Here is a 144,179-nt window from a genome sequence, read left to right as displayed (position 1 = left end):
CAGAGCGGCACCGGAAGATGGTCAACGGCGACGGAGACGGTGAGGGAGCTCAGAATCACATCGGCGGGGCTGTTCCGGTGGCCAGGGACCCAAATTAGTGGTGGCACAAGCTTTAGAGAGGGCCGGTAGTTCTACTAGGCGGCTCGACCGAGGCTGGACGGCTCAAGAACGGCGGGAGGCGACATAGATGGAGGCGGCGGTTATGGCGGTGGCGAGCTCGGTTTCGGCGACTAGGGCTCAAGTTCTCGACGTCTTCGATTGATGGAAAGACCCGAGAGGCAGCAGTTGACATATATAGGCGGCCAGAGGGTCTCAAAGCGGCTCGGGACTCTTGGGTTGCGGTGGTTTTCAAACCCAGACACGATGGCGGTGGCGCATCCAGAACGAAGACAAAGTGCTGGTGCGGGGTGAAGGCGGGTCGCGTGGGGGCGTTTTCGGTGCGGGCAGGCTGCTCTACGGCTACAGGCTGGGCTAGGCGAGGCCCAGTTGGGAAGAGAAGGGGAGCGAGGAGAGAAAGGTAGGCCAGCTCGGCTGACGGGCCAGGCCGGGAGAGAGAAGAGAGACGAGCCGGGAGGGAGAGAGGGTTGGGCAGGGTTAGGTTTAGGTTTAGGCTTTTACTTTTTATTTCTATTTATTCTAAAGCAAAACCAAAACAAACAAAGCCAAATAAAATCCAAACAAAGACCAAATAAACCCTACATGCCTATTTACAGTATGAATGCATTCAAACAGATAATAACACTATTCAAATTTGAATTTGAATTTAGAAAATAGGAATTTTCCTACTATAATTATTCAATCTATAGTTTAATCTTGGAAAATTTTAAGAAATTTGAGAAATCTGAAAATCAGGGTGTGACAGTCAAAGATGCTATGACTCAATGGGCGGCATCACTTAGACGATAGTTTTGTGTTGTCAAGTCAGGCAAGAGAGACTATGATGTACACCAATGTGATGTACACCCAACCACACTTGCACGATGGACGAACTTGAGCCTAGTCACAGGAACATCACCTCAATCTTTGTCGCCAATGTGATGTACACCTAGATTGTGAACAACCTAAACTACGAACAAGGGTCCATAATCAGGCAAATTGAGGAGGAGTACAAGTACAATATCAGCTACAACAAGGCATGGATGGCAAAGAGAAAGGCAATTGAGATGTGGTTCGGGACCTACTGTAACACCCAGTTTTAAAGGAACAAAACTGGGTACAACACATGTATGCTAGGATCAAATTTCTATACATGTGTTACATCATTAGTGTATCATCACAGTATTATTATTACAGTAATGTTAATAACTTATACAAAAGGACCCAAGGGTCTAAAGAAAACACAGCGGAACAAGAGAGCTTTAGCACCAGCGGGTCTTCCATCTTCCATAGGCATCAACCGGGGGCACACCAGCCTAGAACAAGAGCTCTGGGTTGAAGTTGTCCTCATCGAAGGATGTAGCTTCATAGATGGCTTCTAAACGTTAGAAGGATGCAAGAGAGGGAGCAATAGGTATGAGTACATAATGTACTCCACAAGCATGAGAAAACATGAAATAGGGCTTAGGTCAAGAAAATGCTAGACATTGGTTTACTGCACTACGCAACCTTGACCTATACTCCAACAACAGACATCCTATTTACTAAGTGAATATACAACTATAACAAGACAGATAACTCATCGGATTCCATCCGACTACCAAGACTCACCAGGAAATCCCATTACCTAGCTACCCATCCATCCAATCTAGAACCCTGATCCCAACTAATCAAGAAGAAGTCCAAGCCCACTCTTGACCGTGAGCACGGCTGATCCGATCAGTTTGATACTCTTCAGAGTTTGCACAGCTTTCCCCACGAGTTGTGATTCCCGTGTTGCTTCTCACTTCTGGGGTGTGGAGTCGGCATTTCAATACAAGGCCTTTACAAAGCTCCCGCTGATCCATATTCACCCACTGAGGTTTCACCGCTAACAGAAAATTCCATCACTGTAGAAGCCGCCTCTTGTGCCATCAACCGTCCATTGATACCCACAAAACCAGAGGGGTGGATAATTAGTTGGCCAGACCGTACCCATATAGGCCTCGTGGTTGCATGGATTAGCTTGGTTACATGTTCAAGGGTCGGTCCTTAGGATCCCACATAGAAATAACCACAAACTTGCTGTGCAGCAAAACCTCAAACCAACCATCCAGTTAGGATCCCTATACCATGTTACTAGAAGATTACCATACCCGATTCTTGTTGCATAAACATTAGTCAAGATTAACATTTACTCAACTATGACAGCACTAGCATATCTACCCTTCCTTAACCATGACTCATCAACGGCGACAAGGAATAATCATACAAAAGCTAGTAAACCCTAACATGGGATTCCAATTTTTGACAAGCATGCAATGAAGGATAAATAACTACATATGAATCCTAAAACAGGAGCAAGATATTTAAGGGCACTTGCGTTCACCTGAGGGTTGCTCGAAGTCTTCAAAGGCTTGATCTTGTAGGTTCCAGAAGTGGTCACCTCCTAATCGACACACCGGAAAAGCACACAAGGAAAACAACTAAGAACAGTATACCAAATAGTACTAAAACTAGGTTAAAAAAACCAATAAAAAGATTCTACATGTCGCTACAAGAATTTGAGCATAAAAATCACACAAATCGGAGCTACAAACAAAAACTTATAAGCATTTAAAGTTCTAGGGGCTTTTCTGCAAATTTTACTTAATTTCAGAGAATAAACCAAATAAATTTTAAACTGAAAATCTTAATTATGATGTCATAAAGCAAAAAAAGAATTACTTTTTTTACTGAAAACCCACGGAATAGGTCCATGAGATCGTGGACCGAAGAAAAGGCCCTTGGTCCACTAGTCCACTGTGGACCAGAGGCGTCGGCTGTCTTGGCATGGCGGCAGGAAGTCAGAGGGTGGCTGGAACAGCGCTCCAGCGGTCGAGAATCTCTGATGAGCGGCAGAAAAGGAGAGGGGAGGGCGGCAAGCTCACCCCGAGCGAAAATGGAGACGGAGTGGAGGCGAGGTGGTGAGGCGACGATGATGGCAGCGACGGCAATTGGAGGGGCGTCAGGGATGAGCTCCGAAGGCCAAACGATGACGACGTGCCCCGAGATCGACTCTAGAGGGCCCTAAGGTGCTGAAGAAAGAGTTAGTTCAGTCAGAGATGGTGCATACGAAAAGAAGGGTGGCGACCGCGCAACCTCTCCGGAGTTGAAGAAGATGAGGGCGCGGACAGCAAATTCGAGCGAGAGAGAGGGCGTGAGAGGGTGATGGAGGTGTGGAACTTTGCCAAGAAGGTTCAAGGTAGCTTAAATATGCGTGGGGTGAAGTGGAGCGGACGGGGTTCGGGGTTGAAATGGGTGGCGACCATGGCCATAAAGCCAACGGTTTTGGGATTGATTGAGGGGGTTTGAAGGCAAGATTGAAGGGGGAATTGATGGGGGAAGTAATGATGAATTAAGGTCCTTAGATCTGGCCATTACCGAGCAAGGGAGGCTACGGGGAGGCTCGGAATTGGCGGCCGATGTGGAGGGGATTGAGTTGGCGGAAGGTAGGAGAAGGGGAGACGTCTCGGGTGGGGTGGCTCGGGCGGCTCGGCTGGCTTGAGCCGGGCCAGCTTGTCAGTTTGAGGTGGCGGTGCGCGTGGGAGAGGCTGGCTCCGCCAGGCGGCTCGGGCCGAGATAGTGAGGAGGGGTAGGGAGAACGGGCCGTGGCCCAAGTGGGAAGGAGGAGAGGGAAACCGACCCAACTAAGAAAAGAAGGGAGGGGAAGAGGCGGTTTTGGACCGAGGGAAAGAAATCGGCTCGGGAAGCTTTTGCAAATTTGAAATTGCTTTTCTTTTATGATTTTGAACCATTTTCAAAAGAGATTTTAAACAAGCGACTACTGCAGCATGAAACCCCATTGCAACTACTGCAGTATGAATGCATCAAACAAGAATATAACCTATGGCAATTTAAATTTAGAAATTAATTTCCTTCTATTTGAACAAAATTTGAAACTCCTATTTAAATTCTAGCAAAATTTTAATCTATTGCAAAAATAAAAGTTTAGGGTGTTACACCTACAAAGCGTCATATGACAATATTCCACACTTGCTGCAAACCATTGCTCGAAGGAACCCAAGGACATATTACGATATTGATAAGTACCCATTGATGTCCAAACTTGGCAAATATGTCCTCAAGCAATGCTTCTTCGCATTAGGACTATGTATCAAAGCTTTTGAACATTGTCGACATATCCTCTACATCGACGACACTTTTTTTACCGGCATGTACAAGGAACATATCTTGACTGTTATTGGGGTTGATGGGAACAACCAAGTGCTATCGTTATCCTTTGCATTTGTAGAGAGTGAGAACACTAGAAGTTGGTATTGGTTCTTGTTCCATGTCAGGATGATAATTATTGGTTCTCAATCAAACATTTGCCTTGTATATAACTGGCATGCAGGGATGCTCAAGGCAATTCAGGATCTACAGAATGGAACGGACGATGGCATGATGGGACATGTGTGGCTAGATTTGTGGAGTACGTGGTGCATGGGGCATTCGGATGCAAACTTCTTCCGCCAATTCAAGAACAAGAGTCTCGTGAACATGTACAAGACGTTGTGCAGAGAAGGTGGTTCATGGCTTGGACATGCATCTGGGTCACCTACACACCGACCAAGCTTTCATGGCACGTGCTGAATGTTCGCAACATGTACCCAACGCATAGGGACCATGCATGTTTGCTTGAGGTACGTATAATAGTACACGACTCCTAATTTACTACACTTGTTGATACAAAAAAAATTGTGTAATCAAATGAAACTTTTCTTTACATAAGGACACTTTGCACCAGGTTTAAGTCGAAGAATGAGAGACCAAGGTGTGGATCGATAGTGGCCTCATGGTCCCCAGGGCTGAGGTGAGTGCGGCGTTTTGGCGGATTATCCGGCAGGTGAACAAGGTCTTCATGTCACTCAGCTGCAGGTCGTCCTCAGACATTGTGACAGGAGCTCGAGCATCGGCTGCTCTCCCATCATGCCCATCGGCCACGATCACCGAGCCGTCGCACCCACCAGCACATCCAACCTTCATCGCCGAGCTATCAAGGTCATCTTCCAACCTGACTTATGGCCCCTACTATGGCTGCGCCGCCAAGCAATCTTTCTTTGGGGCTAGTGACCCACACTACAGTGGTGCCTAGGCTATGCATTCTTTCTCTGACGCTAGTGATCACTTCTGCACCGGCAGCGGGTTCACGTAACCTTCCTCCGCGAATGTCACACCCAGATTTTCAAATTTTGCAATTCTCTTAAATTTTCCTAGATTTAATTTGAGTTTAAACAAATAGCATAGGATAAAACCTAATTTCTGAATTTAAATTCAAATTTGAATTAGGTGTATTATTTGTTTGAATGCATTCATGCTGAAGTTAGGCATTTAGGTTTTTGTTTGACTTGTTTGAATTGTTTGCTTGAGAATAGATTTAACAATGTTTAGAAAAGAATAGAAAATAGATTTGGAAAAAAGAAAAGAAATGAAAAAGAAAAAGGAAAGATTAAAACTCCCTCCCGAGCCACCCTTCCTCCTTCGGCCCACTCTCCCATGCTGGCCCATTCCTTTCCCCTGCCTCACACCGCTCCTCCTAGGCCACGCCGCGCACCCGAGCCGACCCAGCCAGCCGCACGAGCCCGCGCTCGCCCGTGAACATGCCTTCCGCCCGTGCCGCCTTCGCCCGACCCTCTGTCATGTGGGTCCCGCGGGTCAAGACCATCTCCTACCTCCGGACGGAGTCCGAACCGAGCACGAGACCGTTGTGTCGTCGCCCTCTTTCTTGGCGTGCGTGCCACGAACTCCACTATCCCGTCGCCTATATATAGCACTCGACGCCCCTCCGTCCCATCTCGCCAAAAGCCGTTGCCTCTCGTGCTCTATTTCGCCGAATCACCGAGAGCCTGCCGCTGCCGCCATTAGAGCCGACCGAGCTCGCCAACTCGCCAATTTCGTCGCGCTTTGCCGCCGACTAGCCGCCCAGAAGCTCCTCCATCGACCTCCGAACTCACTGGTACCTTTTTCTTCGCTTCCCGGCCGCTGGAGACCCCTTCCCGACGAGCTTCCATGCGCTGCCGCCTTCCTCACCGCCGCTGGGCCTCTCTCGTGCCGCGCCACACGAGGTAAGACCTCAATCGGAATCCCCTTACCCTCCTGAAGCTTATTTGCCGCTCGCCGTTGAGGACCGACGCCGGCGACGAGGTCTGCGCCGATCTCCGGCGAGATCGCCGCCGTGATCCCCTCGGCTCAGCCGTGTTCATCCTCTCAGCAGCCCCTCCCTCTCTGAGCCATTAGATCCGAGACGCACGGCCCAGATTAGATCATCCTTTATACCCCTTCGGCCACCAATCCCATACCGCCACCTGTCCACTTAACCCAGTCAGCAATACCTTGCCACCTCATCTTGCCACGTCGACATATATGCTGATGTGTCATCCTTGTCATCGTGCCATGCCAGCTCAGTCAACAATTCAAGCTTTTTCAGTACAAAAATAATTCCAAAAAATTCCAGAAAATAGCTCTTTTGCAATAAGACCCCTAGACTTTTCTGTAATTACCTAAAAGCCCCTATCCTTTTACAGTTTAGTCCCTATATTTTTCCATAATTACAATTAAGTCCTTTTCTTAATTAAAATAAATCCTAATCTTGTTTTAAGCATATCTTTTCCGTCGTAGCTCCGTTTTAAGTGATTCTTGCGCCGATAGATTCGTTTCTCCGAGCTCTATCTTTCTAGATAGGTTTTGTCTTGTTGTTTCTCTGGTTTGTGCTCTGTTCTTAGTATATTTTGTTTGTGTGCTTTGCCAGTTATTGTGCGATTAGTCGTCAACACCCCGGATTAATTTGAAGAATATCAAGACCAGGAGCAAGAATACACTGAGCAGCAGCAAGGAGAAGGCAAGTGTCCTTGATCATATTGAACCTATATTTTTAAATGTTTTGTTTTACAAAATTGCATGCAGTGTCAATATGATGGGTAGTCACCTATGTTAGGGTTTTCCCTAGATTTTCCCTTATCATCCCTTGGAACCTAGATGGTTTATGGCTAGGTGTCTTTTATGGGTAGATTGCTTAGCCATGCTTTTGGGATAATGGGAAGTGTCATATACTTGACTAATGAACATATGCAACAATAGTGGTTAACTGGTTAATGGTCTAGCAACATGGAACCTTAGGCCTTGAGCAAAGTGATTTTGTTGGTTGTCATGGTTATGATGTTGGTTTAGTGCTTGCTCAAGTAACCTAAGTAAGGACCGGTTCATGGAGCGACAACCCAAGAAGTTCCGTACAAACACGAGACTGATATGGGAAGGCTTAGCCGATTAATTAGGGTTCTTCCATTGTTGTGTGGGCCAGATGGGAGGTGTGGATGAGGGAAGGTAATTCTCAGAAACCACATGGCACAAGAGGGGGCTTCTAGGTGGTAGCACCTAGCGGTGAAACCTGGAGTGTTGGTGACACATACTGGGAGGATTCTTTGTAAAGGCTTCGTAGTGATCTCCTGGTAACACACCACTGGCGTGTGTATATTGCTTGGCCGGCATTGCAACATGGAGACTTTAGTCATCTGCTTGCAGGTGATGAAATCACGACTCGTGGGAAAGTTGTACAACCTCTGCAGAGTGTAAAAACTGATATATCAGCCGTGCTCACGGATATGAGAGACTTGGATCCTCACATGATTAGTCGGTGGTGAAATGGTTATGAGTTTGGTTAAGGTTCTAGTACAGGGAGTACTAGATGGTTATGGTTTTGGTTATAGTACAGGGAGTACTAGACGGTTATGGTGTGCAAGGTGGGGAGCCTTGTATGTTGGGTGTTGGACTGTATGTGTTACATTCATTTAATAACTGTTTAATGCTTTTGAGTCCAAATATGTTTTCTTTACTTGCATTTACGCAAAAATACCATGTGTTAGTCTATTCTTGTTGAAAGCCTGCATATCATTATTCTCCCACACTTGCTGAGTACTCCATGTGCTCACCCTTGCTATCTCCCACAATACATATGCTGCTCAGTGGAAGACTTTCAAGACTTTTAAGATGACGACCTGGTGTTCTAGGAGCGTGTCTTCCAGTCGGTGCATGTGGAGTGCTTGGTAGCCGATGCTTTCGTTCCGTTGCCATCATTTAATAGTTATAGATTGGTTAGTGGAGTTGTTTAGGTGAAGACTTTGTGTAAGAGTTTAATGTTTATTTAATAAAATTATTGCTTTTGTTACTTCACCTGTGACGTCCTTATGTGTGTTGAACATCCTGGGCACACATAGGCCGCATCTGGTTTTGGCCGTTAAAACCGGGTGTGACAGCGAACCCAGATCCTTTGAGTTCTTGCGTCCTCGGCTCAGATACAACACTCGCTTCATGAATAACCAATTGTTATGTATGTCACACTTTATCAGTGCTAACATATTTTCTTCATTGTTCCATGTACAGAGATCGACGATCACGTGGACGTAGAGGTGCAGGGTAGCTACATGGAGTTGCTCAATAGGGACGGTAGTCAAGTCCCTGGGTACGTGTGCATCTTTGGATAGAGTGATGAGTTCGGTGTGTTACAGCTACATGGCGCGTCACTTACGGGGACACAACCCACCCAGGACAACTACGCCACTCCACCGCCCGCTGAACGGCCTACGTGGACGATCATTCCACCGGACCCGTTGATGTACTCAGCTGACCAGGTGAGAGCGTAGAGGCGCACAGTCTAGAGGGCGGATGCAACAAGGGGGTCATCCTCAAGAGGGGATGTAACCTATATGTTACTATATTATTGTTAGTTTCATGGTGTTATATTATTATCGGTGTTATGGTAGTATTTTAATGTTAGTGTAATGGTACATGCTACCATGTTATTGTTAGTGTCATAATATATTACATGTACACTATTTTTATTTTGTGTCGAACCATAGAGTTGTAACACGAGCATTCCATAACAATCATAATAAACACGACCTAATGTACAATGGCATATACGATACCCATAGTGGTGTACCAGTGTTTTGCCTAACATACCTTAAGGAACGTAAAAGGGCAAAGATTGATGGGACGATACACAAATTACAATGTCGTCCTGACAGTGGTTCTAATCGTATTGACTTAGAGTGAACTATGAGAACGCTCCTGAGTCCCAATATCCTCTAGCACCATATTGCACAGACAGAGGAGGAGGAGGAGGAACACGAGGTGGAGGAGGAGCGTCCCAATTGTGGCACGGGCAAGTGCACCATGGATCGATGCATACAGAAGGGTCCTCCAAGTCTATTATAGAAGGACTTGGCATATTCTCCACCTCTCTCACAAGTCGAAGATTTGGTCTCACAGGTGGTGAATGTAATCTTGAATAGGTTGTAGAATAAGAGGATTGATCCATCTCGTCTAGTTGCAGTTGTCGGGGTCATCGTCGGAGGCCTGCAGAAATGTGAATGTCACAATGAATAATATTTTCAAAAAAATTATACGGATGATCATAGTGATATAGTTCTCACCCTACCAAGAGGACATTAGAAGAATTGACATCCCCGTGAATACTCCTATCGTACATTTGTAGAGAGACTCCTCGTACTCAGTTAGACCAAACGAACCCTCTCATTTCACCGTCAATCGCCCCGCCCCCCTTCTTCCTCGCCCCCTCCCACCCCTACCCTACATTGATCGATGTGACTTTAGTTTCTAGATACATGAGTCTTTCATAGATGTTTTGTAGTAGTATACATCCTTTTATCACGGTGTAATAGTACCGTCAAATTTGTATTACTCGTACACATCCAACCATGATAATAAAGCATGTATTCTATTTTCAAACCCAGCTTTTTCAAACCTAGCCTTTTCATAATTACCCTTTTCATCAGTAGTCTTTTTAGAGCAACTTTTTTAGACCTAGACTTCTTAGAAGTAGCTTTTTTAGATCTAGTCTTTTCAAACGTAGCCTTTTTAGATGTAAGCTTTTCAGAAGTAGCCTTTTTCAGATATAGATTTTTTTAGAAGTAGCCTTTTCAGAAGTAGTTTTTTCAGTTGATTTGATCACACCTTACTGCAGAATTAACTGCTTTCCAAGGCCAATTTTGTAGACTTAGTCCATGCACCAGCACGAATCTGCTATATAAATAAATGATCTCCTGGACATATGTAGAATCAAACCACTAGCCTCAACCACCACAACTTCGACAAAAATGATGTCCGTCCTTTCTCCAAGAAATACATGTCGGGTACTATGCTTAATGGGATTGAAGTACCCATGTATCGGTGTGGAGATCTTTATAGAGTGATGAAGTCCTCCGAGTTCTCCTACACCTACGGAAAGAAGATTCTTCATGTGCCACAACTATGAGTATGATCCACCCCAGGGAAGCACCAATGTTGGCTCCCACCCCCGGGTAATAACTTATGGTCAAACTATTCCAAACATAACTAAGATTTTACCACTTAATATTTTGGTCTTCATTACAGTCGCCGCCATTACTATGTGACTTATTATAATGGCTGATACCGAGTAGTTGAAAATGGATGTGTTCCTCCTTCACACTAAGCATCACGCCAATTAGAGATGCTTCCATGAGATGGAAGCCGGCGAGAGGAGGGAGGCTACGCGCAAGCACATTTAGAAGGAGGAGCAAAAGATGAGGGAGAAGCATAACCGCATGATGGTCGAGGCCCGTGAGGCGGAGAGGAAGAGGAAGCGTGAGAGGGTATGTCGGGCGCGTGAAGCGAGATCAGAAGCAGTGAGGAAGGGAAAATACTCACGTTGCACTCAGTAGACCAGATGTTATAATCATGTTGTTTATATTCGCTAAGGCATGTTAGGTTTAAACGTGGTACTTGTTTCGGTTATAATGATCATGTACCGTGCATGCCAACGTCCGTGTATGTCGAAGTTCCCATTAAAATCACCATGCTCAACTTTCCGTTTATGTTAAATCTGGGTATTCAAAATATCGCACAAACATCTAATAACAATGGACGTTTTGACAAAAAAAATTACAGCGCACATACGCCTATTCTGCCGTAAATAAAATTAATTCGACCAAAAGAAGGTGTCGTCCGTTCATTAGGAGACACCTTGTTGTTGTCCGTTTATTAGGCGAGAGAAAGGTGTCACCCGTTTACCGGGCGACAACAAGATCTCGCTTGGTGAACAAGTGACACATGGCACATCACCGCAGTTTTAATTATCTGATAGGTAAGATTCTTAAGATGTGGCCCGTTTATAGAGAATAGATCTTATTCTCATACGATGAACGAAAAACTATAATCTATTATTATAATTTTTTAAAACAGTCGTGTAATTTTAAAAAAATTATACGACTTGCCTGGGCCGCCGCACGAGGCAACTTGCTTGGGCCACCGCAGAAACAACTTTCCTGGGCCGCCGCACGATAACTACGAGTCCAACCGGTCCACGCGGTCTACTCCGGGCGCAGCGCTGCTCCTGCTCTCCCGGCGCGTGAAGAAATCGTCAGCTCCGCGCTTCCGCTGCGGCGCCGATTCACCGTGCCCCTCGATCGCCCGCGAAACGACCTTCCGCACCGCACGGCACGGGCCCTGCTCCACGCCGAGCTCACCGTGACGGTCCAGCCCGGCCGTGGCGCACCGGGATAATTATTCATCAATTCCATGCACGATGAATAATAATACATCAATGATCATCGGCAGCTTCGGCAACTTTCTTAAAGTCCAGGTAACAGAGAAATAAAGATCACAATGTGTCACGGCCGTTCGACCAATCCATCTGCGATGCAGAGCAGCGTCTCGCCGGCAGATCGAGCAATGAGCGTCTGGTACGTGAGGGCCGTGGCCCTTCGATGGCGACGGCACGGAAGTACACTTGTTCGGTCGGCTGTTCTGTGCGAGGTGTGCTGGCACATATTGCACGATCCAACTGCTTTCTCGAAGGCTATCATTGCGACCCTGGAAGGGTAAATCGATCGTGAGTCGGATTCTTCTGGGAGCTAGTGCGATCGAGAAGAATTGCCATTCCACCGTGGGACGTGCATTCCTATGGGCGCACGTTTGGTACAACGCCCGTACGCGCTGTGTTAAAATTGGCACGCCCACGTACACGAGGACTGCTGCTTGGTCCAGCACCCACGTCTCCCTCCAGCAAACGTGCCAGAGTCAGTACAATTTTGCGCCCACGCATGACCGATTCCTCGGCGGCCGAATCCTTTACCAAAGAATTGGCACACCGACGAATTGGCGGGACTCCGTTGAGCTCGGTCCAAACAGACCCTACATCTCGTTCCTCTACGGTGCAGACATCTGCTCATGCACGCATTTTTAATAGACCTGACAGACAATGCCCAATGCAGATCTGTTCTCACTAGCTTGCATCATCATCATCATCATTCTGATCCATGTGGTAATAATAGTACCTGTACACAGTATATGAGGACGAGCACACTGCTTCATCATCTCCAGTGTGATATTACACTGACAGTCTGTCAGCCATATGATGCCGACAGGAGCAGAATTAGAATGTTAAGCAGAAACACTTAAGGAAAGGAACAATAGAGTGCTAACCAGAGAAACAGATCGATGGCGGAAAGAGGATAGCGAGTACATGTCCAATAGAGGGAACGAGAGCTAGAAGTGCGCGGGCCGAGAAGAGAGAGAGACCAGAGAGAGTTCAAGGGACTGATGGGACGGCACATCCCTCGCCCACGCTGACATGCACTGCTGCATCCACACTTATGGCCACTCATTCGTTTATTCATTCTGGTCTTACTCCCAGACATAAGAAGAGGGGATAAATGCAAAACCCCCCCAAAAGTCACTTGGATTTTGACTTTCCCCCCCAAAAGTTGTTTTGTTGCAAAAAACCCCCCAAAGGTTTGATTTTGTTGCAAAAACACCCCTAAAAATTCAAAAAAATTTAAAACAAATCACAAAAAATTCTAAAAAAAACTAGAGACAATTATAAGACCTTTTGTGAAATTTGTTTTCAAAAATAATATCCTTTGCATCATATTTCATAGAGAGTAAGTTTGAAAAAAAAGAAAAACGTGCAACTCATTTATTAATTCGAGTTAAATGCATAGTTAATTATTTACTAATCCAAAAATCATGAAACAAAATTTTTTAGTCTTCTTACATGATCCTCTATCTTGTAAAAATACATGAAATCTTGAAATAGTTATTGTAACGTGCAGGATTCAGTAGATGGGTTGCAGATAGATTAATTCATAACTAATCCATAACACCCCCAAAATTAGTGAAACCACTTTTATTAGTTTACTTAAATAATTATTTGTGTAGGAAAAATAATGGTAGACATGACAAATTTAAAATAACATGAGTTAATAAATGAGCTGCATATTTTTCTTTTTTTTCCAAACTTCCTCTCCATGAAATATGATGCAAAGGATATTATTTTTGAAAACAAATTTCACAGAAGGTCTTAGAATTGTCTCTAGTTTTTTTTAGAATTTTTTTTAATGATTTTTTTATTTTTTTGAATTTTTAGGGGGTTTTTTGCAACAAAGTCAAACTTTTGGGGGGCTTTTTGCAACAAAAACAACTTTGGGGGGGAAAGTCAAAATCCAAGTGACTTTTGGAGGGGTTTTTACAGTTTTCCCTAAGAAGAGAGAGAAATCATTGCAGTGCAGCGTGACTGCGTGATGAACGCATCAGAAGTTCAGAACACATGGAGCTGTCCCCGGGGACCCGTACGTACGCTTGCCCCCTGCGTTCTGGGCCTCTGGTGCATGCATGCATGCATGCAGCCCCCTCCGTTAACACTGGCTCCAGCGCAACGTCACTCGATATGTGAAGTAGCGCTTGCGACTTGCCTGTAGCATATAACGGAATATAAGATATTTTTAGGTTTAATTTAATTCATAAATAATTTATAAGCAGAAACTGATAAACTGATATGATCATATCATCATAGCATAATTTAGATATAGGTACGAAATCACTATATATGACTAGATCTACTATACTCAAAATTAGGAATTGCAGAAAATAAAATACGAGAAACATAATTTTTACGTACTGGTCCTGCATGGTAAAGGTTGCTGAAGATGCTGGTTGCACCGTATTGATAGCATGATCGATCCTGCTGACGACGCACCAAAATTGTTGACGATGACAGCGGGCAGCGCCCAAGCGACCAGCAAGACGAGTCGTGGTGAACAACCTGAGCAGTCACGCGGAGCGCTTCTCAAAAACCTTATTCGCCCTCTCCGGTGCAAGATCTCAAGAGCGAGAGTTTCGGAGATCTGCTCTCCCGGTTGCCGGTGCACGCGACGCTGGAATGGAGTAGACTACAGCGGCAGAACAATAGAAAGAGAAATAGGCAAAACCCTAACTATTATATACACTCATTAAATGAGAGTGTTCCCAATTTTAAGCATAGTCTCAATTAGCAGTCTATGTTGTACTTGTTCTCAAAGAGGTGGGGGTCATTGCATATATATAGGGGGAAAACCCTCCATCTGCATCTCCATTAGTAATATGGTACTAATAAAGGGTAGCCCTCAACATGGGCCACCTCTCCACAATATGGACCTTTGAGATTCATTAGGGATTATTACATGGGTTGGCCCCAATAATTCTAACAATCATCTATTAGATCTCAAAGTCCCACAGAGAATTACCAGTTTCCCACTATTGTTTGATATACCAGTGTTTCAATGAAGACTGTTAAGTTGAACATCCACCTAGAACATCAAACTACACTCATTCACAACTTGAACAATGGACTATGCCTTGAATTGCAAGTTTTGTGCAAACAAATTTCACTTAAAGTCATAACTGATACTTGGCTGCCAGAAGACTACCCCGTGGGTGAAGCATATAAGTCCTACTCCATGGTCTCTTCATGAGTTTACTAGAGATCACCAAAATCTCATAGACTGCGACCAACATTCAGACTCATATAGGTGTGTTTTTTCAAGAATACCCTGGTCATCATCTTTGCTACTTAAAGCCAACAGAACACATTAAGGCATTAGCCAACCTGCCTTACAGATATCTAAGAGTATTGCATCTTCACTCGAGTGGGTCAAACAACAAAGGTACTCTCCTCTAGTTAGACCAATAGCTTGTTCTTCCCATGTCCTAATTCACGGGATCTCCAATCACATAGGTTGGGTTACAACTATGATATAACTCACATGTGTCTCATACCCATCTCCTTCGATGCATTATCCATCACACTCCATGATAGTCCCTTTGTAAAGAGATTTGCCAGGTTCTTAGCCGTTTGGATATAATCCAAGGTTATCACTCCGGAGTTTTTCAATTTCCTGACAGACTTCAATCGTCTCTTTACGTGCCTTGAGAACTTGTCATTATCCTTAGAACTGTTTACTTTGATAATAACCGTCTAATTATCACAGTTCATAAGGATAGCTAGTACCAGTTTCTCAACCACAGGTAAGTCTATCAACAACTCACGCAGCCATTCTGCCTCAACAATGGTTGTGTCTAATGCAGTGAGTTCTTCTTCCATAGTTGACCTCGTCAAGATGGTTTGTTTGCAAGATCTCCATGACACAGCAACACCACCTAGAGTAAATACATATCCACTTCTGGCGTAAATCTCATCAGCATCAGATATCCAGTTTGAATCACTATAACCCTCTAGTACCGATGGGTACCAGGAATAGTGAAAACCATAACTCATAATACCAAGCAAATAGCGCATGACTCGTTCAAGCGCACACCAATGTTCATCACCCGGGTTAGAAGTAAAGCGACTCAATTTGCTCACAGCAAATAAGATGTCAGGCCTTGTAGCACCAACTAGGTACATGAGTGATCCAATAATCTGAGAGTATCTCAGTTGGTCCCTGCCACTTTTCTTATTCTTTCAAAGTATCACACTAGGATCATAAGGTGTTGGAGAAGGCTTGTTATCCTGGTAGATAAAGCGACTCAAGACTTTCTCAACATAATTAGATTGTGTAATAGTAATCTCATTCTCTCTTTTGATTAACTTGATGTTTAAGATTACATCAGCCTCACCCAGATCTTTCATATCAAAGTTTTGAGATAAGAAAGACTTGACCTCATTAACCATGTCAAGGTTTGTACCAAATATCAATATGTCATCAACATACAAGCACAATAAAACTCCCTCACCCCCACCATGGTGATAGTACACACATTTATCTACCTCATTGATCGAAAAGTCTGTAGATGTTAAAGTTCTGTCGAACTTCTCATGCCATTGTTTAGAAGCTTGTTTAAGGCCATACAAGGATTTCAATAACTTACACACCATACCTTCTTAACATTTTACTACAAACCCATCAGGCTGTTCCATATAAATTTCCTCGTCCAACTCTCCATGAAGGAAAATTGTCTTAACGTCCATCTGATGAACGGTAAGACCATATGAGGTAGCCAAGGAAAGTAGCACTTGGATAGTAGTTAATCTCGTAACAGGTGAATAAGTGTCAAAGAAGTCTTCGACTTTCTTTTGGGTACAACCCTTGGCCACAAACCGAGCCTTGTACTTTTCAATAGTACCATCGGGTCTAAGCTTCTTCTTGAACACCCACTTGCAACCCAAAAATTTGCATCCATAAGATTGTTCTGTGACCTCCCATGTTCTGTTTGTGAGGATGGAATCCATTTCATTCCATACAGCCTCCTTCCAGTAGTCTGCATCTGGAGATGCAAACACTTCTGAAATAGACTTGGAAGTGTCATCCACAAGGTATACAGTGAAATCATCACCAAAAGACTTTACAATCCTTTGTCTCTTACTCCTCTTAGGAGCTTCACTGTCATTCTTCTCAGGATCTTGCTCATGTACTTGTTCAATATTCTCAAGAGATAGAGTAGGTTCAGAGATTATCTTAGAAGATAATCTAGACATGCTATGTAAATCTTTAATAGGAAATATGAGCTCAAAAAACATTGCATCATTAGACTCCATCATTGTATCGACATGCACGTTAGGTACCTTAGATTTAACCACTAAAAACCTATAAACAATGCTCTGATGAGCGTATCCCAGAAAGACACAATCCATTGTTTTAGATCCGAGCTTGCGCTTTTTAGGTATTGGTACATTGACTTTCGCCAAGCATCCCCAAGTGCGCAAATAAGAAAGTGGTGGCTTTCTCCCTTCCCATTCTTCATATGGGGTTTTCTCCTTATCCTTGAGAGGACTCTATTCAGGACATGACATGAAGTCAACAGGACATCCCTCACCGTGCCTTAGATAATCCCGCAGTGTCTAACATGGTATTAACCAAGTCAGTCAATGCGTGGTTCTTCCTTTTTGTAACCCCATTTGATTAGGGTGAATAGTGAGGCGTCCTCTCATGAATAATCCCATATTTCTCACAGAATAAATTGAAATCACTAGAGAAATACTCTCCACCACGATCTGTCCTAATTCTTTTGATCTTTCTCTCTAGTTGATTCTCAATTTCCGCCTTATAGATTTTAAAGTGATCTAGAGCCTCATCTTTCGTTTTCAACAAATAAACATAGCAATATCTAGTCGCATCATCAATCAAAGTCATGAAATATCTTTTTTCACCCTTCGTCAACACATCATTCATTTCACACAAATCTGAATGTATGAGTTCTAGATGTGCCAAATTTCTCTCCTCGGCTACCTTGTGGGGCTTACGAGGTTGTTTTGATTGCACACAACTATAACACTTAGAACCTTTGACCATGGAAAAATTTGGAATTAAACTCATGCTGGAAAGTCGAGTCATAGAACTAAAATTCAAATGACATAACCGCAAATACCAAACAGTAGCATCATCGTTAGCATTGCAACAAATATGGTTCACATACTTATTGCTGAAATCATAAAGGGAAAAATGGAACATGCCTCTGCACTCATAGCTGTCACGTCCCAAATTCTTAATCACGTAATTAAGCATAATCATACTTTTTAAGCATTATGTTTCGTTTTCGTTTTCTTGAAAGATTCGAACCGGATTTGATGTCTTTTGGTGTTCTTGGTTGGAGCACAAGGAACACCAAAGTTCTTCGATTTCCCTCCATTTCCTCCACTTCCCGACCGTCACCCAACTCCACAAGCATCTTGAGTAAGTCTCTTAGGCTCCACATGGCAAGAATTCGTAATTTGGTTGATCGATTTTGAGTTTTAGCAAAGTTCATGAGTTTTTGAGATTTTGGACCAAAATGAGGATTTAGATGAGATTTGAGTTAGGAATCGAGTTGCTAGGTTGATGAGTGAATTCTAGACTCTATAAACCATCTCAAACATGTTCCTCTTTAGTTTGGAAAAGATCGCAATGGCAATTTTTCTCCAAAATCAGAGAAGTACTGGGCAGTGCGGAGTATCTGCATAAAAGTGCGGATAGTCAGCAAAAGTGCGGAGGGTTCGCACTTTCTGGAAAAATGGCAATTTGAATTGTGTTCAAGATTTTCTTAGGGTTAAACTACAAAGTTAGTCTAGAACCCTTGCTATGGTATATGCGTAGGAGTATGTAGCATAGATTCAAGTTTGGGTTAAATCGAACGACGAATCGTCGAAAGCACATTTTCAGCCCAGGTCCGGAGTGTCTGGACAAAAGTTCGGAGGATCCGCATATGTCCGGAGTATCCAAAGAATTCTCCGGATAGTCCAGAGTTTGTCTGAGTTGCGTAATGTCCGGATGTTCCGCATAATTTTGCGGATAGTCCGCATATGTCCGGAGGTTCTGGATAATTATCCGGAGGTTCCGCACTTCGGCAACTTTTCAAATTGGTTTGAGTCCCAATTTTGTTCTAGCTCACATGTTTGCACTTTTAACATGTTTTGTGCATCTTTTGGCATGCCTTGTTGCATTTCATCCATACTCATGGCATTGCACGCGTTATTCTTTTTAGAGAACGCCGAACCGACAATCCCGACGAGCGAGGGCGATCTAGAGGTACCCCACCTCTGTGAGCCAGTGCATCAAGGCAAGCAACTAAGCATATTGATCCCTCTTGTGTAATTGGATAAGTCTAAAATTGATGAAATATGCTTATATATATATATGCATGTTTAGTGAGTCAGTGTCGGGTACCAATGGGTAAAACCTATGCCGATTGCATTCTTCTACTTTGAATACTTGTGTATCTACATTCCTTGTAGCCTTGAGGTATTGTCAATGTCTAGGTATGAGTTCGACTTATATGCTTAGCCATGCTTAGGTCATTCGGTAGAAGTCGAACGACGGCGCATCCTGTTGTTCGTGAGCATAGGACCTTCTTATGATTACATACACTTGTTGAGGTTGACATGGTTGTATAAGTGGTGAGTATGAGACGAGATGTGAGCGGTGTTAAGGGTGTCGTCTGCCTCGATGGAAAGTCCAGGGCGCATGTCGGGAGAGGAAACCCAAGCACCATAGACCACTTGCATCGTTTAAGGCCGAACGTCGGGGTTGTTGGCTTTAGCACTTACCTTACTCACCACATGCCGATCTAATGGTAAGGCAAGCCGAATACCTTCGCAGTTGTGGCTTTGTGGGCGTGAACATCGACGGTGTAAGCGGTACTAATTTGCTCCGGGAGTAGTCCTAGTATCGCCGCGCTGAGCGATGCATGCCGCACACGGTTGAGGCTGGTTGGGAAAGGTTGTCATGAGTACCCCTTGTGTGCACTTTGGTCGGTGGCACAAGCCGAATGGTCCTCATGTCGTGTGGGTTCAGGAGTATCCCCCTGCAGGGTGTATAAACAGTTTGAACTGCCGCGCTCTCGGTCATGAGCATGCTATTGTTTCATCTACACTCGATCGTAGAGTTTCGAGTATGGTTTGTGTTTCGGTATGTGGGAGATGGTGATGTGGGCACTTGTTACTTACTGATACACATGTTTTTTACAGTTACACTTGTTCATTGTTAGTTGCAGGGTAGTTATCATATGTTTTGGTTAAGTTTCAGTCGCTCACACATATGTCAAGGAGGCTTAGTGCATATGTTTTACTTAACCTGTGGTTCATCCTTGCTATTGATCAATGCATAATCCTTGGAGTCGAGCTATGTATATGTGCTCTATATGGTTTAAGTCTTGCGAGTACCTTCGTACTCATGCCTGCGCTTTCAGGTACTCCTGTCGCTGAGGAAGATGCGGTGTTTGGCTACTTCGTGCCCGCCGGTGCAGGTGGTGGGCAAGAGTAGTGCATCCTACTCTGGGTGGTCGTGCTTTTGTGATGGAGCCTAAGGGCATATGGCTCCATCCCCTTTTTGTTGTATAGCTTGTAGTCTTCCGCTGCTTAGTTCTTTTGTTGGTTAGGAGTTGAGCAGGTTTTAGTCTCTCCCTAGCTCTCTTTTGCTGTAAATTATGATAACTTGTTACATGCTTAAGAACTTGTAATATAATGTTAATTAATTGCTCTTCCTTAAGTTTTATTGTGATGTACATGTTGGGAAGGCATGTGTTTCGATCTTGGGCACAAAACACGTGCCAGGACTACCAGGATAATATTCTGTTTAATCATCAAGGTTGTGATTATGAATAATGATCCTCCTGGTAATTAATTAGAATATTATTTGGACAGTTCCGCACAATAGCATTTACCAATAAATTGTCTATGCTTTGAAACTACTACTTTATTGAACTCTAACACCACCTTAAACCTGTCTCTACAAAGAAGGGAGCCGCTAACTAGATTCTTGTTCATTGTAGGGACATGCTGCATGTTCCTCAGCTGTACGATCTTACCCGAAGTAAACTTCAAATCTATCGTGCCAACACCACGAACAGAAGCACGTGACTCATTCCCCATTAGGACGGAAGAATCAAAGACGACCTGATAAGAAGAGAACATTGAGATATCAGCACACATATGAACATCGGCCCCTGTATCAATCCACCAATTAATAGACTGAAATACTGAAAATACTAAAGGTAAATTTTCATACCCTGCAACTCCGTTTCCAGCTTCACCAATGGTCACCACATTAGCAATCTTTGAGTTCTGCTTTTGTGGAGCCTTTCTTCCCTTGTGGTCTGGATAATCCTTGGCGAAATGTCCAATCTCACCGCACACAAAGCAAGACGGTTTTGCTGTGTTCATCTTCTTCTTCTTGAAGGTGGTAGTTTTTCTTAAATTATTATCTTTCCCTTTGTTCTTGTTGTGGAAGGGCTTTTGCACCATATTGGTGCTAGTCTGTCCCTCGCCTCCTTTTAGACTCACATCCTTAGCCCGAGCTTTCTCCTCAACATCAAGAGACGCGATCAAACTCTCAACAGTAATCTCTTGTCTCTTGTGCTTTAGAACAGTGTGAAAGTTTCTCCACGAAGGAGGTAACTTGGCAATAATGTCTCCAGCCACCAACTTGTTGGGTACATTGATCTTGAGGAGTTCGAGTTCCTTCATGATGCACTGAACCTCATGATCTTGCTCGACTACAAAGCGATTTTCAACCATCTTGTAGTCATGATACTGCTCCATAATATTGTCGGTGAACCAGGAACCGGGGGTCCCCGAATCCCGAGGCCAGGCCAGCAATCCGTCACATGGCGCCATCCCGTGGAGTCTCCTCCGCAAGGTAAAAAAGATCGAGTCCCGGGAGAGGGCGCTCGGGGCCACGGTCGGTGGTTCCCGAACACCCAAGTTCCCCGATGATCTACGAAGTCTAAGTGCCGGGAAGAAAGTGCTCAGGAAGGTATACGGTGGCCCCCGAGCACCCGAGTCCCCCGATGATCAAGAAAGCTGAGTACCGGGAGAAACGTGCCCGGGGCCGCGAGCGACGGCCCCCTGGGCGCCCAAGTATCCCGAGGACCCACTGAAGGAAGTTCCGGGAGAGAGTGCTCGGGGCTGCGTGCAGCAGCTCCCGAGTACTCGGTCCCCCGAGGAGCCGTACAAGTGTACCCGGGAGAGAGTGCTCGGGGAGGTGAACAGTACCCCCCGAGCACTCGGTTCCCCGACGACTCAGAGAGCCCCCTGACAGTGGCCCCCAAGGAGCCCACTGATGAGGTGTCAGCCAGTCAGAGGCCCAAGGCCGCATTTAAGGAGCGTGCGTGGCCTGTCACCTCCAACTGCTCCCGTCACGCTCGGTGTCAGTTCCTGCCACATTCTGGCAGAAGGGCGTGGGATCATTGAATGCACGGGTCCCATCCTGTGCCATCCGGCCTGTCCTGGAATAACGTCGTGAGGGCCGAGGCGTTTCGTCTGCCACGCTACTGTGGCAGGAGAACAAGACCAGGCGGGCACGCTGGGCCGCTCCGCGGCTGCCCGGTGGGGCCTCTCCACGGCGTCTGTTGCCAGTGCATTTATGGTGACGGATGACCGGGCATGGGACGCATTTTCCACACCCGGTCACTTCGCCCAGAGGTAATGATGACACCTTTTCCATTTATGGTGTCTCGGAACTCGTGCCCCCCCTTCCCGTTTGGGGCACGCTACTGCCGGTGGGTATTTAAAGCCGCCGGCAGGCAGAGAGAAAAAGGGGCGAAGCCAACAGAGAGCAAAAAGAAGCAGACAAGCAGAGATGAGAAGATCGAGAGCACCCAAAAGCCGGCGGCTACACACCGATCGAAGAACAAGAAGCCCCAGGCTCTAAGATAGAAAAACTCTCTTGTAACTAGTAACATCCTTGAGGGACTTTCCCAAGGCTTTTATAGTATCCATACAGGAGTAGGGTGTTACGTCTCCGTGCGGCCCGAACCTGTCTAAACACCAGCGCATTCACTCCGATCCGTAGTAGATCATTCCACCCCACCAGCCATCGCATTCATACCCATTCATTTCTCCGGCGAACATATTCAGGATCATCCCCCCGGCCGAATCTCTAAAAAGGGGTCCCTCAGGATCCCTGCGACAGGAGTTAATCCTCCGATAAATATACAGTTCAATTCCTGCATCTGATGCACCGAATTTAGCATTCAGTGTATCCCACAACTCTTTCTCACTTTGTATGTTCATATACACATCACAAAGATGGTCACCAAGAACGCTAAGAATGCATCCTACAAAGAGTGTATTAGCATCCGTGAACGTCTTTTCTTGCTCAGCAGTAAGGGTTCCTTCCGGCTTGCCATTAGCCACCCAGTAGACTTTCATAACCGTCAACCACAGAGTGATCTTGACTTACCATATCTTAAAGTGCATACCAGAAAACTTATCTGGCCTCAGTGCATCAACAAAACCAGCAATTGATAAACCTAAGTGCCTACAATAAAGTTTTTGGATTGATGGATATAAGGCACTTTTAGGTTTAAATTAATCTATAAATAATTCATAAGCAAAAACTGATAAACTGATATGATTATATCATCAGAGCATAATCTAGACATGTGTACGAAATCACTACATATGACTAGATCTACTATACTCAAAATTAGGAACTGCAAAAAATAAAGTACGAGAAACATGATTTTTACGTACTGGTCCAGCGTGGTGAAGGTTGCTGATGATGCTGATTGCACCATGTTAATGGCATGATCGATCCTGCTGACGACACGCCGAAATTGTTGATGATGACAGCGGGCAGCGTCCAAGCGACTAGGAAGACGAGTCGTGTTGAAGAACTTGAGCAGTCACTGGAGCGCTTCCCAAAAACCTTATTCGCCCTCTCTCGGTGCAAGATCTCAAGAGCGAGGGTTTCGGAGACCTGCTCTCCCGGTTGCCGGTGCACGTCAACGTTGGGATGGAGTAGACTACAGTGACAACACAATAGAAAGAGAAAGATATAAAACTCTAACTCTTATATAGACTCACTAAATGATAGCGTTTTCAATTTTAAAACTACTCTCAATTATCAATCTATGTTGTACTTATTTTCAAAAAGGTAGAGATCTTTATATATATATATAGGGGAAAACTCTCATCTTCACCTCCATTATTAATATGGTACTAACGAAGAGTGGATCTCAACATAGATCACCTTTCCGCAATATAAGTCTTTAAAATTTATTAAAAATTATTTCATGACCGGCACCAATAATTCTAACAGCATAGACGTGCGGCAACGAGACTCGCGAGGAGCACGGGGCCGGCCGCGCCGCCGCCGCCGCACCGTGCGCGCGTTCGCTGATCTTGGCGTGCGCAGCCGTCATATTCGTCTCCGGCCAGTTTCTTCCGCGCCTCGTAGGCATTTCCGCTCATTTTCATATCGCGTCCGGGTCCGGCACCTGTTCGAAAACAGCGCCAGCGAGCAACGCTCGTCGTGCTCCTGCGTGCGCCACGGACGGAGTCCGTCTCTCCTATCATTGCGGCACATTGAGTCTCGAAGTGACTGGAGATGGTACCGAGCGAGACACGCACAAAAGCCCACAGGCTTCTTCCCAGAACCGGTGTCGTGCAAATGTGACATGCAGTGCAGCACTGCACCCTCCAAAGGGCGCCACGGGCTCTGTACGTTCCACAGGGACGGCACTGTCAGTCGTGCGGGTCACAATGCATGCATGGAGCATTTGGATCGGCACGAGTTAATCCCTGACCCCCTGCTCTGTTTTCATGCGTACCGGTGATTATTTATTATAGTTTGCATCGCCACATAAAAATCTTCTTGAACGGCAGAACTGTCCTGGAACTGGAGGGTCCTAGATGATCTGTCGGGGAAAAAAAACTTTCGAGGCCTATTTCAAAAGCACGAATACTTTTGCAGGAATTTTTTTAGGTTGCATTTCAGTTCAGGAACCGTGTCCCAGACAGTCTAGAATTGCTTTTCGAAAGTTGAGTACATATTCAAATTACAAAAAGGACACCAATAAAATGAATAACTACAGCCAGCCTCGCGGACCAATGTCCTAGGGCTAAGAAATCCCTGCGCTTTGCTCACCTGAGAACACAGAAAAAGACCAGATCGAGGTGGGCTTCAGAGCCTGGATCTTGCGAAAACGGTCCGACCGCCGATGATCTCCTACAGCAGGAGAACGTGAAGGATCTTTCTGGCTGAGAGATCTCTTGAAGGTCGAGAACGTGGGCGCTCGGTGATGTGGTCTCCGGTGACGGCGATCGGGGTCGTTGGTGACCGGCCATCAGTGTATTTACTTCTGTCGTGGAAAATATGAGTATCTGGTTGTGCCACGGGCCACAGAGGCTATTGAGCTGGTAGTTATGAGCCTTGAGAGTTGAGATGATTAGACAAGCTAATCGTACTTAGATCACTCTTAATACTTTGTTTCTTTGGTGATATTTAACAGAAGAAAAAGAGTAAGAAAATGATATTAAGAAACAAACTTTCAATGATGTATGTATCTTGCTAGTTTATTGTCTCACAATCATTTAGGATTACTCAAAAAGTTAATTTCATCTTTAAATTACTTGTCACAATATCTTTTTACTTAGATAAATAACTAATTAATGTCTAAGAGGGGCTACAAGCTAATCTAGAGCATGGGCTCTGAGCACAGACATGAAGACAAATATTCAAATAAGATCATGGACTGTACACCCGAGCGATCATGTTGGTTGTTGTTGTACTCCTGGTCAACAACGGTTGGGATTAATACCAGCGCAAGATTTCAAGATCCTCAATTAATTCCTCATAGCGCCCCGCAACTGTGCAAAAATTGACCCAACACACGGGAAATTAAAGCTCAAATGGCACCTTGTCCTCCCTGACTTTGCCATAGGAGGGGTAGGAGGGGGCCTCAGCTGGTAAATTTTTTAGAATTTGGTGCTTCTTAAAATAAATTTCTACTCATAGATCTATGGAAAAATAATATCTAAAAATAGATCATTTTTATGACACCATAACTATTGGCACCATTGTTAAATAGTATGGCACCGTGGTAGCCGCCACGGATTATCTTGCAAGTCTAATATAGAAGATCAAACATGGTAGCTAGCACAGTGCCAATTGTCACGACGCCAAATGTCACGGCGTTGTGAAAAAAAAAATCGATTTTTAGAAATTGTTTCCTCATATGTCTATATGTGAAATGTGTCTTTAACAATGATCAAATTGTAAAAATTTCACCCTCGGCTGTGGATTCTTCTAGGTAACAATACAGTACTCCCACTATTTTTTTATTTGATTTTTTGACTTTTACGGTCTCCAAGAAGTGACTTCGAGGAGTACTTTTTTATAACTTTATGTCTATATATAATAAAATTATATTTTTATTAAAACGTTTCTAAGACAAATATAGTAATATAGATTTCAAATCGAAAATTTTGATAGTTTTAAACATATTAATGATCAAACTCTGTAAATTTGATGGCACGGATTCTAGAACGTCAAATAAAAAAAAAAACAGAGGGAGTTATATATATATATATATACACAATGTTTAATATGAAATTAAGTGATATCTAGGCGCTGCCTTTAATCCAAAGTTGCCTTAATCACTCGTAATCCAATCTTTTTCAGAAAGAAGGCACTTTTCTTACCACTCTCTTACAGCAGCTAGGTTTAGCAACCGAATACCGAAGTTTGTACTGCTGCGCTCTTTGCTTTTCGATCACTATGTGAAACGGAGTACCGAAGTTTCCCATACACCTCTCCGTGGCTGGCCCAAAAATATGGCATGCCAGAGCCATGGTTAACAACCGAATACTGGACAGGACCTGATCTAGCTCCTGCAAGAGAACCCTCCGCGATAAAATCTGTCTTCGAACCACCGAACACGCCCTTTACTTACCACTGCTGCTCGCGCTGGACCCTGCAGCCAGGCTGCGTGATCGTTGAGCACACCATCAAAACGACCGCCGCCCCGTGAATCTCTCGCTCGCACGCTCAAGTCGCCGGATCCCGGCCGGCCGGCGGGATTAATCACGTACGGAAGGACGGCGCAGCCGGTGGACTCCTTGCGGCGATTTATTGCACTGGCGGGCTCACTTTTCATCGGCACGTACGCCGGCCGGACCGGCCGCGCAATCGATCAACCACCGCCCACTGCAGCACCCTGCACGTACGCCCTGCGCTGGAACACGCCGCCCGCCGGTGGGTGGGTCGATCGACCGGGCGGCCGGCATCCCCGGAGAAGGAGAGGACCACGCTGATCGGATCCACACAAGCCGGCCGGGCCACCATCTGCTGCTTGTACATCTATCATGACGGCGATGCCGCCGGTCCGCCCTACACGTTAGCTACGTGGTACCAGTACAGTAGCTTCACGCTCTTAATTTCCCTGGCACATGCATGGATGGTGAGTGGTGAGATCAACCGGCCTCTCGCTGAACAACGGCTGATGATGCGATCGAGTCCCTCGCCAACTGATCGAATCATGGACGAGCCTAACAGGTTTACCTTTTCACTGGAACAATCAAGCGAGCGACCACGGGCGGTGAAGGATAGCTGGTAAATAGGTAGGGAAAGGCAAAGCCATCAGGTTAGATCGGCAGCGGACGGTGACTGCAGGAGCGCTGCCGGTCCACCCTAAACGTTAGCTACGTGGTACTAGTACAGTAGCTTCATGCTCTTAATTTCCCTGGCACATGCATGTATGGTGAGCGGTGAGATCAACCGGCCTCTCGCTGAACAACGGCTGATGATGTGATCGAGTCCCTCGCCAACATGATCGAATCATGGACGAGCCTAGTAGGTATACCTTTTCACTGGAACGATCAAGTGAGCGACTGTATAATACATATCAATCAACTAATTTTTTTGCAGCGGAGGTTAGGGAGAGGGTTGATTTGGGGGTTCCTTCATCGTTGGATTTATAAGAGATTCTGAGGAGAAGAGGCCAGTCCGACGAAAGAGACGAGCATGTGGCCAGAGCAGCGAGGTGGCGGGAGCACCGCCGGCCATGGATGGTGGAGAATAGTCGATGGACCGGTGACAGGGCAAGAGAGACAAGGACATCAGGTTAGATCGGCAGCAGGCGACGGTGGCAAGAGCGCCGCCGACTCGGTGGAGGAGGATGGGAGGCGGGGCAAGCACACAAACTTGATCGAGGGATGCGAAAGCGTGAGCATGAGGGAAGCATAGATAGAAGATAACTATGAACCCTTAGATACTCATCATAGACGTTGTTTAAAAAATAAAAATAAAAACATACGGTTGATAATAGCATCCGCTTTTTTTTTTTTGGTCTTTGTCGGGTCTTAATCCAACTGCTCCAATACCTCCGTTGATAATATGCAAGAGCAGTGTCGACACTGCCCGCCTTCTCGTTTGCTTCTGGCACACCACTCCTCGCCATAAGTCTGTACTTTTCATGTCTCCGGTGGCTCTCTAGCACCATGGTCCATGCATGCATGTAGTTTGGCTGCTCAGCTAGCCCAGCTTGGTGTTTGGGACGATCTTGTTGCCTCGCCCACCGTTGCTACCCACAGCAAAGCTCCATTGCCCATGCTAACCTAGTCAAACCACATCCTAACTCACCATAGTTGCTCGAGGAGACAATGGCCTTGTCGGCCTGAGCGCGAAATTAAAGGCACCAAATAGTAAATTTGACCGGAATCGAAAAAAATTGTATCGACTGTTTTATGGCAGTTCCAAAGTATACATTGGGTCCCCAATTGAACACAGTGAAAACGTTGAAACCAAGCACGCCGCAACCGCCAGAAAAGACGACAACTTCTTCGGCCGAAGCAGGAATTTTCGAGTCATCCGACGGTAGATTTGACTAAAATCACAAAAGGAAAAAGAATATATCGACTGTTGTATAGCAGTTCCTTAATATTAATGTGAAAACAGACCTCAAAACGCTGGTCTAAAAGAAAAGGACTTAAGGAGCTAGAACCCTCAAGATTAATTTACGCTATTGTAGCGTGGACCACGGGGACTCGCATCCTCCGCCAAAATCAGAGGTGCACAGTTGGTATTTTTACCGTCCGTCGGATCGTGAGGGAACAGTCCAGATCTTAGCGCTACAGTATCGCTAAAGTACCATTTTCAACAGTGTTTTTGCAACAGTCATCCTTTCATATTAGATTGTAGCTAAATAAAAATAAACTAAGTCATGATCTGAAACTACATATTAGATACCTATTTGGATTCCTAGTGGTAAAGCTTAGATCCTTTTTGGATCAGCTAAGCTTATAGAAAGCTATTTTTAAAAACTTTAGCTGATCTAAACAACTTAGTTTTTTTCTAGCTAACAATAATTCAACCACCCAGCTAATAATAATCTTATAAGCTACATATTATATACCTATTTTCACCTAATGCATGTCAAAAAGAACCGTTTGCCCTTCACTCCCACGACCTTACCCTTTACCCTCACGTTCATGCATTCTTTCCGCTCACGCTCGCCTTCTCTCCCTCACGGGCGCAGTCGCCGCCGCCCATCTCTCCCTCACGCTCACAGATGCCGTTGCCCATCTCTCCCTCACGCTTGTAGCCACCATCGCCGCCGCCCATCTCTCTCTCATGCTCGTAGAACCCTAGCCATTATTGGGGTTGCGGCTTGACCATCGCCGTTGTCATAGCCTCGAATATCGTCGATGGAACTTTTTGCAGAGCACAGGGACGACGATGCTTTCGTGGATCCCATCACACCGCTACCTAATCCCGTCGCCAGGGACTTCTTCTCTAAGCTTGACACCTCCCTTGGAGGCCGTGGTGTTACTCCTCGACGCGGATCCAGTGGAATAGAGGGGCTCGAGCTCAATTTCCAGGCCCCCGACCAACTTCCCCAACCGATGTTGTACCAGGAGATGTTGCTTTCTTTGTCGGTCGGCAACATCAGGGAGGCAGAGGTCGCAGGTGGGCGTCAGGGCACTGGCCCTTCTCGATACGCCAGCGCAGGTAGCGTCGCCATGGTGACACGCACCGGATCAGGTAGCGATCCTACTACCACAGCGGCTAGGCCGTTCCATACTCCTCGAACGGCCAGAGCGGCTACTAGAGGCGCACGTGGAACTCCTCGGGTCACCACCGTCGCAGCTGGGAGTGGTGGAACTCCTCGGGTCATCGCCGTCGTAGGTGGGAGTGGTGGCACTCCTCGGTTCACTGTCGGTGCATGTGGGAATGCTGGCACTCCTTGGTCGATCGATGCAGTTGTTTGCCCAGATGAAGAGGATGAAGGTTTTGGTCACGGATCATCGCTGAGGAATTTTTCTTGCTCATCTGATTTTTCATTCCAATGATTGCTCTTGTCATTTCTGAGGCGTAGCTATTGTGATTGCTCTTGGATAGCATACATGGAAGATGAACATTGTATTTATTAATCTTTAGCTGATGCATGAAGGTCCGGCCTTTCCACTTCTAGTGCTAGGAGAAGAAACAGTTGAAGAAGATATAGATAGAGGTGTTTTAGCAATGTCAAATGTAGCTAAGCGCAGAAATGATAGTTTGCCTTCTGAAATAGCATATGTTGTACATAAGCTTGAAATGCACTCATATATTTTGGTTGCGGTCTTACTTCCTTTTGAGTTTCAGCATGACAGTTACAATTGATAGATATGCTTTTGATGTTCATCAACAGATTCTTTTAACAGTTAACACTATCTGATAGGATGATATCAATCTGATAGGTAGGCTTTTGCCTTATCAGCTAGCTGTAGCTTGCATCGACAAAGCATCTGAATGACAGTTAATATGATTCTGGCTGCAATTTGCTTGCCATATGTTGACATGTTGTAGCATCCTATTATTGGTGTATGTGTCTAAATACTGAAAAAGTTATGTACATTTAGAGCATCTAGAAATGCACATTATGACGTAACATGTATTTCTTTCTAAATGCTTAGATATTTTGCTTCCTTTTTTATATGACAAATCTGCAATAGAGGGAAGAGCTATATGACAAGGCTAATTGGACTTCAGCCAATACTACTGTGTTATGTGATCTTTGTGTTAAGGAAATAAGGGTTGGGAATAGGAATAATAAATTTATGACCTATGGAGCCTATAAGAACATAGCTGAAAAGTACTATATAAGCACAGGGTTACGATACTCTAGAATTCAGCTAAAAACTAGATGGGATGGACTTAAGGGGGCATTTAGCTTTTGGTTGTGGCTGAACAAACAAATTGGACTTAGCCGAGCAAATAGAACGGTAGTGGCTGATGATAGCTTTTGGAAAACATACACAAAAGTATGCACTCTTTTGTTCGAATAATACTTGTTCATTATATTTTTGCAACTATACTTGTTGACTAATGTTCAATCTATTTTTTCAGGGACATTTCGAATGGAAGAAGCTCGTGAATAACCCCTCAGAGTGTCTAGATCAACTTGAAGTGGTATTTGAGCATACTGCTATAGATGTATCATCCTTTTGTATTCTTGGCAAACACATTGGTGGTGATGTAGGTGACGAAGGTGATGTAGGTGACAAATATGATGGGAGTCCTATGAGTAGCACTAATATGAAGAGAGCTAGTAGCACTAGTACACGTGCTACTAGTCCAAGGAAAAAAGTAAATAGCCCTATGATCAGGATTATGAAAGGAATATGGGATACTATGCAATTTAATAGTGCTATAGCCAATAGTCTAATATGGAAAAAAAATGAGGTATTCAATTTTTTACACACCTCTTCTCAACATCATCGAGTGTTTATTTTGGTGTTTTAAAGATGAAGTGGAGGATTTTGTTGGACTTACCATCATATCTAATGATAAAGCAAACCAAAATAATACTTGCATGTATGACTCTTTATAACTTCATTTGAGAAAGTGCAATGACGGATGCAAACTTTGACATGTGTGATCGTGATGAAAACTACATGCCAATCTTGGTGGTTTCTTCATCTCAACGAAGTGATGCTAATAATCATTTAGGTGACGAAGATCAAGACATGAATATCTTCCATAATAACCTTACTAATGTTTTGTTTGTAATGTGAGAGTGATTGTGAGAGGCTATTTATATGAACAAATATTTAAATTTATATGAACCATAAACCTTTTATTTTTTTATTCGTGCACTTTAGTTTTTGTAAGGACCTATAAATATCTTTATTCATGCCACATGAGCCTTTTAATTTGTGTGGACATAATTCTTAGGCACCACCAAGATCGACACACAAGCAAGCTACTTCATAGGATCTAGAAGCTTGCTCCTAGTCCTAGATAGCAAGTAATATAACCATGACAACACAAACTATTAATTAGCAGAAAACTATATACACGTGAAGAAGCTAGCTAGATATCGATCATATATACATATAAAATGCAGCTTGGCATAGTACAGGGTAGCGACAGCAACTGCTACAAAACACAGGATGCAGCCTGGCACTAAAAAGGCATGACGACGATAGAAACTTGCCGCCTAACAATAGGCTTAATAGCAGTTGGATAGGAGCTTGATGTCAAAAATAATAATAAAAGTATAGGTACTATAGACAATTAATATCTAAAAACAGCAACCCAATCACTTACTAGAGATCTAAATAGTTTTTAATTTTTTACTTGCTAGCTTTTTACATCATAAACAAGTTAGTTTTCTATAACCTCTACCTGATTCAAACATAACCTAATCATGCGCGCATGACGCGATGATGAATGCAAGCGCGGGCCGGCGGAGGACCGTGTGCCCGACCGACAAATTCAATGTTCCGCAGCGTACAAAATGACCGGAAATTGAGCCGTGGAAGCGAATTAAATCGAGGCGCTGGCGGCTAGCAGGTGCAGTGTGCAGGGCGCGGGCGAGTGAATTGCAAGAGACGAGCGTCAAAGCTCGCTCGTACGTACGCCCGGCCGGCCGGCCGGCTCCACCTGAATTCTGTAGTGCTCCCCCGCCATCACCATGTGAGAATTGGAGCAAATTTATTGCCGAGCTGAGGAGTGGCAGCCCCTGCTGCAGCAGACCGACTGCACCCCCTTCCATCGATAGCTCGTCAAGTCGTCGGTAGTCACGCGTCAGAGCCGGGGCATGCAATTGGGTTATGGGATTAGGTTGGGTGCGAGTCTGCGTTGAGTTGGGAGAGGAAATTCATTTATGTTGGGCTGGATCGCGCCATTTATTCGAGATGCAATGATTGGCTGGAGCTTATATGCAGGTCATGTCTCTCGGTCATGGACTCACGGCATGACGAGGGCATTGATGTGTTAATGTGTTAGCTCTAGGGTGGCCAAAAAAAATCTGAACAGAGGTAATGTTGCAATGTATTTCTAATATAATACATAAGCATTTACATAGCACGGGATAACATGATTCATACATTCATCCATACAACCAAAGGAACTGAGTTCATACGACACAAGATATTTGAAAGAAAGAAAAAAAAAACAAGTTTGTACTCACGAACTACCGAGACCAAAGCCTAAGACTAAGCATCAATAGTTTTACGACCAAGAATGGCGACTAGAGCAGATGAATAGACGTCTTACAAATTTTTTACAAAGTAGATGATCTATTTCTTATTCACCTAGTGTACCTCAAAACGTACAAACGAAAGCATAAACTTTAAACAGACAAAACAAGAAGACTCTACGGATGGAATATGAAACTTAAGCTCTATTCAAGATCATTCTATATGTCTTTGAGGATAAAAATTTAAAATTTGAATGAATAACAAAACAAAACGACAATCACCAAAAAAAACAACTCACCAAGTTCATGTTCTAGAGAAAAGGAGATTCAAGACACTCTCAAATATATGAGTATATTAACGTTTATATCTCTAGCAACCAGAAGAACAACTTCCTAAGGTTGAAAAATCATAGCTCAAAGGCAAAAACAAAAATTAATAAGAAAATCACAACTGAAAAAAGAAAATTTGCAAACTTACAAGGGAACCAATAGAGAGAGACTAGAAGGAGTGGAATTCAAGTATATACAAAAATATAAAGTTCATTATTCAAAGAGATCAACCCTATTTTAAGCAGATCATAAGAATTTTCCTCTCAAAAACTCTCACCTATTACATAGGCTAAGCATTCATCTTCCTCTCCTCTAAAACCCTAGCATTAGGCTCTCAAATGGATTGCACAAGAGGCTTAAGTGGCTGATTCAAACTCTCTCATAGCCTTGCTCCTCTATTTATAGGCCTAGTAAACTTAACCACTAAATTTTCTAGCTTGTTATCAAAATACCCCTCTCTTGGAATACACTGCTACATACCACCGAGGGTATTTTGGTCTATTTCTTGCTCCGTCCATCGAACGGTCACAACGCCTTCATGACTTAGCTCCATCTTAACGCAAGTTTTGTCATTATGCCACATACTCATCCAATCCTCCTACGATTTTAAGGCCTAATCGTGAAACCCTCTCCATGCTTCTCAAAGCGTGACTCGCTACTTACTTACACCTTAAGCGAGCGCTATGATGTTGACACGTGTACTCCGTCTTGTGATCCTGACCGCCGACAAGTCTCTCCCGCTCTCAATCCCTCAGGCCACCTTTTCACTTGCATCGGTATCTTTTTCGCTTGACTTTGTCAATACGTTGTATTCATTCTCCGTTTCAAGCTTTGCTTGATCTCCACGTGTATGGCTAGTATCACCCTTAACTCCGTCTAGCCTCATTGATCGTCTGACACCAAACACCTGTTTAGCCCTAATCACCCACCGTCGACTGGTAAGTTGCATCCGTCACCTGCACACCATGAGACAAGCAAACATATTTCTTCAACTCTAATTCTAGTTAGTCCATAATCAAAATGCTCAAACCAAGCTCAAACAATCCAAAACTCGACAAACCAAATCGACAACCTTATCAATTACTCATCACATATAAATCAAGGCACATTTTAACTCGGTTTCTCAATCCCCCTTGATGAGTGCACTGACAACACCTCAAAGCACAAAAATTTTGGTTTGAAGAAGATAGGTTCATCTACGTGACCAAAAACTCAAGAAAGAGCAAAAAATATGTTACTTGGCATAAGAAATGTTGCATAAGGCCTAAAAGAGGCAAAGACAATCCAGAACCCTCAAAAGAGCAATAACAACTCAAAAACACAAAATCAAATGCTCCTCCTTGATGAATGGATATTTTCATTTATGCAAGATTTTTCTTTGATTTGGTGCAAATTTTTCATTTCTCTCATTTTTCATTCATTTCTCCCCCTTTGGCTATACAAACATCAAGGACAAAACATTATTCAATACATGAATATGTAATCCTAATGAGCTTTCACAAGTATACCATAAAGCATTTACAAAAGCTAGAAATATCAAAGGGCTATGAAAAGTAGAAAACGGAGCTCACAAATGCACAAAGGCTCAAAAAGAAAAAGTGACAAGAGAACATGAAGCTATACAAGCTAAACTTGAAGAATTAGTTGGCATATTGAATTTCACATAGCCGAATCATATTCAAAACGACCACCATATAAGCATCCACTCGTGCCGAGGCAATACAAGCATTAAAAATTAGCCAACTTCAATATCAAACTAGGCAAACAAGCATTCACGATAATAGGCTTTGCAAATGCTCACATATGAAACTAAGACCTAGTTAGATCAAGTGATTTAAAACAAAATTGAGCAATTATGCACATTTTTTTATTTTTATTCTCAAGTTTCCTCTTATCTAAGCAAAGTGTCGTGCGACTGGGTACAACAAATATTTTGAGACTTCAAGACAACCGTATTGGATTATATTTTAGCACAAGATACTTAATTTCATAAGATTATTCACATTTTCACAAAGAATCAAGTTTCCAGAGTTACTCAACTTAGTCCAAATTCAAGTCTAGTAATCGTAAATGCAAAAACATACAAGTCAAAACTCAACTACTATGATTATCTTACATGATGTGATGCAATATAAATGCAATAAAAGTAAGAGAGAGTATATACAAAGGTAACTCCCCCTCACACAATGCCATAGGGATAGTATACACCAAGCTCCCCCCTCAAATAGGCAAATCTAGTAGCATCTAGAGGCTTGGTGAAGATGTCAACTTGCTGGTGTTGGGTATCAATGTATTTCAAGTCTATATCCCCTTTCGCATTGTGGTCTCTCAGAAAGTGGAATCTCACATTTATGTGTTTGGTTCTGGAGTGCTAGACTGGATTATTGGCTAAGTTTATGGTACTAATATTACTACATAATAGTGACACACTCCTGAAATCTAATCTAAAGTCCCTCAAAGTAGCAACCATCCACAAAATCTGTGAGCAACGCTAGACTGCTTCCGAGAACACCAACACATAAGATAAGTACCCAAGAAATGACATGTACTAGAAGTATTCTCCCTGTCAATTCTACACCTAGCAAAATCCGCATCGAAAAAACCTCGAAGAGAAAGTGAAGAGGCAGCAGAAAACCAAAGTCCATACTTGAGAGTGTGTTTGAGTTACCTCAGAATGTGTTTCACCGCTTGGCGGTGAGACGTCCTCGGTGAAGCTTGGAAGCGCAAGTAGAGGCAGACAGTAAAGTGGATGTCCGGTCTTGTCATGGTTAGGTACAAAAGGGAGCCAATCAAACTCATGAACTCCAGCTGCTCCATTGCTTCACCATCTTTATTCGGATCAAGCACAGTTAAGGTAGCCATCGGTATCACCAAGGGCTTCGCGTCGCTCATGTCGAACTTGTTTAGCAGCTCCTTGGTGTACTTTGTCTAGTGGACGAATGTACCTTACTTGCATTGCTTGATTTGAAGTCCAAGAAAAAAGTTGAGATCTCCCATCATAGACATCTCAAACTCTCTACTCATAGTTTCTATAAACTTGGCCACAAGTGCACAAGAAGAGTCACCAAAAATAATATCATCCACGTAAATCAGAACGAGTAGGAAATATTTGCCATGCCTGAGAGTGAATAAAGTTTTATCAACCAACCCCATGACATACACATGCTCTAATAAAAAAGACATAAGCCTATCATATCAAGCCCTATGTGCTTGCTTCAGCTCATACAAAACTTTTTAAAGTTTGTATACTCTATGAGGTTACTTAGGGTCCTCAAAGCCTAGAGGTTGCTTGAAATAAACCTCTTCTTGTATGAAACCATTTAGGAAAGCACTTTTGACATCTATTTGATACAACTTGAAACCCTGGGATGCCACAAATGCTAGAAGGATCCTAATGGCTTCTAACCTAGTTACCAGTGCAAAGGTCTCTCCAAAATCTATTCCCTCAATTTGAGCGAAACCCTGAGCCACTAGTCTAGTTTGTTTCTCACTACAGACCCATCCTCCCCCTGTTTATTTTTAAAAACCCATTTTGTGCCTATGGTGTGAATATTATAGGGTGGCTCTATAAGGACCCAAACTTGATTTTTCTCAAAATTTTCAAGTTCTTCGTGCATGACATTGACCCAAGTTAAATCAAATAAAGCATGTACAATATTATAGGGATCAAAGGAAGCAACGAATACATAATCAGTAAAATGATCATGAGAAGCAGATTTGGATATTGCTACCCTCTCATTGATGTCATCGATCATTGTCAGTGGAGGGTGTCACCGCTGAATGTGTTCAGGGGCCTCACGCCTTGAGAGAACCTCCCCCTCAAACACAGCTGGTGTAGGCTCAAGAGCAGCTGAAGTGGAAGTAGAGGCTGTAAGATCTCTACTAGAGTAGAAGAAGCAGGAGCCAGCTCTGAAGCAGGTATGGATGAGGGAAGTAGTGGATCATCCTCGTCATCACCAAGAGCTAAAAGGTCGTCATCTACAAAGATGCTCTCACTCATCTCCTGATTACCTGCACACTTAAAGACAGAACTAGCACAGGAGGTTGACTCATCAAAAGTCACATCACATGATTCCATGATGGTTTTAGTGTCAAGATTGTAAACCCTATAAGCATAACTATGGAGAGAATACCCCAAGAAAATACCATCAGAAGAGATGCTTGTCAAGATTGCCACGCTTTATGATGAATTACCGGCAACCAAAAACTCTCAAATGTGAAACTTTCGATTTTCTCCCAAAGCGCAACTCATAAGAAGTCAAATTCAAGATCGAGTGCAAGAAAATCCGATTTGAGATGTAGCGCGCTGTGCTAATGGCCTCAGTCCAAAACTTCCTAAGAGCCCTATACTCACCAAGCATCGTCCTAGTCATCTCCACCAAAGTTCTGTTCTTTCTTTCAACTACGATATTCTGTTGAGGAACACATGGGGTAGAAAATTGATGCTCAATGCCATGTTCAAGGCAGAAAGCATCAAAGAGATAGTTCTTGAATTTTTTATCATTATCACTGCGAATTACTTTCAATGCGCCTAGACGTTGTTTGAACAATCTCAAATCTAAGCTCCGAAAGTGTGAGAACACTTCATCCTTGCTTATAAGAAAGAAGATCTAAGAGTAGCGAGAATAATCGTCAATAATAATAAGTACATATCACTTCCCATCCGCCGAACGAACCCAGGAAGGACCAATAATGTTCATATGGAGAAGTTCTTCCGGTCATTCAATCATCATTAGATTGACTGGTGGGTGAGGAGTGGTAACCATCTTGCCATGCCAACAAGAAGCACAAACAAGGTTCTTCTCAAACTTGAGCTTTGCAATCATCGGATCAAGTCTATGGCACTCAAATGAGTAAGCAAATCAAAGTTCATGTGCCCTAATCTCCTATGCCACATCCAAATCTCTGAAGAAGGTTGAGTAAGTAAACGCCGAGAAGAACCAGAAACCTTAGAAAAATCAGCTCCAAAAACTCTCCCAAGTTGAGAAATCTTGCAAATCAAAGCGCTAGAAGAATCAAGAACTCGAGAAGTATCACGCTTGAAGTGAACTTCCAAATCCTCATCTAGCAACTGAGATACAGAAAATAGGTTATATCTCAGATGCTCAACCAAAACCACATCTTTGAAAATAAAACTCTCATTTACCTTTACTGTTCCTTTGGCCTTTACTCTACCTTTTCGATCATCCTCGAAAGATGTACTCATGATGCTTTATCGGGGTAGGGCTAGAGAACCATGATGAATCTCCAGTCATGTGGCGCGAACAACTAGAGTCAATAAGCCACTTGTTCTACAGGCCTCCACCTGCTGCCTACATAGAAGAAGAATAGAAAGTGGATAACTCAGTACTAAGGTTAGTCAAAAACCTCATGGGAATCCAGTACTGGGTCATCCACCTTGAAGCTGAAATAGTAGGAGCATGCAACTCAACACTAACACACTGAGGATGAGTACCACGATGGGGAACACGTGGTCTGTCAAAGTGCTAGGACTCAAAGCCTTTTAAATGTGGACCAAAACTATATGAGTTATGATAAAATCCACACCAGATAACATCTCTAGGAAGAGACTAAAAAGCGCTAGAGACTCGTGGGTAGGAGCAAGAAAAAGGCTCATGTACACCACTAGAGGGGCGGTACATGTCTCGGGAACTCCACTCTCACTCATGCCTCTCATCTCTCCTACAAAAAAAGCAAAACCCAACAAGTTGACCCTCTCTCTGGTATTAGTTGTAGTGATAGCATCTCTCGAAAACTTGACTGCCAATTACTCTAGGCTTTCTCACATGTGCTCTCATCTTAGGCGGTGGGGCTCTCTTGGGTGTGGATTTCTTCTTTGTAGGTTGAGGTGTAGGCTTGTTCTTTTCTAGCATGGATTGTGAGGCATTGATCTTGGCTTTCTTTGACTCCAGGGTAGTGGGTGGGTTGAATACAGTATTTTCAGAACTAGTGTAAGCAACTCTTTCAAAGCCAAACCCAAAGCTAACCCAGCCTTATCAGCACATATCTTGGTCTTAGCCAAGATCAAATTCATTTTGCCTTTGTCTTCTGAGCACTTCTCTACAAGAGAAAGGAGGTACTCATTCTCAGCTAAAAGCTTTTCAACTTGCTATCTAACCTAGCTGAGCTTATCCTTAAGGATCATACAGGTGGGACACTTAGACTGCTTATCCGTACAACTCTTAGCACTCTTCAATTTAGACTCTAGATCTTTTATGCGCTTATCTTTTACTTCAACATCCTTTGAAAGCAAAGGGCAATTCTTGTGAGTGCCTAAGAGAGTAGGTCTAGACTCCTCCTCAAGGAGTTTCTTCTCAGCAATCTCAAGTCTACTGGTAACTTGAGTATGCATAGTTTAAAGCTCGGCAAGCTCACTCATGACATCCAAACAACTCTCACAATCCTCATCCTCAACCTTCTACACTTAAGCAACTCAAGCTCAAAAAAAAACAGACTCATACTTAGACCTAAGCTCCTTCAACTCACATACAGCTTTCTTAAGTAACCTATCATAGCTAATGAAAGCATCATTCAAGATATCGACTTAGATAGAAAGCTGATCATAGGAAGGTAATACCTCGAAGGGATCAAGCTCGGGGTCACTGTCGTTATTTTCGTATTCCATGAAGTAGAGACCGGTGAAGTCCTTGGCCTTTTTCTTGTTCTTCACTTGCGGTTCCTCCTCTTCTGAGCTCTCTTCCTCGCTTGATGAGGTGTCGATGTTGCTGAGAGCTGCTACGAATGCCCTAGAAGCCGTCTTAGCCTCCTTCTTGGCCATTTTATAGTGGTTCTTCTTGAAGAAGAGCTTTTTGTTCTTCTTCTTGTGCTTGTTGAAGTCGTAGTCATTGTCATCCCTCTTCTTGAGCTTGGGGCAATTCGCCTTAAAGTGAGTGGTATCACCACACTCAAAACAAGCACGGGAGCCCCCTCTCCTCTGGTCTCTCCTGTTATTGTAGAAACGGGTGAACTTCTTCACGATGAGAGTAAGGTCCTTATCATCCAATGTATCCACCTGCTCCTCTGTGATAGAAATCAAGAAAGATAAAGCAAAACCACTGAGTGAAGTATTAGGTTTCCGAGGTCAATCCAAGTCGTCATGGCTATCTCAGTAGACTTAAGCTTGCTGAATAGTTCATCACAAGTTAACGTTTTGTAATTTGGTAACTCTTCAATGCTCAAGATCTTCACTTTCCATATGCTACGGTCAAGAGCATAGAGAAACTTAATCGCCCTCTCATGATCATAATAGGGCAAAACACCAATGGATCTAAGGTTGCTCACAATTCCATCAAAACAAGCAAAAATAGCATCCAAATATTTACCAGGCCCTTGCACAAATATTTGGTATTCTTGGTTGTAAGTGCTTTGACATCTAGTCTTAATCTAATTAGTGCCCTCATGGAAGACACTCAGAGTAGTCCAGATCTCCCGAGCAGTACGGAGATGTTGAACCCTGTCAAACACATTCTGACTCAGGCAAATGAACAAAATATTTCTAGCTTTGTTGTTGGCCTTATACTGTTTGATTTGAACTTGAGTCATGCGAGCAGCAGGGATCTCGTAGTTGGAATCAACTACTTCCCATATTGCACTTACTTGGCTTAGAAGATAAGCCTCCATGCGCACCTTCCAGTACGAAAAGTCTATTCCATTGAACAACAAAAATTTTCCACTTCTCTCCATGTCGCCTACGGATCACAAAGTTGGTTAAGATCTACAAGTGATCAAACCAACTCTGATACCAATTATAGGATCGAGAACGATGACTAGAGGGGGAGAATAGACACCTTATAAATTTCTTGCGAAATAGATGGCTTACTCCTTGTTCACTCAACGCACCTTAAAAGTGCACAAACGGAGGCATAAAATTTAGAGAGACAAAGTGTGAAAGAAAGTTCCAAGACAATATGACTCCACAGATGGAATGTGAACTATAGGCTCTACTCAAGACCATTTCATGTGTCTTTGAGCACAAAAGCTTGAAACTTGAACAAAGACAAAGCAAAAAGATAGTCATCGAAAGAAGCAACTCTAAAGACAAGAGAATTCAAGACTCTCTCAAAATATGAGTATATGAATGTTAATGCTTCTAGCAATAAGAAGAACAACTTCCCAAGGTTGAAAAATCGCACCTCAACGGCAAAAATAAAAATCAATAAGAAAATCACGATAAAAAAAAAAGAAATTGCAAATTTGCAAGGGAACCAATAGATAGACTAGAAGGAGAGAAATTCAAGCGTATGCAAAAATATAAACCTCATTACTCAAAGAGGTCATCCCTATTTTAGACAGATTACAAGGATTTTTCTCTCAAAATTCTCACATATTACATAGGCTAAGCACTCATCTTCATCTCTTCTAAAACCCTAGCACTATGCTCTCGAATGGTTGTACAAAGGGCTCAAGTAGTTGGTTCAAACTCTCTCATAGCCCTACCCCTCTATTTATAAGCCTAAGAAATTTGATCCCTAAGTTTCCTAGCTTGGTACTAAAATAGTCATCTCTTGTAGTACACTCCTACCTACCATCGATGGTATTTTGGTCTATTTCTTACTCCGTCTATCGAACGGCCGCAGCGCCTTCACAACTTAGCTTCGCCTTGACGCAAACTTCGCGATGGTGCTATATACTCCTCCAATCCTCCCACGGTTTTGAAGCTCAACCGTGAAACCTTTTGCACGCTTCTCAAAGCGTGACTCATCACTTGCTTATACCTTAAGCAAACGCTCTGATATCGACATGTGTACTCCATCTTGCGATCTTGACCGTTAGCAAGTCTCTTCTGCTTCTGATCCCTCGAGCCATCTTGTCACTTGCACCAGCATCTCTTTCGTTTGACTTTGTCAACACGTCGTCTTCATCATCTGCTTCAAACTTTGCTTGACCTCTACTTGTACAGCTAGGATCCTCCTTGACTATGCTCAGCCTCCTTGATCGTCCGACACCAAACACCCGCTTAACATCGATCACCCGCCGTCGACCGCCAAATTCTATCCGTCACTTACATATTATGAGATACGCAAATATATTTCTCCAACTCCAACTCCAATTAGTCTATAATCAAAATGCTTAAATTAAACTCTGGTAATTCAAAGCTCGACAAATCAAATCCATAATTTTATCAATCACTCATCACATATAAATCAAGATATATTTTAACTTAGTTTTCTAATAGTGCACAACAACCAACACTCTAAAACGTTCTTGATTTCCTCCTCTAAAACATTATGGAGTTCCCTCCTTAAAAAAGGCACAAAGGCACTTCATAATTGCAAGTTATAGGTGATGGTCAGTATTATCCGCCAACCAAGTGTCCACTAGTCTCTCGAGTCCCTGCTCCCATTTATCCATCTCGCACCTGCTTTTGATGTAGGAGATTATGCACTATGCGAATATATTAGGCCAATGACTTCACCACTCAAACGTAACACCGGAGTTGACACTAGTATATTTCTACATGTCTCTTGTCATCAACTTTCCCAAAATAATAATGTCATCTTGGACAGAGCAAGTAAGTTGGAAATACTTTTCAGCCCCACATAAAGGTTTATATTGATAATCTAATGCATCACAAGTTGTAGTTATCACTTGCCCTATGTAAATCATAACCACCTACCAATGTATCAATTATTGGTGCATTGGCATGTAACCTGGTGCCAACCATTGCACCTACCGTGAAAATAAGTTCACAGTCTACGAGTTCATTATTGAAAATGACAGTGGCATGTTTTTTAATAGTTTGGAGAATTAAGATTAAAAACTTCTCTTTATCAGAAACAAGCGTGTGAGCATTAGTTATGACCTTTCCTACTTCAAAATAGATAAATAGTCCTCCACTTTAATTGCGTTAAGCGGGAAAGAGGTAAAATATATAAAAAAAAAGTTTTCCACGTGCATAAGAATGAAAGCAGTACCATAACTTGTTTCTTCTATGTCACCACTAGATGTGACAGCTGCGACCGCCATTAAAAAAGCATGACACTTCTAAAAACAATCCACGGTAAGTGCCCCCATCCTCAATCGGAGAGGAAGAGTATCTGCTGCTAAAGGAGGAGGAGGATCTGCTGCTGCTACTGAATCCACTCTTAATATTTTTTTGGCTGGATGCTCCGCCAAGTCTATCGGATGGTTCGTTGGAGTCACTACGTGAAAAAAAAAAATCTCTTACGACGGATAAGAATCCATCACTAATAATATTATCGGTGATAGGTCATAACGTTACATGTTATCTATGAGCATCTCCCATGTACTAAGGGTGATAAATATAAATGACGGGTAGCGTCTTCAAAGATATTTTGTTACTTAGGTTACATGTTACTTATGTCTGTCACTCATGTGTTGGGAAGAATAGTTACTCGTCACTTATATTTAATATAAATAACGGATAAATAGGTTACTTGTCACTTATGTGTATGTTACCCTATGAGAATATCCTGTTTTCAGGCTGCAACCTGGAGTATAGTCAGGATTTAGTAACCGTCTTCTCCCTACAAACAACAGCAACACACCCAAATCTATATCAACAAACACGCATATAAGAACTCATTTCATCACATAATCGTAAAGGTTACAGAGTTCCAATCAATTCATTACATATATAAGATCTCACAACCTAGGGATTCTATAGTGGAACTCGCCATATGGGCGTATGACTTCAGCTACCAAGAACTCTGTGATCCGTCGTCAAATCTTTAGAAGTGCACCGTCATTAAAAAAAAAAGAGCATCAAATTCCTGAATAATTTGACGTGCAAACAATGTCATGTTATCATGGAATTTAACTAATTCCTGAAATTAGTTACGAATAATCTCGTATTGAACTTATATTGGGATTTGATATCCTTCATGCGGAGCGTGAGGAGCATATTTCACGCAATATAGAATTCTCAGGTGTTGCCCAGTTGTTGTTAATGGCACTGCTGGAAAGAAAATTTAATGTTAGATAAAAAGAAAAAAACAGCAACAGAGAGCATTTGGTATTTTGTTATGTAGCACTTACCCGGTCTTGTGTGTCAGTCTACGGCCGGTTTTCGCGTCATAGTCAGGTTGAGCTCGAATGTACTTGTCAAAAGCTCTGCATAAGGATGGATCGATTAGGGAGCATTTGAATGTTAGAAAAGTTAAATATGTAAACTAAGTCAGGTAGAACTTACGCGTCGAGCATTCCTTTTACAGCGTTGCAATCACGCTCTCCAGGTTTTCCTTTTCCTCCTACTGGTCTTGATGAGTCGAAGTAGAACACCAAGTCCCACTTGAGGCAAATGACCAGTAAGATCCAATACCCACCGGAGTTGTAGGCGTCCATCAGGTACTACATTTTAGAATATTGTTGTATTGCCCTGACCACATGGTCCATAGCGTAATCGGAGTGAAGTTGGATGATCGATATTCACCTTTTCTTTTACTTTGACCTGACAAATTACGAAGTGCTGGTAGATCATTGATGGTGACAAATAACATGACATGCAAGGTAAAGTACTCTTGCTTTACTGATCCCAAACCTCAACGTCTTCCGACTAGAGTTTCTTAAGATCATCGACTAAAGGCCTGAGGTACACATCGATATCGTTGCCAGGTTGTTTTGGTCCTGATATCAAGATCGCCAACATAATATATTTCCACTTGTTACAAAGCCAGGGTAGAAGGTTGTAGATCGACGATACAACAAGCCAGGTGCTATGTGAGGTACTCATATTACTGAATGGATTCATGTCATTTGTGCTCATAGCAAACCTAATATTTCTTAATTCTTCGGCAAACCAATCAAATGTGGAATCAACGATTTGCCACTGAGTGGAATCCATCGGGTGTCGTTCTTACTACCCTCCTTATGCTAACGCACCAATTGTGCCTCATTTCTATTGGCAAACAAATGTTTCATACGGGGAATTACAGGAAAATACCACACCACCTTCCTAGGACCACCTTTACTTTTCTTGTCTTCATCCCCGTCACCACCGTCAATTCTACACTTATATCGATGGGTTCCACAAGTGGGGCATTGATCCAGCTCTGCATACTCTCCACGAAACAAGATGCAATCCTGCTTACATGCATGTATTTTTTTTATTTCCAGTCCTAAAGGATAAACTATCTTCTTCGCGTCATAGACGCCCTCGGGCACCAGGTTCCCCTCCAGTAGCATATTCCTTAGCAAATCCAGTAATGCTTCAAAACTATTGTTAGTCAAACCATGGGTTGCCTTCAGCTGTAGAAGCTTTAGGTTCCCAAATATCCGCGTGTACTTCTCTTTACAGTTGGGATAAAGGGACATCTTGGAATCCCACACAAAGCCCTGCAATTTAGCAAACTCACCATTTTTATACTCGTCGTGCCGCTCGACATCCCGCACCATCTTATCCACATTCTCTACAAAATCCTCAAGATCATTATCATTGAAACATAATATGTCCTCATCCATGAGATCATGATCCATTTCACCGGTGTAAGTCATTGATCCACACTGTCGGCATGGAGGGTCCGATCCAACTCTCCCTCGTTAAGGCCTTCCTCGCCATGTTTGCTCCAACATGTATAATTCTCTTTAAATCCACGCATGACCAAGTGTTCATGGATATTGTCTGGTTTCGGGAACTTCTTATCATTATTGCAGTCATGATATGGACAATAAATCGTTGTTTTACCACGATCTTTCATATCCGCCAAGGCAGCATTCATGAAATGCTTCACCCTGCTCAGGTACTCCAAACAAGTCCGGGTCTCAAGGTACATCAAACTTCTATCCGTCATCTACAATTAATGTAAAAATATTCATTCTTCATTAACAATTACCTTAATTTCGTGGTTAAGCATGTGATTGAAAATTACATACAAATACACTAAACCTATGGCATCTCACGGTAGATTAGGCAAACCTAGTATCAAATCTAACATCAATAGAACTCACTTGTACTAAGATTCTGGATAAAAAGATGCAAAATGGCTGATTATAACTTAAAGCATAACAAATCTACTAAATAGAGATTAGAGGAGAAGGAAAGTAGGGAAAAATAGGAGATACAAATCTTGAAAGACCTAGCACCAATTCAAACTTCAAATCAACAAGATATTAGAAAATCTCTACCGGAGCCGGTGAAAATCGCCAGCACTGTGCGGGCAGAACTGTTGAGTAACTGTTCGCCCGCACAGTGGCTGGCCAACTCTTTAAACAGAGCTAAGTAATAGGTGACGTGTGATAATATTACATGTCACTTGTTATTTGTTATAAGTGGCGGGTCATTAACGACATGTCACTTGTCACTTGTTATTTGTTATAAGTGGCGGGTCATTTACGACATGTCACTTAAAACTGGCTCAAAGAGACTCGTCACCTTTGCCATGTCATAAGTGACGGGTCGTAACATGACCCGTCACTTATGACTGGTACAGGAAGACCCATCACTTATGATCAAGTCAAAAGTGACGGGTTTAGTTATTACCCGTCACTCATGTTATAGGTGACGGGTAATATTACGACATATCACCTATTATTTGTTATCTGTGATGGGTAAATACTTGGTCCCGACCTGAGACGACATAAGTCACTGGTCGTGTAATGACCCGTCACTTATGTATGTCTTCTTTGTCTGATTTGCACATAGTGAGTAGAAGTCGTAGGTGTTGTCGCTGTAGTTGTCTCCTAAACCAACTCTACAGCTGCACTTCTCTTCCAGCTATCAGACGGAGAAGGTGCAGACGTTGAGATATTATTGGATGCTAACCCTGGAGTATCTCTGATGTCTATCCCCACGTAAGTGGCAATAGTATGGGTATATAGAGAACGACGGGGAGGAACAAGTGACTTTGGAGTCTGAGTGGCTGATGGTGTGTTTCCGCCTGGTGTGATTCATTTGAGCATGTCCTGAAAGAAGGGATAAAGACATATGTGCATTATTGCACAAAATGCACTAGTGTATCTAACAAAATTATTTGAAGGAATTAGAAATTAGTGGTCATATAAGATTTTGACAAAATAGTATAATGTCCACTATGCCAAATCATGGAATGATTATGCACTGAGATGGTATATCCGTTATATGGGTGAGTCAATGGAAGAACCATCTAGAGATAAGTTGCAAAGAGAGACTAGACTACAACCGATATCCCCTATAGTCCTCAATGAGGACAATATGAACTTTTATTACACAAGATCAATATTGGCAAAAGGATTGGGTGAAAATGAGAAATGATCTAGCTCATGGATTCTACATGCTCATGTTTCCTATAATGACACTGAGTTACGTTGTAAAAACAAAATATCACTTGTAAACAATCACGAGGTCCTTGCTTGCATCTATTCAAAAGGATGTTTATACAACAATGGAATAATGAGACTGCCATGGTTATTATCTTCAGGGGGAGCGAATATCTTATGTAGATTCTCATGATGAAGACTTAAAGTCTTAGCACAAGGGAGATCTTACAAGTTGACTCAATACCCTATAGCTCCAATGTTTAGGGGAGCAACAAAGTCGCTTTAAACTTAGACAAAAGTTTATGTGAAAATAGGAATCTACATGATCAAGGAAGAAACATTGTGAAAATCACAGTCAACTCCAAAAGGATTAAATGTTTCGTTTTTCCCCTTGTTGAGTTTTGACCCATTGGGTTTTCTCAACACGAGGTTTTTAATAGAGGCATTTGCAAATACCTCCCTAGTTTTTTATTTTTTGTACGGATGCCACTCGAATGACTATTTTAATGGTATTTTTGCAATTTTCTAGTGGCAAGCTTGTAATAACATTAGGAGTAGTGGTTTCTTTGCAATTGTCCCTTTTTAATAAGGCAGCATGTGCAATGGCAAGATACGTGAGCTTATGTGCTCTTTTCGCATAACTGTTTTCCCATTGGATTTTGGATGAAGTGTTTTAAGACATTAGTGTGACATTGTTAAAGTGTACAAAGGGGAGTGTTGTAATATTGGCCCAACTAATAGGCTATATGTGTAGACACATAACCTAAACTAGGCACAAGGGGCATTGCTTCCGGCCCATTAATAATAGAAAGTTTAGTCCTATATTGCTCATCTAATGTAATCGAGATCCTACCCCCCAATATCTAAGGAGGGGAGGGTTCCCTAAATTGTACACATAATCATAAAAAGTTGAGCAATGTCGGAGTACAGCTTGTGTCTCTATGTGCTTCTTTTTTAATGTTGTTTTGTTTGATTAGTGCATGGTAACATGATTATTACACCACTAACAACTCAATTATTTTCTTAATCCTTTTGAAAAGATGTGCAACGACCTTTTATTTGAAAATTTCCACTTTCTCTAGAGTAAATTAAGATTAAAGAGTGTTTTGCTGTAGTCTGAAATTGTCACCAACTATTCAGTAATTGGTAAAAAAACAATTTTGGTTCGCAAATGTAAACTCTTGACTCTATAGATACCAGTAACCACACACGTGTTACACACAAGAAAAAAATAATATTATGCCATCAACAATAAGACCGATGGATTAGATAGTCATTGTTATTTCAATGTTTTTTATTCGATGTGTTTTTCATTGGAAACTTAGATGCTCAACTAAAATTGGGTCATTGCTCTTACTATCCGATGTTTTCTTAAATAATATGTTGTAATGAAAGAGAGCATTCATCAAGCAATATAATCAAAATAACATAATGCACAAAATATCCATATCAACAATAGCGGGGCTCGAGTAGACAAAGAAGGCGACGCAGCCGACGGCAGGGGAAGGAATGCCAGTCTGATGGTGGACTTATAATGGATTCTTTGCATATTTTGTTCATGTTTAGAACATGTTACTTTCAATATTATATTTTTTCTTAAAATGATAATATATTTGGGACTGTCATCGCACCATAACGTAGATTTTGCAACCTACTTGTCCAAATCATAGCGAAAATGGTGCATCTTTTGCAAAATATAAGGAGCAATAAAATCACAGTTGTGTTGCAAAACTAAAGATCATTGCAACCAACGATAATGGTACAAAGCATGTATAAGAAAAAAATCTTCTAAATTATTCGTGGACAATGCAAGAACTAATTGGGCTGATTTTCAGTAGGCACGATGCCTTCTATTTCATTGTTAGGGCGGCGATGGTTAGTCAATATTGCTTGTGCTTTAGGGTCCTCCCATATGCCATACCTAATCTCTAAAAAAAAGAGTTGCGTATTTAATATGAGGCTCATATAACACATAGCATAAAAAAAACATAACATATTATAACTAAAATAACATGATTGCCTTCGAAGAATGATAGCAACACGTATCGCTCGAATCCCATGAAAGTGATGGTGTTATCAGACTCGATCAAACAACCTAAAAAAAAATTGGTCATGCATGTCAGGTACTGTCACCCTTAAATACTTAAAATTGTATTCAACTTATACTTACATGCTGCTTGGTCGATCACAACTTTGGTGGAGAGGAGAAAGTAGTTGTGGACACCAGCTGCTATAAGTAGGTTGCAATCATCATCATCTGAGCTAGTGAAGACCCGCAGGAAGGAAATCCGACTAACAAAAGAGATAAGTATTTTTATATAGAAACTGAATAAATTTTTCAAGATTGAAAAGAAATAAATATACTTGTTATCTTTTAATGTGATCTTCCTAATCCCCTGAGGGTAAAAGGTGTCGTGGTCTAGAGACCCGACATGGGTAACTACGGCTACAATGTCGACCAATGAGTCATGGGGATGCCTCAAAGCATCATCTAGCAACACAATAGTGACAGATGAAATCATTTGGACATGTTGCATAATAAGACAAAAAAAAGAATCATAAGTATGGCATTGAATTGTCATGAATGAAAAATTAGAATTAGAAGAACCATAAGTATGGCACCGGGAGGAGCAACGTTGGGGGTGGAGTTAAAATGAATGTGAACAAAGATGAGGTGCAGCCATGGGGAGACACTTGATAATATATAGGTGAAGGTAGGGCCTCAATCAAACAATCACTTTGGCCAAATTCACATTCCAAAAATCACGCAACAATCAAGCCAAGATTACAAGGAATTTTTTTTGCGCCCTCAAAAAAAATTATTATGGCAATCTATACAAGAATTGATGCAAAAAAATAATTATTGTGGCAACATGTTTCAAGCAATAATCACGCTATGAAGGAAAGAGAGCATTAATTAGACCAATCACCAAATCTTGTCATTACCAAGTAAAACAAATGAATCAATTCCAATGAGAGGCGCACTAATTAATCACATAACAAGTAAAAAAAGATTTAATTTTCTTTGTTGGCTTACTATTGCGTAAGAGGCGAGGTGGAGAGAATCGATTGCAGTGTAAGAGGCGCTTCCAAATTGACATGGCTTTCTAAATTAGCGTGTACATTGATTGAGGTTTCCAAATTAGTTACTAATTAATTTGACGGGCATAAGAGGAAAGAAGTGGAGAAGGAAGGAAAGAAGGTGGGGTATTAACTTTGATCGTGGACCATCTAACCATGTAAGATGTATGGTAGAGATTGTTTGGATCTGTCACAACTCATCTCACTGCCACAGAAAGGATCATCCACGCTCCCTATTCACTACCAATTCAAAAATAATTGGCAATGATATGTAAGCTTCAGACGCACATAAAAAGTCAAGTCAGCAAGAATCGATAGTGATAATGATTAACACTGTCGGTTAGTAACACGAACCAGCACTGATGTATCACTATCAGTTCTTGTTACTAATCGGAAGTGATGTATCATTGTAGGTTCAAAAAAGAACCATCGGTGATATTAACTCATCAAAAGATATATCTTTTATAACCGGTAGTAATAATGGCTATCACTGTCGATTGCGATTACAAACCGGGAATGATACTAAAAAAATCCGTATGTCTTCACGCGTGAAACTTTAAATCCGGCTTTTAAGGTTTGGGTTAGTTGACACGCGTGTTAGGGTTTTTGTGTTGTCGTCAACATGACAATAGCTTTTACTGTAATTAGTATAAACTATATAATATGATCATTAGTAATGTTAATTTCATTTAAATTAATGCATGAATGTTTTTTGTCTTGGATTAAGCGTCATTGCCAATTTGTAGTTGGAACCGGTAGTGATAAATACACAAATCGAGCGGAATAAGATTAAGAACCGGTAGTGATAGATTGTGTCCCTACCGATTCGTGTTACGAATCGGCAATGATAATCATGGATTATCACTGTTGCTTATTTGGTTTAAAAATCAGCAGTGATGTCAATTTTGAACTGGCAATGATGATATTTTATGTAGTAGTGTCTACTTGATAGGACTAGTAATCGTGCACGTGAGACATGCATGAGCAATCATACAACTATGATTTCTGAATTATGCGAGCACCTTTTATATTCTGAGTTAATGTAAATAAATAACTGAATTTGACAATGCGTAAGCCATCCTCCACAAATATCTAACAAAGCACTACAAGTAGAATGAAGGCTAGTTAAATTTATCCATGCTGCAAGACTGCAACTATTATAAGAAAAAATACATCTAGTACAATTCCAATATGTCTTACTACCCCAATACATCTATGTACATAAAATTCTAGGTGCTCTTTCCTATGAGATCTATGTCTTTATTTGGCTTAGCAAGAATCCAAGTCGTCTTCCTTGACGCACCTCTCGGTAATGTAACATAAAGTTGGTCATGCGAGAACACCGGTTCGGGAAGATAAATACCAACATTAGGAATGGTTTGTCTGTTTATGGTCATTGAAAAGCTCAGGAAGATTAGAGATTGTTTCCTCTTTAATCTGAAAGGAAGTGAAAGGTCCTCCGAGGAGGACAAAGGGATCATAGGTATGAACGCCCTCTTTCCAGCATGTTGGCCACCAATAATCTCAACATCAATCGTGTTATCTTGGAAGGCTCTAACCATTAGCCTTGTTCCATTGCACATACCGTTGTGGGGATCAAGGTTCCGGAGCAGGATAACTAGGCGGTTGGTTTTGAATTTGAGCACATGTGGGGGCAAGCCATTTGGTGTGATTGAGTTCAGAAAGTTGATTGGGTAGTTGTTGCGTGAATCATTGTTGACGGAGTCAAGGCTCTAGTATACCTTCTATTTGCCTAGAAATTTGTCAATCATCCTTGCATTCAGCTCATCCATGTTCTCATTCTTTGTTGAAAGGATAGCACATGTGTCCATGTAAGCCCCTGATGTAGCATTATTCTGATGACATGGGAATACATTTTCAATGAGCTTGTCAATTGATTCTTCTATGATGATGTAACTGATCACAACATCATCAAGGAGGCGTACATAGTCATCACCAATCGTCTTTTCTGTGTCATTGCCAATTCAAAGGAGGTATTCGGAGAACCATGGTTCAAACTATGCCCTCATATTGTAGGTAAGGCATATCTTACTTATGTTCTGCCATAGATATAATCTTTGCAGTGTAGTATCATTGACTTGTGCTCTCGTACCACATGTCACCACAGGAAGGATCTGCCTAAAATCTCCACCAAACACCATAACCTTCCTCCCAAATGGCATAGAACATCCAATTATATCTTGTAGTGACCTATCAAATGTCTCAACAGCTTGATGTTTTGTCATAGCACCTTTGTCCCAAATTATCAAGGACGCCTTATGAAAGCAACTCCACAGTACCACTTTGCTTTGTAAAACTACACATATTGTCGTCAGTAAGCTTAATGGTAATATGTGCATCTATCAGGCATGATCAACGCTATTATACCATATATTACAGTTGCAATGGCTATTAGGCCTAGCAAGCGCAACCTAGCAAGCAATGCCTTGTACAAGTACATCTTCTCGTGCCTCCTGGACCATTGACAAAGAAAATTTAACTCCTTTTGTTGACCACGTGATCCATGATTTCACCAAACCCAGTTCGTTGCTCCGTGTTCAGAGTATTAATAAGATGTAGATGTTCTTGGTCAGCTGATAGTTCCTCCATGACCTTTCTCTCGTGGTCGCCAGAATAATCATCTGATTTAGAAATAAAATAAATTAATCACAGCATTAGCAAACATGAAAAAATAATTAGAGTAAGATAATATATGCATATTAACATGAGTGTGACAATTAGAGTAGGATGACAATTAGAAAAAAGGTTGCATCAACCAGTCTTATTTGCAGGTAAGAATATTTATAGTAGAACCATAATCTGTGCCTGACAATGATACAGAAAAAAACAAATATATGTAACCATAATGTATTGCAGAACTACATGCCAAGATCAAATTAGTTAATAAAATATGTTTGTAGTATAGATCCTTTCTTGAATATTCTAATATAATGGCAACAATACATACTCCAATCCAAAAGCTTAATGCTAAATATACCATTGAACCCCTCTCAGGCTATTTTGCTTTGTTTGTTTAGAGTTGGACCCTTTACTTTCACATAGATTTCAAATCTCAATAAACTAAGGTGTGATGCAGATATAGAAAATCTTACAATGAAAAATAAAATCATGCATATGTAGTGAGCGAACCTAGTGCAAACTTGACAAAAAAAACTTGTACCAAGAAGAATAGATACAAGCATGGAAAGAACAGGATGTTTGAACTAATCACTAATCTAAATTGCCTCAACACAGGTCAGAACATCAAGCTTAAGTAAAATGTGCAGCATTTCACATCATGGGTGTTAAATTTTGTAGTTTTATGGTAGCAAAAGGACAGATTGAACCACTGATAGAAAAAACCAGTATTGCAAATATCTCTTTTTCTACCGACATCATTTTTTTTATCATTCATAAATCAGGAAGGATGGCTTACCTATTTATCGTAGAAGAGATGCTCTCAAATGACATGATCACAAATGGGATAATCCTTAAGATATAGTGATTCCCAATTGAACAAACCAAATCAAACCAAACCAAATAATCAATAATATGTAACTGGTTTGGACCTTCACTAACCCGCAGCCTGCGCACACACAAAAAATAAAGGTTGTCAAATCAGAGCAATTATTGTAGCAAGAGAACAGGGGAACTGCGGGGAATTCGTACCAGCAACCAAGATAATCAAATTACAAAATATCGTACATTGTTGAACTACAATTGGGGCACTAGGGAACACAGAGAAAAGACGATGCCGAGTAGATTTTCCACCACTTGTGGAGTAGTCGCCCATGCGGGCAGAGGAACACGGGAGAAGAGTTGACGCCGATAGTACAAACAATGGCTCGAAGTACAGGGGCGAGCAACGCATGAAGTGGGAGGGAAGAGGAGCGATGGACAGGCAGGGACAATTTGGTATGATTTAAGTAAGGAAGATGATTATGTTGATTTGGTACGAGAGCAATTTGGTATGAGTTGTGTAAGGAAGGTGATCACGCTAATTTAGGAAGAAATTGTCAGCTGTGGCGAATATGGTCTTATTAGGGTATATAGGTGATTTTTTTGATTAATGATAATATAGTCAATGAGACTAACATGTTTGTCAAATATATAATTAAGTAGGTCTCATGGATGCGGGAAAAATCCAAAATTAGACAACATACGTGATCCTATTTGCCGAAATAGATAACATATCATCGTATTTACAATATTAGCATCCATATTTGGTACCTCATTTACAGAAAACTAATTTTTGGTACATCGTACACCGAAAAAACATGGGTCCAGCCATATTAGGCACCTCATATGCTGAAAATCTGGTGATTTTCGACAAATGAGATGCCGAATATGGGCTACAGTGCCTTATTCATCACCTCACGTGCCGAATATGGTCCGTACCTGCTGCAGACACTTTGATGGTGTCATTTTATGCCGGAAACCTCATGTGCAGGTACAGGCCATATTCGGCACATGAGGTGTTGAATATTCGACACCTTATGTGCCGAATACACCTGATATTCAACATATGAGGTGCCTAAAATAGGCTATAGTGCCATATCCGGCACCTCGTGTGCCGAATACACCTGATTTTCAGCATATGAGGTGTTAAATATGGGCTACAGTGCCATATTCGGCACCTCGTGTGGCAAATATTGCTGGGTCCATGTTTTTTTGGTGTACGGTGTACCGAAAGTCAGTTTTCTATAAATGAGGTGCCGAATACGGATGCTAAAATTATAAATATGACGATATGTTGTCTATTTCGGCAAATACGGTCACATATGTTATCTATTTTTGGATTTTAGCCTATGAATGCAATACATAAAGAAGCCACTGAAGCTGGGACAAAGATTGATTGAATTGGAGAAGTCCTAGAAAAGTTGTACACGTCGAATGGTCTAGCGATTAGCAAGGTGTACATGCTGGAGTGTTTCTGGCAGAGAAGGAGAAAGTTAAAGAACACGTCGGATGGTCCGGTGCTCAGCATTAAGTACATGCAGGAGCATTTCCAGATGAAGGAGTAGATGAAGCTACACGCCGGATGATCCGGCGCTCGGAGATGTACACACCGGATGGTTACGCTAGAGTGTTTCTTGCAGAGAAGGTTTCAGTGGCTCGGTTAGCTAAAGTGTACACGTTGGATGGTCCGACGATAGAGATGGTGAATATGCTGGAACATCTGGTGTTCACAATGAGTTTGAGTGAGTTTCAATGGCTAGTTCATAAATGGTGTACACGTCGGATAGTCTTGTGTGTACAATGTTATTTACACCGGATCATCTGGCATATACAGTAAAGTTGAGCCATTAGACAATGGCTAGTCCACGGGGTTGAAACTATAAATACCCCTCCACTCAGTCATATAAAAGTGTGGTAGTGTGCTGGAATTCAGGGAACCTCTTAGACACTTAAAAATACATCCAAACCTCCATAGTGTTTAAAGTTATCATCCAAGGTGTTTAAACACAAGATTAGATAGTGATTAGTGCTTATAGGCCTAGAGAGAAGTATTGCTAGATGCTGCAACCAAGAGAGTGGATCAAGGAGTGACCCTACCGTGTACCGGGGGGTATACTGGCACCTTGAAGTCTTGGTGACTCGTCGGCTCCTTGGGTCTTGGCGGCTCAATCTTGTTAACCCTCTGACTTGGTGTGGAGTGACGGCAAAAGGCTTGTACAGGGACACGGAGACACTTGACTTGGTGGCTCAAGCTATGAAGTGAAAATAGTGGCAAGTGACCGGAAGAAATACTAGTGGTGAGGACTTGCTTGGGTGGCTTGGTGGCTCATCCGGTTTGAGGCCTTATCTTGGTGGCTTAGTATCTCAAGAGCCGTGACCGGAAGAGTCTTAGCGACGGAAAACATATCCTTGGTGGAGCTTCAATATGGTTTGGAGGTGACGTTTATGCTAGCGATACCATATGATAAAAATCTTTTATGCCGAGTTTGCTCTCTTTACCATCTTTACGTTTTCGCATTTATTTCTTGTAATATATCCTTTCATGTTTATCTTTATAGAGTAGTTTGCTAGGATTAGCTATAGGTTGTAAACATTTGAATGGTAGAGTAGACATACTAGATGAATCTAGAGCACATTTAGATAAAAATTAATATAGGTTTATCTTATGATATTTTTGGAGCTAATTAGTTTTAATTGTCCCAATTCACTCTTCGTTTAGGATGTCACCGCTCCTTTCAATAATCTAGATTCAGATCAAAATTTTGGCCATTAGAGGGAGCAAATAAATTAATTCAAAATCGAGTGAGGAGGACTGAAGGGTCAACACAATTTTGGCTATTGGATTCAGAGCTGAGAATTTAGTAATCCCGTGGACACTTATTGAGTGGACGTTGGATTTTTCAACGGTTGATGATAACTCATTATTAGATATTGAATTGAATGAAACACTATTGAGCAAATCTTATTGTTAGATTTGTTAGATATTGACGGATCTAAAGGTGCTGGCTGTTAGTAAACATTTTTTTGGTGTACATAGAATTGTTTTAACTCATGCTTTTATAGATTAGATTAGATAGACTATAGAAGTATAGATGTATATGGACACATACACACATTCACCCCCTTCTCTTATTTTTTTTTAAGTTTTAAGTTCGCCCTCTTCTCTCTCAACATATGACACATTCCTCACGGTCGTCACTTTCATATCCATTCTCTCTCTAAAACAAACTCCCGACTAATCAGTTAGGGAGGAGGAGACGTGGAAAAACACAAGGTCTGCAGCTAAAAACGAGGAGGAAGCTGTTGAGAAGTTAAGTGGGAGTAGACCGAGACGCAGGCGACTAGAAAGGATACTCGGCGACGAAGGTTGAAGCGGAGCGGCCGCGCGGAAGAAAATTTCGCCCCCCCCCCCCCCCCTCGTCCCACGGAAAGGGACGGAAAGGTGCCTTCTTTGGCCCTCGCCGTACGCCGGCGTCGGATCCAATAGCTTCGTACTTCAATTTCTTCGGTTTCTCTTCTTTCCGTCTGGTTTCTTCTCGCTAGCTTAGTTCTTCATATTTTCATCAAATTCCTTCTTGGATCGAGTTAACTTATTTTGTTCGACTCATGTTAATTTGCTGCTTCATGTAGTGCATAGTTTTCTACTTGAAAATTTCCCCCTTTTTTCTAGAGGGAATGATGATTGGAGAGTGATTAATTTGTAGGAATTGTACCGAGCCATTTCGGCAGTTCTGCTCAGATTTAGGAAGGATAAGGATAGATTTCGTGATTGTTTGATTTCTTTCCCTCGTTTCCTTCTGCTTACTTAATTTCATATGCATGCCATCCAGAAGCGAAACCCTCACCGTGACTTACCTGGATCTTCTTCGAGCAGAGAGATCCATGGCCTCCTCAATGATGTCGTCGGTGCCGGTCTCCACGGGCTCCGTGATCACCGTGGCCTCGCCGTCGACGGTCGGCTCGATCTCCGGTGGCGCGGCAGGTGGCACGGGGTCGCCGTGCGCGGCGTGCAAGTTCCTGCGGCGCAAGTGCCAGCCGGAATGCGTGTTCGCGCCCTACTTCCCGCCGGACAACCCACAGAAGTTCGTGCACGTCCACCGTGTCTTCGGCGCTAGCAATGTCACCAAGATTCTCAACGAGCTCCACCCCTGCCAGCGCGAGGACGCCGTCAACTCGCTCGCCTACGAGGCCGACATGCGCCTCCGCGACCCTGTCTACGGCTGCGTCGGCATCATCTCCGTCCTCCAGCACCGCCTCCGCCAGCTCCAACAGGAACTCACCCGCGCCACCTACGAGCTGTCAAAATACCAGGTGATACACGACACATCTCCTGTCACATGTACATATTCTATGTACAAATATACATGTCGACCTTCACCACGCGTACGCGTAGGTGCCCATGTTCTGAACGATGAGTACGCCGTGTGTTTTCTGCGCAGGCGGCGGCTGAAGCTGCGGCGGCCTCCGCGGCCGTGGGATCCAACGGTGCGCCGGCGATGGCGGATTTCGTCGGCAACCCAGTGCCCAACCGCACGCAGAACTTCATCAACATCGACCACTCCACCGCGGCGGCGATCGGCGCGGTCAGCGGCGGGGCTGGGTTCGTGCAGCACGACCAGTTAGCTACCATGAAGATGCTAAGCTACGAGGAGGAGGCTGCGGCGAGGTTCGACATGAACGGAGGAGGAGGCTACAACTTTGGGTACTCGTCGACCATGGGTGCCGGGCTTGGGTACGGTGCCGTGTCTGACCTTGGGCCGATCGCCGGTGGGTCGTTCTTGAAGCCTGGAACAACCGGCGGGAACGAGCGGTCCACCGCCGCGCAGTAGTGTGGAGTGTCTGATCTGGCAGGTTCGGCTTTTCGTCCACATGCATATTAGGTTTTGTTCATCAAATTCTATGTATTTCTTTTGCTTTCCAATATATGACCCGTTCATGACCTGCTAATAAATTTGGGTTATCGTAGTAAACTTTAGTACGTAGAAATGACATGCATGCTCATCTGGTTACCAAATATAGGAAAACGCGAGAGTATATTGATTTGTTAATTTGGAGTCTTCTGCATTATTGTGTAACTTTACTGTTTCTGCGGCATGATTAAATTTGTCGTAACATATGTGAATGAAAGATCCATATATCCCCGTTGATCAATAAATTCATTTGTTGAGAAAGGAAAGACAATGCGTATTTTTATTTGAATAGACTACTATAATCCAAACTCTGCAAGAGTAAAGATATTTGCTAGGGTGATTCTAGAGGAAGGGGGGTCTTATTTTGAAGAAAATTCCAAATAAAACCCTTAATGGTGAAATAAAGAGAACTCTAGAATTAATAGTTTAGGAGAGAATCTAGAATATAAATAATTGTGGTTCTAACATTTGGATGGTAGTCCCTTGGTACCAATTGATCAATGGTTGACTCTTAGGATATTTGCATTATATATACTCAGGATATGCATGTATGGAAAGACAAAAATAACAGTTTTGTTTCACAATTAAGCGTATGCTAAGTGCATATAATTCTGTAACGGTCCTAGGGGTATATATATAATAATATTTTTGGTTCATGATTAAGCGTATACAAGCAATTGCAAACTTATGTTATCGGGTGTATCGATCGGGAAAATTCAACATAACTATTGCAGTCAACATGTATCCCTTCTTAAAAAAATGAAGTCATAATGAAAAGTGATATTTGAATCATGGTAGTAAGATAATTGCATTCTAGGAGTATTGTATCCTCTAAACTATAAATATGTATACTAGTTGGTATTTTATGCCATATATGGATGTGACAAAAAATTTATAATTAAATTTATTAACATACCAGGTAAATGACTTCAGAGCCCGTCAAGACCCGAGAAGACTAAATTAAGTGCAAGATGGAAATCCTTGGCATCCTTACTAAGAAACTATTTATTACTACCGTTTAATTGGTGATGTCATTTTTCTCCATTCGCCAACTTGAAAAATATGTATCCATGTTCTACCCTGTGTGATTTGATGCATTGCATTATGTTGTTTTGTTGTTCCACGATATTGTTAACATGGAGGGTATGGAGCTTTGACATTAGTTTAGTGAAAATAATATAAAGTTGAATTTATTCTACAGGACAGTTATCGTTGATAGTTAAGGATCAGCTTTTAGTTTATATTGTGTTTGATGAAATCAGGTTGCTCTCTAGATTAATTTGTAGTACAAACATATGCATTTGGCTTTGACCAGAATTATTTAACGTTGACAAACAGAACATGCTTTGCACTTGACGATGCACTGCAAGTAGTCCACGTTGATTGCATGAAGATCCTCACTACAGACAATCTCTATCTAGAGAAGTAGACTTACACAACAAAGACCTATTTCCTGCACCAGTTTGACTGTACCAGACTATCAGAGGTGATAGCTAGCTATAGAACCAGGGTACTGGGAAAATGAGATGAGTAGAGCTACCATGCATGGCACCATGAGACTCATCACGAAGTCATATATATATATATATATATATATATATATATATGAAAACTAGTCTGTACTCGCAGAGTACATACTTCCTACTATGATATACCATATAAATAAATTAGATATACTCTTTTATCATATGAGTATACTTATATACTCATTCTAAGAACTAAGATACTTCAATGTAAACTACATGAAAAAATAGAAAAGAAGTCCATCAATTTTATTAGATTTTGATAATACCTTTTTATTTGTATATAAAATATAATACACATAAAAAATATGTGAAAACCACTAAAAATCTATACATACCACTTGGATGATCTTATATACTCATATACTTCATATACATACCATTTATCACATGAGATACTCCCTACGTAATGAGATATGTATGTGGAAGTATATACTTCCGGGAGTACCAATATGATATATATATATATATATATATATATATAAACACACACGTGTGCGCTATTCTACACCCTGGTCCAACACAGTCCAACCCAACTCCTGCCAAGGTCCCGCACTCGACACAGCCACGCGTGCCCACACATGCGTCTGCACACGTGCGCTCGTCCTCTGGCGCCAGTAACTGTCATCCAGTAGCGTCCAGTAGCTATCATCCAGTAATTCTTCAGTAGTTTTTAATATTTGTCAGCTAATAATTCTTCAATAGTTATCACTAAGTAATTCTTCAGTAGTTTTCAATATTTGTCGGCTAATAATTCTTCAATAGTTATCACTAAGTAATTCTTCAGTAGTTTTGTTCATTAGTTATGTTAGTAGATGTTCAGTAGTTTTAAGTTATTGAAAAATTGTTTAGTAGTCATCGCTATTCAATAGTGCCAGTAGTTCTAATTTATAGTAAATTGTTCAATAGTGTTATTAGTTGTTAGTAGTTTGTGTCACTAGTTGTTCAATAATTTTAAGTCATAGTAAATTTGTTGATCAGTTTGTGTTAGTAGTACCAGTAGTTGTTAGTTGTGCATGTAGTATAAGTAGTATGTTCAGTTGTGTTGGTAGTTTTCGATCAGTTGTTATCAGTAGTTTCAAGTTATTCAGTAGCTGATGTGGGCAAAGGGCACGACGGCTAGGGCTGAGGGCGCTACAACTAAAGGAGGGGCGTGGCGGCCATGGCCGAGGTGACCAGGGGCGGGGCGGGGCAATCGAGACTGCAGTGGTCGGGGCAAAAGCGGTTGAGGGTCAGGCGACGGCCAAGGTGTATGAGGATCGGTGACATCCTAAGAGAAATAGGAGAATTAAGACACTTAGAAACTAATAGCTCTAAAAACTTTACAAGATAAATCTATCTCAAATTCTATCTAAATGTGCTCTATATTTATCTAGTGTGTCTACTCTACTACTAAAGAGGATTGCAACCTACTCTGGCAAAGTAAATTACAAGTATATAAATGCAAAAACGTAAATAAGGTAGAGAGACAAACTCGGCACAAAAGATTTTTATCCTGTGGTATCGGTGGCACACAAGCCACCTCTACTCTATGTTGGAACTCCACAAAGGATATGCTCCCGTCGCCAAGTCTCTTTCGGTCACGACTCTTGAACTACCAAGTCACCAAGACAAAGCCTCAAGCACGATGTGCCACCAAGGTAAGGTCTTACCAAGGCGTTGTCTTCAATTCGAAGCTTTAGTCACATAGACAAGAGCCTCTGTATCTTCGCATAATCTTCTTACCGCCACTCCATACTAAGTCGGAGGGTCAACAATTACCAGCGAATCACAAAGACTCCAAGGCGCCGACGTACCTCTCGGTACATGATTGGATCACTCCTTAATCCATTCTCTAGGTTGTAGCAACTAGCAACACTTATCTCTAGTCCTATAAGCACTAATCACTCTCTAATGGTGTGGTTAATTGCTTTGGATGAACACTTTAAACACTTTGGTGATTTGGATATCTTCTCAAGTGTATATGAGATTCTCTAGACTCCAACACCTTAAAATGGTCGAGTGCGTGGGTATTTATAGCCTCAAACTCGCCAACCAGCCGTTGCTCCAACAGCTCAATTTTACTGTGAACACCGGAGATCTGGTGAAACAGTACTACAAGCACCAGACCATCCTATGTGTACAACATCATAAAATAGCTGTTAGAACCTATTCAGAACCACCTCTGAACACCAGATTGTCTGGTGTATACTTCTTCTCTATCATCAAACTATCTGGTGTGTATACTTGAGCCTGAAAGAACCAACTTCTTCACTGTTCAACTATCCGATGTATTGATCTTCTGATCACCGGATCTTCCAACGTGTATAGCTTCATCTTCACAAGATTTTTCATGCACTCTGCTAAATGCTCCGGTGTGAGCCTCCGGTGCCCACAGCATTGATCACCGGACCATCCAGTATATATAGATTTATCTTCTCTGAGTTCTGGAAAACACTCTGGTGTGCACTATTTTTTCATCACCAGACCTTCCGGTATATTGATCTTCAGACTTCGATAGTTGCAGAGCTTCTGTTAAATACTCCGGTGTATACTGATTCTGATCACCAGATCTTTCGGTGAGTACAATCTTATTTCAGCTTAGTTTTCCATTCTTCTTAAAAATGCTTTGGTGTGTACACTTATGGCATCGGACTATCCGGTGTCGTCATTTTTTATGGGATTTCTCCAATCCAATCAAATTTTGTCATGGCTTTGGTGACTTCTTTATGTATTGCATCCATGAGACCTACTAACATACACTCTTGATAAACATGTTAGTCATATTAACTATATTGATATTAATCACTAAAATCACAATCATAGCATAATATGGTCATTTTCGCTATAGGATGGCGACCACCAGGGCAAGGTGCATGTGGTGGGGACACATGGCAAGCGCAGGGCATAGGCACACAAGGCGGGGCGCGTGGGGCAGGGTCAGGGCGGGGACACGTTCCGTGCGCGGGATACACTTGGGTTGGTTGGCTTGGGGTGTGTGTGTGTGTATATGTATATGTATATGTATATGTATATGTATATGTATATGTATATGTATATGTATATGTATATGTATATGTATATGTATACGTATACGTATATGTATATGTGTGTATATGTTTATATATAAATTATGTGTGTGTATATATACATACATATATATGTATATGTATGTGTGTGTATATATATATATATAGATAGATAGATATTGTACACACATATAATGTATATGTGTGTGTGTATGTTTATATATAAATTATGTATGTGTATATATACATACATATATATGTATATGTATGTGTATGTGTGTATATATATATAGATAGATAGATATTGTACACACACGTATAATGTATATGTGTGTGTATATGTTTATATATAAATTATGTATGTGTATATATATATACATATATATGTATATGTATGTGTGTGTATATATCCTTACCAGATACTGGTCAGGGTAGACTGCAAGCATATTGTGGCCTCAAACCCAAAAATGGATCATGATAATGGACTAAATATATGTATATTTATATGTATATGTGTATATGTTTATATATAAATTATGTGTGTATATATACATACATACATATGTATGTATATGTATATGTGTGTATATATATATATATCCTTACCAGATACTGGTCAGGGTAGACTGCAAGCATGTTGTGGCCTCAAACCCAAAAATGGATCATGATAATGGACTAAATATATCCCGCATGCACACAATGACATTAAAGCTGAGGAGAAACGCAGCCACACACCCGGTTTACTGGCTGGAGTTGTTCTTGAGCTGATGATGCGCTCGATCCCCACACTCTGAGAGGAGCACGAGCTGAGATGCTCGCTCATGCATGCTCGACGAACACAAGAGGAACACGGGCTGAGTAGCGAGCTAGCAGCACGCGAGCTGGCCGCACGAAGCATATGTAGGTAGTACTGATGGCCAGTGTGCTGGTGTAACATGCATGCTAGCTGCATGCATGCTGACACAGTGGTGCAGCAGGGCAGCTAGCTCGGCAGCGGCGATGCCAATTGCCCCTAACAATAAAAGCTGGTCAGGAGCGAGAACTGTGTGATGAATGTCACGTTACACAATGCGCTCTCTCTCTCTCTCTCCTTGAGGAGGCAGGCAGAATGCATTTTGCAGAGAGGCGACAGAAGACAAAACAACGAGAAAGGGCATAAGGTGAAAGCAGGTGAGCAGGCCTTCCAAGAATGCCGTTGTGCAGGAGATGTTCAATGCGCGGGTATACAGTATCTCCCTGCATTCATGGGTCCATACCAATACTGGTGCCCGGTGCGCGCTCTAGGACTCTCTCTTCATTCGAACGCAAATCACTTCATCCTCTCTTGATATCCATCAGATTAATTAAAGCCAGGAATCCAAATCCCGCGCTGGATCCATCGATACATGCATGCCAGCTTCCGGCTCCTCACTGACACTGCCTCTGTCGTCGTCTCTGCCTCCTGAGGCCTGACACTGACCATACTCGATCGATCAGCGTCGGGGGACCCCGCCAGCTGAATGCCCCTCGGAACTAATGCCATCCAACCGTCTCGGCGTGCGCCTGATCCATCGATCATATCCGCAGAGACGAGGCTGGCGGAGTCTAAGATTATGTGCGACCATGCCGCTACACCATAGGCTGATCTCATCATCAGTATTTCAGTCCAACACTGCCATTCAGAGCCCGGTACTTGTTGACAGTCTGCAGTCTGCTAGATACATGGGGCTTACTGCCATAGGACTTCACAGGAGCCAGCATCCATGCATTGTGCTGAGTTAATTGCTCTTGCATTCCTCAATCCTTCATACTCACCTGTGGTTTAACATCCAAGAAGGACGTGTGATAAGATAAGCCCGGTGCAAACAATACTTCACGTGAGGCTTGTAGGCTCACCCTCTTAAATCCGACAAATCTACATGCATTCAAGAACCAGTATTTCTGCCACAATCTTACTTCAAATTAAGAAGCACAATCTACACGTTTTATTGATACTTTAACTACTTGATGTATAATATTTCCATGACAATTTATGTTACAGTATAAATCGTCATGAAAATATGGAGCCGAGGACATCAGGTTGCTTCAGATAAACATGGCATGGAGCACAAGGTACTGTAGACATGATGAAATGCGCCATGTTTCTGCAAAAACGCATATACTGCAGGCAGGGAGCAGTAACGCACTATAGCAGAATACGTCTTGGGTCCAAAATTATTATTAGTGGCAGATTTTAAATCACCACTAATTACTCAACACTAATAGTCAATCTAATAGGTACTGACTATCAATCTCGGATCTAGAACCGACACTAAATTTTTTTTTCACTATCGGTCCGTGGCTCCCACCGGCAGTGAAAATATTCCATGAACCCAAAAAATAAACGAACCGGCTCGAGAGAGCCGACTCAGCTGTTGCTCCTGTCGCCACCGTATGCTTAAATCGACTTATCTCATCTATACAATACATCTCATAATCAAATTCAATACAATAACGTAAGAATGTGCACCTAAATCACTACAAGATCTCGCTACTCAAAGCAAAGCAGCAAGAACAGCAGCAGTTTGCAATTAGCAACAACAACGTTGACCCCAATCTACAGCAGCAGATCACAGTTAGGAGCAAAAGTGTCGATCCTAATCTACAGCAGCAGAACACAAGAGATAAATTAGAAATAGATCAAAAGAAAAAATAAAGGGGAACGGGGAGGGGATCGAACCTTTGTAGTTGTGGATGGCCAGATCTGGACGTTACGAGTGATGTGGACAATCTCACCGTGGAGGTCGCCATGATGGACGACCTTGCTCTGACTTACCGTGGACAACAACCACGTCGTGGATGACCTTGCCATGGTGGATGCCCACGCCGTGGACGAGCACGACACGGCCTGGAGGAGTAGAACGTCATGAATCTGGCCGCCTTCTCCATGGATCCCACGAGCTACTTGATGTATAATATCTCCATGACAATTTATGTTACAGTATAAATCGTCATGGAAATATGGAGGCGAGGACATCAGGTTGCTTCTGATAAACATGGCATAGGGGCACAAAAGGTACTGTCGACATGATGAAATGCGCCATGTTTCTGCAAAAACGCATATACTGCAGGCAGGGAGCAGTAACTAACTATAGCACAATACGTCATCGGTTCAAAATCATAATTAGTGATGTGTTTTAAATCATCACTAATTACTCAATACTGATAGTAAATTTGATAGGTACTGACTATCAATATTGGGTCTAGAACCGGCACTAAAATTTTTTTTCATTACCAATCCGTGGCTCCCACCGGCAGTGAAAAGGTTTCAGAAAAACAAAAATAAACGAACCGGCTCAAGAGAGCCAGCTCAGTTGCTGCTCCTGTCGCCGTTCGACGCGGTGCTCCCATCGCCGCCACCATATGCTCAAATCGATTTATCTCATCCATATAACATATCTCACAATCAAATTCAATACAATAATATAAAAATATGCAACTAAATCACTACAAGATCTCCCTACTCAAAGCAAAGCAGCAAGAACAGCAGCAGTTGGCAATTAGCAACAATAGCGTTGACCCCAATCTACAGCAGCAGATCACAATTAGAAGTAAAAGCGTCGATCCTAATCTACAGCGGCAGAACACAAGAGATCAAATTAGAAATGGATCAAAAGAAAAATATAATGGGGAACGGGAAGGGGATCGAACCTTCGTAGTCGTGGATGACCAGATCTGGACGTTACCAGTGATGTGGACAATCTTGTCCTAGAGGTCGCCGTGGTGGACGACCTTGCCGTGGTGGACGCCCATGTCGGAGACGACCTTGTCGTGGTGGACGCCCACGGCGTGGACGAGCACAACGCAGCCTGGAGGAGTAGAACGGCGTGAATCCGGCCGTCTTTTCCGTGGATCCCGCGAGCATGCTGAGCTTGACGTGGAGGGAAGCACGATGAGTAGCGATGACCATGCTACTTTTCTTGATATTGTTATAAGGTTGGTATAAAAGAGTTGGGAACCCACAGGAAGCTAGACAAGATGCTCACATGAAGAACAGAGATGCTTGTTTAAAGAGAAATTCATAGCTTACTAATTTTTCCATTGTAACATTGGCAGGAAGATAACCGAAAAACTGTTTCATTTTTTCTGCAATGAGACATAGCTTACATAATAAGGAGGTCTATCTTATCTAATTAGAAATAAAGCTCAATTCAAATATCACTCTATAATCTGGTTGGATTGGTACAGACTCTACATCTATTTATATAGATAGATCTATTTGTCAGTATCACAAAATTATTTTTATTTAAATAATCAATCAGAATTTTAACTTTTGTATCCGCGCATACAATCTTAAATTTAATCAATCAAATAAAAACTTAACATATCAAACAGATATATATAACAAATCCTTTTATTTTTAATAAATACAATTTCGCTCAACACAAACCTCGTCGTTGGAACCCAGGCACACAACACTGCATGGCTAAATTCGCTGCAGCATGAAAGCTCTTGATTTGACTTCCAAGCGTGGGGAGAACAGAAATTTCCGGATACGATTCAGCGCTGGTTTGGAGGGACACCAATAACAAGGCCCTAGCTAGTAGCTACCCGGCCATGTTGCGTCAAATCAGAAGGCACACTGTGTACAGTAACAGCACGTACGGCGGCTGCGATCGGACACGGACAGGCTACCTAGGGTATGACCTACTGGCGCACATTGACTCCCATTTGGCCAGCGTGTGCATGGAGAATCGGGCGCCAACGTGCACAGGGACCTATCTGCCGGAGCCCTGGAACTAGAAGCGCTGCGAAGTGTTCGAACTACACAGTAAAGGCCATCGGATTAATCGATGGACGCGGTTCCTTGCAGTACTGTATGGTATAGTAACCATCACTGATACGTGAGTTAGCAGTGTATATTATAGAGGATCTTTGTTCTTAATTGTATGTGTAGAAATATTTTTTAAGAAAAAAAATTTGTTGTTCCGATTGCACATGTACTGATAATTTTGAGATGACGATCGAAATGATGGATCGATGCACGAAGTGCCCGCATGTATGCTTCCTGCTACTATTGGTAGCAGTGTGAAGCCGGGCTTAGATTTGAAGTGAGTTCTTATTGGCCTCCTCTATGCTGTACCACAGTAACAGTAGCAAGGGAATGGGATGATATCATGCTACAACGTTATTTTCTTGCTCACTAATCTAGTTGTTCGTCTACACTCAGAGGAGAGAGAGCAATGAAATGGCATTGAATTGGACAGCGCCAAGACCATATTGGCATCATGCATGAGCTTAGGCTTTCCTCACGTACGCACTGTACCCCTCTTTGACCATTCAATCTTGGAGTTTGCGCACTAGTGTACATGTCCTTTGCACCCTTTCATTCTACCTTTTCTGTGAAGGAGTTGAACATGATGAAGCGAGGCCCTTACATAACGTATCCCTCTGTAGGCTTTCCATTATATCCCAATCTATCCTAGAGAGAGAGAGAGCCCAATCGATGAGAGAGAAAGATGAGCAGAAGATTACGATGAGAAGAGATGCAAAAGGGATTATATCCATAAGATGAGGCACGCATGCTCAGCATCTAATTCTTCCAGCTCTGCTACATTCCTTCGCAGACAAGAAAAAGTGATTGTTTCAGAACTAGCTAGCCGGTACCCCCACTCCCTCACTCATCAACGAATAAGCGCGTGTGATGCTGCCAGTGACTCAGCATATTCCTATTTGTTTGGATGCATCAAAGATTCGATACCACATATATAAATATAGATTCTGCAAAAGGCCGGAGACCTCAATGGGTAATAGGCCACATGGAATATTTGTTGAGCCGAAAGCTTAAACCATGCTTCAATGGTACAATGGTGAAAAAAATGGGTTTTGTATATTGAAATGGCAAGCAACCAGTATATGTGAGATCACAATACATGTATACTTTCTGTTGTGTATCTCCCTGGATTCGGAGTTCAATTCTGAAATCAGATACAGGTGTATTAGTGCCTATATATACACAGATAAATTATTGTACGTTTGATGTGGGATCAATGGTGCAGATTGCGATGCACCTGCACCACCCGCAAGCACCGATCTTTTCCGAGAAAGAAAGTTTGGCATGTTTCCAGCTCGGCCATTTCATACCTCTTTCATTTGTGGTAGGATGTTAGATTTTACAATTTTCTTTACCATCGGTGAAAAGATCAAAAGTCAAAAAAATTCAATCATTTTTCGTCTTCTACTCTGTGAATTTTGTATATCAAAGGAAATTATAAAATTAGATATTTTATTCCCCAATAAATCTAAAATTTTGCTAAAATTTTAATATCTGGTGTCAATCACAGAGCAAGTAAACACTCAAGTGCATCCAGCGGCAAATATGGATAGTAACCGGCAAAGGCTTTTAGCAGCGCACCTAGCTGTTTGATCAGAGTAGACCGCTGTGCTGACGAATGCAACAGTCTAGTGTATTTTGACTGTACTTACATCATAACACAGTGCGCCATGAATTTGATAGAGGTCGAGCACTCGAGCTAGCCCAAGCAGTACGGCAGATGCATCGCCGTGACCGTACCACTGCAGCCTCAAAGGAAAACACACCACTGGAGTACTGCTGGATCGAGTACTGCTGGATCACGAACTTATCTTCGGGGGTAAACATGAACCGAGATTCAGATTCAGCAACTCCAATCCAGGCAAAGGATTCAGGATGGTCACAGACACCGCCGAGACGCGGTGCTCACAAAAACGCGTTTTAAAACAGATACAACCAAGTCCTACTCGATTGCGGTTTTTTCTTTTTCTTTTCTTCGCTCCTCCTATAAAACTGAACTGTTCTTCTTTTCTAGTTACTTCCTGAAATGAGAAGGCAGAGCACTTGCCATCTTACGTAAAAAAACGCGCTTCTGATCCCTAGACATACGAGCAGTGTACGTACGATGCTTTGACTTGACTCCGTGAGCAGAATTTCAACCTCCATTTGATTTCCCTAGCTTCCAAGGATTAACAGGGCAGCCCTTCAATCTCCATGCCGTGCCCGGGCCGGCATGCAGGAGTGCAGGACCTCAGGACAGGACGGCAGCAGCAGTACGAACCGCGACTAAGACGAGATCGACGACGACCGCCGCCCTCAAGACTGCTTCTGTCGACAAGACGCGAGCTGTCGAATATTCGCGCTCCCCACGCCGTGTGCGGCCACGAGATTGATGATCGGGCGTCATCACACAGTGCAAGCAAATCAATGCATGCATGGACCAATGCATCAGCCGGTCGCCGCCGGCCCCTGGTCCTTTGACTCTGACCGACAGTCATGTCAGCATGGGCTGGAACTCTTTTTAAAGATCCGAAACATTGCTGGTTTATATATTAATAAAAAGAGAAGCAATTTTATATGTTACTGACGTAAAATTAAGTAATTACTCATGATTACACATCGCTGATAGTAGAGAACTACTCATAAATAATTATGTAACTAAGAAAAACTAGATAAGAGAACATAAGTGGCAACTAGTGTGAGGTGTTTTGTGCCGAGCATCAGGTGCAAGCTTCATCTTAAATCACATAAACCAGTTGAGGCAATTTGCTTCTGGTTCTGATTGAAAACTCTGTCGTTCCTCTTCCGCCAAATGCTCCAGATTGTTAGGATGACTAGCGAGCCATCCCTTTTGCTGTAGCAGCAGGTAAGCCTGTAATTAATACCTGGTACCAGTCCTTAATATATTCAGTAATCTACCGATTTGATGGTGAGAGACTCGGACCGCACTGATGGCGCTCCAAATTGACCATGCTTCCAAGCATTCCACGAAGAGATTGTGAGCCGTTTCAAGATTGCGGCAACACAATTGGTAAAAGTAGCATTTAGGCCACTCCCGGAGTTGTAGCCTGTCCGCAGTCCATATACAGTTTTGTAGTAGTAGCCAAAGGAAAATCTTGCATACGGAAGGAGCCCAATTCTGTCAAACTATGGTCAGGAATTCAGATTGTATTCCGCCTTCAAACTGCATCTGATAAGCCGACTTTGCTGAATATTCTCCATTTACTGTTCTATTTCGTCATTATCAGCCTCAGTCGGATCAAAAGTAGCCATCTGAATTAGAGCTTGGTTTCAAATACTCGTCGATGAGCCCAACAATGAGGATGTATATCATGGATCCATCGCTCCTTACACGTCATCAGCCACCGTTTTGTTCTTTCGTTTGCTATGTTTGAAAAGGTTGGGAGGTATGGACTGGAACTTACCGGCCCATAACGTAGAAACTGCGGGAAGCACGCTCTAGTTAAGATCGACTCAACAACACAGCTGGTGGCTGCAGCAGTGTCTGCCGCCGGAGTGAACGCACTTCGACGAACTGGCAGCTTGTGGCAGCGACGCCGACGCACCTCGTGAGGCGAGGCCATGAGACACGGTGAAAACCGGAAAGCTGCAGCAGTGGATGAACGGCCGATCCACGGGCCAAGGAGGAGACGGGGGATTGCGTACGTGGGCTGGTGGGTTCTCTTGCGGCCGGTTTCTACGCAAGGGCCTTTTAGTGACGATTTTTTTATTTTCCATTTTTCAAAATTAAAAAATTATAAATATATGTGTTCGTTTTGAAAAATTACAGATCTTGACTCATGTCGTCTGTTGGAAGGTGCACACCACTCGTCCATCAGGTGATAGGTTTAAAAATAAAAAAATGTTGTGTCTAATGCTCTCAAAATTCAAAACACCCTAGAAAAAGTCATGAAAATTTTTGAAAAAAATCATAGCGTAGAATATGCTATGATATAACTCTTCAAAAAGTTTCAACTCAAACAATTATCCAAAAAGCAATGGTCGAAGTGAAAGCTTAACGCTGTTGCAATTTCAACGGTCATTCAGCTGAATCAAAAAGTGGTTGCTAATCGGTATGTGCTATTCACACCTCAAAGTTGAAGAAGTTCCTGATCATGATGCTTTCCAGGGGATTTCTTTTTTAACGGTGCCTCCTCACGGTCCTTATTAGAGACCAATGGGTATAGGATAGGGGATCGAACCTCTGCTGGCTCACTACACCCTTGGAGGTTTTGCCACTAGGCTACAAGCATATTCGCAAAATTTTGGGAGAGACCTGGCATTCTTTAGATGCCAAATTGTGGCTACCAGGAATCAAACCCTGGCCGACTTGCAACCATGGTGCCTTGCCACCGCACTACGTACTCGTGTGCAAAAAAAAACTTGGGGAAGACCTCGGCGTTCTTTGAACGTCAAATTATGGCTACCGGGGATTGAACCTTAGCTGGCTTGGTACTACCCATGGTGCCTTGCTACCACACTATGCACTCGTGTATTATACAACTAGGGATATTACAGTTGACAGGTCGCCTTTAGTAGTATACAACTAGGGATTTAAAAAAACCTAGGGATTTTCAAAAAGGAAAAGAAGAACCGTTTACTTTTACATGCTTTCTAATATTCAGGCGCCTAAAAAAGATATTCATAGATCAGGCGACGGAGAATACCGGTAGGGGTTAGGGGAGGGTGGCTCCTTCGTTGCTGGACTTAGAAGAGGTCCTGGGGAGGGAGGCTGGCTCAGCGGAGGAGGCGGGTGCAGGGGCGGAGCAGCGAGGTGGTGGAGGCACCGTCGGCCACAGGCAGCGAAGGATGGCTGATGGACCAGTGCTCTGGCGGGGAGGCAATGACGCCGGGTTAGCGCTGCGGCGGGCGGCGACGGTAGATCCGGTGGTGGGAGCGCCGCCAAAGATGGGTGGACAAGGGTGGGAGGTGAGGGCGAGCATGCGAACCGTCAAAGACGCGTGTAGACAGGCGGGTGGGTGAGTTGTTCACATTGGCACGTGTAGGGAGAAGAATCGGTCCAAGGAATAAGAAAGGAGGAGGGTCGTCGACGGATGTCGTTCGTCGACTAAAATGAAATATTTTTTCAGGCACTAAACAAATAGCATCGCCTTACTTTTAGTTCTAAGGAAAAAGAAGAACCATTTATCAACTACGCCCAGGTACAAACTGGGGACCTCTAGTGTGTGAGACTCGCGTGGTAACCAACTACACCACCCAGACAATTAGATTGCTGCTTTAAACTTACTGTAATCATTATTTAATGTTTCCACAAGGCAAAGTTGATTAATGATGTTTCCAATAACAGTACAAAACGGCATGTTCCATGGACATGTTATTTCAGCTAGTAAGAATTTCCTTTTTGTAGGATGAAGATCGGGAACAGCATCATGCCGTAGCTTACATGCTCTCAAGATCGGGAAGTACTCGTGCGGAGCTTACAAGTTGGGGATTACTGCATGTTCTTGACAAGCTCAGACATCTGAATATTGATACGAGTCTATGACTATCTTCCAGAACAGATGCTCACGAGCTGAAGTCTAGCGTCTCGTGCATCGGCCGTCCGGCGAGCACTTCGAGGTACCTCGGCACCGGCGGCAGCTCGATGTCTGTCACGCCTTCCAGCACCTGGACCACCTCCGCCATCGTCGGCCGCGCGTCCACGCCGTGCTGGATGCACCAGCAGGCGACCTTGCACACCCTCCTCACCTGCTCGACGTTCGCGTCCCCGCCGAGTTCCGTGTCCAGCAGCGCCGCCACGTCCCCGTCCGCCTCAGCCAGCCTCCTCGCTGTCAGAACAGGGAAGAACGTCGCTTCCGTCACCGCGTGGTCTCCCGCGCTGCTCGCCGACGACTCCGACCCGGACTCGGGCTTCCCGTGCTCGACGTTCCTCCTTCCGGACACGATCTCGAACAGCATCATACCGTAGCTGAACACGTCGGCCTTGGCGGTGATGGCCTCGCCGCTGATCCACTCCGGCGCAAGGTACCCGATGGTGCCGCGCATGGTGGTCAGCACGCGGCTGAAGTCCCTGCCGACGAGCTTGGCGAGCCCGAAGTCCGCCACCTTAGGTGCGAAGTCGGCGTCGAGCAGGATGTTCTCCGGCTTGACGTCGCAGTGGATGATGCAGTCCCGGCACTTGTCGTGCAGGTACGCGAGTCCCTTGGCGACGCCGACCGCGATCTGGTACCGCGCACGCCAGCTCAGCGTGTAGAGCGTGGCGCCGAACAAGTGCCGGTCCAGCGAACCGTTGGGCATGTACTCGTACACGAGCAGCTTCCGGTCGCCGCCCTCGGAGCAGAAGCCGAGCAGGTGGATCAGGTTGACGTGTTGGATGGTTCCCAGCGTGCTCACCTCCGCGCGGAACTGCTTCTCGCCTTGCCGGAGCCCCTCCAGCTTCTTGACGGCCACGGCGGTGCGGTCGGGGAGCTGGCCTCGGAACACCGAACCGAAGGCACCGCCGCCGAGCTTGTCGGAGAAGTTCTTGGTGATGGAATGCAGGTCCCTGTACTTGAATCTGGTCACGCAACCCTCGGCAGTGGTGAGGCCCTGGACCTTTGTTGTTCGTGCCATTATTGTACGGACGACGAGGACGGACGCGGCGACCACGAAACAGACGATGGCGAGTGCGCCGACGGCAATCTCGACGGTCCTCCGCTTGTGGGTCCTCGCGCTGGGGAGATCCGACGCGGCCAGGCGGAGGTAGAGGCTCCCCGCGCCGGCCTGGCCGCCGAAGCCGTCCTCCAGGTTTTGCAGATCGTCGTGCCACAGGAAACAGCTGCCGTTGTACGCGTAAGCAGAGCAGGTGCAGTCGCCGAGGCAGGCTCTCTCGCAGTCGCCGGAGCTCGCGGCTCCCGCGATGCGTCCGTCATCGGGGAGCCTCATGTCGTCCAACCGAAAGAACCTATCATCATGTGCGTTCGACCCGGAGGAGTCGCCGCCGCTGCCGTTCTTGCCGCATTGTAGCTCGGTGTTCCGCACGCAGCCGCCGGTGTAATCGCCGAGGCTCCAGCTTGCGGCGTCCCGCGGCCTGAACCCCCTGGCGCAGTTGCACGCGGTAGAGACAGCCTCGCTGCAGACGCCGAACGCGCCGCAGCCGCGCGGCACGGCGCACCGCGCCTTGGGCTCGGCATACACCAGGTTCCACCCCTGCGTGGCCTCCACCCAGAACCAGCCCTTGACCTGCCCCGACACGTCCGTGACGAAGCGGTACACCGTGGAGTTGTCGGCGAAGTTGTACGTGAAGTAGCTCTCCCGGTCGTTGTCCACGAACTGGAAGCTGTACCCGGAGTTGCCGCTCGACGCGGCGACCTCCGGCGCACCGGTGAAGAACCGGCCGTTCCAGTCGCCGGTGACCCAGTACTCCCGCGTGCCGTTCCAAAGCAGTACGTACTGTGGCGCGCCGGCCGGGTCGAGCTGGAGAGTGTACATCCCCGGCGCGGGGTCGCCGAGCGCCCTCCACGAGGTCATCCCGTGGATGGCGCCGGTGAGCTTGTCCCGCCTCAGCTTCCCGCCGGGGAGCCACGTGTCGCCAATGTGATCGAAGCTCTGCCACAGCACGGCCGAGGTGTTGGACGCGGGCGCGAGAACGAGGTTGCCTGTGTCGAGGAGGACGGCCACCGTGGCGCTGGTGTTAGCGTTAACGGCGGTGGCATTCGTGGACCAGACGGTGGAGCCGGACGGTTGTAGCAGGACGAGGTTGCCGTCGGCCGCGATGGTCAGCCGCGAGGTGGCAGGGTCGGAGACCGGCCTGTCGCGGTTGGTCACCCACACCGGCGTCCGCACCGAGATGTTGTGGTACCAGATGCCGACGTACCAGCTGTTCGCCGGCCCTCCATCTGCCGGAAAACAGAGTGATCCACGAAACGGACGTCACGTACGCTTCTATCAATTCTGCGCACGTTCACTAGATGTTGGTCTGTAACGCACGGCCGCCTGTTACATTACACGAGTAGATGGTGCAACTAGCAAAAGGAGCCGGCAAATGCATACCTGGCTGGAAGAAGCCCAGCGCAAACTTGCCGCCCCGGGAGACGAGCATAGCATCGCCGGAGAGCGGCCGGTCCGCGGCGACCGTGTCCTCGGCGCGCAGGAGGGGTGCGTTTGCGGCGAGCAGAGCTAGGAGCACAAGCAAAGTGAACCCTGGTGCAGACGCGAGTGCACCTGCCATCTCGCTTCCCCTCCGTTCGTCGCAGCAGCAGCAGCTATATAACCGGCGTCCACTCCGACCTAGCTCGCGGTCGCGTGCGGCAAGCAGGCAGGCGTAGCACGGTGGTCAGTCCACATCAATGAGGCTGCTAACCGTTCGAGTCAATGATAAGCCGGTGTGATTTTTCTCAGGCTGTTCAAAGTGCTTGATTCAGCTTGCCCAGGAACGATTGACCGAGAGCTTGATCGAGTCGAAAATCTCGGAGACGACTCGGGAATCAGGACAGCAACAAAACCATGCCGGACTGCCGTCTGCACTGCACTGAGCATGCATATGCATCATGGTTCATGAACGACTTGGTCGATTTCGCTGACAAAACATCCGGTTGACAACTACCGATTACCTAAGGTTAAATTAACCTCTATTTTATTCCCGTTGTTCCAGGAAAGCAGGCAGAGGGTGCTACACACACGTTGACAGGACCTGTTCTATGTATGGTTTTGAACTAAATAAATAAACGGGGCCATCGCCATCGCCATCGCTTGCTGGTGATGATGAGAGAAGGTCGTAATCTCTACTGCTCTACGGAGTATTTGTTTTCGAAATTCCCTCTCTACCGGTCCAAGTCTTGAGATTCTAGAGTGGAGTTAGGTGACTCGTGCTCCTGTAGTTCGCTAATGGACTCGCCGCTCCATTGTTCATGGATGGCGTATTTGCAGGAGGGCGCGATTAGTTCGGAATTTTCAGGATTTGGCTTAAATTTGTACTAAATCACAGGATTTGGATCACGGAAACCCTACAACCAAATTCTCCTTTTTATTTTTGCTATAATGAGATGGTATACAGCATGGAAATTTAAACGTCACCAATTCCATCTCATCCGATCTTTATTGGTTCTGTTTCTGGAATAATTTTTTTTGCCACTACAAATGTCTTCAATTGGAGAAATGCCATTGCAAAAGGTCTGATCCGAAATATGCCATCCGGTGTGCAAACCTTACCTTGCCATTGCCGTCACCTCTGTCAGCTATGACCGTTAAATTTCCTTCAAAATGCCCAAGCTGCCCCTGTTTCTTGGTGGCTCGCACAATTGAACGAACCCAAAATCCCAAATGAAATGATCAGCCGCCCTCCCTACCATAGGCTGATCGGTAGTCAGGTGAGTCTCGGACTATTTGGAAATTCAGGTGCTACGAGCATAGAGCATAATTACTCAGTCAGCACAGATATTTGAGATTTAATGTTGCAATACTATGAGTTTTAATTGATCTTGTAATCTTAAATATTCAGTGTTGATTGTAATTTTCAAATTTGCAATGTCACGAGCTTCAATTTATCAAGTAGAAATAATTGATGATTATTATAGAATAGAATGTATCTTGGTGTAATTGATAAAATTTAGCAAGAGCTTAACAACAAGTAAGTTACTAATTGTTTTATCTTTGCCTAGAAAATCAAGTATTACCTTTGATACTTGTCTAAAAAAGAGAAAAGAGAGAGAAAAGTATCACTAGCTACCATTTAAAGCAGATGTATTGCACGATAGTATACTAGTTGTTGTTGTTAGTTGTTTTAATATTTGTTTGACAGATATCGATATTATTATTTTTTTCTTTATTATTCAAATTACTCATGTGATACCTAATTAGCAAAATTTTAGAAATTAGATTATGTGTTTTATGCTAACCTTTGAACCATTATATGACTTAATCATATTTTTTGAGCTGAATATTTTCTTCAAAATAAACGAGGATGACATAATTAAGATTTTATGACTATAAGAAGCGTAAAGTGAAGAATCTATAGTATTGTAATCTTCTATTTATGTAAAACCTTATTTCATATTTGAACAATTTATATTGTAATTTCCATAAATTTTGAACTTATTGGTTGAATTTACGATGTTATGAATTCTTCTAATACATTTGTGCTGTGTTTTTAGAATTTTTTACTTATATATTGATTTTACGGTTTTATGAAAAGTGGGAGTGCCTATCTAACATAAAAAATGAGTAAATTTCACAAACATGTAACTATACGTACCTTTATAACATAAAACTATAACTTGTAAGACTTATTTCATAAAATAATAATTATTTATATCCTTGATAACACAAAATCATAACTTTTTGGTCAGGTACATCAACCCAAGGTCAGAGCTTTGACACACATTTTCTGAAAGTGTTAGGTTTGTGAAATTATGCTAAAAATGTGTGGCTGATGGGTGAGATCAAGCTAATTTTTTTTTATAGTTTTATGTTATCAAAGACATAAATAATTGTAACTTTATGAAATAGATATCAAAAGTTATAATTATATGTTACAAAAGTACAAATAATTATATGTTTGTAGAATTTTTAAAAAACCCTAGCTCCGCTAATGCTCCCTACGGCCACCACTCGCCATCGCCTATTGCGTTAACGAATCAAGAACCCACGGCCATCACAGCCGATCTCGCCATAAGTAAACCCTCCCCTTCGTTCTGTCTGTTCCTTGCAAGAACTTGCCGCAAAGCTCTGACCTTGGGTTGATGTACCTGGCTGTCACGGCCACGCAGGCCACCCGCTCGACGGAATGCCCTTGAAGGTCATCAGTGGGTGCCGATCAACCGAGCGGGTGAACCATCTCGCGGGCTCGGGGGAGGAGGAGTTGACCCCGCGCGTGGACCGCCTGAGCGCACTATCCGATGCGCTCCTGCACCACATCATGTTGTTCATGGAGGTGTGGGAGGTGGTGCGCATGTGCGTGCTCTCACAGCGGTGGCGCGACCTCTGGGCCTCTGCGCCCTGCATCGATGTCCGCGTCAGGCGGTACAGCGATGCCCCTAGGGACTTCGCTAAGTTCGTGCACTGCCTGCTGCTCATCGGGGAGGTTCTTGCGCTGGTGGACACGCTCCGACGGCGCTCGCCCAGTGAGGACGATGAGGATTTTGACGATGACGATGTTAAGATGTGGATTTGTAATGCTATCAAACGGAAGGCTAGGGTTATTCAACTCAACGGGCATCTCAATTTGTAGGAGGAGTTGAATCACATGGACTTCAATTTGTACGCTGGACCTCAACCTGAGCTCCATAGCCACCGTCATTGGAGCACCTCATCTTGGCCGGCACTGGTGCTACTGCCACCTCCCACCACAGCGCGACGCTATTACGACACGTTGCGGTTTGTCGTGCCACGTGGCGGCAACCTCCAGGTACAAGTCCGAAGAGCGTTCGGGTGCCATGGTGCGCCGCCCCCTCCGCGAGGCCATCCGCTTGACCCACCCCTCGTGGACCGCTTGGGTGGCAGAGCGATTTTTGGCAATGAATTAGAGGTGACGTGCCTCCTGTGCATGGGAGAGGAAGAAAGGAGGATGGGAGTGCACATGGGGCTTGGCTGCAAGAGAGATGGGAGAGAGGAAGAAAGAAGGGAGAGAGAATGACATGTGGGGTCAAGGGAATATTATTTGTATATGATATGCCCAATGGCATTCAAAGAATTACAAAAATCAGTCCACTGAAATCATCAGGACATATTTGCCTTTGCTCAGCTATTTAACGGTTTGAGTGACGGAATTTGGTCAATGATGGCAAATAAGGATAAGGTTTGCATACCGATGGCATATTTCAGATTAGCCCTTTTGCGATAGTATTTATCGAACTGGAGACATTTGCAATGGTAAAAATAATTATTTCTTTGTTTTTCTCCGACATCTACACCAAACAACCCGGTTAGCCTCAAATCACACATTGCACTTTGGACCTCCAACACTATGTAAGGCTTGTTCAATGGATATTAATCTATCAGAACATTGTAGCATTTCCTTGTTTTTTTAATAAGAACCCTTTGTTTTTCCATTAGAAAAGGTCTATTTGACCTCCATCAACTCTTGCCACAGTTCGATTTTCCTCTTGCAACTAGAAAACCAAATATTGGACACCCTAGACTATAAAAAATTGGACATGTTATCCCCTGACTCCATTTGAAGGTGGTTTTGGCTGATGGGGTGCAAATGTGACAGTGGTTTTGGCTCATGTGGCACAAAAGTGGTGAGTGACAACGCAGCTTGGTGGCCAAGGTGAGAGGGCAAGGAGATCAGGAAGAAAGGGAGAGAGGCAGGAACTTGAGGGTGACATATGGGCCCCATTTTTTTTCTATTTTATGTATTTAATTTGCTAACTTGCTGCCATGTCATGTCCACATAAACATCAACGAAGCAAAACCACTGACACATTTGTGCCACGTCAACCAAAACCGCCTTCAAATAGAGTCAGGGGTAAAATATCCGGTTTTTGATAGTTGAAGGTGTCAAATATCTTGTTTTCTGGTTGCGGAGGAAAATCGGACTAGGGCATGAGTCGAGGGATGTCAAATGGACTTTTTATTTTTCCATTTGTTTTAGTGGAACAGGCCCTTTGAAGTTTAATAGGCAGCCCAACTCTGCAAAGAAGCGCCCCTTCGAGCCCAGCATCTTTGTTTCCACCTTGGCAGATCCGGCCCAGCCCAGTTCAAAAATGTGGCACGTTTGGAATCTTCTCCCCGGGAGGCGACAGCCCCTGCGGCCGGCGGCCGGCGGCCGGAAGGAGCCCGGACTCCTACGGGACGGCGTAGACGGCGTAGTGAGGCGCGGCGCCCGAGCGACCCCCGATGCATCCGGTTCCACCGCGCGGGGAGGGCGCCCCCGACCGACGACCACGTACGCATGGCGGCATGGGCGTCTCACGCCCTGCGAGGGGTCGGTCCACTCGTGCGCGTGTCCGGTCAAGCAGCGCCGTGGGGTGCGTGCTACTGCAGCCACGCGAACTGCTTCTTACCTCACGAGGCGGACGAGGTAACGCGATTTCTACAGTTCCTTTTTTTTATCGGCGATTTCTACAGTTCTGCTACATCATTCAGTGTCTGGACCTGACTTAGTGGCAAGCTATTAAGGGCGGGTGGTTCATCCAACGCTCCATGTCTAATCTAAATTGATACGGTTTGATTTCATTGTGCAAATTCATAGTTAGAACTTGTTAGTTGTTACTAGGCATGTACCAACATTTTTTACTGGGCATGTGGAATTAACGATAACTGACAATGGTAATTGGCATCCTAATAGAGGGGTTTCTCCCATTTGGGTGCTGCAGCCACCCACCCAACTAGTTATCTTATACTGGGGAAGTTGCTCAGTGGATTAGGTATACTTCTTGTGAAGGAAGTCTCATATGCACTTTGCATTAAGGATGCATTTGTGAAAAAAAAAAGTCCGATTTCAAATGTCGGTTTCAAGGGGTAATACACCTTTTTCAGAGCATTTTAAGACCTTTTGTATCAATAATGGTACGAAACAAAACCTTGTGGACTATGATTGCACACGGAAACAAAAACAGGAGCAGATATCTCCACATGAATACAATTACCACATCAAAAATAGAATATTATTGAAATATTATGTTGGCCCACACAACTTCTTGCCTTACATTGATCTGAGCTCTTCTTAATTGCTCAAAGCTGTAAAAAACGATGCCTGGAATGGTGTTTATTTCTTTTATGAATATTATGTACCTGATATGAAAGTCCTACTGCCTTATACAGGAACCTGGTTCTGATGGCGCTGAACGGCCATAACCAGCTAGCGGTGCAGCAGCAACCCCTCTTTGATTCAGCAAGCACCTGAAGCGTGCCAATCTCGCAGTGACCGATCTTGTGTCCTTCGCAACCTTCTCAATGGGTGTCCACAACCGCTCTTCAAATTGATAAGTGAATTGGTGAGTCAAAGCAACATGATAAGGACGACAAAACATTAAAAAAAATTATAAGCTACTTCATTTTTGTGAGAATCAAAATTAAAACTGAACAGGTTATTGCACCTACACATGTGGGTGTTTAGGAACCTGCTACACTGATTATGCCTTTCATACTATGCAGTCATGAACTCATGGTGCAGATATGAGATGCTTCATTGTGCTCTAGTCTTTAGAGTCTTAGTTGTCCACATGTACATTCATGCTGATTTTTTTTTTGAAAAATGAACGTTTCAATTTTGCATGAAACATTGAAACTTTAATAGCCATTGTGTGAGGTGTGCCTCCTCATTGTAGGGTTTAGGGCTCTTGGTTATGAAAGGTCCCCATTTTGACAGGTTGATATCAAGTTTTTGTTGCACATATCAAGCTTTGTTGGGTATATCAAGAAAACTATTGACTGCCTTGGTGTAGATGTTACTTCCCTTGCGAACTTGAGAGATCAACAATAATATTATATCAATTTATGTAGTATTGTGCTACTCATGAAAATAATGTATAGATGGCAATACCTTGTAACTACTAGTCTACTAGCTTTGCTATAGTGTAAGAATGGATATGCTAAACTCTTAATATTAGATAAAATTAGAAGGCTGAAACATGTTTAGCTGATCATACCTGCAGCTGCTGCAGCACGTGGCCAAATGGTTTGCTGAATGTCTGATGCATCTATGTGTTCACCCCACATGCATACCTCACCGCCAAGAACCAAACTCTGTTGTTCCGGGTTGTAGATGTTTGTCAGTGGTTCATTCATGTAAAATCCCTCCCATGTAGCATCCAAGTGATCTAGGTACCACTTATCCTGGTTGCTTACAATGCATCTCAGACCAGCAGCAACCACTTTCTCCGCAACTCCACTTCCAAGCCTATCAATTTATGAGGGAAAACTAACAGTTAAGCAGATGTGATAATTGGTTACATCAATATGTGAATATGTGATTGCACTGAATCTGTTCCTGTGATCCTAATACATAGGGAGTGAAAACTTCTATGTCCATCTATTTAGAACAGTGGATATAAGTTAATGCAAGTTGTTTTTATTTAAGAATTATGGATGGGTTTGCACTTATGTGCCTAATAAACTATAATACTTGATGTCAACCAAATGAGAGGCACTGTACTAAATTTGGCTGATAAGGTCTAAACTTCTTGTTTTTCACAAGATGCATTGCCATGTAGTACTCTGTCAAGTCACAAAAAGTGATATTTTGTATTGCATGCATTCAAACTATCTAAACTTTGAACATCAATATAATTTTTGTATGTTGAGAATGAACATTTCAAAATTGTATGAATGGATTTCTCTTGAAAGGTATCTGCATGATATTATACTTTTGCTATGCTTTATAAATATATTACCATTACAAATTTATGGTATAAATTAGAATTAGTGGTCCAAGTTGCATTTTGAGCGACGTGTTGATGTTCAAAATGTCACCTTTTGTGGTCGGGGGCAGTAATAGACTTGCTGGTGTGCATGGTTTTGTGCTAGATGTTTTTTTGCAACAAGGATGCTAGTAAATCTTTCATATAGTACCAGCCAATAGGCTGTGAGGGAAATACCAGTTATGCACCACAGTTTTACGATCCAACTTGTCTCCAAAGTTGTTAAATGTTTCTTCCCTACAAGGATGAGAAACTGTTTGTTAGCAGCTAGTTTGAACATTTTAATATGCAAAACTAGTCATACCGTACATCCTACCAGTTAATGATGTCATAACCGTGTGATATTGCTATCTTTTGAGCTTTCAGTACAAAATATCTGTAGGCATCAGACTCGTTCATACCATGCTGAATCAACCTGCAAGCCAAGAAAAAGACTTCAGATTAGATGACTGATACAAGTGGCAATTTGTAGCGATGATAACAAACAGAAGGTTATCAAATGTCATATCGATTTATCACATTTTCCTATTTTCTCTTTCCTAGATAAGTACATACCATGATTTAATGCGTGGTGTGGTAGTCCAGCAACCTGAAATTATAATAAAAAATGAATAGATTCTAACATATGTAGATTAGCTGTACAGAGTACAGATTTCTGCAAGCTTACCTGTGTTGACTTCATCACCTCCCAAGTGGACAAACTTGAACTTAAAAACCTTGCTGAAATCTGAAATGACAACCAAAGTTAATGTCATTGATTCACGAGGCCATTATGTTCTTTTCTGCCCATGATTGACTTATTACTCAGGCCATTCAACCAATTTTTTTGCTGAATTTTAGTATAAACTGCTATTTTGTTCTTTTTTTGCAATGAATGAGCATTTTAGTTGACCTTTCAAAGTTTCGACTGGGGAATTGGTCTAAATCTAGAATGATTTCTTTTGACAGTGTATAACCTGAAAGAATTCCATCAATCACTTGGAATGTAAAGTCGCTGCTGACATCAAGTGGTTCTTTACATGTAGCTGATGGCCACAATGATGGATATCCGACACCCCTGAAACAAGAGAAGTGCACTGAATTTTAACACATGTTAGGTACGCTTATTCTTATATCAATTTATATTATTTCATATGTATATTAAAATTTACTTTCTACATTCAAAGAATATACTGTGAGTGTACAGTACTGCAAAAACAAAGGATTAAATTTTGTATCAATAAAACTTGAAATTCGTGGTCCATTTTCTAGATAATAATAGCATTGCACAGAGTTAAGTATCTTACCATGAGAGAGCATGACCAGGTACATCGATCTCAGCCAAGACATTCACACCTCGTTTTTCAGCGTACCTGCAAATTCCTGATAAGTCATCTTTACTTGAGTAAATCCAGAAGCATAGCTAAGTGATCTCTACAAATGAGCACATCAATTAAGCAAAGGATGGATAAAATTTGGAGTTTTGCTGAGTTTACTTTGCAGACTTTAGTAATGTTTTTTCTGCAAGCTCTTTGGAGCTTAGAAGTCTGGATAATGCTAAATGGCAAATGATTACTGTAACAAAAGCAGAACTCACTGAACAATGTCGATAGCATCATCCATTGTATATCTCTCTGAATAAGAGTATGCGCCATTCCATAATTTTGGGTATGAAGGTATTTCAAGAGGAAATGACTGCTCATCCACGATATGCCAATGAAGAATGTTCTGCATGATGATAGATTACACAAATCACATGATTTAGCTGAAACTAATTTAAGGAGAACTTTGCAATAAAAGAGAGGAGTAGAATTTAGGATTAATGAACTTGATTTGCATGTGGAAAGGTCAAACCTACCAACTTACTGAAGGTCATTGAATCAATTACACTTTTTATTACTGGGACAGGAAGATAATGCCTTGAAGTATCTGTAGCATACAATGCACAAGTTAATATTGATGCTTATGATCAAACAGTTTGTGGACAACAAATAAGCTATTAGATCATCATATTCTAGGTTTCTTAGATGCATTATGCATATAAATGGTATATATGGTTGTGTGCATAAATTCAAGAGGTGGGAAAACTCTGCTAGTTTTCAGACTTACGATATGGCTAATTATTGATGTGTTTATATAGGTCTACTGTATGTTATTCGAGAGAAGTGTAGCTTTACTGTATCACAGAGTGTCGCTGTTGGTCTTTTTTACGCTACCTATTTTGTACCAACTTGGTGTCTTGGTGATGAAGCTATTTAAATGTCTTGACATGCATGGCTAATTGGCTAGACATGTTAAAGCCATTTTTATTTTCGGATGATAGGTGATCCATATAAGAGCAGAGATAAACTGCAGACTTTTAAGCAATGGAAGTTGAGCTACATCGAAGAGCTGGAATTAGCTGTTGGAAGTCCATTTTAGAAGCTTTTTGCCCTGAATACTTAACAAAATGGATGCAAAATTCAGACTATACTATAGCATACCAATAAGAAGCCCTCGGTAAGGAAATCTGGGCGTGTCCAGGATAGTCCAAGGAGCCGAATGAAGTTCAATTAGCCTTGCATTGAAATCAAAGTTACACAATTGGCTAAAGGTCTGCAATAATACAAAACTTACGGTTAGATATCTTGAAAGTAATAATTGGGCGGATTTTAGGTTATACTCATGCAAATTACTTTCACTTTGAGTTACCTCCAAGGCATGAAGTGCTCCATAAATTGTTTGAGCCTGCAAAATTATTGTGATGTGGCATCATTTAGGTCTCACTACTTTTACGGTGTATAAGGTATTGTAGTGAGCAGCACCACATGATAAGAATGGTTTGCATCAGTGCTGCCAAAAAATCAATCAGTTTACTGTAAATTATTTTTGTAGTTTAAGCACATGGCGGTGTTGCATGGACAGAACATAGGTATTCTTCTTCACAGAAATTAATGCCTAACTCATGTATCAGGGATCGATCTGGTAGATTTCTATGTTAACAAGCATTCTGGTGTCAGTGAGAGAGGATGTGGTGGGTGTGGTACAGTGCGAACTACTACCTCTGTTAATTTTGATAAGGCGTATTTTGATTTCAAAAAGTCCTCAAGATTAAACTTTGACCACTAATTTCTCATAAAATATATTCTTAATAGGTACAAAACCAATATTATGTGAAGTAATTTGAAGTACGAATATATTGGTATAATTTTTATACACCAAATATTTTTGTAATTTAACTAATTGTTGGTCAAAATCTTCAAGTTTGACTTTTTAAAATTTAAATACGCCTTATAAAAGTGAACGGAGGGAGTAGTATAGATGATATACTGAAAACAGGTTGTTAAAGCACCCTGAATATCTGATAATTTACACTGCATATATCTATGAGTTTTTTTTTAAAAAACAGGAAAGCAATTGATCACTTTGTACAGCAGGCATTGTATATTTATGAGGCGAAGGCGATTTCTGGGTCATCTTCTGAGTACAGTCATAATGAAACTTGGTGCATGATATGAACATATTGTTGTTTAGCTTCTCATAAAAATAGGAATGCCTTCTTTTTCATACATTCACGATGGAAAGAAATATCAGAAGTACAGAATTTTCACCATCTGACGTCAACTGTCAACTTTACACTGTATATTTTCCTTCAGAAATAATTTTCCACTCTATATTGTTGGCAGCACAGACATTGAGCAATGAACACAGCATTTCTTACTAACCTCAATTTGGGCATACAACGGATTTCCAGTTGCAGGCACAGACAACTTGTACGATTCATCCACCTCGAAGTTGAGCTGCAGAAGACCAAACAGTCAGACGCAGAGCACAAAAAGGAACAGAAGTCCTTCTGCTTAAGTGCCCACCAGACGTACCTCATCGTTCGTCCAACGAACAACGACGTTCACGCCGGTGAGCACGGGTGCACCCTGGTAGCTCCCATTGATGACATGGTCCAGCTCCACAACCGCCACCATCCTCTGGAATGCGTCCTTCAAGATACTCTTACCGTCGGAGTAGTTGCTCCCCACCGTCGACAGCTTGAGGTCCTTGCTGACGAAGAGCGTCTGCGCGCCGCGGCTCACAGACGCCGGCATTGGCCACATTTCGATGCGCCCGGCTCCGTCTCCGGCGCCGGCGCATGGCCCGACGACCACCATGAGCAGCACCAGCATCGGCAGCAACTCCAGTGGTGCCGGCGCCATCTCCGCAGAACCGGCCAGTACACTACAGTGTCCCTTCCCTGCAGAAACTCACTCGTCAGCTATATATCTCAGGCAAGGAATGTGTGGAGATAAGGAGGGGGATGATTGCGAGTGACAAGTATCGCACACCTACTGACCAGCGACCACTGGTAGCCAGACGCAGGCTGTCTGCGCAAACTGTTGCTGCTAAAACCGGACCGCCGGCCACGTCGGAGGAAAGGCGGCCTTTTGCGCTGTCCGGGCGGTGGAGTGGAGGGCTAGTGTATTGCACCAACCAACGAGGTAAGTGAAACGGGACAACTTTAGCTCCCCTTTGCTTGTGCTGCCCACTTTTTGGATGAAAAACAACAAGAGGATGGTTTGTGCTGTTCCTACCTTTATGGGCTCTGACAAACGAGGGTGCAGGGGTAGATGGCAATTAACTAGCCCCACTGATGCACACAACACACAACAACTGCACCATGAGGCATGTGGCGGTGAATGGGGAGATCTGGGTTTGGTTCAGGGGAGGGTTGGGGTAGGGGAGAAATGGCATGTGGGAGGCGGGGTTGTTTTGGTGACCCAAGAGGAAGGACAGGGTGATGGCATTGTTCAGCGAGGAATCTAGGATAATTTTTGCGGAAGGAAGCAGAGAGGAGAGGATATGCAGAAAGGACGAAGATCTGGGTGGCTACTGACTAGGTCAGGTAGGTAAAGTAGCTTACTGCCGAATGCCAATGCATGTAGGTTCAAGCACTAATTTGGACCGTCCTTGAGACGATTATGTCTTATAATTGAGGTGGCTGATTGGTACCAAAGTATGAGCTATCAAATATATATATATATATATATATATATATATATATATATATATATATATATATATATATATATATATACTGTTGAACGAAGTGGTTAATGGGATACTACCAAAATATGAGATATATCAAAGACGTACTACTGTTCAATGTAGTGGTTATACCAAAGTCTGAGATGACAAAGGAACTTTCTAAGATTCTTTTTTTCCACAAGTGAGATGGATTAGGAAGCAATGGTTGGAGAATGAGGAAGATTTTGCTGCCTCGTGTTGCTCCTCGTTTCGGCGGGAGCCTGAAATGGCATGACGCGGGAGCAGTAATAAATACTAGCGGTAATTGGTTTGGTAGATCACATGTAGCTGTCCTATTCCCCCGACCAGTGTCGACCGTGATGATGGTCCCGAGCCTCGTCAGTCGTTTGGTCCGCATCCGATTATGCTGCCTCGGTCTGCCTAACTCTTTTAAAAAGATTGTTTGCGCTGTCTGCGTATTTTTTTCTTCATTCCGTTGAGAAATATAGAGCAGTCTGGTTATCCCTTCCTTTCCTTTCGCGCTATAAGATTTGGTAGAACTAATTTTCTATTGCATGTTGATTACAGGATCGGCCCGGAGCGATTAGTCTGGGTATCAGGAGGTTAATGGTGTGAGTACATAGATTAAGTGTGGTTGCAACCTGCATTGACCATACCAGGGGCCTAAAACGGATAAACTGCTCCTGGTGCGATCTGGATGTTGGGAACTGTACATCCGTAAGTTTGTACTCCTTCAGATTCATTGCTATCCCCGTCGAGTTCAAGGTGAGATCTCGCACAATCCCAAAATAATCCATTCTCGCCCACAGCTTTGGATGAGCGAAGCCGTCGAAGCACGACGCGTTGATTGGGTGCTTGTGTTGGAAAATTGGGCATGAATTTAGCTCCTAATGTTTGTTCGAGACAGATTTGAGATTACAAAGAATATAAACGACGCAATATTCATATTATGAACCAACATCAGGTGGCTACACAAAATATACCTTTTACACATAAGCATGAATGCAAACATATTAGAATTCATTCTTACTTGAGGTTGAAGGAAGACTATGAAGCAATGATGGCTTGACGCAGTGGAGGACCGATGCAGCGAGATGAGAAGAACGAGGTCAAAATTCACATCCCAAATCCCAATGCCTCAAGGTCTTCAGAACTTATAATGGTATTATGGGAGCGATAACCCTGCAATAACCATGCGACTGAAACCGAATTGAACAGCCAAATAATCTAAAACCGAATTAAACAGCTAAAGAATCGATGAATTAAATGCTACAAGATTCTGAAAACCGCTGAAATTATGCCAACTAATCTGACGAGTAAATGGCCACACGGAATGACAACTGACAAATTAAACATGTTACTTGTCATTAATTGCTTCATCTAAAAAACATGTTACTAAGTATTATTCCTTCATCTGAAAAACTTGTCACTAATTGCGGACACAAAGGAGAGAGAGAAAAATGTTTTGGAGTTTCCAGAAATGGGTCTAGTTTTGGCCAATTTCTCACGGTTTGGATGCCATTCTCGGCAACGTGAAGGGTTCTGTGGTTGCTGCTGAGAAATTCGAGTCAAGTATCTGGGTATGTGTGCCTGCAGCTCGTTGTACCGAGGATGTCAGCTTAGAACTGTCAGATCAGATCTTATCCCATCTTTTCTTTACGGAAAAGAGAGTAGTGCAGTGTGATTACAGTACAAATTACGGGCTGCAAGGTAGAAGTATGCTCGTTAGTTTACATCCGTTCTGTCGGCGGAATATGGTATACGTACGAACTTTTTGTTCACGAAGATGTTATGCCACGCGTCAAGTGATTTCGGGGTTCTTGATTCCATAATTTTCCTTCCAAATCCTTCCAAATGTTCACGTTAGGTTACTATTCACTTCCAAATTTTCCTCTACTCCTATTCCTGTGTTCCAAACAACAATTCCTATAAAATACCTATATTTCCGATCCTCTGTTTTGTCGTTGCATTCCTTTTGTATTTCAGTTTTCTACCTTTCTCCGTGTTTTCTATTCTTGTTCCAAACAGGGTTCTTAACGGGTGCATGCACTCGACATTTCCTGGAAGCACCCACGTCATGTGTTGGTACACCTTCCGCGAAAATATTTTCGTGCTTATACCGGCGCTCGTCTGTCGGGTGTCCGCACATTCTCGATGGCCATGATTTGTGTGCTCTTTAGTATTTTTTTAATAATAAAATAGAATATCCGGCCTTTAACATAAGAGCGTGCAGCTATTGTTATTATTACAAAGTTCCAGCACTCAAGTCTGCTACGTCACATAACATGATGGTAGAATAACTTAAATCAATAAAAACTAATGTAATTTGGATATTGAAAATTTATTAAACAAAAGTACTATTACTAAATCTCTATTTATGATTGACGAAAGTAGTGTGCTCTTCAGTATTTAGGCCTATGATTTGCATAGTTTCCACTTTGATGGGCTAACAGAATGATCTGCTTGCCTTTCTGGCCCACTGGTGGGCACTACCCAGCGAAGGAACGGATGGGCTCCTAGGCTCTTTGCCTCCGAGAGATTCAGCCCAGCCCGGTCGAAACTGTGGATTGGTTGGAACCTTCTCCAAGAAGCCTCTGCAGACATTAATCTTTTTCACATGGTATATATATCTATCCATTAATTCTTTTACCTATTATATAACTTTTTAACTATCTCTTTAACAAAAATCTCAATATAAATAAACATCATAATAAACTATAAGTCCGCGGGACTTCCACATGACGGAGCGAAGCGCCCAACTGCCGGTGCCTGCGCTCCTACCCTCGTCCACGGACGGCGCCGCCGATCCGGCTCACGGCCGTCGCGTTGTACACTTGTGCGCGCATTGGCTACGCGCGGATCCAGGGTCGAGGAGCGCCGGGGCTTCCGTCCCCGTAAACTGGAGCTCATTTCGATCTCCTGCAGCTGCGTCGCGCGAGTCCCAAGGCGAGACCTTGCGCCGGCGATCACGAAGCATGACCACGTTCCCTTCCGTTCTTCCAGGCGTCCTGCTGGCTGCGAGGTTCGACGTGAAGGAATCTCCGGTCGCTGCTGGCTGCGCTGAGCTAATAAAGTTACGGAAAAGCTATGCGTACCCAGCTGCCCGACCAGTTATCGCTACAGTGCCTTCGATGGGAGAGATTTGATCATTTAACATTGAAACATCAGAGTATCAGTTAAATTGATACTGTATCCACTTGTATAGAGTATCAGTTAAATTAATATCAGATCCACTTGTATAGACTTAGACTGACCCATGTGTCATCCTTAGCGAATAATTTTTATATATTTTAGATGTCAAATGATCAATTTTCTCCCTTTGCGGTAAGGTAGCCGCACGGTTTGCCAGGTCGGACGGCCAGTGGTAACATCAGTGTACGTGTAGCAGCGGCCATAAAGTTACTATGATAGTGATCAAGACACTTGTGCAACTAATATATTAATAGAAATTATTTACAAGCGAAAACAAAAAAAAAAAAGAAGGAAGAAAAACTACTGAAAACTATCTACGATCTAGCCATGATTGCCCTTCCGATGGTGGACTATATATTAATAGAAATTATTTACAAGCGAGAACAAAAAAAAGATGGAAGAAAAACTACTGAAAACTATCTACGATCTAGCCATGATTACCCTTCGGATGGTAGACTAGCTTTTGCTCTTTACCAGGGCAAATTCATTCCTAAAACCTAGGATGGGCATGGATTGATCTATTCATTTATCCTTAACTAATTAGATAATATAAGTTAGAAAAATTACTTAGTTAGTTATTTAAATCTTATCCAATGCCTGGAGAGAGAGAGAGAGAGAGAGAGAGAGAGAGAGAGAGAGATTAGTAGTGCAATGCAATTCAGAGAGTCTATTTGGATGCTTTTGTTGTTTGCTTCAATTTTCCGCTTTTGTTGTTTGCTTCAATTTTCCACGGCACCGTGGCGCTCCATAGTTTTTATGATGGACAAAACATCCGTGACAACTATGGCAAAACTAGGCAACACAACGAATCGAAGAGAAAGTTTTTGGCATGTCAGAAGTATTGCAACTAACCAAACACTTGATATGACTTAACCAAACACTCGATACGGCTAAGTCACACTTTTTTCAGAAAATGGATAAAATATCTGACTTTTGCATCATTAAATGCATACAACTCACAGTTGATCATTACAATATTTCGACATATAAAAGCAACATCACACGAGGAGGAAACATGATAAAAAAATAAATTGTCATAAAGCTTGTAATCCAGAGCTACATGGTCATTCGTGCTTGGCGAAGAGCTCTATTGTGACAACCTCCAAAATATGGAAAACCTTCAGAAACTCTTCTCTTTGATCCTCCCTGTGTAGCAGTCTCTAGAATCTTAGTTAGTAAGTACCTCTGAAAAGTGTCTTGTTCTAAGCAGTTCTTTGTTGCCATACATGTCGCCTTCATAATCTTATCCTCGTCACTACATGTTGAAGATCTGTTACTTGTTTGTCGATCATGCACCACACCTCCCGAGACAGTGAATATATCAATTGTGGGTACCTCCTGGTGAACCTCTTATATGCCATTAATTGTTTCACAGGATGATAGCAATCCCATCATGGCAATATTTGATAAATTTTCCTTGATGCCATTTCGTTTGCATACCATTCGAAGCTAGCGCCTGTGTAAAGTTTGCAGCCATAGGACCTGAGCATTGGCCCCACATCTGATTTGACAACCCCAGGCACCACAAGAGGAGTCACCATGGCCATAGCTGAGGCTTCACCATCAATACCAGAGCGAAGAGGTGTCATGACATCTGGAGTAAAAGAACCAGCACCTAAAATCTCAATCAACTGCGCCACAGCTGGAGTCACCATTGGCAAAGATGACCCATCGTCAGACATGGAAATGGTCCTACCCCCCTCAGCACCAGTCCGACGCCAGTGTCAAAATTGGAGGCTAGCAGAATCATAGCCACTGGTATGGCCCCCTCCTCTGGCACACCAGCGAGCTCGTCGGCAATTGGAACAACAGTTTTAGTGAGGCCAGAGTTTGGTGCGTGAGTATTTGATATCCCTAGAACTTCCAATAGTTGGTGTATGCCAGATTCTGGAAGGTTCGGCGTGTGTGTCAGTTGCACAACATTTGTCCAAACCCCCTCTTCTGGCATATTAGCTCCAGATATCCTGTCGGTCACATCTACATCCCCCACAACCAGACCTTGTATGAGGTGGAGCCTGATTGCTCTGGCCAACGCCTCCTCCGCGGCCACTGCCACTTCTGTTATCGATCCAGCCACCACCGTCTTGCCGTCCATGTGCCCGGGGGAAGGAGAAATGTGGAGGCCTTGATCTGCCCCAATAGCCAAGACTTGCGCCACATCCATCATAGCTGTCAACACCACTACCATCATTGCTAGAACCATCGCTGCCAGCAGCACCACCTTCACCAGCACCACCACCAGCAGTAACACCTCCGCCTGGAGCACCACCCCTCGACCGCCCGAAGCCACCGCCACCACCGAACCCCTGTCCGTCAGCCATTGCATCGTCGCTGAGGGCCTGCGCATAAGAGCGGTGATCACCAGCACATGTACCCAGCCAATTAGGTTTGGGGAGATGGAAAAGCCGAGATCGGATGAGAGATAGCCCCGAATTACATCGAGCCCAATCAGAGGTCCTTGAAAGCCCATCTTTATTTGGCAGCCTATGCGGTAAAATGACATTGATGTTTGAATTTCGAACTGGCGGATGTTATAGACCTACGTGCAAAGGCACCCTACCGGAGCCGATTGCATAGCTCCGGCAATCTCCCTGCAAATCAAGCGTCGGCATCATGTCGCCCAATGTACGCATAGGTGAAAGTGCATCTAGCCCTATGTGTGGTTTTGGTAATTAATGACAATACATATGGACTAACAATGGTATTGAGTTTGTTAGTGGGTTTTTCCATAGGTGATGCATGGATGAGAGATATGCATGAGCTCTAGGTAAATTGGAAGATTGAAAATGCATCGAGATGAATGAGATCTAAGTGATGCTTGGGTAAGTGATGACAATGCCTATGGACTAACAATCATATTGAGAATTGCTATTATGTTATTCTATAGGAGATGCATAAATGATGAAGCGTGGATTCTTTGAGAAATGCCATGAGTTCAAAGAATTGCATCAAAAGTTATTGAGATTTTAGTGATGCTCATAAGAAGAAGAAGAAGCTCAATAAGATTAGCAATAAGCTTGAAGGCTAAGTTACTTGTGGAGATTAAGTAACTAAAGGTATGACTTATCAATAGAGTTTTATGGACTAACCCGTGTGCTATGTGTTTAAGAATGAGTGGGGTTAGGTTCTATATGAAGATTGACAATATACATGAAGGCTAATAAGTTACTTATGGAGATCAAGTAACTTAAGGTATAAATGTTGTCATTTAGGTTTTATGGACTAACCCATGTACTTTATGTCTGAGAGTGAGTTGAGGTTAGGATCCATAAGAAGGCATAAGTTGAATTGAAATCATATATGCCAAGAGTGAAGAACAAGAGTGGACTCCATATTTAATAAAATGAATTCTTTGAAGATGTCGAATACACAGTAGTTTTCTATGGCAAGATGGTGAAGGGCAAGCAAGACTCGGCTGCGATGGACCATCTGTGGTGAAGGGCAAGAAAATGGCTTGGCGCCGAAGGACCAAGGCGGTGATGAAGAGCGAGTAAAGGCTTTGCGCCAATGGACCATGCGAGGCCATGGGAAGTTATGGATGATTCACATCAATCATATGAAGAATCAAGAAGAGATAGAGTGAAGAATATATGAAAGTTGGCAACCCTCAAGGTTTGAAAGAAAGAAGCGGTACTTGAAAGTTTTTCAAAAGCTCAAAGTGGTTCAAATGTGTTTTATCTTTGAAATTGAGTCTAGGTATGCCGCACTATTAAGAGGGATGCAACACGTTGTCGCGTCTCAGTGCTCAAGAGTTCCTAACCAAACCCAAAGTGAGAGTTTGTTGTTAAGAGTCCGGAGCGGAAAGTGTGGAAGTGTCCAAAATGGGTTTTGGAGTGTTCCTAATTTAATCTTATGTGTCTTAGGTCATGAATTCAGTTGGGATGTGTAGCCCTCTGAATAAGCTTTCCATAGAGTCTAAAATCATCGAAATCGAACTCCGGGATAAAAAGTTATCGCCATTTTTCGGATGTCAGCTGTGCTGTACTTGGAGACTCAGGTGAAGACCGGATTCTCCGGTACCTGGAGTGGCCGGAGACTCCGGTGTAGGCCGGATTCTCCGGTAAAGTTCAGAAAAGAGCCTAACGGCTAGTTTTTGAAGTGGGCTATTTATACCCCACTCACCTCATCCTTTGGGGCTGCTGCAAGGGGCACGAAAGAACACATTTTTAGAGCCAAAAGAATCTCTCCCACTCCATTCTAGTGTGTGATTTGAGAAGAAAAGTGAGTTGGGTTGAGAGATTGGAAGATTGAGAGCAAGTGAGCTAAAATCCAATCTTGAGCACTTGAGTTCTCGGCAAGAAGTTCGTCGTCGTGTTTGTTACTCTTGGAGGTGAAGCCTCCTAGGCGGCTAGGCGTCGCCGACGAGCACCCAAGGTTGTGGGTTGCCGCGGAAGTTTGTGAAGGGCTCGATTTCGCCTCCGCAAGGGAAGAAATTAAGAGTGGATCGAGAAAAGCGGTTGAAAGAGACCCGGCTCGTTGGAGCTTCCTCAACGGAGACGTATGATTCACGGTGGTGAATTCGAACTTCGGGAAACAAATCTTTGTATCTCCTCTCTTGTTTTCTTACTTTTAAGTTCTTGCTCAAATCTTTGTGCATATTGCTTGATCTACTTGTTTGTGTATATTTGAGTGTAGGTTCTTCGTGGATCTACTTGGAACCATCTCCAGAAACACACGACATCACTTGGTTTGAGCTAGAATTCTCTACCCATCCTTTTTATTCAGTTCGGACTCTGTTCTGTACAGAAACCGGAGAATCCGGAGTTCACCGGAGTTTCCGGACCTGTACAACCCGGAGACTCCTGTCTTCACCGGAGTATCTGGTGAACAGTAATTTCAGGCATATGAACAGTGTTTCCAGCATTTTTCAATTTAAATTTTATTGCATATCTCTTGCTATATTAGAGTAATTTTTGTCACCTTAGGATTGTAATTTCCACACTTATTTAGGGTGATTGTGCACTAGTTGAGCCTAGCATATTTAGGTTTTTCACTTGTAAAAAATCCGTTCATTTATATTCCGCTGCAAGTTTAGACCAACAATAAAAAAGGATGAATTTTTTTTAAAATGCCTATTCACCCCCCCTCTAGACGACATCATTGTCCTTTCAATAGGCGAGATCCTTGGCCGAGGCAAAGATCCAATCCAAGGGCAACTGGAGCCAGCCGGCCATGATGCCGTCCGATCTCCAATCGCTTGAAAGCTCTTCTCCACCGTCGACGTCGAACCTGCAAAGCACACATACAGATGTACCTTGTTCCGAGGAGAACCATCCGCCAGCACCATCTTCGGCCAATTCTTCACCTCACGCGGTACCAGTGATTTACTCGACATCTGAGAGATCTTCGAATGCAAGTGAGCTAAACCCACACGCGCCTTTATGAGCTTCTCATCTTCTTCCTCAACCTTACTGGCAACGTTTTCGGCTACAACATGCGAATAATGCCGGCGGGCCACACGGATTGTTGACGCCCATGTAAAACACCTACTCATCCACAGAAAGAGACATGAAAGTCGAGGTGGCTGTGCTGAAGATCATTCTTGCTTTGGCAGACAGCTGACAGCTTAGAGATGGGAGACTAAGTCACACTTATGTACCTAAAATGTGGTAGAGCGTGGCTATAAACCAAACATGTCCGGAAGTACAACCTTTTTTTTCCTTTTTGAAAGGACAAAGTACAAACTGTTGGGTACATGCTCATCAGCGATTTCAATTTGTGTTGTGATGCGAATCATTTGTGTACCCTACAGTTTATTGGGGCTGGTCCATTTCTTACCTAGACTCCACTCAGGTGGACCAGCATGATTTGGGCCGAACGTAATCTGCTTGCTTTTCTAGCCCATCGATGGCAACCAACGGAATTTGTTTATTTTTATTTTTTCAATAAAAAATTGCGTTGGAAGGACAATTTTTCAAAACACTTCTGAAAGTTGCATGTGCTTCATCATCCAAACGGTCTATTGGCGTGTGTTATTTTCTTTTGCAGGAAAGTCACGTGTTATATTTATCTAAACTCCGATTTATAATATTCCTATGTTCCAAACAGGCACTACGAAGCTATGAAAGCAACATGCCATATGCCAACAGTTCATGGCTTCATTCGCTGGGCGAGTTTCAGTTCGTTCAGAAGTTGGCTGGGCAAGTTGAAAGCTTTTTTCTCGAGGAATCTGCAGCAAAGTTATAGCGTGGCTATATATGCTTACGTACATTTGCAAATTGCTAAGTGAGGCTGGAAGACTTGTGAGAGGAGTGGAGTTGGTGGATCAGACTTTCTGTGGATCCATGTGCAGTCGGTCCATCTCCACCTGACTAGTCAGCTCTAGCTCCGAAAAAATCTTAGAATGACTCATCCGCCTGGCTCACTCCTTCGCCATCCTTTATTTTTCTTATTAAGGACCTCAGCGGAATCGTATCTTCTGACTTTACTTCAGCAAAGTTAGATGATGAATAATGTCGTGACATTAGCTCTCCTGAACCGTTAGATCTCGAAAGTTACTGTTTATCCAAACTCATATTACTGTGTATTTTGATGACTTTACTTCATAAAGGTAGAGGATGCGTGCCCCTCCTCAGCTATACAGGTGCTGAACAACTATCTTTTAATTAATAAAACAGATATTTCTCCTGGTAGTTTTGTTTTTAAAAAATAAATAAGAATAGTTCGAAGGCAAACAAATTTAGCATGATCTATGAAGTCACTCTAATTCCCGCTACAGACATCGCCTGCGTTGGTGATGGTCACCACCATAACTTAGTCTCAGAGGTGTGAACTCAAGTTCGTCCATTGGTCCTCTTTTGACTGCACAATCTTCTCCCAGTGGAAAAGGTAGGCCCACTGGCCCAACCTGAGCTTCCCTGACCAAGCGATCGAGCAGCAAAAGGAGCCCCGGTCGACACGGGCAAGTGCCTCAAGATTTACTCGGGAAGAATATCATCGATGCACAGACAGTCAGAGTACTGCATTGAACAATATCAGAAGGCTGAACCGAGCTTTTAAGATTACTGCTGGTACATACGATTCATTTTTGTTCATGGACAGCCCCCGGGATCAATCAACTCCGACGGGGCGCTTTTTGTAGGATGAAATTCAGCCGGGTGAGAATTAGTAAGTTTCCTGTATTCAGTTCAATTCAGAACCAAAAAATAGTATATGTTTTCGATGTCTCAGCTAGCCTTGTCCCAAATACCCAATCGGCATATTCAATATTTCTGGCTGTACGTCACAAGTTCCGTTTGGAGTGGAAGAAAACTTTTCAATTTTAAAGAAAAAAAATCTTGCTTCTGAAATTTTAGTTTCCAAATACTCTTAGCAGGAACTAAGTCCTTATTTATTTGTTTCTGGATTGTGAATTTTGTATCGTGGATTCTGTAAACAAACGGCCAGATTTTTAAAGTGGATTCTGCAAATATATATCTGAATTATAGTATAATTTACAATCCACTTAAAATGAGCTTCTACGATCCACAATCTAAAATCCAGAATACGGGGGAAATAAACAAGGACAAAGGTCCTTCTGGAATGCATGACTTTCGCAAGACTCGGTATAGTTTCGTAGGAATTCTGCAAAGTTCATATGTTCCAAATAGGGGCCTAACCCATGGGAAGGTGTTACCGTGTTGATTAACTTTCCTTTGCTGAGTTGATCTCTTTCTTTTCACATAATTCCTTACCCAATCCAACAATTCATACCGAGTGTTCATGTGAACCCAAGCCAACAATTCCAAGGGCGAGTTTAGTAAACCATGGCTGGACAGGGACGTCAAAGACGGAAGGAGCATGACTTGACCCGTTCAGGTCCGCGTGACTTGCCGGCTATCGTGGAGTCCACTCTCTGATGCTGTGACGACGTGGCAACTGCACCAGTGAACTCATCCCCGTGGAGAGAAATGGCCTGTAGCTTCTGTTTACACCCTTTGCCGAGCCACATTTGCCATTGTGTGATTCAAACATTTTCATGCTAAGCGCTTTGAACATTTTTGCTAAACAATGCAACTAGTAACTTCATATGCCCCACTCTATAAATCATTGAAACCATTTGTTATCGACTTGAAATGGCTAACTGGTTTCTTGTGGCCTTTGTTTTGCCTTGCCATGGTTTCCTATGCAACAGGTATGTAGGAAAGTACAGGCTTCTAATATAAAAAAACCATTGAAATCATTTGTCATCGACTTGAAATGCGGATGCAACGCATGGTATGTTCAACTTGAAATGTGTGCCAAGGTAGCATAATTGTATCGATAATGACGCTCTATTACCATGATCATTGGTTGAAAAATATTTCATGTACTCTTAGGTTCGAAGCCTGCTATCTAGTTTTGAATTTAATTTGTAGCGAATTTGCACATTCACTCAAATATACCTATTCCATGCACCATATGACATGCCTAACTTTAGTGTGGTCAAAACGAGCAGTCATATCGGCCATCGTCTCTCTGTTACCCTAATCATTCGCCATTCGCCGCAAATGTTCCTACTTTCTGAGGCAGAACCAGAAAAGCTGCGGTCTAATTCTTGACAAATCCTGTACACAAATAGCACATGATTACATGTATATCCATTGGCAAAGTGACACCTTCAATATTCCACAAGTTTAGCACGGCTAACATTTAGTATGCCAAAACACTGCTATATATACTCCTGATCCAAGGTACCGATAGTGTGTGTGTGATAAAAAAAACGGCTCTCCATTGCCATAAACATGGGAAATGTTTTGTGCACGGGAAATGCTTCGCACACAACCCATTCTTGTTCTAACTTCTAGTTAAGCCTCCTGGAAATTATGCATTCGCTCGTTGTACTTTGTGGATGCACCACATGGTATTGCCCAACCTGAAACGTGCGGCCAAAGTGAGCACAATCGTAGCGTTAACAACTCTCGGTTATCATGATCATTGGTTAGAAATGTTTTCGTGTACTTTCTTTTAGGTAGGAAGCCTACTATAAGATTATTTATCGACCGGAAATCGTGCATCGACCGGAAATGTATCGAGCGGAATCAGGTATAAAAAAATAATAACTATGTGTACCTTTTGGCTGAGCGACAATCTCATTATTCCACATGTTTAGCATAGCTAACATTTAGTAGCTGCTAAAGCGACACCTCCAATAATCCACGAGTTTAGCATATATATTATTTGGCAGTTTGCCGAAATACTGTTATATATACCCTTGATTTGAGCTATCTATTTTGTTTCTATATTCCACTATAATATTTAGAGAGGCTTCAATTCCGTTACATTGTAGTTCTAACGGTTGGCTAACAATTATATTATTGCTATATTCCGCCCAATAATATTTGCATTGGCTTCCATTGCTCCGTTACATCTAAGTTCGAACGGTTGGCTAATAATCATTTTATTGCTTTATTTCGCTCGATAATATTTACACCGGCTTTCATTACCCCATTACATCTAATTCCAACGGTTGGGTAACAATCATTTTGCTGCTATATTTCGCTTGATATATTTAGATCGGCTCCCATTACTCTGTTACATCTAGCTCTAACGGTAAGATTGTCATATCATCTAGGGGATATTTGGTTTTTGGCCCTCATAAGTTAAGTTAAAATTTGATCAGAGTCAAATCAGGGCAATACTAAATTTTAGTTGTTAAAATGATGTTTGTTTTGATGCCAAATCAAAATTTGATTGACTAAAAATTTTAATGAACGATATAACCGTCCGAGATTTTAAAAAACACTATAATTTTTTTTTAACCGGCTAAACTTTTTTAAAATATAACTAAATTTTATCTTAAACCAAACAGAGATCAAATTTTTAAAAAATACAACCAAAATTTAGTTCGTTTGGCCCATAACCAAACATCCCCTAAACTGCTCGAACTCGCCTAGATCTAGGTTCAATGGAGCCGAGCTCAAGCCTGCCAGCGCTCGCGGCGGTAAGACGAGGGGCGTGGCAGACCACACCGGACGGCAACGGCGGCATCGTCCGTCCAGAGAAAGCAGGGCAGGTGGACTGGGAGAGTTGACCGTGGGTCTCCGCGTCCTCGCCTCACTCAACACACAAACCTCTCGCGCTCGCGGGCCCCGCCCACCCCCGCTGGATCCCCACGCGCTTTGAAAACGCTCGCCTGCTTTTCTTTTCTCCTCTCTTCTTTCTTTAGACCGGCCTCCCTCTCGCAGTCTCTTCTCCGCACCGCAGCATCGTCTCCTCTCCTCCCCCTCGCTTGTGCTCCCCTCCCTGGGTGTGCCCGGTTCCCACCAAGGCCAGGGGTCTCTCGGTGAGCCATCCGCGAACTCTCTCCTTCTCTGCTCTGTTCTCTTTTTGTACTCCTCTTGTGTTTGTTATTGTTCTTGCATGCTTGTTGTGGCCTCGTTTTATCTTTGCATGCTCTGGTCTGGTAGAGAGTTCTTGGAGAGCGGTTCCTGGAGTTGTTAGTTATGGCAAGAAAAAGATCAATTTTGTGTTTTCGCGAAGTGCCGTGGTCGAATTTTGGGGGATGAGTTCTGTGCATGTTGCTGCTGTTGTCGGGGTGAGGAGGAGCAAGGATTTGTGAAGGACAAGAAGTGCTTTTTTCGTTAAAGAAGGACTCCGGGTGTGAATCACAAAGAGAGACGTATGTTGGGATGGTGCCCTCTTTTGGGAGATTTTTTTTTCCTTAGATTTTTCTCTGAAAAGCAGGGCGCCTTTTTTGCGGTTAGAGCCGTTTGTGTTGGATATGAGAAATTATGATATATTTAACAAGAACTGCCTTTTGATTGTTCTTATAATAGAATTCAGGACTTGTTCACGGTCTGCTTCCATTAGATGGCTGTTCGGTTTTTTTGTTACTTGCCATGCATCCAGTTGCACTTATTCTTTGTCGCCAATCTCAATTGAATGTTGCCAACATGCGTTATTTGCTTGCCTGTAGTAGGGATCAATTCCCTGCTTCCATGTGCGGTCTATATTCTTTGATGTCGATTGAATCAATATTTGCATTTTAGGTAGTGGAAGAAAGATTTCGTAAGCAACTTTCAGTTCTTGGTATGGTTGTTGTCACCAAGTAGTATGGGTTTCTCCAGTTTTGTAACTTGAATTATGATTCTGTGTAGGGGAAGCTTGAATTCGGAAGTTGTCTTACCTATCAAGGAGAGGTTGGATTAGTTCACACGAGTGCTCGATGACAGATCGTTTTGCTCCTCTAAGGGCTCTTCTTCTCTTGTTATTAAGTGCCACCTGTTTCAGTTCCGACCTTGATGTCCAATGCTTGAGAGATGTACAGAAGTCGGTGATTGATCCTAACGGTATACTCAAATCCACATGGACTTTTGGAAATAACACTAATGGTTTCATATGCCGATTTACCGGTGTGGAGTGCTGGCACCCGGATGAGAACCGAGTTCTTTCTTTGCACCTCAGCAACCTTGGCCTTCAGGGTCAATTTCCTCGAGGTCTTCAGAATTGTACCAGTATGACTGGGCTGGATCTGTCAAGTAACAACTTTTCAGGGCCCATCCCTTCAGACATCTCCCATCAAGTGCCATTTTTGACATCTCTGGACCTCTCCTACAATGGTTTTTCAGGCGAAATCCCAGTACTTATCTCAAACATCTCATACTTAAACACCCTTAATCTCCAACATAACCAATTGAGTGGTCCGATTCCGGGGCAGATCAGTTTAATTGCTCGGTTGACATCATTCAATGTCGCAGACAACAGCCTATCAGGACCTATTCCATCTTCACTAGGTGATAAGTACCCAGCATCAAACTTTGCTGGTAATCAAGGACTGTGTGGGAGTCCATTAGATGGCTGCCAAGCTTCAGCAAAGACCAAGAGCACTGCTGCAATCATTGGAGCTGTTGTTGGCGTGGTAGTTGTGATCATAATTGGTGTAATAGTTGTGTTCTTTTGTCTGCGGAAATTACCAGCCAGGAAGAAGGCGAAGGATGAGGATGAAAATAAGTGGGCAAAGAGTATCAAAGGAACAAAAACCATCAAGGTAACCTACTTAATTGTCACTAATTTTCTTCTTATCCTTCAGCATGGATGGCAATTTCGAGTAGCCTTGTTCGCAAAAATTCTCTCTGACATAACTATATCTGTTATCCAGGTCTCTATGTTTGAGAATCCAGTTTCAAAGATGAAACTAAGTGATCTTATGAAGGCCACGAAACAGTTCAGCAAAGAGAACATCATAGGTACTGGGAGGACGGGAACTATGTACAAGGCAGTGCTACCTGACGGTTCCTTCCTAGCTGTCAAAAGGCTACAAGATTCACAGCATTCTGAATCACAGTTCACATCGGAGATGAAGACACTTGGCCAAGTGAGGCACCGCAACTTGGTTCCTCTCATGGGATTTTGCATTGCCAAGAAGGAGAGATTGTTGGTGTACAAGCACATGCCCAAAGGTTCACTCTATGATCAGTTAAACCAAGAAGAAGACAGAGATAGTAAGATGGACTGGCCTCTGAGGTTAAGAATCGGTATTGGTGCAGCAAAAGGGCTTGCATATCTTCACCACACCTGCAATCCTCGAATTCTTCACCGCAACATTAGCTCCAAATGCATCCTCTTGGATGAGGACTATGAACCTAAGATATCAGACTTTGGACTTGCTAGGCTTATGAATCCAATAGACACCCATCTCAGCACCTTTGTCAACGGTGAATTTGGAGATCTCGGTTATGTGGCACCGGAGTATGCACGCACTCTGATGGCCACACCGAAGGGAGATATCTACAGCTTTGGCGTGGTTCTACTTGAGCTGATCACCGGTGAGAAGCCTACTCACGTTTCTACTGCGCCAGAGAATTTTAGAGGGAGTCTAGTAGAATGGATCAATTATCTATCAAACAACGCGCTTCTCCAAGATGCTATTGATAAGTCGCTGATAGGGAAGGACAATGATGGCGAGCTGATGCAGTTCCTGAAAGTCGCGTGTTCCTGCACACTCTCCACTCCAAAGGAAAGACCAACCATGTTTGAGGTTTACCAGCTCCTTAGAGCCATTGGGGAAAGGTACCATTTCACAGCCGATGATGATTTGGTGTTGCCACCTCTGAACACAGATGGCGAAATCCTCGATGAACTCATTGTTGCCCAGTAATTGCGAATTGATAGCTTGCAGAAGACAAACAGATGGTGAGGCTTTTCTGTTTCCCTCCATGGGCATTACCATACTCAAGTGAGTATACTGGCATAAGATGTACACATTAGTAGCAGTAAACTGCATCCCCTGTATAGTTCTTTCAGTTTGGTACCCTTGGGAGGTGCTAGTAGCAGCAAGGATAATTTTTATAGAACCAATTTGGTGATGAGGTAGTTGTTACTTGTAAGCTTGTTACCCTTGTGTCATGGGGTTTCGCCATTATGCAGTGGTTTATTGGTAGGCCATTTCACATTATTCTTCTTTGTTGTAGTTTGTACCAGAGAATTAGCAATTTCACATTACATACGTATGCGTGAAATGACAGCTTATGGTAAGATAGATTCTTTAGCTAGCATGCCCTGATGATCAGTCTACATATATCGCGTTCAAGCAATCTTGAGAGTTTCAACTTATTGGCATACACTGGTATGGCCTGTGTGTGTTTCAATGTCCTGTGCATGGTTGCTGCCTCTTGCAAAGCAGAGGCCAGCGCTTTGTGAAGAAGCACTATTGCCACCCGGAACTGTTCTCTGGTCCAAAAAGCCTCGTCTGGTGTGGACGGCAGTAGGTTTTGACTCTGACCATTGAATTTCAGTGTTAGCCGGACACGGATACGGGTGTCGAAATTTGATCTAAAGTCGGGTGTCCGATTCGGCAAAGAAAATTTAGATACGTGAAATACAATTTGAAATCTAACACGGGTGTTGGAATCTGACTCGAATTTGAAGTGTTCAATTCGGTAAATAAATTTGAACATAGATGTCTAGGTAATACTGTTAAATTGGTGTATCAGGAGCCCCTAGTTTTTCAGAGGTTTTCAGGGATGCTACCTACCAGGAGCATATGTCATCGCGTGATGTTTTTTTCGCAAAAAAGTAATGCAAAAGTAGAAGGAACAAAGAACTCATTGAGGCATTCCAACTGTCTTCTTAGCATTTTTAGCGCGTATAGCAAAAAGAAAAAAACATCAAATTTAGGAGCAGTACTGCAACGGTAGAAAACAGTATGGAAGGCTTGAAATAAAAACAAAAAATCCGACGTGTGGGGCCCGGCAACGCAAGACGAAGTGAAAAGGATCCACCCGCATCCCGACCCCATGTAGCGCACTCGCACTGCGCACCCCAAGACGAGGACGCCGCTGCTACCGCTGTCGCCACCGCGAGGTCTCTCTCTCTCTCACACACACAAGCGTACTTTCACGTTGCGAATTGCTCGCTTTGCTCCTGAGGCGTCGCTTGAGAACGCGCGGGCCTACAGATATTTCTTGCACCGAATACCCCTTTAGTCCCCTTTTTAGCCTCACCAGCACGATGCGATTTGGGTAAAGTGATTTCCCTGATTGAGATTAGGGATTTAGGCCTCATTTCGAGGCCCGATGATGGGGTGATGCTTTGCATTTTAAGCATTTTTTTTTTGTTTTCACTAGGCCCCTTCCTGAAATCTTTGTTTATTTCACCTATAAGTGAAAATCGTGGTTTTATGTAGAGTTCTATATTTTTGAAAGAAAAGAGATAGGAAGCCAAGATTTTTTGCATCATAGTTCGTTTACCCAGCCTTTGATAAAATCGTATTCCCATAAATCAAGCCAGGAGACAAAAGGGCGCATTTTTAAGGGTCTATGTGCATATTACTGTTCCCCAAGTACTGGACAACAAAAAGGCATTTGTTTGTTTACTTCATAATTTTGTTATGATGTACCTGTATCAAGCATATTTTTTTACTAGTAACTTCTAGTAATGATTGTGAATTAACTCAGTCCCAAAGCTTGGGAGATGGATAGCGAATTAAATTTTTATGTGTCCGGATAAATAATTTTGAAGTGTCATATGTATTTAAAATATTAGCTGGGCTGCACAGCACGGTTGATGTTGTCTCCCAAGTGCTTGAACTTTAACCGTTTTAGCTATCAACTAATGTTTAAACCTTGAACGTCTTGAATAGCTATTATGTTGTCTGTAATGGTTGTACTATTTCCCCTGAATTATTGGTTTCCGACCTGGTCATGGCTTGGTTTTGAAAACTTCAGCTACTTCTATACTATATTTGTGGCTGGCCTTATCGCGTTTGATTCTTTTTTTTTCTAAAAAAAATGTGCATTAGGATATAGCAATAATTGACTTATTCCAACTCAATTTCACCGCTATCTTCATGTAGGTAGAATACTAGAATGGGAGAAGACCATTAACGATGCTAGCGCACGAATTAGGGAGCAGATGATCGGATGGCAGCAAATTCAGTTGTCTAAATTTAAAGGATCGTGATAAGTCATGCGTGAGCATGCACATGTGAATATCTTACTTCATTTTAGGGCATGTTTGAAATGTAAGAATCGAACGGTTTCCTATGAAATTTCAGCATTCTGGATAGTCCGTTAAGTATGTATCAAGAAAAAGAAATTAAGACCTTATTTAAAACACGAGGATTGAATTATTTTCTACAGAAGCTTACAAAATTCCGTTGAAATTTTTGTATTTTCGAACACGCACAGTATATTTGGAAAACAGAAAAGGAGATTAGAAACCAACAATTCTGACGCGTGGGCCCCCGCGACATGAGCAGAGCCTCAGGAGTGAAAACCCCACCCGCATCCCCGTCCGGCCGTCCCCACCGCGGAGCCAAGTGAGGCTTGCGCCAGACTTGGGAGAAAGAAGGGCGACATTCCCGCATCCCGCGACAAGGGTTTTGCGTCGCCTGCCGTGAAGACATTGTTGCCGCCGCTAGGTCTCTCTCTCTCTCTCTCTTGGTGCTCTTGAGGCGTCCCGTGAGTTCGCGTGGGGCGTTTAGAAACTTCTTGGACCAATACGGCAAATACCCCTTTGGCCCCCTTTACAGCCGCAACAATAAGAAGTGATTCCGGTAATGGGATCTCCTGGGATTGAGATTAGGGATTTAGGACCTTATTTTGAGGCCCGATAATGGAGAGAAGCTTTACATCTCAATCTGTATTTCAAGATTTCTGTTGGGATTTCACAAGGACCCTTTCTGTAATCATTGTTCTATGAACTATAAATGAAATCATTGTTTTATATAAAGTTTAACTTTTTTTTAAAAAAAAAGAGCGAGATAGAATTACAAGGTATTTTGCACCATATATTCTTATAACCATTGTTTGATGCGAGATCATTTCTCATACCAATCTTTTAGGGTTTATGTGCATTTTCCTAGGGTTTTTAAATACTGAACAACAAAAGGACAATTACTTCTTTACTTCATAACACCGTTATGTCTTTTTACCACTAACTTCTTGTAACTATTGCAAATTAACTTCCCAATTCCGAAGCTTAGGAGATGGAAAGTGGGGATTATGATTCTGGAAACAATGGTGAGCCCCTATGGAGACGTGTTGACATTTTGGAGGGGTCTGTTTCACTTGATGAAGATAATGTGAGGTTCCTATGTGACTACTGCAATCGTGTCTTTTGCGGAAACTATTCCACAGTGGAGGGGCATTTGCTTGAAACTAGACTTGATGCTTGTAAAGGGGTGACCGCTACTATCCGCGCACAACTTGAAAGTGAGTTTGTCATGACAAAAGATTCAAATGCAAGAACCACACCTACACAAGTGCCCTTAACACAATCTGCTACTAGTAGCTATTCTGGTGGCATGTCAGTCACAAGCAAAGCTATAATTCAGCCAAAGAAAAGAAAGAAGAGACATATTTAGATGAGGATCTTTGTGTGAAATTTTGTGATCTTTTGGATGATATAATCGCGAGAATGTTCTATTCTTTAGGTTAACACCTTAAAATTTTGTGTTTATGATGTACGGCTTGTCCTTTAGTGTTTGTTCGTATTTGCAGGCTTGATATTTGATGTTGCAATAAACCCATATTATCAGAGCTCATTCTCTTTAGCCACTAGGAAGAAAGACAACCCTTGTTGCATTGATGAAGAAACTTATTCTTGTATGGAAAATCAAAATCACTGGGCGACTCAAGTTGCAATAATCATCTATTATTCATGTAAACATCTTAAACTTGAAAACTAACTCTTTATCTTGCATGGCTTGTACTTTAGTGTTTAGTTTGTACTTGCAGGCTTGCCATTCAATCTTGCAAGGAACCCATATTACCATGATTCATTCTCTCTTGCCACAAGGATCCACATTCATGGTTATGTTCCTCCTGGGCCCAAGGAGCCGAAGACAACTCTTTTGAAACAAGAAAGGGCTCACATCGAAGGTTTGCTGGAGACCATCAAAAGCATGTGGAGGAAGGCAAGTGCGATAATTGTTTGTGATGGGTGGTCAGATGTTGAAAGGTGACCAGTTATCAACATTTTAACTGTCACTGAAACTGGACCAGTTTTTTGGGAAGCAATTTACAATGAAGATAATAAGGTGAAGAGAAAGGAATATATTGCAAAGAAGCTCATTTTTGCGATTGAAGATGTTGGGCCAGAAAACATTGTCTAAGTGATCACAGATAATGATCCCGTTTGCAGAAATGCTGGGGCGCTGATTGAGGAAAAGTACAATCACATTCAGTGGATGCCAAGTGTTGTTCATACTGTAAGTCTTTCCTTGAAGCATATTTGTGCTTCTATGAGTATCGAAAATGTTGCCTTAAAAATTGCCAATGGATTTCGGAAGTTATAGAGGCTACAACTGTTATCAAGAGTTCATAGTGGATCACTCCATGGCGTTGTCAATGTTCGATGAGTTTAGTAAGTTGATGCTTACCGTGGCTGACATAAGATTTGCTTCTGATATTGTCATGTTAAAGAGGTTTCGGTTGATCAAGCAATCTCTTCAAAGGTTGGTCATCAGTGACTAAGTGGTCTACTTACAGGAAGGATAATATGGGAGAAGCACAAATTGTGAAGAAGAAACTTCTTGATGACTTGTGGTGGGATCAAGTTGACTATATTCTTGCTTTCACTGAGCCTATATATTCAATGATGCGTCTTGTGGATATTGAAAAGTCATGTCTTCATTTGATTTATGAAATGTGGAATAATATGATTGAGAAGGTAAAGGGTGCCATTTATAAGCACGAAGGGAAGGCTTCTGAGGAGGAATCGCCATTTTACTTTGATGTGCATGGCATTTTAGTGGATTGGCTGAGCAAGAGCAAAACTCCACTCCAATGTTTAGTGCACACACTAAATCCAAGGTGAATCCTAGTTAGTAGCAAGTGATTTTCTTGTTCTTTTCAAGCCATGACTTAATGTTAACCTTTTGGTCTCCTTTTGTAGATACTACAGTGACAGTTGGATCGACGAAGATGCTAATCATCTACCCCCACATTGCGATGGTGAGATTTCTAAAATGAGAAATAGCTGCTTGAAGAAACTATTCCCTACAACAAATGACTTGGAGATGATTAAGGCAGAGTATGCAGAGTTTGCTCTTTTGGGAAAAGAATGTTTTAGCTTGGATACCATGGGTGATAGGGACATACTTGACCCAAAGATGTGATGGGTGACTTATGGAGCTTTGGCACCAAAGCTGCAGAGTTTAGCTCTCAAGCTTCTTTTTCATCCGGCCTCATCTTCCTGCTATGAGAGGAACTGGAGCACTTATAGTCTCATCCATAAGATCATGAGGAGCAAACACCATCCTAAATGGGCCGATGATCTGGTATTTGTGCACACGAACCTGCGGCTTTTTTCAAAAACCTCATAGTACTACTATACGGATCCGGAGTCAAGATTGTGGGACGTGGAGGGTGATAGCTTTGAGTCCAATGTCGTTGCTGGTGTCCTCGAGTTCGCTACCCTCTCACTCCATGAACCGGAGTTTGAGGTTGAGATGATGCAAGAGGTCGACCGCTGCAGAGAATACAAAATGGCAACTGAGAAAGCTTAGCTAGTTGCCTATATTTCTATTGCTGTATTGTACTATTGTCGTCCTTTATAGTCTGAGTTTACTCTGGTTATGTAAGGGTTTTTGGTAGTAATAGTATGCTATGTTATGCTGAATCGGATAGTTTGTATCATCGTATGGAAAGATTGACTGTGAAAATTGGAAGTCGGATGGCTTTTCTGTTGATCAATAATCAATGTTGCTGTGGAATTCAGCTGACCACTTGGCTACTCTGCCAGTCTGCATCTGCTGACCTAACAAAATGTGTGTTTCCTGTAAGCCCGTCCAATGAATGGGCAATGGTGCCCTTCTCGATGAGGGAGCAACAACGCTCCTGGCTGCTGGCGTCCGTCGACGCAACGTGCGTGATTGTGGGATACTGATGATTTGCTACTAAAAAGATTAATATTTTGATTATGATATCATTTATATTGATAAAATATAGGACTATCAGGGTGTTGGTGATCGGTTGTTTGCTTGCAATGTGGCCCGCGAAAGCTGGATGCACCGTTCCATCGGGTTTTTACCTTTTTTAAGAGTTGAAGGGCTTTTTCTGGACTCTAGCGCCATTTTTTTTTCTTTTCCCGATTACAAATAAAACGCACACGCACACTGTATTCACAGACGTGTGTAATGTGTCACACGTATAGATGTGCCGTGCAAGACGCGAGGTTGCGTAGCGTGTTACGCTGTCTTGGCAACGCGCTCAGTTGAGCCCGAGTCGCCCATGACCCAGCCCCAGCTCACCGCGCCTCGTTTTTAGACCGAGAGGTGGGCGTAGTCAACCAAGACGCACGAGAGCGACGGCCAAGAATCCCCAATCCCACACATAATTCGCCGGCGCAGACCAAACTACCGCCGTGCCGAACGCTCCGCGCGACCACACCGTCCCGTCCCACGCACCCGTGATTCTGCGCAGCCCGGCCTCCTGCGCCGATGCCCACGCCCGCGGCTGCGCCGTGGCCCGTGTCGCAGGACCTCGCCGCGCTCGCGGACCGCGCCCGCTCCCTCTCCCTCGCCCGCGCCGGCGCCGAGCTGGGGGCCCTCGCGGCCGCGCTCCTCCGGATCCAGCCCGTGGCCCGCGAGCTCGAGCGGCGGGGGTTGCAGCCCGGTGGCGCGGAGGGCTCCGACCTGCACGCCTGGCTCGTCCAGCTCAGGGACGCCGTGGCCGACGCCGAGGACCTCCTCGACGAACTCCACCGCCGTTGCCTGGTCAGCCCTGCGCTCTCCGCCTGCGTCGGTGCCGCCTTTCGTAACCCCGCCCGGAAGCTGCGGCGGTTGGTCGAGAGGCTCGACCGCGTCCACGACGATTCAGAGCGGCTGCTGCCTGTCCGTGTGGCCGCAGGATGCGGCGTGCGGTCGCCGAACCGCGTGACCGGCTCCGTGCTCGTGGAGCGGAAGCTGTTCGGGCGTGAGAAGGAGTGCGATGAGATAGCCGGCAGGTTACTTGGTGATTGCGGGGGAAAATGTTCTTCATCTGCTAAGGTTGTTGCCGTGGTTGGCCATGGAGGCATGGGGAAGACCACGGTTGCTCAGTATGTGTATAATGACGCGAGGATTGAAGGGTATTTCGATCTTAGGGCATGGGTCTGCGTCTGGGATAGGTCGGATGAGGCCGAGCTCACCAGGGAGATATTGCAGTCCATTGGTGGTTCAGATGATACATTGTATGACGATGGCCTGGCCAGTTTGGAAAGGTTGCAGGAAAGGCTTGAAGAATTGGTTGCAACGAAGAGGTTCCTCCTGGTTCTTGATGATATTTGGGTTGATGAGGAGAAGACTGAGCACGAGAATAGGGGCATGTGGAACAAAGTGTTGGGGCCTCTTAAATCTGCCGCGTGTGGGAGCAAGATCCTGGTCACCACTCGGATGAGGCTAGTAGCCGAGGTTCTGAACGCGACACATGTGGTTCCCCTTGATGGGTTAGGAATTAGTGATTGTTGGCTGTTGTTAATGAAGGCCGCTTTAGGTGGAGCAACAATGGATACCCCTCCTGATTTGCAAGGGATTGGGAGAGCCATTGCTGCAAAGCTGAAGGGTTCACCTTTAGCTGCCAAAGCTATTGGGCAAATGCTAAGGAATACCAGGAGCCCACAGAAATGGAGAACAATGCTGGACACAGAAATTTGTGATAGTATTATTATCCCCTCTCTCCAACTTAGTTACCAACACCTACCTGGGCACCTCCAGCGGTGCTTTGCGTACTGCAGCATATTTTCGACGACATGGAGGTTTGATCGCTACAAATTGGTCAATATTTGGATAGCTCTAGGTTTCATACAACGACCAACAACAGAAGAGAAAAGGGTGGAGGATTTAGGACAAGAATACTTTGATGATCTCCTATCACGGTCCTTCTTTCAGACTGCCAACAAAGGCCAGCAAACATATTACTTCCTAGATGACCTAATGTATGATTTAGCGCGACATTTCTCTGCTCATGATTGCATGAAAATTGATGAGGGGGTTCCTGTTGTGATTCCACACACAGTTCGTCACTTGTCTGTCTCAACTGATTATTTACCACAGCTCAAGAGGAAGTATAGGTTGGGAAGGCTGCGAACATTGTTGGTTCTCAGAAGCTCGTCATTATCGTCGAGTCATTTCCCTAGTAAACTTCTGGCCGAATTTAAGAACTTGCGTGTCCTGGATCTTACTGAGTCCGATATTGCAGAATTACCAGAAACCATTAGTCAGCTGGTTCATCTCCATTACCTAGCTTTGTGCTGTATAACTAACAAACTGCCCAAGTATATATACAAGCTTCGATATCTTGAGGTGCAGGATATGCATGTATTGTTATTCCATGATAATCATCCTAGAGGTATTGGTAAAATTTGTTACCCTTAAACATCTTGAAACATGCTATGGACATAATGCTCAATGAGGACCACGGTTGGTGTCTAAGGCTATGCATAAGAGTTTAATTCCATTCTTCTTGGAGGCAGTGTTATGGGCAAAGGATTAACCTGTGAGGCTGATTGGTTAATTACTGTTCCAGCTTCCTGATGTGCTTTCAGAATTGAACTTTATGAACAACCCAAGGAGCAGAAATGGAATGCAATCTTTTTTCTCTGATGAAATTGGCAATTCAACCTCTTCAAGCTCTAGAGTTCATTTGGTCTCAATCTGTTTCTGTGATTTGATATCGGCAATAACTCTATTTTGGTGGATCAAGAGTCAGGTTGTTCCCATCCTTCGGAACTTTGAACTGTTTACTGTTGGCTCGCTGATCTTCTCCTGGTTGACACTTGGCTATCTTTGAAGCCCTCTATTGCAGGACTAGCTACCAGTTTTTATTAATTTTTGGTACCCTTACAAGCTATGTATAGTCCCCTTTCTTCTTTTTCTTGTCCTTTTCAACTTCTCATTTTGTAAGCTGTTGCATTTTTGTTTTTCACTGGTCTTGTTCACTGTTGTTTATTTGATTTCAAGAAAAGGAGTAAAGCGATATGATATCTTGGGACTACATTTAGGATGCTATTTTGCTTTGATGGAGCGTGGATTCAATTTCGTGATTCTGTGTATTGGGTTTCAGTCTCCCATAGGCCATAGTGGATAGCAAGTGATTTCTTCATTGTTAGGAAAAAGCTGACCGCAAGCTTAAGGCCTCGTTTGGAAAAGGTGAACTACAAAGGGGGCATGGAGCACTTGTACTGTTTCCTATTAACGGCTCCTCTATACGTTTAAAAATGCTAGTATGAGCGGGAAAAAATGCAGCATAAGTCTAAGGAAATTGCATTTTCGATTTATCATCTGCAACGAACTCTGTCTGGGGCTTGGAAAGAGGCCCCAAGCTGTCCTTGTATGAGTTCGTTAGGGGTGTGCGGAATTCGGAACTGCATATATGCAGTGTTTCTAGTTGGTGCAAGTACTTCCGTTTTGCAAATCATTCACAATTTTGATTTAGTAACAAGATAGAGTTTCTTGCAATGAAAAGAACTAACTTGATTTAGTTTAGCATAACATCATTCACAACTCAGTAAATTTCACCAAATTCCTGTTTACTTGTCTGACTGTAAAGATATCGGCTATGACAGGAACGTAAATGAAAACGTACTTAAGCCAATGTGTGCATTACAAAATACAATACATAAATCATAGTACAAACTTTGAAACATTAAACAACAGCTCCAGCCTTCCCCAACTATTATTAGTACTAATAATACTGTTATTACTTATTTATATTGTTTTATCCTCTCTTGTAGCTCCTGTTTGGTTTCATCTCTAGCCTACCTTAATTTGCTTGGGCAAAAGGCTTTGTTGTTGAAAACAACAGTCCCATCCGAGAACAAGCTATTGGCGACCATGCTTCGTCTGGTTTCCCTTCCTCCATAATAGAATTTTAGGTACAGATTGTCAGCATCACTGTGATGGAAGTGCACCTTTTGATCTGAAAATTTTGCAATGGATTCACAAATGCATACTTTCAGCATAACTCCATAAGGCGCTGTGCTACATCTCATCGATTGCAAGTACTATTTTATAAGAAAGATGCCATTCTCATTGGATGATGAAATAGAAAACTAGAACGTCCTAATGATATCACCACATACCTGCTGGTCTGCAGAAAAGAGCCTGTGATCAAGGGATCCGTTTTATCGGGATACAGGCTATTTTATCCCATTCTGGTCCACCCTTGAGTTGCAGTTGGTTCATCAAAGTTGGTTTGCACCCAATCAGCTGAAGAACCTGCAGCGAAGATGGGAAGCCACTTGGCAGCGATCCCAACTCAGCGCAGTACATTATGCTCAGTTTTGTCAGAGATCTGACACTGTTGAAGCTGGTAGGGAAAGATCCTACAGTGACCTTGGGGCAATTTTCGATAAGCATGCTTTCCAGTGCCACAAAACTTGTCAACGAATGCAGATAAGAAAATTCGGAGCATCGCCGAATGTTTAGCTCATGAAGTTTTGTTAAGCAGCCTCCTGGACTCTCAATCTGTGGAAGAGATGTGATGTTGGTGCAGTCAGATATCTCCAGTGAGATAAGGGCTTGTAAACCCCGCAAACAAGTGCCCAGCTGCTCATCATTAATGTGTGAATGAGATATATGCAGCCTCCTCAAGGAAGTCAGTGCCTGAAGCTCTTCGAACTTTGCATCTTGGCAATGCCTTAGAGTCAAAACATCAATTGCTTCCACTTGTTGCTGGTGCAGGAAGCCATCTGTAAGGATGGTGGTAGAACATCTATCTAACGCAAATCTACAGGCTTTTGATGAGGAGGATAGCTTCAGTTGTGAAACAAGCCCTGTATTTTTGACCGAGACCGTCCGCACAGACAGAGGGAGAGGAGGCATTTTAATCAACTTAGGGCAGTTCAAAATCTTCAGCTTACAGAGCTTAGGGAAGGCGTCAATGTTCTTCTCTTCTTGGGTCCACTCGGCCCATTGTGGCATGTCATCAAATTCAAGTTCCTCCAAATATGGAAATGCAATTGAATTGCGTCCATAAAACTCATGGCTGATTTTTTTCACCGAGCACATCTCTTTGAAACGCAAAACCTTGAGGCAAGGAAGCTGCCCGAGAGGAGGCAGGACCTCCCACTTTCTGCAGTTGATCAAATACAGATATTTAAGGTAGAAATCACCGTCTTTCAAGCTTACATTCAACCAGTTTGGTGATCTGTTACCACGATATCTTCTAATAAGAAGCTTTTTAATATGTTGGTGTGGTTCCAGACCATCCAAGACTTCGGCATCAACAGAGGGCATACTCTTCTCAGTTGAGTTCCATTCCAATTCTAGTGCCTTAACATTATCCTTCTTGTTTAGTCCGGCCTCACAGGCTTCTTGTCGACTTGTTACAACATCAAGGTTCTTGATATGGAGTTCTTTGCGGAGACTACTCATACCATTCAAGTCTTCTAAAGTATGGCCCTTTTCCTTTTTAACATTGAACTCAATTGACCCCTGAAGATGAATTAGTTTCCCAATACCGGCAATTTTTGATGTATCCATATCCAAATGCCGCAGCAATTTTAGGTTTATGATATCTTTTGGGACCTCGAGACCGGACCCCTTAGGACTACTTATTGTTTGAAGACGATAGAGCTCTGTAACTGTTTGTGGAAGCTTGGTGATTGATTTGCAAAGGGCCAGATATCTGAGATATTTAAGTTGATCAATTCTCTTGGATAGACTAGTGATATTACATCCTTCCAAACCAAGCACGCGGAGGCCTTCGAGCTCTGTGAAAAGGTCATCTGACAGTTGATTCAAGTTGGAGGAAGGGTTCTTAAGAATCAACAATGTGCGCAACCTTTTAAGGTCACATCGACTCTTGAGCTGCGCCACGGCATCACCAAACACAGATAAGTGCCGAATTGTCTTTGGGATCTCCTTCTCGTTGCCTTCAACTCTTATGCATTCGAACCGAGAAACTTTCTGAGCTAAATCATGCATCAGGTCATGGATGTAATAGTACCTCCGACGCCCCGCCTTTTGCCTATGGAAGAAGGACCTGGCCACAAGCTGGTCGAAGTGCTTGCTTCCCACATCCTCCACCTGCTCCCCCGCAGGTGCCTGGATGAAACCGAGAGCCATCCAAATCTTCACAAGCTTATCTCGCTTGAACCTCCAGTTCTTCGGGAATATGCTACAGATTGCAAAGCATGGCTGCAGGTGCTCCGGTAAATTCTGGTAACATAGCTCTAGCGTCGAGGAAACGTTGTCAAACATGTTCATGTCCAGCACCCTTCTCCATTTGGTGACGCTGCGGCTGCCTTCCAACATCTGTCCGACGGCCTTCGCCGCCAATGGCGACCCACTGAGCTTTGCAGCGATCTTCCACCCGATGTCCCGCAGCTCGGCAGGCTGCTTATCAACGTCTTCGTCACCAAAGGCACACCTCTTGAACAGCGACCAGATGTCATCGGGCAGCAAGCCGCCCAAACAGACCTCCTTGATTGCACAAAGCGATGTCGCCACGATCTTTTGCCGGGTAGTAACGACAATCTTGCTCCCCGTCGTCTTCCCGTTGTTGAGGGGTGCCAGCACCTTGAACCACATCTCTCGGTAGTCATGCTCCTTCATGTCCTCTCTGTTCCAGACGTCATCGATCACCAGCAGGAACTTGCGCGACGAGACTTTCTCCTGGAGTTTCGACTGTAGCCAGTGGAAGCTCCTCATGCCGTCCGGCACCTCGACGTTGGCGGACTGTAGGATTTGCCTGGCGAGCTCAAGCTCGTTGTCCGTGGGGGCAGGCTGGACCCAGATCTTGAGGTCGAAGGTGGAGGCCACCGTGTGATCCTTGAACAGGAGCTGCGCCAGCGTGGTCTTCCCCATCCCGCCATGGCCCCTGATCGCGGCAACGGGGACGGAAACGGACTGGGCGTCGGCGTCGGACGTGCCGACGAGCCAGGACACCATCTGTAGGAGCACCTCGTCGCGCCCGAACACGGCGTCCTCGTTGAGGCACATGGGGCCCGAGGCGCGGCCGAGCGGGCGGTGGTGGCCGCTCAGCTCACCCGACCCCGACGCCAGCGCGATGGTCTCCGCGGCCGCGAGCAGCGTCCGGGAGCCAGCGAGGACTTCTTCCAGTTTCTTGACGACGCCCTTGAGCCTGTTGACGCGCTCGTCGGTACCGAGGATCCGCTTGCTGACCCTGGCGATGGAGGAGTCGGGCTGGGGAGCAGAGTCGTCGAAGTGGTCGAGGACGTCCTGGGCCTCGTAGACGGCATCCATGAGCTGCTCCAGCCACGCGCGGAGGTCCGTGCTGCTGGCAGTGGAGCTCCGCTGCTGGACGGCCCCCACAACTGCGCGGAGCTGGACCAGCAACGTCTCCAGCCGCTTGAGCGCCTTGGGCACGCCGTCGTTCAGCCACTTGATCCTGTCGGAGACGCAGGCGTTGGCCTTGTCGACAACGATCTTGATGACCGGGCTCACCATCCAGCCGGCCAGCACCTCCGCCATCCCGCTTCGCCGGTCGGAGAGAGGCCGCGCGCGGTTGGTGACAAGGAGAGTGGGAAGTGCGGAGTCAACGGCTGGGAGGGGAGGAATCTGCCCGCGGCCGTGCTGTGCACACCGATTCGAGGGGGGTTTTGGGTGGCTCTGACGAGGAAATTTCGTGCGAATTCAGCTCAGTGGGAGACCTCTGCGTTGACCGACTGGCGACACGGACAGGCTTTGGAAGTGTGCCCGTACACGGTTGGTTGCTCTGCAACGTGTTTTCTGTAGAGACGCAGCTGAGTAAAAGAGATTACCCGAGTATTTTTTTAACCTTACAACACGAAATCCCGCATACATACTCACACGTATCACCTGTACGGACTCACACATCGTCTTAAAAAAACTAAAGATATAAAGATTAGAGATTAAAAACTAAAGATATAAAGATTAGAGAGTAACGAACTACTGAAAGTTTGTAAAATTCTAACTTGGGTTACAGAAAGTGTTAGCAGATTGCGAGGACTAAACTCACGGATCTATATATCTTTGCGTGGGCTCATATTATTTACTGTCTTGAGTTGCATCTCTGGAGACGATGATCATTTACCCAAGTTATGAGTGTTTAAGGCACTTTATTCATCGTGCCACATAAAAAACACATCGCTATCCTGTTACATGTGCCAAAATAGGTAAGTGGTGGTTTGGGTTAGGACGGAGCTTAGTCTTAATTGTTTAGAGAAATTGCTTTGTCCTAATTTAGGTTAGGACGGGTCTGTATTTTATAGATGAAACATAAACTTTACAAAACACTATTTACACACAAACCCCTTGAAGAGATTAGAGTTACAACGCCACCCTAAAGAGGTCTATGACAACTGCTTCATCTCCAAACCACCCAAGCAGACCCTGCACCTCCTCGTCGGAGCTGGACGGAGAGCTGCATCGAGGAAGAAGCCATACATCGCATGCTCCCATAGCGAGTCCGCTTCAATTTTTTGCAACACTAGAGATAGCCTATCAAGGCTTGGCATCGCTGAACACACTAGCATTGCGAACCGGGCAAAGGCTGAAACCTCACTCAAGGAGCGAGCAGACATCTCCAACTTTAGCACCGGTGCCAAACCCACTGCCGACAAGCAAACCACCGAGGGAGCATGTTCGAAACCAGGCACAACCAAAACCACAAACCCGCACCAAAAAACATCATACCTCGATAAAAACCTACCATGGCCTCTGTCGGAGCTAATGTAGAAGCTGACGAGCTCACCAAAGACCAATAGGACCACAAGCCTGGCGAGAAATCATCTAAGATGACACCTCCCAAAAATCAAACTTGTACTGACGGAAACACCTAATCTACCAACACATAAGCTAAAGATGGCCAACTGGGCCGGGCCTAACGGGCCAGCCCACGGCACGGGAAAATTGGCCCGGCCCAGGCACGGCACGGCACGGTTAGGCGGGCCGTGCCTGGGCCGGAGCCGTGGCACGCCGGGCCAGCACGGCACGACCCATTTAAGTTTTTCTATTTTTTAAGATTTTATATAATTTATTTATCCCTAATACATAAAGAGATCCTTAACAGGGTGGTAGAGTCATTGCTTCCCATGTATGAGGTCTTGAGTTCGATCCCTGCATTTAGCGGTTTTTTGATGTTTTTCGGGATTTTCACGTGTTAACGGGCCGCCAGGCCAGAAAAATACTAATGAGCCTATCGTGTCACGGGCCGACACGGCACGACCCGATCTTAAATGGACCGTGCCTGGGCTGCAACCACGGCATGTGGGCCGACACGGCACGGCCCATTTAGCTAACGGGCTGTAACGGGCCGTGCCCAAAACGGGCCGTGCCTGACTGGGCCCGTGCCGTGCCGGGCCGGGCCGCCCATTTAGACATCTTTAACATAAGCTACTAGCTAAAGACTATAACCTAGACTATATCTCCAGGGGACTTCGATCCCTCGGATTCCCTCCCCCTCCGAGGTGCAGCAAGGCCACTGGAGGGAGAGCGGCGTCGGAAACGCGGTCGTTGTTCGCCACTCTCTACTGTGGACAAAACGGGGAATACTCGTTGTTCGTCACTCTCTACTGTGGACAAAAAGGGAACACTCGTTGTTCATCAGAAACGCTGCGTAGAGGCCACCTGTGGCCTGGAGATTTTGCAATCCCTGTCCGCGCAAAGATCATAAATAATGATAGAATTCATCGCTTCTCAAGAAGAAAAACAACAGAAATACATTGTGGCAAATCAAGAATAGTGCGAATGTTCAATTGCTGCAACGACAGGCATACCAATACGGAACTTTTTTATTTTTATATTTTTAAAATTTAAAAAATGTAAATATATGTGTCCATTTTGAAAAATTACAAATATATTTGAAGAGCTAGATGATAGTATTCTCTACATCATATAATTTTTTCAAAGCTTTCCATGATTATTTTAATAGTGAGAGCAAATGCAATATTTTTTTATTTTTAAACATGGCGTGTTGCCTCTCAACGAGCGGCAAGTCTATATTTACATTTTTTATTTAAAATATAAAAATCTCTACTAATACAGATTTTATATATATATTTTTTCAAAAATTTCACATGCTCAATTGAAAAATAATGAGATCTACCCTATCGTCGCCGGTTCAATAGATGAGAATAAGGTCTCACCCGTTGAACGGATGAGACTTTGTGGGTCCTGGCTGCCAGTGAATTTAATAATCAGAGAGAGGAAGGTCTCGCTCATTCAGTAGGCGGGAACTTGATCTCGCCCGTTGAATAGGCGAGATCTTCGTGGCTGCGATGCCACGCGGGCCCACCTAAAAGGTCTCGCTGTTCAACGAGCGAGATCTTTTGAGTACTTAGGCCGGCACGGCCGGCCCTGCCGACGTCAGCATCTTATTTCATTCGCACTCAGCCGAGAGAAGAGGAGAGGGGAGGGGAGGGGAGGGAGATTTGTGCGGCGAAGCTCTATTGGAAAAAAAGAGGTAATTTTTTTTCTTATTCTTTTTAACAAACCCGATAATATAGTAACTAGTGCTAGATTTTGATATAGGTTAGATGTTAGATATAGGTTTTGTTTTACAAACCTGGTAGGATAGTCACTAGACGTAGGTTAAAATGCAGATCTAGTTTTAGAATTAGGGTTAGATATAGTTCAACAATTAGATCATATTTATATGTATATCTTAGTAATTAGATGTAGTATTTAGACATATGTTAGGTATTAGATGTAGAATTTAGATATATTGCAGTCATAATTGATATGATAGATGTAGGATTATATGTGTTTAATGTAACGATCCGGGAATATGTTGTCACAGTATAGATTACATGTTGAGCTATGCTTGTAATAAATTTTGCATTGTAGATGTAGTTTAACATGATTCTTTCCGTTCTGTCGTAATAATGCCATAGTTTTTATCGATGGTTATCAAGTATATCGGATATGTGACAGTTTAGGATTTTTTTACGTGGACAGTGAAATCTTATATGTTCTGGAAGAGGTAGTACTGTCCGTATTTAAGTTAATGGACAAGAGTATATCCAGACCAATGCACAAAAGTGTCAGACACTTGTATGCCTGGTTGATGTGGGGTTTTAAAATAGACCCTAAGGTTCAAGATATGACTATTAGCATTATGTGCAACCGTTTCAGAGAAGGTGCGTATTATGAGGTGTTCCCACTCTAGAAAGATGAAATGTGGAATAGGTACATGCAGGATGTTATGCACATAGGTTGGCCTCTATGTTGCTTGTGCAATGGAAGAATATGGAGGCAGTTTGGGAGATTCAGGGTGGAGGGTACACGGAGAATGAGGGTGATGAGGAAGAGTATGATGAAGATGTTGGTTCGGATAGTGCACATTCATTCGATTATCCGATTGAACTGACTGGTGAGGCAAAAGAGGGGGAATGAATTCCTTCTCTAATCGAACAGATGAAGCAGGATGATCTTCAGGCTGATGAAACTCCTGAGTCAGACATCTCGGATAATGAGGATGATGCTTCGGTTCCCACGGACTGGAACAATCCAAACTTCAACGAACTTGTGGTGAATAAGGGGAATTAAGTAGCCTAGGAGTATACATAGAATGAGGTGAGCTAAGGTGCCAGGTATCCTACTAGTCAGGCCATAAAGGACTCAATGGGCGACCTTGCTTTGACGTCAGTTTTATATTGTCAAGTCAAGTAAGAAGGAATATGATGTGAAGTGCGTGAATAAAGGTTGCCTATGGTGGGTGCATGACTTCAAGGGGAAGTGGGTTGACTATTGGGAGGTGTCGATTGTGGTTGAGCACACTTGCATGATGGACGAACTTGAGCCCATCCATAAGAACATCACCTCAACCTTTGTCGCCAATGTGATGTACGCTCAGATTATGAACAATCTGAAGTACCAACCAGGGTCCATAATCAGGCAAATTGAGGAGGAGTACAAATACACTATCGGCTATAGTAAGGCATGGAGGGCAAAGAGGAAGGCAATTTAGATGAGGTTTAGGACTTATAAAGCGTCATATGATAATCTGCCACATTTGCTGCAAACCATTGCTCAAAGGAACCCGGGGATGTATTACGATATTGATAAGTACACATTGCTATCCAAACCTGGCAAGTACGTCCTGAAGTGATGTTTCTTGTGCATCAACGACACTTTCCTTACTAGTAAGTTCATGAGGCAGATCCTGACTGCTATTGGGATTGATGGGAACAATCAAGTTCTACTGTTGGCCTTTGCATTTGTGGAGTGTGAGAACAGCAGTAGTTGGTATTGATTCCTGTATCGTGTGAGGATGATAATTGTTGGTGCTCAGTCGAATGTGTGTATTATACATGATTGGCATACAGGGATGCTCAAGGAAATTATGGAGTTGCAAAATGGAACGAGCGATGCCTTGATTGTACATGTGTGGCTAGATTTGCAGAGTAGGTGGTGCATAAGGAATTTGGGTGCAAACTTCTTTTACCAATTCAAGAACAAAAATATCATGAACATGTTCAAGAGGTTGTACGGTCAGAACCAGCAACGGAAGTTTGATGCTCTTTGGAAGACACTGGATGAGCTAATGAAGAAGCGAACATAGGAGCGTGCAGGGAGACCTGTGACGGGACCGTAGGATATACCAATACCTGTTGAGTCCCTATCAGATGACAATGAAGATAGCATGACATGGAGGAGCAGGTCATCTACCAGGTTATTTAGCGAGTGGATTGAGAATGAGCCCAATGAGAAGTGGGCTCTTCTCTACGATACAAATGGGGCTAGGTACGATATTATAGCTACAAATTTAGTAAAGGTTTAGAAGTGGGTGATGAAAGGTGCGAGGGGGTTACTGCTCGTGGGGATTGTAGAGTTCATACTTCAAGGAACATGAAAGTATTTTGGGGACCGCTATGCAGTAGCGCACATGACGTTGAATAATGCTAGTATGATTATGGGACGGAGATGACTAAGTACATGAAAGACAAGACGGAGAAGGCAAAGATGAACTGGGTGAAGATCATGGGAATTGCACATCATATATACGAAATTCTATGCATGGATAAAGGAAGGAGAGACGGCAAGCGTGAGAGAGTTATCCACGAGTGCACCATCTTCGATGACAGGTGCGTTTGCACCTGCTACAAGCCGATGTTATTGCATAAGCTATACTCCCATGTGATTGCCTCGTGTGCTATGATAGGGATGAGGACTCAAAGGTATATCTCTGACTACTTCAAGAAGGAAGCTTTGTTCGACACCTGAAACTATAAGGTCTATGGTTTTAGAATTTATGGTTCTTTCATAAAGGAACCTGGGCCCGATGCTGTGTTCATACCGAATCCCAACAAGATGAAGCAGAAAAAGGGGCGACGCAGGATTACGAGGCTCCATAATGACATGGATGAAGCAGAAACTAGATGTTGCGTGAAATGGTGCAGCAAGTGTGATGGGTGCACGAAGACCGACGACAACGCGATCGTTATCGGGTGCCCTCTGCTGTTTCAAATGTGGTCGTACGAGCGCATCGCCATTGGCAGGCCCGTTGTCGACCTTAGTGCATACAAGTATCCTGCGGACGACGTCGACGGCCCGACCATGGGGTCCTTGTGGTGCAGACATAGGGTAAGTGCTATGCTATTTGTGTACGTTTATATTGATCACTTCATTTTATTCTCTAACTTAGTTTGGTTGCACAATTGAGTTGGTCTAGCGTGCAGACACACCACGCGTACCCAGACTTCATTCACTAGTTCGATGAGCTGACTGTGGACTGTGTGCACCGGTGGCTGTACACGGAGGATGAGGTACTTCGACACGCTTCTCTTGGACCTTCGGTGCTCTGCGTACGTGACCAGGAGTACTGGCTCATGACTCGCGCCCTCGTCTTCGACATCTACATCGAGGAGTACTCACCGCATTGCATGATGCGACAGTTTGAAAAGTTCCAGGTGCCTATCAATATACGCAGGTGTGTAATGTTGTAATTACATTTTCATACGACCCACGTGTACACCTTGTATTCATGGACTTATGTTTTTGCAGGTTGACACAGATGGGGGCTCATTCCATGAGTGTGTTTGTGTCGTGTGTGTAGAGGTGGGTTGAAGAATGAGACCAAGCTGTCGAGCACGTCGTGGACGAGGAGCGGCCACACTCAGAGGAGGCGTACGCGGAGTACCTCTTGTGGTTCGTGCGTTGGACACGAATCCAGGTGACGTAGACACCGACTGAGTTTCCACAACACGTGGCAAACATGCACGACACGTACCCTACGCATAGAGACCAGACTCGTTCGCTTGAGGTACGAATAACCCTACACGATTCCTCATTTACTTCAATTGTTAGTTAAAATTGTGAACTGAAATGAAGTTTTTCTTTGCAGAGGGACATACTGTGCTAGATTGATGCTGAGGCACATGCATCAAAATTGTGGCTCGACAGTGACGGTGAGGTCCCTAGGGCCGAGATAAGTGCGGTGTTTGGCTGGATTATCTAGAGCATGGCCAAAGCCTTTAGATCGTTGAGCTACAGTTCATCCTTAGATGTTGCGATGGGACCACAAGGGTCAGCTCAGATCCTGGCATGACCGTCTAGCACCTTCATCGTCTCGCTGCACCGACCGGTAGTTCCGACCTTCGCAGCGAGTCATCAAGGACATCTTTGACGCCGACTTCCTCTTCGACTCATACAACGGCGAGGCAGTCTTTCACTAGGATTGGTCACCCCCACTATAGTGGCACATTGCCTCAGCTTTTGTTCTTTGGTGTCGGTGACCCCCGCTACGGTGTCACAGCGTCTAAGCCACCCTTCACAGGTGCCGGTGACCACTTCCACGCCAGCTTCGGTGCGACACACCCTTCCTTTACAGACCCTGGTCCTTCGAGCTCTCGCTCTCTGGCACAGGTACGACACTGGCTTCATGCATGCCATATTATTACATATGTCCTTGTTTATTGGTGCTAACATGTTTTCTTCACCGTTCCATGTGCAGAGATCGACGATCTTTGGGAAGTAAAGGCACATGGTAGCTACACGAAGCTACTTAGAAGGGACGTTAGTCAGTTCCCTATGTACGACTTCATCTTTAGACAGATCGACAAGCTCAGTGCGTCATAGCTACCGGGTGTGCCACTCCCGGGGACTCAGCCCTCCCAGTACGACTATGCCACTCCACCGCTCACTGGCCGACCTGAGCGACCGCTCGTTCCACCGGACCACCTGACGTACTTAGCTCACCAGGTGCGAGCGAGGAGGTGTAGGGTCCTTAGGACAGATGTGACCAGGGGCCTCATCACTAAGAGGGGACGTAACCTGTAGGATTCTATATCATTTTTAGTTTCATGGTGTTATGTACGTGTACTTCATGCTACTATTTTATGTGTACTTTGTGCTAGTATTTATATTATGTGGTTTTCATATCATGTTGGATGTTTATGTCGGATCTTTGTTATTAGCCATGTTTTTATTAACTGTGTTCTCGATCCATCCCACATGACTAGGTACAATTTATTCAATTATGAACAACATGGTACAAGAAAATATAACAAAATGCTAAGGTAAACATTATTAGCATAAACATTATGGATGAAATGGCCCTTGAAGTTGTCTGTGCCTTATCTCCCAGTTCATCCAATGGTAATCGTATTCTGGGGATTTTGGTCTATGTGGTGCCAGTGTATACGGAAAATAATTAATGTTAGGATCCTAGTCATTTACCCCGTCGTCATGGAATTCACAATGGTGTGAAGTTCTCTAAGGATTAAGCATGAAGTCATCATCATCGGAACTAACACATTCGGTTGTGGTGAAAGTGGTAGAAGCAGGTCCTCCTGTGGTGGTTGTCGAACGATCACCTCTTTCACGGTGGCTTGAACCACCACCTCTATCGCAACGGCGTGAAGGTCTCGAATGACCACCTTTGTGCCTCTAGTTATGTCCGGGTAGGCAGTCGTCACCAAAAAGCAAATGCAGCCCTAAAAAGTTCTCGATGGGTTGGTTAAGCAACTCTTCATCTTGAGGGAATACTTAGTATACAAAAAGAGCATAAAAAATATAAATGTGTCTTAGAAGTGCAACCAAACAAATAACTGAGACATGTAATAACGATAAATGTACCTTAATGTGCTCCTCGTACTGCTGAGGGTGCATAAATATGGTGTGTGCTCGCTTGCTAAGACACTTTGCTATGTTGGCAAGTTCGCACACCATGATATATCTCTGACGGGTCTCTAACAAGTGTGTCTTTAAGTCCATGGAGGTCACAGAGCTTACCATTCACTGCCATTCTTTCGTGGTGAAACAGGGACAATGGGTCATAGTCTGCCATTTTGACAGCACTTTGTTCAGGTTCTCCTTATTAAACACATCGTCACCTTTTGCCTGATTCTCCCTCATAGTTTGTAGGGCTATCATTGAGAATTTGGATGTCCACGAGAAATATCTACTTGAGTAGGCAGCCATGGTGTGGTATTAAGTATCAGATGCTAGTGGTTTTTTGGAAAACTATGATGTCATGACCTTCTTGTTGCCTTAGCCTCACATTTTATAAGTAGGGATTGATGGTGTATGGACCAAGTGTAGGCATGTAATTTAGATATAGTGAATGCATTAGATGCCTTCTTGTAGTGAGCGGTCACATCGCTTTGAAAAGGTGGCAGCGAGAGGTTACGTCAATCTTAAACGCTGGCAGCGAGGGGTCGCATCTCCCTGAAAAGGTGGTAGCGAGAGGTGACTTCAATATGAGAAGCTGGTAACGTGATGTCACATGGGATTAAAAATTACAGTAATGACATTATAAGTAGTAACGTCTGAATATGTAATACATAGAAAGTAGACATGTACGAATATATAATATTAGACGTGTTGTATATACCTTTCGTCACGTAGCTGATGAAGGCAGATCATCGGAGGGAGATAGGAATATGTGGGGTAAAAAGGTATTTACAATAAAGGCCAGTGATAATTCATTCAAGTACGATTATATAACACAGTAACACTGCCATACGACACACATGTCGAAAAGTTACAATTTGATGTCCGTGATGTGAGAACTAAGTTGTATTAGTTATGTATTACTTATGTTCCTGATGTAAGGACTGTGCGATAATTTATGCGTAATAGTTGTGTTCGGTATTTGCAGTTTTTAATGTGTTTCTGCATTGTTGGCCGAGATTTATCATTTTACCAATATGTTTTTTTCTAAGCCCAATGCTTTCTTACGATTCCCTACCTTTCATGTAGAGGCAGCAATAACTCCTTATAGAATTTTTGTAGAACGAAATGACCACACTAAGCAACAGCTTTCACAGGAAATCTCTACCAAGCATCAATACCACAACTTTTTCAGCTTTCACAAGGAATCCCATGCTCTAGCCCCAGCCATGCCCATGCACTCAGTCCATGCACCAGCCCCCAACTACCATAAATAACCCCACCCTAAACCATGGATAGACGACTCCTTCCTCAGCTCTCTCAACTGCAATGTCTTTCTCAGCTCCACCAAACCCATCCAAGAAACATTAGGGGATTTTCATCCCCAGGGGGTCAAATCGCCGATGTGCTTCTGTGGTGACCCTTGTAGGCTTCGCGAGTCCCATGACATCTCCACCTATGGCAGACGCTTCTTCATGTGTGCCAACTACCAGTACAACCCGCCTCAACATGGAACATATAAGTACCCATCGGTATAACGACATAGATCACTCATGTGCCACTTTACATACAATTTGATGCACTATCTTACTAATCTCCCCTCTTGTTTTATTTGTCCAGTCTCCTCCACCCATCTATGACTTCATGGAATGGCTGAGCATGGAGCAAAATGAGCACAAGAAGCGGTGGGTTGACATGGAGATGCGGTGGAGGAGGGGAGCTTCGAACGCCGATAGTACGAGTAACAACAGGAGAAACTAAGACTGAAGCGTGAGGAGGAGGAGTACATGAGGAAGGCCGTGTAGAAGTACGGGAAGCAGAGAGGAAAAGAAAGAGGAAGATGGCCCATCACGCTAAGGTGAAGGGCCCCGATGCCCTGAGAAAGGGCAAATATCTTAGGTGCACTCAGTAGAGAGCATATATTGTATCCCGACCTATTTTCATTCCCTAAAGCATGTTATGTTTAGCAGTGACACGCTATTAAGTTAGTCTTTAGCTGTACCATAAATGCCAACATTTATTGTCATCTCTTTATGGTTAGGGTCCATTCGCGCTGCAATGAAAAACCCTATGTCCTATGTAATATTTATCAACATATGTAAACTCTATGCTGGGTTATATGATATTTAAGCTTCATAACTACTATTGTTTGACAAATTAGATTTTCTATTCACACAAAGTCACTTCATAAAAAAATTCCACACACTTTTACACCAACTAAATAAAGAAATATTGACAAAATGACATCCAACTAAAATTAAGGATAGAATGAACCGTTTGGATAACTGTATGCACAACTACCATTTTTTGTCGAATGAATGTGCAATATTTTTCAATTTACTGAATACAAAACCTATATTACAAAAACAAGTTATACATATATTTTTATAATTGAATTAAATTGAATATGTTTCCTGGTAGGTGGGCGATACTAATATGTCACCCGTTGTCCAGGCGAGATGAAGGTATCGCCCGTTCAACGAGTGAGATCAAGTTCTCGTCTGCTGAATGGGCGAGACTTTTGTAACACCCTGAGTTTTAGCATGTAAATTTATTACAATTTTCACTCAAAATTAAAAAAGTTCTAATCATTTAAACCAATATAAAACCAAGAAATATATATTTAAAGTATATATACTCGTATGTATATATTCGAATATATTATTTGGGCTAAATATTCCAAATTGCACCAAGACAATTTCTGAATTAATCCTTGCTTTAAACTAGTTCATATGCTTTGGTTTGAGATCTTAATGGTTCTTTGTGTGGAGATTTGAATTTGAATGTCTCTCAAATTCAAATCTACTCTTAGATTTTATTCGGCTGAAATCCAATTCAAATTCAAATTCCTTGATTCAAATCATCTTAGGAAGCTCAAGATTCAAGTTCAAATCATAATTCAAATATATTTATTTGAATTAATCCAAATCCAAAGTCAAATCCAAATTCAAATCTCTCATTTGAATTTAATTCCGAAAACCAAATTCTTCTTCCTTTTTCTTTCTTCCCCGGGCCGGATTCCTCTGTCCTCTCTGATTTGGCCCAAACGCCGGCCCAGCCTCTCCTCTCTTCCTCCCGAGCGCGCTTGGCCCAGCTCCTGCGTCGGCCCTTGCTCTGCGTGCTCCCGACTACGCCACTTAGCCCACTCGCTCATGCGCCGGCCTGCCCGCTCGCCCGTGCCTCTCCCCCTTTATCCTCCCTCCAGCGTGAAGTGCCCTTCACCGACTGTCGATTTCCCCTCTCCGGGAAATAACCCATGCGCCCGACCGACCTCCGCTTCTCCCGCTCTCTCCTCTCTCACTCACTCTTTCTCTGCCCATGCTTGTGCGCCCATATCCTGCCATGCCGTGCGAATTCTGCGCGTGTGCACGCTCATGGCCGGCACAGTCTGGCCATGCCACGGAAATAAAGGTGGGAGTCACCTCGCCACCTCACCACCGCTCAGCTCACCGACGATAAGGTGACGCGAGCAACCGCGCCGCCTCACTGCTCCCTTCCCCTTCTATAAATAGCATAGCCCCGGTCCCCTCTCCTTCCCCTTTTTCCCATTCACCGTCGCCACCACCATTGCATGCCACCGCAGCTCGCCATCGTCGATCAGCCAGCGACGTGTTGCCCAGGAGCTCGAGGAAGACGTCGCCATCCCTGTGCCACCATTCATTCACCAGAAGCCCGACGGGAGCCCACCTGCGTTGGTAGCCGAGCCGCCTCCGCCGTCACCGCTCCATTGCATCACCGGTCACCATCCAGCTTCTCACTATTTCCGAGCTCGACGAGCTTTTTGCCCCCTCGCGCAACCCCCTAGATAGCATGTCGTCGCCCCTGTGCTTCCTTCTCGCGTGTAGCCGCACACTGTCGAGCTTTTTTTTCTGCCGTTGTGTTTTAGCTCACCGCCGGTGTGATTGTGCCTCTGCTTGCAGTCTGGCTATAGTGCCGCATCGTCCAGGGAGCCTTAGGCTCCTTTTTCGTGCAAGGAAATCACACGTTGGCTAGGGGAAAGGCTGCCCAATTTATGTGCCACCGTGTAGACCGCATCCAACCGCTGTTTGGTGTCGCTCTGGCCCCAGCCCACCGCCGATAAAGCCCTAGATGAACTTGTCGTTGCATGTTGAAGCCCAGCATCCATCCGTCATCGTGAAACCCCAGTGGGTGAGTGATTCTAGCGAGCCCTCCAGCGTCACTCTGCCGTAATCGCTCCTCATCATCCTCACGCCTACGCGGCCCAGCTGAGCCGGCCAGCCCAGCCACCCGCAGGTCGTGCCCCAGTGGGATGGCCCAACTTCTCAACCCATTAAAGCTGGCCTGCCTAACCTGAGTGGGCCAGTACTATGTAGCCAGTACTGTGCAGTCCAAGCTCGGCCTGGCCCATCTAGACCCAAACCTGGCCCAATCCAAGCCCATTTTGGCCCAACCAGTCACTGTTCATGTGGGCCCATGCTATAATTCAGTGAGCCCCACCTATTGGTCCCACCTATGAACAATACCATTTTGTAATTTTCTGATTTAATTTCTGATTAAATCTTTCGGGAGCGATAATTTTTCCGTTCTGGCTCCAATTTTGGCGATTATTTCGCTGAAATTCATCTAAAATCAAGATCTACTCATCTGTCACATTTTGATATTGATTAGGGATTATTTGGCTTTCCATTTAGTGTTATTTGATTCTTCTCTAGTGTAGATATTATTGATCGTAGTTGCAATTGCAGAGCAACCAGAGTTCTGCGAGTGTTGTGCGGAAAATGTTAGGAGCAAGGAGGATCCCGACTACAACCAAGAACTCGAAGAGAATTTCGGAGAAGGCAAGTCCTATCACCTTGATCAGATTGAACCTATGTTTTCAAATAATCTACATGATCAACTTAAAACTGGACTTATATCGCATGTGCTATGTATTGCGCTTTTATAAACTACTTGTAGTAGTTAATCCTATTAAACACTTGCCATGCCATAAATGTTATCATCCAAAACACATATCACCCTAGGTTTACTGTTGTTATCTGTATTAGTGACAGACGACGTCTTGATATCTAGCATACTTAGGATTGAATATGTCTCCTCGGGGACGTCGCTTGAAAACACCTCTCATGGGAGATAAGATTTACTGTTATCGATGATAACTCATATACCATGAATCCTTGATGGTTGTGAATTCCGTGATGGCTATGAAATCATTGATGTCATGTGGGATATGGTGGGAGATGTGTAAAAATGGGTGAAAATTATTTTGGCAGGGGCAGGTGGAGTAGTACTCTAATGGAGGATGCTCTTGGGGGCTTGAGTCACCTATATGATGTTCATGGCCAGAATGAGTAGTACACTGGCTGTTTAAGGACCGAGTCTTGCGCCGTCATGCTTAGCCACCCCCGTGCAACCATGCACCCTGAATGGGCAGGACTTGACTTTTCTTCACCTGACTGAGTTGGGAATCATACTAGGAGGCTGAGAGCAGCGAGCAGTCAAGTGACTATGTGGCTCTCTGTTTGAACGTGCAGAGACCGGCAATTGCTTCAAAAGGGAACCTAGCGTTCAGTACAAGACCACCAGTACTTGGGGGTAAATCTCGTAGAAAAGCCTGACAGGAAAGGTGATTGAAGGGTCTCGGTATGATTCGTTCCTCCGCTGGCAACAGTTGGAGGCTGAGCATATCGCATGGGTAAGGCTGTACAACCTTGGCAGAGTGTAACCTATTCAAATAGCCGTGTCCACGGTCATGGACATGCGAAGGCATGGTCACGCTTGAATAGACTCTAGGTGCGTATGTCTTGATGAGTGAGTGTGTGGACTAGATGTCCTTGTGATGAGGTTGTTAGCTGAATCCGCCAGGATCTGTGTGGTACTAGAGGTACACCAGATGTGATGAAAGGTACTACGGAGCGAGGTGTAGCCCCTCCTAGGACCAAAAAACCCCAGATATAGCTTGTTACCTGGTTTTCAACAATTTAAACTATTTTAAAGTCAATCATAGATGATACAATTGGATACCTGTATAAACTATTTTACACTTAAAACTAAACCATAAAGCCCTATCCTTGAAACACCCCTTTATACATCTATCAAACACCTTGAAGTAGTATAGGGCTTGTTGAGTACCTTCCGTACTCACTCTTGCTAGCATTCAGATGAGGAAGCCGATGCTGACTTCGCCGAAGGTGAAGGTAGGGATGAAGAGTAGTCCTAGAAGTCTCGTTCACACCCTAAGCTGCTTGTTGCTTGGGCTTTTGCTTTCCACTGTGTTTGTTGGCCTGTCGGCCAGGTTCGTAATATACAGTATGGTTTGTAAACTTTTTGTACTCTGAACCATAATACTTATGTATGAAGTTTGACTGTGATACTACTATTGTTATACTGTGCGTATCAGCTACTTGATCCAAGGACTGATACAAGAGGTACAGGAGATCCCGGTTTTGGGGTCTCACAACCTTCTTCTCTCCGGTTATTGAATTCGCTGGGAGCCGATGCCCAAAAAGTCTCTCTCGTTCAATGGGCAAGACCTTGTTCTCGTCCGTTAAACAGGCGATGGTAGGGTAGACCTCATCATTTTTCAAACGAGCATGTAATCTTGTATATGTTCAAATACGTGCCGAGTAAGCCCCCAAGTGACCCAACAGGATTGGACGAGTCAGCTTGGTTAGGTCCAAATGCGCTGTGACCACACAATCGAAGAACGGTCCAGCCCACCTTGCCACATGCGTTCAACGCCTTGCTGCCAGTGCGGCCACCTCCAGGCATCGCGTGGCCTCTGCCCAGTGCCATCGCACACGCGACTCGCCGTTGTGCCATGCTTCGTCCCTGGGCACTGGCATCCTACCGCTCCCCACCAAAAAACATCCGAGATCAAAACCCCCACCTTTTTGGTGTGGTGTTCATGCCCATCGTCACGATTTTTGAGTCCCTTCTCGGGGCGAATCCACGGCTCGCTAAACCGCCTAGTTCGCCGCAGGGCTATGCACGAGTACTACCACCAAGCCCTGAACCCCAGGTGAGGTCTCGTCACCTTCTTCTCTTGCCCTACTGCCGCCTAGCTTCGGCCACATCGTGCATTGGTGGACTCATGTAGGCTCAAGAGTGGCGACTAGAGGGGGGGGGGGGTGAATAGGCGCCTCAACAAATTTCTTGCCAAATTGATGGCCTTCTCCTATTCAATCACCCAACATACTTCTACAAGAGAATCACAACAGAACGCAACACAAATATGCACCCGAAAAATTACACGTACCTAGAAAGTTCGGAGACTCCAGAGAAAGATCAAAAACCAAACTTGAAGATTCAACAAAAAATAGGTCTCACGGTTGGAATCGAACACTAGGTTCCATAGCAAACCAATGCATGACTCATCCCCACACAAATGTTGAATCTTGAGAAAAGATCACTCAAGGATCAAGAGATGAACACTGGGTGAAGAAGATCTCGAAGATGATGGTCTAAAGGCAAGAAAATTCAAGACCCTATCACATATGCATATGTATGTGAATTTTATACATTTGGCATCAAGAAAAGCAACCTCCCAAGGTGTTAAAATTTCAGCTCAAAAAGAAAAACAAAAATCAACACCGAAGAAGAAAAACTTGCACACAAGGTAAGATGACCAAGAGAGGGAAACTAGAAGGAGGAGAATTCAAGCATATATAACAAAATAAACTTCATTACTCAAAGAGGTCAGCCCTATTTTTGACGGAGTACAAATATTTTCCTCTCAAAACTCTCACCTATTATATAGACTAAGCACTCATCCTCTTCTCCTTTAAAATCCTAACACAATGCTCTTATATGGGTGGCTCAAGGGGCTCAAATAGCTAGTTCATCCTCTCCCATAACCCTACCCCTCTATTTATAGGCCTGGAAAGCTTGATTTCCAAGTTTCCTAGTTTTTTTTTTCTAAAATACCCCTCTCTTGTAGTAGACTCATTCCTACTACCGTGGCCATTTTAGTCCATTTTCTGGTGTTCACAAACTCAGCACTGGACCATCCGGCGTACATATTCAAAATTGGCTCCAAAAATCTCGTCTCTGTAGAAAATACGCTGGTGCTCTCTAAGTCCATCGCCGGATCATCCGGTGTTTGCTTCTATTTTTGCTTCAGCAATAAAAATGCTCTGGTGCTCACTTCACCGTAACAATGGACTATTCGGTGTGGTCAAAACCCACACAACAGATGTTTCGGTGAGGCATAATTTCCTGGACTCTAAAACAGTCTGCTCCAATTCAAACTTTAATTAGCCATAAACATGATCACACATAAACATGCTCATGCCAACTAAAATCATTTCAAATCCAACGTTATCAATGACTCATTACATGCAAACCAAAGGCACATTTTAACTTGGTTGCTCAATCTCCCCCTTGACGAGTGCATTGACAACCCTCAAAACACAAAGATTTGGGTTTGAAAAATTGAAGCATGTCCAAGTGACCAAAACTCGAGAAAGAGCAAAAACTATGTCACTTGGCATACGAAAGATTGCAAAAGGCCGAAGAGGGGCAAAGACAAACCACAAACCTCAAAAGAGCAAGAAAAACTCAAGGACTCAAAAACAAATGCTCCCCTTTGATGAATGCACATTTTTCATTTTTCTTTGAGGTTTATTGCAAATATTCTCATCTTTGTGCATATGCTCTCCTCCTTTGGCAATGCAAACATCAAGGATAAAATATTATGAATATGTAATCCTAAATGAGCTTTTACAATTATACCACAAAGCATTTGTGAGAGCTAGAAATATCAAAGGGCTCTGGAAGGTAGAACGTAGAACTCACAATCGCATAGAGGCTCAAAAAGAGACATTGACACAAGAGCATAAAGCTTGACAAGCTAAATGCGAAGAATTGGTTGGTGCATTTAATTTTACATAGCCGGATCATTTCCAAAGTGACCACCATATAAACATCCACTCGTGCCAAGGAAATATAAGCATTAAGAACTAGCCAATTTTAACCTCAAACTAGGCAAACAAGTGTTCATGACAGTAGGCTTTTCAAATACTCACATATAAAACCAAGACTTAGGTTGATCAAGTGATTAAAAAGAATTTAACAGGTAGGGACATTTCTTTGAATTTCATTTTATCGTCAAGTTGCCTCTTATCCAAATAAAGTGTCGCGTGACTGGGTACGACAAATACCATGAGGCTTCAAGACATCCATATTGGATCACATTTTAGCACAAGAGGCTTGATTTTTCATGATTATTCAATTCGCACAAGTTTTCAAGATGGTCACAAGATCAAGTGCCACACCCGGTTTTAAGACCAAAACCAGATGTAAACTATATGTATGCCAGGATCAATTTATTCATACATATAGCGACTTCATTAGTGTAACAGACACAATGCTTCTTATTACAACGCTAAATATTACAAAATGACCACACACGGGTCTAAAGAAAAAAAACACCACAGCGGAAAAAGAACGGCGCAGCTCCAAGCCAACAGGCAGCCAACCGGGAGTTCCACAAGCCTAGAACTCGGCATCATCTTCAGGGAAGTCGTCCTCAGGAAATTCTTCAAAAGTTTCACCTTCTGAAGCAGCAAGCGTGAGTATTTCCAATACACAACAAGTGGGGGAAAATGAATTTGATATGGTGGCTTGAATCAAGGTTTCCTATTCTCTAGGGTTTCAATTGCATAAAAGCTGATTTTTGTCCCTGAACTATGGAAAATAAATTTTATTTTAAACGGGAAAAAAATGTACCAAAGATTTTCTTTAACCTTCGAGAATTCAACCCAATTCCCAATCCAAGAAAAACAACCACCCGACTAATCATGTGAGGGTCCATGCTGCTCATAACCGTGAGCATGGCTGAATATTCAGTTTGACACTTTGCAGAGTTTGTACACTTTACCCACAAGTCGTGATCTTCCCTGTTGCCGGTACCTGCCGGTACCTTACACACTTCTGGGGTGTGCGCCAGGAGATCACTACGAGGCTTTTCCAAAGAGTCTCCCAGTATGCACTTGCCCACTGAGGTTTCACCGCCGTACATAAGTGGAGTAACCCTCCACCCCAGAAGCCCCCTCTTGTGCCGGGTAGAATCGGGAAGTAACCCTTCCTTATCTACACATCCAATTGGCTCATATAACACTGGGAGAACATCTAATTACTAGGCCAAGCCATACCATATTGGTCTCGTGGTTGTTCTGTTTGCCATGGATGGTCGCTCCACGAACCGGTCCTTAAAATGGTCTGGGCAAGACCGCCAATAACCCTATAATGGTAGATTACCAAACATTTCCAAACAACCAACCATGCTGGGAAAAGTAGCCATTTCTTGCCCAAAACCCCAATTATCTTTTGTTGTTAACTCCCTTAACAACATCAGTCTTCATGACATACTTCCTATATCAATTTCTAGTTCAACTCATGATTCATCACCTACACGCTACATGTTCATCTAAAATCATGGCTAAGCGTAAACATGATGTTATTCTAAGGATAAAACACCTACAACTAACACTAGTATTTGCTATACTACCTATTTTGTAAAACAGCATGCATATTTGGTAAAGACTATCTTTATGTAAAAACTGGGTTCACAACATGGTCAAGACACTTGCCTTCATCGAAGTGATGCATAGGTCCTTCAAAATCTTCTTCCTGAAAGTTTCTGAACTCCTGGACTGAATCGTCTACACGAGCACACAATCAAACATAAGAACAGTACACCAAAAAGACCTAAAACTAGGTAAAAACCCTATAAACAGAATCTACACGTCGCTACGAGAATATGAGCGCAAAGATCACCTAAATCAGAGCTACGAGCAAATAGTTATGAGCGTTTGAAGTTCCAAGGGTGTTTCTGCAAATTTTCCTTATTATCAGAGAAAATTCGAATTGTTTTTACACTGAAAAATTGGATTTATGATGTCATAAACATTATTGGTTTATTCTTCTATTAGAAAAGTATGTGGAATGGGTTCATGAGCCCATGGACCAGGGCCATATGGCCGTTCCATGAGTCCACGGTGGACCGAACTTCAAAAACGAAGAGGTTTCAATCCTGGCCGTACAAGGGAGATCAACGGCCGAGGTTGTTCTGGGTTCGGTACTGTGGCACAAATGGCGGTCGACGGCGGCGGGGTAGCCGGAGTGCGGCCGGAGTTGGCCGAATCGGGACTCCGACGGCCGGGCTGCTCCGACGAGTGGCGAAAGGGAGTGAGGGGAGTCCGGCGAACTCACCTCGAGATAAAGGATGGCCGGAGGGGCGTCGGGGTGACCGGACGACGACGAGGGCGGCGGCGGCGGTTGGTGCAGTGGCGGAAAGGAAGCTCTGGAGCTCGAACGACAATGGCGGATCACGAAATTGGCTCTGGATGGTCCTGCGAAGACGAGGAGGGGATTAGTTCGGCCGGAGTTGGAGCACATGCGAAGAGAGATGGCAGTCGCACGTCTCACCGGAGCCGAAGAAGAAGATGGGCGGAAGAGGCATTTCGAGCGGAAACACGAGGTTTGAGCGGGCGTGTGGTGTGCGAAATCTTGCCAGGATGGTAGAGGGGGGCTTAAATAGAGGAGATGGTGGCTGGAGTGGCCGGAATTTGAAGGGAAAAGGGGCGGCGGCCATGTCCTTAACGGCCGGCGGTTTCTGCACTGAATCGTGCACCAAAACGGTTTTAAATGAAGGGGAAAAGAAGGGGGAGGGGCACGTGCACGAGGCGGAGGCGATTCAGGGTGGGGAGATGAATGAGGGGGCCGTAATTGAAAACGGCGGCGGCTGCGTTAAGTAGGGAGGCGGGCAAACGGAGGTGGAAGAAGGAGAGCCGTCGGCTCGATTCGACTTGCGGCTCGGCGGCTGGCTTCGGCTCGGGGCTCGACGGGTCCCACGCAGCATCGAGAGCGGGGCGACGGCTCGGGAACTCCAGTAGGCCGGCTTGGCCTGCGGGCCGGCTCGGGGAAAGGGAGGCCGGTGGCCCACGCGGGAGGGAAAGAAGATGGGAGGAGGAGGGGTTTGGGCTGAGGAAAAGGAGATTTCGGCCCGAGAGCATTTTTCTTTTAGAAATTCTTTTTCCAATTTGAATTTTCAACATATTTCAAAAGAGGTTTTAAAGCGGCGAATCCTAGCGAAAATTTGCAAACTTTTTCCACCCAATAAAACCTTATTGCATCTATAACGGCATGAATGCAATCAAACAATTTCTCTTAGGCCAGGTTAAATTTAGAAATTAATTTCCTAGTGAACTAAGTTGCAACACTTGATTAAATTTCTAGCAAAATTTTAAATTATTGTAAATATTGAATTTTTGGGTGTTACAAACCTACCCCCCTTAGGATGAATCTCTCCCTCGAGATTTGGATTGATCTTCAAACAGCTGCGGGAATTCTTCCTTTAGATCATATTCTCACTCCCAGGTTGCCTCATCTTCTGAGTGATGACTCCATTGAACCTTGCATATTCTAATAGCCTTTCTTCTTGTCGTTCGCTCTGTAGTGTCCAGAATTTTGATAGGATATTCTACATAGGTCAAATCTTCTTTTGGGTCCACTTCTTGCAGGGACAACTGTTCTTCTGGCATTCTTAAACATTTCTTTAATTGAGATACATGAAATACGTCATGCACGTCAGCTAGTGCAGATGGTAGTTCCAGCTGATAGGCTACCTCTCCACGTCTAGCGACTATCTTGAATGGTCCAATATACCTGGGTGCCAATTGTCCTTTAACCTTAAACCTGCGGAGATCTCTGATAGGTGAGACTTTCAAATACACCATATCTCCCACTTCAAAGGTCAATCCTCTCCGTTGATTATCTGCATAACTCTTTTGTCGGGACTGTGCAGTCCTCAAGTTTTCCCGTATGGCCTGATCCTGCTCTTCTGCTCTTCTAAGAACTTCTGGCCCAAACACTTGGCTTTCTCCAGTTTTGTTCCAATACAGCGGAGTTCTGCACTTTCTACCATACAAAGCTTCAAAGGGAGACATTTTGAGGCTGGCTTGGTAGTTGTTATTGTAAGAAAACTCTGCATATGGTAAGCTTTTATCCCAACTCTGCTTGTACTTCAAGGTGCAGGCTCTTAACATGTCTTCCAACACTTGGTTGGTCCTCTCTGTCTGTCCATCGGTTTGGGGGGTGATATGCGGAACTGAAGTTCAGTTTAGTGTCCAAGGATTCATGTAGCTTCTGCCAGAAGCGAGAGGTAAATTGGTTTCCTCTATCTGACACGATCTTCTTGGGTACCCCATGTAGACACACGATCCTTGACATATACAACTCAGTAAGTTTCGCACTTGAATATGTTGTCTTGACTGGGATAAAATGTGCAACTTTCGTTAAGCGATCCACCACTACCCAGATAGAATCGTAGCCTACTTGAGTATGGGGTAACCCGACGATGAAATCTATTCCGATTTCTTCCCACTTCCACTCTGGAACTTTTAAGGGTTGCAATAATCCTGCTGGCCTTTGATGTTCTGCCTTTACTCTCTGACAGGTGTCGCACAAAGCCACATATTCTGCAACATCTCTCTTCATACCATACCACCAATAATACTCTTTCAGATCCTGGTACATCTTGGTGCTTCTGGGGTGAATGGAATATGCAGAATCATGTGCTTCTCGTAAAATCAAATCCTTCAAAATTTTCTGGTTGGGCACACAAATCCTTTTCCCAAACCACACTGTTCCTTGATTATCTTCCGAGAATCCCGGTGCCTTATTTGTTTTTATGAGTTCTTTGATGTCCTTTATTTTCTCATCTTCCCGTTGTCCTTTTCGGATGTCTTGTCCCAATTGTGACTTCATTTCTATTACCGTTGCATCCATGTCAGCAACAAAACCTAAATTTAACCTCTCAAACTCCTTGCATAATTTCGGCTGACTTCCTTGCAACATAGTCATATTGCAATAACCCTTCCTACTCAGGGCATCTGCCAAAACATTTGCTTTCCCAGGGTGGTAATGTATTCCCACATCATAATCTTTGATTAGTTCCAACCATCTTCGTTGCCGCAGATTAAGATCCGGTTGGGTAAAAATATATTTTAGGCTTTTATGATCCGTATATATTTCACATCGGTTGCCAACGAGGTAGTGCCTCCAAATCTTTAGGGCGTGAACCACTGCAGCTAATTCCAAATCGTGGGTCGGATAATTTTCCTCATGTTTCCTCAACTGCCTAGATGCATATGCTACCACATGACCTTCCTGCATAAGCACACATCCCAACCCTTGTTGAGACGCATCACAATACACAGAGAACGACTTCTGGGTATCTGGCATAATAAGAACCGGCGCGGTGGTCAACTTTTTCTTCAACTCGTTGAAACTGGCTTCTCGAGTGGCTGTCCATTTGAATTCTGCTCCTTTTCCTAGTAGTTCTATCATTGGTTTCGCTATCTTGGAAAAACCTTCTATAAATCGGCGGTAATACCCTGCTAAACCCAAGAAACTACGAATCTTCGAAACGTTCTGCGGGGTTTTCCAGTTTAGAACAAACCTTACTTTGGATGGATCTACGGACACACCTCCTGATGAAATAATATGACCAAGGAAGGGTACTTCTGTCAACCAGAACTCACACTTACTCAATTTGGCATAAAGCTAGTTCTCTCTGAGTTTCTGTAATACCATCCTTAAGTGTTCCTCGTGTTCTTCCTCGTCCTTGGAGAAGACCAGGATATCATCAATAAACATCACGGCAAACTTGTCCAGAAACTCCATGAAGACCTTATTCATTAGGTACATGAAGTATGCTGGTGCATTTGTCAAGCCAAAAGACATTACCGTGAACTCATAAAGGCCATATCGGGTAACGAACGCGGTCTTTGGAATATCCGAAGTGTGAATCTTCAACTGGTGGTATCTGGACCGAAGATCAATCTTGGAGAAAATACACGCTCCTTTCAACTGATCAAACAGACCATCAATGTGAGGCAGTAGGTATTTGTTCTTGATAGTTACTTCATTGAGAACCCGATAGTCTATGCACATCCTTTGCGTTCCATCTTTCTTTGGTACAAAGATGACCGGAGCTCCCCAGGGCGAAGAACTAGGGCGGATAAACCCTTTGTCTAACAGCTCTTGGATTTGCTCCTTGAGCTCTGCCAGCTGATTGGGATCCATTCTATAGGGTCTCTTATATATAGGTGCAGTTCCTGGCACTAACTCAATCACAAATTCTATTTCACGATCTGGCGGCATACCTGGAAGATCATCGGGAAAAACATTCGGGAACTCGTTCACCACGTTGATTTCTTCTATAAGAATACTCTTCATTTGATTTAGTGAGCATTCCTCTACCGAGGGTATAGTTGCAACAAAGCCGACCTGCGTGCCTTCTCTGTTAGTTAGTTGAACTGCTCTTCTGGCGCAGTCTATGATTCCCTTATATTTTGCTAGCCAGTCCATACCCAAAATAACATCAATTCCATTGGATTCCAGAACTACAAGGTTGGCTAAGAAGTCTACCCCCTTATATAAAGGCTTAGCTTTGAGCATATATACTTTGCCCTCATCTCTCCTCCAGGAGAGCTAATAATCATTTGCTGCTTCATATGCACAATTGACAGATTATACTTTGCAACATATCTTGTAGTGATGAATGAATGCGATGCTCCTGAATCAAATAAAACTGATGCTGGGTTTGAGTTGACAAGGAACATACCAAGCACCACATCTTGCGCTTCTTGGACTTCTTCAGCGGTGATATGGTTGATTCGCCCACGTGCATAGTTCTGTTGAGCTCGGTTGGTTGGAGCTGGTGCCGGGTTCCCATTACGGCCTGGAGCTTGATGCTGTCCTTGCTTTGGAGCATTCCCATTGCCATACTGCACAGGAGGGTTGTTGGGTTTCTTTCTCGAGCATTTATTGGCATGATGACTTACTTCACCACAGATGAAACATGCCTTTCCGGTGGAAGGTGCCTGATCGCCAAACTTCTGTTGAGGCGCCGGGGGTTGGGTCTGACGAGGGGCTTGGAAGTTCGAGCGCTGAGCTTGCATCTGTAGCTTGTTCTGGTTCTGATGCTGGTTCTAATTTTGATGCTGATTCTGTTGGCGGAACATGGGTCCTTGTTGAGGTGGGTTATAATGGGGTCGGGAGTGACTGCTTGAGCCTTGACCTTGTGAAGATATTTTTCTCTTATGATCCATCTGGCGGCGTTTGTGTTCCACCACCAGGGCTTTATTCACCATAGCCTGGAAGCTTGCAAAGTCTTGGGGAAGCAATGCATATTGGATACCATCATTCAGGCCCTCTAGGAAGTGCTCCTGCTTTTTCTCATCCGTATCGACATCCTCAGGGGCATACCTTGATAGTTGTGTGAACTTTGCCACATATTCACTCACAGACATAGCTCCTTGTTTAAGCTCATGAAATTCCTTCTTTTTGAGTTTCATTGCCCCAGCTGGTATATGGTGAATACGAAAACTGGTCCGAAACTCCACCCATGTAATGGCTTGTGCGCCTTCATGGGTATTGACATATGCGTCCCACCAATCTGCCGCTGGTCCGAAAAGTTGATGTGAAGCAAACAAGACCTTTTCCCTGTCGTTGCACTGAGCTATCCAGAGTTTCTTCTCCGTGGCTTTCAACCAGTCGTCAGCATCCATTGGTTCCACAGCCTGTGAGAACACTGGGGGTTTGGTTCTCATAAACTCTCCCAACCTATTCTGCGGTGGAGGAGGAGGAGCTTGCATGTTCACGGGGGCCTGCTGCATATTTGCCATAGTCTGAGCTAGTCCTTGCAGAATTTGCGTTTGCATGGCCATCATTTGTTCCATGTTGAACTGAGGTGGTGGAGGAGGATGCGGAAGTTGTTGGTTGTTGTTGACATTGTTGTTGTCGGCGCGGGGGTTTCTCCTGGTGTTCACCATCTGCTGGTTGCCAAGGTATGAGCGGAGAATAGAGGGAAAAAGCAAAGATGACAAGATATGACTGAGACAGAAAGAACAAGAGCAAAAGACTCCCAACTATTTATTATATTATAAGATAACTGATG

General features: G+C 43.6%; 7 protein-coding genes, 1 long non-coding RNA gene and 1 pseudogene across 13 annotated transcripts; 6 read left to right on the top strand and 3 right to left on the bottom strand.

The window, feature by feature from the left end:
• Nucleotides 1-57,549: 57,549 nt before the first annotated feature.
• On the top strand, nt 57,550-60,169 carry LOC133885308 (LOB domain-containing protein 6-like). 2 transcript variants are annotated; one of them, XM_062325000.1, is made up of 4 exons: nt 57,550-57,574; nt 58,007-58,443; nt 58,572-58,983; nt 59,962-60,169. In XM_062325000.1, exons 2-3 carry the CDS (start codon nt 58,015-58,017, stop codon nt 58,959-58,961), a joined length of 819 nt encoding a protein of 272 aa, XP_062180984.1. In that variant the 5' UTR covers nt 57,550-57,574; nt 58,007-58,014; the 3' UTR covers nt 58,962-58,983; nt 59,962-60,169. The 2 variants fall into 2 exon arrangements, with proteins under 2 accessions (XP_062180984.1, XP_062180983.1); XM_062324999.1 differs by lacking the exon at nt 57,550-57,574 and having other exon boundaries at nt 57,607-58,443.
• Nucleotides 60,170-73,806: 13,637 nt separating this feature from the next.
• On the bottom strand, nt 73,807-76,198 carry LOC133885629 (G-type lectin S-receptor-like serine/threonine-protein kinase At2g19130). Its single transcript, XM_062325362.1, has one exon. It carries the CDS (start codon nt 75,812-75,814, stop codon nt 73,871-73,873), a length of 1,944 nt encoding a protein of 647 aa, XP_062181346.1. The 5' UTR covers nt 75,815-76,198; the 3' UTR covers nt 73,807-73,870.
• A 2,869-nt stretch (nt 76,199-79,067) lies between these two features.
• On the top strand, nt 79,068-79,511 carry LOC133884080 (F-box/FBD/LRR-repeat protein At5g22700-like). Its single transcript, XM_062323463.1, has one exon. The coding sequence runs from the start codon at nt 79,068-79,070 to the stop codon at nt 79,509-79,511; it is 444 nt and encodes a 147-aa protein (XP_062179447.1).
• A 1,472-nt stretch (nt 79,512-80,983) lies between these two features.
• Nucleotides 80,984-89,599, top strand: LOC133884643 (uncharacterized). Of its 4 annotated transcripts, none has more exons than XR_009903152.1 (6): nt 80,984-81,305; nt 82,049-82,221; nt 84,029-84,137; nt 84,672-84,743; nt 87,359-88,094; nt 89,209-89,599. It is a non-coding gene; the product is annotated as an uncharacterized LOC133884643 (long non-coding RNA). The 4 variants fall into 4 exon arrangements; XR_009903150.1 differs by having other exon boundaries at nt 84,595-84,743; XR_009903151.1 differs by lacking the exon at nt 84,029-84,137.
• On the bottom strand, nt 81,853-87,812 carry LOC133884642 (beta-hexosaminidase 3-like). The gene is made up of 14 exons (XM_062324130.1): nt 87,483-87,812; nt 87,330-87,404; nt 86,317-86,352; nt 86,109-86,220; nt 85,484-85,554; nt 85,223-85,353; nt 84,933-84,998; nt 84,603-84,703; nt 84,314-84,373; nt 84,202-84,235; nt 83,963-84,061; nt 83,824-83,883; nt 82,876-83,126; nt 81,853-82,199 (listed from the first exon to the last, which is right to left on the bottom strand). Exons 1-14 carry the CDS (start codon nt 87,810-87,812, stop codon nt 82,033-82,035), a joined length of 1,593 nt encoding a protein of 530 aa, XP_062180114.1. The 3' UTR covers nt 81,853-82,032.
• Nucleotides 89,600-101,915: 12,316 nt separating the features above from the next.
• Nucleotides 101,916-105,238, top strand: LOC133884309 (probably inactive leucine-rich repeat receptor-like protein kinase At5g48380). 2 transcript variants are annotated; one of them, XM_062323668.1, is made up of 3 exons: nt 101,916-102,076; nt 102,891-103,780; nt 103,892-105,238. In XM_062323668.1, exons 2-3 carry the CDS (start codon nt 102,959-102,961, stop codon nt 104,888-104,890), a joined length of 1,821 nt encoding a protein of 606 aa, XP_062179652.1. In that variant the 5' UTR covers nt 101,916-102,076; nt 102,891-102,958; the 3' UTR covers nt 104,891-105,238. The 2 variants fall into 2 exon arrangements, with proteins under 2 accessions (XP_062179652.1, XP_062179653.1); XM_062323669.1 differs by having other exon boundaries at nt 101,947-102,076; nt 102,783-103,780.
• Nucleotides 105,239-108,220: 2,982 nt separating this feature from the next.
• LOC133884079 (uncharacterized) lies at nt 108,221-110,853 on the top strand (annotated as a pseudogene).
• A 651-nt stretch (nt 110,854-111,504) lies between these two features.
• LOC133884308 (putative disease resistance protein RGA3) lies at nt 111,505-114,209 on the top strand. Its single transcript, XM_062323667.1, has one exon. The coding sequence runs from the start codon at nt 111,677-111,679 to the stop codon at nt 113,588-113,590; it is 1,914 nt and encodes a 637-aa protein (XP_062179651.1). The 5' UTR covers nt 111,505-111,676; the 3' UTR covers nt 113,591-114,209.
• A 508-nt stretch (nt 114,210-114,717) lies between these two features.
• LOC133884307 (putative disease resistance RPP13-like protein 1) lies at nt 114,718-118,816 on the bottom strand. Its single transcript, XM_062323666.1, has 2 exons — nt 115,297-118,816; nt 114,718-115,133 (listed from the first exon to the last, which is right to left on the bottom strand). The coding sequence occupies exon 1, from the start codon at nt 118,649-118,651 to the stop codon at nt 115,325-115,327; it is 3,327 nt and encodes a 1,108-aa protein (XP_062179650.1). The 5' UTR covers nt 118,652-118,816; the 3' UTR covers nt 114,718-115,133; nt 115,297-115,324.
• Between the last annotated feature and the right edge of the window lie 25,363 nt (nt 118,817-144,179).

This window comes from Phragmites australis, chromosome 11, assembly GCF_958298935.1.
Source record: "Phragmites australis chromosome 11, lpPhrAust1.1, whole genome shotgun sequence".
In the NCBI taxonomy this organism is placed as follows: Eukaryota; Viridiplantae; Streptophyta; class Magnoliopsida; order Poales; family Poaceae; genus Phragmites; species Phragmites australis.
This window is presented reverse-complemented; position numbering and strand designations above follow the sequence as displayed.

Excerpts from the sequence above, each read along its gene's own strand:
- LOC133884307 (XM_062323666.1), bottom strand. The coding sequence starts at position 118,651 with ATGGCGGAGGTGCTGGCCGGCTGGATGGTGAGCCCGGTCATCAAGATC.
- LOC133884642 (XM_062324130.1), bottom strand. The coding sequence starts at position 87,812 with ATGGCGCCGGCACCACTGGAGTTGCTGCCGATGCTGGTGCTGCTCATG. Across the intron at positions 86,353-87,329 it reads CGTTGTATGCCCAAATTGAG|GCTCAAACAATTTATGGAGC; the intron begins GTTAGTAAGAAA and ends ATAATTTTGCAG. Across the intron at positions 84,062-84,201 it reads ACACCACGCATTAAATCATG|GTTGATTCAGCATGGTATGA; the intron begins GTATGTACTTAT and ends CTTGGCTTGCAG.
- LOC133884309 (XM_062323668.1), top strand. The coding sequence starts at position 102,959 with ATGACAGATCGTTTTGCTCCTCTAAGGGCTCTTCTTCTCTTGTTATTA. Across the intron at positions 103,781-103,891 it reads AAGGAACAAAAACCATCAAG|GTCTCTATGTTTGAGAATCC; the intron begins GTAACCTACTTA and ends TCTGTTATCCAG.
- LOC133884308 (XM_062323667.1), top strand. The coding sequence starts at position 111,677 with ATGCCCACGCCCGCGGCTGCGCCGTGGCCCGTGTCGCAGGACCTCGCC.
- LOC133885629 (XM_062325362.1), bottom strand. The coding sequence starts at position 75,814 with ATGACCTCGTGGAGGGCGCTCGGCGACCCCGCGCCGGGGATGTACACT.
- LOC133885308 (XM_062324999.1), top strand. The coding sequence starts at position 57,952 with ATGCCATCCAGAAGCGAAACCCTCACCGTGACTTACCTGGATCTTCTT. Across the intron at positions 58,444-58,571 it reads ACGAGCTGTCAAAATACCAG|GCGGCGGCTGAAGCTGCGGC; the intron begins GTGATACACGAC and ends TTTTCTGCGCAG.
- LOC133884080 (XM_062323463.1), top strand. The coding sequence starts at position 79,068 with ATGCCCTTGAAGGTCATCAGTGGGTGCCGATCAACCGAGCGGGTGAAC.